The following is a 130,688-nucleotide window of genomic DNA, read 5'->3' as shown; positions in this document are numbered from 1 at the left end:
GACGTGCAAAGCTTGTGACTTTGCTTTTTGGATCAACCACAAACTTCTCCTACAACTTTCTCGCTGACCTGCCCGCTGTGCGTCTTGCTCTCCATGAAGCTGTTTGCTCTCCCATGGTCTGAGACCGACTCATTTAACAAGACTCTCTGCCTCCTTGTTTCTTAAACAGTTTGCTGTTTAAAAGGGGGGCCAGAGTGCAGTGGGGTTTTTTTTAAGCCTACTCACCTGAATCATTTTTAGACGTGACATTTCCATTTCCTGTCAGTCGAGAGAATGACAGAGCTGCACATCTAAATCGAGATCTGGTTTCCACCCCCAGTGCAGCAACTTCCACCAGACCTTCTTTAACTTTAGTGTTTTCTCTGTGGCCTCTGCCTCATGTCCTCCCAGAACAACATCCTTCACTCTGAGTTAATGTTGGTGTGACATTCTCTGGGCTGTGTTTGATCAAGGTCTGGCGCCGTGTTGTGATTCTTTCTCGTCCGGATGTCGGATGTGTTGTTTTTCTTTTCGGCCTCACAATGGCTGCGTCCAGTCCTTCCCCGCGTCCTGAACACAGCCCGTCTTCGCCAAGGCGACATTCCCACAGTGGACTCTTAAAACATCTGTTTTCGTCAGCTCTGCCTGCTCCACTACAATCAAATGCGGCGCAGATGCAAAGAACCTGTGATTTCCTCCTCTTTGTTTGAGAAATAGAGTGGATTGTTAAAAGTGACTGCCGATCGTTTCCAAGATATTGTGACGTTTCAAAGGAAGGAGCAGGGAAAACCTGGGTTGAGAAAACACTGACACCGGGTCTGATATGGATGGAGTGTAAATCCTTGAACCAATCAGGCCTTTTTCTTCTAGTTTGAGCTTCCAGATCAGGTCAGCTGAAGTCGTGTGGTTTACATAAAGCAAGAGCTTACAAAACTTATCAGGATGGAAGAATAAACAAGTAAAACTGCAGAAGAGACAGAAAGTATGATCTATGTCTTGGGAGAGACAGACAGTGACTTCCAAAGACTCGCAGTTGAACTGAGACGTTGACCTGCTCGTCTCTATTTTTCGCAGCAGCCTGATTCAGGAATCGACGTTCGTCTTCTTCTGAGTCAACACAGGATTTCCTGCCTTTTATCCCTAACTGCCACAGACTTGACGATGTGAGAAAACGACACTCGAAGAAGCACAATTTCGATGTCGCAGCGAGCCGAATCCGGATAATTATACAGTTGTAGGTCCTTTTTATATGGATGATGTTACATAAGTGAAGAAATTGCTCATTATTTCTCTTCCTCCCCTCTCACTGATGTTTTCATTTCTTTCTTTTTTTTCCAATGCCGCCTCTTCGAGATGGATTTACAGACAGGGTACCGACTCCAAGCCTCACAAATACTGTATTTTTCTACACAATTCATGCAGCTTGAGCTGTATCTCCACACACTGTCAGCTCTTAACTACAAAACTTCAAAACATATTTTTTGGATTGTATGTGAGAGAGCAACACAATGATTTTTGTTACGGAAAGGGAGCAGTGATTTCAGTAGGTTTTCAGTTTTCCATTTTCAGATTGATGTGATAAAAATGTAGAATTTATTTTTCAATTTTTTTATCCCATAGTGTTGGTTGTAACATTCCCCAAAATTTTATCTTTGAACTGACTACCGTTTTCATTGTTGCCTTCGCTGAATTTTATTAAGTAGTGCCAGGGTTCAGGGGGTTAATCTGCTTTGACAAACATGTCAAAGCAGATTTTTATTCCTAATTAAGAAAAAAAAACATCTGCTTTTCTTTCTACCTTGATGTATTGCTCTCCTATATGTTGGTCTGTTTTCCAAAATCCCACTAAAAACTTTGAATTTTGTGGTCATAACGCGGCAGGATGTGGAAAAACTAGTGTGAAGAACTTCTTGTACGGTGATGTGAAATGGGCCTTGGATAAGATCAGATTCATAATAGGAGAAATAAATGTGCAAATTTATTGTGCAGCGCATGCTTGCCTTGGCAAATGGAGCCATAATACCAAGGGAGACCTTCCTACCCGATCCCAGGGAACGCAATTAACACATCAGCCTTCTGCTGCTCTGTAATTTTCATTTCATGATCCTGCTCCTCTAAGCGTGGGGGCCGATGCTTTGTTTTCTAATGCTGCAAAACAGGAAACCCATTTCTGTTCCTTCCGTGTTGCTTGTTCTTAACCTCCCCACATTCTCCCGCTTTCGTTTGCATGTTATCTGTGACTCAGGTGTTTCTACTTCTATGCATCCAGCTCACTGTTGCCTCTTTAGTCTGAACGTCTGCACGTGCTTAGCTGGCGTCAAAAGCACGTTCTGTGGCTTTCTGTACATCTACAGCAACATGTGTGGTTTGGTCTCTGCAGGGGTTGGAACGACGAGACAGCTCTCTAAATGCACACCAAAGAGACTTGCAAAAAGAGTTTTACAGGGAGAGCAATGTAGATGGTAAACGCGACAAAACGAGAACATGTCCTCCGACTCCGTAGGAATCCATGCAAACTGCAAAGCGCGTTCCAGCGTCACAGCGATCAGACGTGAGACAGCGGTTCCCTTCACTTTCAAAGAACATTGCGGCCTCTAATGTTCATATAAATTTCATTTATATCCATTCTAGCAGCTCTGCTTCCTGTTCCCTGAGATTCTTGGCAGCTCCTCGGTCTTCCCCACGGGAGTTGTGATTTGAGCTGGAGAAAGTGATTTGTTACATGCATATGGAGTCCTAGTTAATATTTCAACAACTCAATTTGCTAAGTAAAACACACAACGTTGCTTAATCGCAACGGTGTGTGTTGCAATTGATGACTGCAAGCCTTTATTTCTGCTAATAGTGATGAATTACAACCCATCAGACATTTAGAACTGTAATATCACGCCGAAGCAATACTTGCACGCGCATCTGTTGTTTTGTGGGAAGACGAAGATGATCCATCAAATAAAAAGATAAACCAACGTTGACCTAAGCAAGCAAACACTTCTTTTTGTTTTTTGTTTTTAAACAAAACAAAACATATCTTCCTTTACTGTTCCACAATTTTTAGAAACTGCTTTTGCTAATCTGCAGCTTGCACTTTAAAAAATGAACAGGACATATTTAGGAGGGAATCTGCAGTGAATCAGTCTTATGTGAGCAGGACTACCTGACACATCTAAGTTTAGAATGAAAAAAAAATGACAAGCGACATTACCTGTGTGTGCAGCTGTGTGTGTGTACACTCAGCTGCACACACGCAAGCGAGCGAGCATAACTTTTGCTGTTTGCACCCTCACCCTCACACGCGCCACGCCACGCACGCGTGTCAGCTGCTATTAAATTGCTGCTGTTTAACCGCCGCTCCGATGCAGGCGCATCAACGTGAGACACTCGGTCATCATGAATCAATGAAATCATTCCTGTTTACACCGCAGGGCTAATTTGAAGATAATGCTCTCTCGCTCTCATGAACGAGCCTCCACATTATCCTCCATCGAGTGAAAAGAACTAATATCCTATTCTCTCTCTCTCTCTCTCTCTCTGTCTCTCTCTCTATAAACATCCCATCAACTTTGGTCGGTGTTTGCTGTAAAAGCAGACGCTCTCAGGTTGCTGCAGCCTCAGCAACCTGCTGGCTTAACCAAAGACATGGCGGTGATAGGAGAGGCGGCGTCGGGAGTGACGCAGTGCGCTCGCGCGAGCTTAGCGGGTGACAGAGTGGAGGAGGTCTGGGGCCTGCAGGCGACCAGATCCCGGCTGCTGATAATGAGACACCGTTGGAACTAATAGAGGCAAAGCCAATTTAGACTCACCCAGTGGCTGCCTGACACCACCACACCGACCAGATGGATGAGAACTCGAAGACAAGTCCCTGGCGTGTCGCCAGTGGGAAATGGAGGGCGGAGTGGTGTCTGGACAGGGCCGCGGAAACAGACAAAAGAGAAGAAGAAGAAGAAGAAGAAGAAAAAACAGAAGGACGGTCATGTAAATGAGGCTAACTCTCGAAGAGGGCAGTCTGGACAAACCGAGCAAACGCCCTACGCTTTGCTTGTGACCGTGAACTCGACACACGCAAAGACGACGTCAGTGGTGCACCTTTTGCTTCTCGGAGATTTGACACAGCTCCATAATTCTAGCGGGGTAATTTCCGAGTCCCAGAGATGGCTCGGTTTCCCACGTGTGCCGCGGTTTATTGCTTCACAATTATCAGACTAATTACAGAAATGTATTACAACCCACGCCCCGCGAGCACGTATCTCTCTGTGTGTGCGTGTGTACACATAATTCCCCTCCGCACACATCAGTCAGAAATACTGTAGCTAATGATGGAAATCTCAATATGAAAACGAGAGGCAGTAATGGCCGCTCGGCTGCCTTCTGAACGCGCACGCGCGTTTCGGCCTTAAGGTCAGCATCTGAGATTTATTGTCAACTAAAAGCCCCTGGCTCCATTTTTCAACAAGGCACACTGAGACATAGGAAGCAATTAAGACGTGTTTGTACTGATTTTATGACTTTCCCATCAAAACTATTTTTTTTTCTAAAGAGAAAACGAAGCGCCTTCTCCATCACCACTGCAATTACAGGGAACTATTTCATCGGTATTGCAGCGTTTCATCTTCCAGGGTCTGCTCCCGCAAATGAAATTCTCCAGCGCACCTGTCAGCAGCTTTGACAAGAGTACAGACGCACAGTAATTGTAACAAGCCTCTCCTTTGTGGCATCAGTCAGAGATGTACAGTAAACTGATCCGACTCCACACGCTGGCATTTAAAGATGCCTCGCGCATCTTGCAAATGCTACTAGGTCTCTGCCAGTTTTGTAGGCCTACATCTGGAAATGTAAATTGTTGGTTGTATAAAAACGTAATTCTTATTTATAAAGTAGCCCAAGCTCAGATGAAGAGCATATGCGGACATAGGTTTTCAATGTGGACTTTGACTAGACCACTTTAACACACAACTACGCTTTGATCTAAACATTCAAGTATTTTTGCAGCTTCTCTCAGGTTTTCTTCTGGTTCTAAATTTATTCTACAGTTCAGTATTTGTGGACCATAACTTCATAGAAAATGTTTTTTTTTTTTTTTTTTGTATTTTGTAGAGCCTATCTAAAATAATTGAAAGAAAGTGAAGTTTGGAAGCTAAAATATTAGTTCCAGTCATTATCCCCAAATGGAGGAAACAGGAAGGAGTGGTGAGTCTTCCCGGAAGAGAACAGCTGCATTCCGTTATAGTAGGGGTAAAATTAACACATTTCTGAAAAGTCTTTTCATACATTAGAACAAGTAAAGAAGCAAACCTGTACATTTTCACTAGAATAGCTCGCATCTCGGGCGCAGATGGACCCTTCTGTGTTTGCAAACCGTGAGAAGAATGACGACTGTGCACCAAATGATTCATCTCTAGAATAGTTTGAAGAGGAATTCCAGACACTGTGAGGGGATGTCCACGCTGTGAGGAAGGAAACAAGCAATTCTTTTCTCCATCCTCGGATGTCACAAAATGTATGAACTACTTCTGCTGGAGAAAAAAAGAAGAAAAAAACAATGAACACAAACATTTCCTTTTGTTCAGTCTTTGCAAGTTCCCACCAACCCCGCCCAAAAAATATTATTTTATATTGAGGTGTCAGATTTTAGACTTTAAAAAACAGAACCACTCAGACAATCTGCTTTTCTTGTAAACTTATTCACTTCCCTCTCCTGTTCTCTGTGAATTTTGGACTTTGAGCTCTTTTCAGCACCTGCCTGCGTTGTTTGCTTTGCGGACTTGACCTCTGCAGCGAGTCAAGATATGGACATTTTGTGGATTGTTATGTTTCTCCATGGTTCCATCCTGCGCACACCCATCCTCTGCCCAGAGCCGAGGAGGATACAGACCAAAAGAGATAACCAAGACCGATCCGTAGAAATAAATATGCTCTCATTAAGCTTCAGTCGAAGTTTATCAAAGAGCATTTTTTTTCCGGCGGTAAATCCATTTATGCCCTTGATCTATGGCAGCCAGGCACTGATAAGTAGTAAACTCTCAGTTGATAAAGACTCCCTCAGCGTCGTGCTGGGAGCTAAGAGGACGAGGATGAGGAGGATGAGGAGGATGAGGAGAGGCGGAGACGATAACTCCATGTTCCTAAACAACAGCTTAACTTATCTCCCAGCGCCTTCCTGTGCAGGATGTCCCATTTGGGTCTGAGGCAGCATCGTTATCACGGGAAAAGCGGCACTTTGGATATTTATGAAAAGTGTTATTCTTTAAATGTTGGAAGTTTTTTGTGGCAGCTTGTATAAAATGTTCTTCGCTGAGTTGGCATATCTTGTATTTTATCTGGTGTTGTTTTTTTTTTTTTAAATAAAATAAAGGTTTTCTCTGTGTTAAAGCTTTCTAGCGCTTGACCAGATTTTGAAGCTGCAATATTGGTCACATTTATTTGCACCCATGATTAAGATTATGTAAAACAGCCGAAAAAAACTTGTCAGGTTTTACAGCCTTTTGATAATCTCTCCTTGGTCGATCTTCTTTTCAGCTTACATAAAGAGAAGATAGCAGAATATTAAACCTTATGGTATTAAATATTAAACCCATTGTGCTGATTGACCCTGCAATTAACAACACAATTGCTGTAAAATGTAGTTTCCATCACGGTCACGATGACATCATTCACTTGCTTTCTAAAACCTCCATTTAAAGTATCCAAACTAACTCTTTAACTGTGGTGATGGAGTGTTTTCCCTCATATTTATCATTTATTTTACGCCAGAACCTGTTGGTTTGTCAAACTTAGTCTCTTTTGACCAAAACCTGTGTTTTGACAAACTCCAAATGGTTACATTTGTAATGGTAGAGCCCTAACCGTTCCTATAAATGTAAAAAAAATGTCTGAGTTACACGTATTTCACTGAGATTGTTAGAGGCCTCTATATTCTGTCACATTTCAATTTAACATACTCATGTAAAAGTTTTAACTTAGTAATTTTTGCACACAAATATGGCCAGTGTCATATTTGAAAATGTTTATTCACAATGAAGTGAGTCTGAACATCTGAAGCAACCTTTTCTCAAAACAAGACGCATGGTTGTGGCCACGGAGTACATCTGAAATCTGAATGCGGAATACGAACCCGAACAAATAACCCAGCAGCACTCCCACATTCGCCCCGCTATGAATCCTATCTTGTTTTCTCCACTGTGGCTGTACGGAAGAATACAAATATTCAAATATGCGTTTGGCATTTTTTTCCCTCTCTCTCTCTTTTTCTTTTTTTTTTTCACCACAACTGTCAGATGAATAATTCAGGCCTAATCTTCGGAGAGTGGCATGAATTGAACATACAGTACATCGCTCAGATGTCGGCCATCTCTGCTGCATGATGCGCCCTGTGATCAACACATGACCGGTTTGCTGCCCTTGCTACGCCTCTCATTGACTTTTAATGTTCGGAGCGCGCGCAAGGTGTGATCATTGGGATGCCGGGCGGCAACGCAAGGGGGTCAGGATGAGCATCATCAAAAGATGACCCTGCAGGCTTATTTCTCTCTGTCTCCTTCTTGGCCTCTCTCCTTTCATTAATAATATCGCTGGCCCTTTAAGCCCTTCATGAGTGTTGGTGGAGTGTCTGGAAGCTCTCTAATCCCTGTGTTGCTCTTTATTCTGCCCATGACGCTCATCCCCTCTGTGTCAGATCCTGAAACCTTGTTAATCCCCTGGTGGCTGCGCGCACGGGGCCCCAGCTGTCGCATCCCATGCTGCGCTGCTTCTTGCCCTGCTAATTTGTGGCCCTGCTTGGGATGCTGTTGATGTCACCCGGCCCCATCCAGGCTAGTAACTTTTCTTTTTTTTTCTTTCTTCTTTAAATTCGGGCTCTCTTTCTCTTGGTCTCTTGGTTTCTCAGCTGCTCTTCCTCTTGGCCGATGGTGAAAGTCCCAGCTGGTTCCAAGTGAAGGTTTTTCTTTTGTATTTTTTTATGACTGTATTATAAAGAGTACATGTCCTTTCACCTTATCGGCCCGATCTTACAAATCTGCCACAGAGCCTGTCTTCCTCTCCACCAGGAGCGCGGAGGAGGTTGAGATGAGCGTTTCAGGGAGGGCGATGTGGACTGAGCAGCACACAGACTGAGCGTTTGAACGATGGCACATTAAAACCCTAAAGTTTAATCAGGCGTACTTGACAGTGCAACAGAATGCAGTGCACAGCTTTCTCTAACTTGTTTTAATAAAAGAAAGGAGATAAGAAGGAGCAGAGAGGAAGGGGAAAAGAGGGTCATGTAATTGATTAGCACTGTTTGTCCAAGATGTCCAAAATTCAGAAACCTTAAACGCCTGGGCATTTCCTGCCATAATCACGTGAATATGTCTGGCAGAGCTGAGGAATGGTGATTTGTTCATGCGATGGTGACTTGTGTGCATCTGTAATGCAAACATTTTGGCTTGTATGCGAGATCTTTAGTTTCAAAATTAGATTTTTGGTGCAGCCAAGAGGTTCCTGTAAATATCAGAAAAAAAGTATTTTCCAGCTAAATAACATAGGCTACCTTAGTAAGGCAAAACAAATGATCAGCACTAGTGTGATATCGCTCAAACCAGCATTCCTACCCCTTGAACTTTGCCATACTTTGTCACATTACGGCCTCTAGCTTCGCCGTACATTTCATGCTTCAGTGTTCAGTCATCCTGAGGCAGGTCTAAAACAACTTTTTGATACGATTGTGTCTTTTGTGGTACTTTCCTTCAAACTTTACATGTGGTGATTTTTGTTCTTCGTAAAACACTGGATGGAGAACGTCTGTGAAGCTTCTCCCCTCAGTCTTTTATTTCTAAGAAAAGAACTAAACCATTTATCCTTTTCATTCTTCCTCGCGAACAATGTTTCATTTCAACCACTGAGTTTATTGTCACGAGGTAAAAAAATTGTAAAACAGTTCAAAGGTTTTTAATCCTCCTCCTGTAAGGTGCAGTGGCTGGGACTGTGGAAGCAGCTGCACGATGTGTTCAATCGCTGATAATCAACCGATAACTGTTCAGATGGGTTCAGGTTTTGGAATAGCTGGTGTCCAAATGTCGTACACCCAGTTTAATATATGCCGAGACAATAGACTTGTTTCATCAGCGCACGACTGATGCTATCACCTGCCAAGCCACAGATAGACTTCCAGGGTTCCTATATTTGTAGGAATGATAAAATATCTTTTCACTTTCTCAGATGTAAAAGCGCTGTTTGCTGGAGATTTAATACATTGTTTATGACTGTGCAGTGCTGATTGTGCCAAACACTGAGAGACTACTTTGGTGAGATAGTAGCAGCAGCGGCCGCTACAGAGACACTCACTTACTGGATCGGCTGTCGGCGAGGATGCCGACAGAACCCTGATTACTTTTGTGTTTGGGTTCTTTGTTAAATAAACGACTGAAGGTATTGTAGTGATAACTAAAATTAAAGACGGGATGTTTTTTCAGCAATGTCTTCCCTTTTCAAATTCATTTCACCTGCAACAAAACTCACTTGTGTATTTTGAGCATCGACTCTTATTCAGGTTTCTCTTTAGATATGTAGTGTTCATACACTACATGTCTGCTTATAGTTTTTGCTTTGTGATTTCACTTTGTTTTTCTGTTTTTTGTTCTGTTATTGCATGCTTTGTTGTGTTTCACTAATGTTTCCCCTGTTTGCCTGTTTCACATATCAACAGACAAGTCATGGCGAAGACAGGCGTATTAACAAGGGCTGCATTCCATTTAGATTTTGCTCAAGTGTTAGCTTCACATGTTGAAGCTAACAACAAAGACAGAGATTTAGAATGGAGATTTAGCCTTTGATAACACATCTGTTTGTTTTACTTGTTTAAAACCGTAAAACAAACATTTGACTGATCGGTGCATTCGTTAAGCTTACTTCCTGTTTCTGCACGACGAGCCTCTTTGCTGCTTGCTAAAGGAAGCATTTGCCATTAGAAGCTGCTGTAAATACAATACCTAGCCGGATAAAACCTTTTGGCAGCGTTCCTGTGGAATCTCAGCCCACTTCTCCCCAACAAACTCCTTCATGTTTACAGATAGTTTTAGATTTTCTGACAGCAGATTAAATCCATCTTGCCTCCTACATGCTGTAGGTTTCCTGTTCCAGAAGAAAGAAACGCAGCCACAGAGCACCATTGAGCCACCACCATGTTTCACTGTTGGCGTTTGGTCTTTGAATGCTTCATCTTTTCCTTCTCCAGATCATTTATTCATAGGCTGAAAGTCTGATTTAGTCTGTTTTGAAAAAGGAAAAAGTCCTTGTCATATTATGGGCTGATTCATTTATGGGTCCCAGTATCTTGTTATCTGCCAAGTCTCTGCTTCCTTTGTGTTTCTTGCACAACAGAGTGGGTAAAAGTTTCTTTGCAGCATGTCCTGTTTATTTCAAGATTCAGAGATTCATGTTTGGCTCTGAGTCGAGTCACCCCTCTCACTAATCCATATTTTGCACATACAGTACTTGCAATTTTCTGTCAGGTATCTTCCAGTTTGTACCAGTAAACACACCATGTCATATCCACGGAGTAACATCATGCATCATTTCATATCAGGAGCTGGTTACACTGCCCTTTGGGCTTTTCATACTTTCGCCATTTTGATTGCTATATGTCCAACGTTTTCAGGGAGAAAATGGCGCTGTCTCCTGCAGGACATTTTGTGTTTTGGTTAGGGGTTATTGTCAGACATATTTCACAAGAGTGAACTTGTCTGAACAGATCTTTGAATAGATAAGAACAAAATGTATAATATAAAGTTTTTAGATCATAAAATACGCATGGAATAAATGAAACACAAGATCTGTGCAGTTATTGGAACATTTATTTACAATATTCATCAAAGTACTTGCCTACAGCTAAAACCTGGAGACTGAGGTAGATGGGAACACAATGATTTAGCAAAGGGGCAAAACCTGTGGAATCCAGTACACCCTTAGTCATTTTACATAAATACATAGGACCAGCATTATACATTTCAAAGTTTTCATAGCACAAAAAATACCCCAAAAACCTTGTTGGAGAGTGATTCGGTCCTAACTTTACTCCCCTGACAATAAAAAGTGTGAGCTCTGCAGGGATTTCCGAAGTTTGTAAAAGAAAATTCGTTCGCATTCGCTCTGAGGAGTCAGAGTGAAACAGAGACCGACAGGATGAAAAGACGATGAAAGCGACGGAGAGAGACCAAACAAATGATAGCGGCAAAAATTGGAGCCGGCGCTCCGAGCTAAGACACTGGGAGAGAAGCACGGGGAGCTGACCCCATTCCCAACTTCTCTCACTGTGGCCTGATCGATGTGACATGCGTTGCGATTGCTGCTCTGGTGTCTGGGCCCGCCATCCTTCCCTTTCACTGTTGCCTCTGTACTGCCAGTCATAATCTCAGCCTCGCTCTCTCTCGCTAAAGCGCAGGGCCCAGCAAGCACCACGCTGCTCCTCTCCCGCTGCCGTCCCCCCCTCCCCCTCTTCTGGACCAAGTGTCACGAAGAGAAATGGGAGAGAGAAGTCAATGAAGATTTTCCAACAGTCACTCACTCCCCTGTGGATTTTCTTCACTTCCTTCTGTGAGGGACCCAGGATTATCTCGAAAGGCCGTTGGTTTATTCGAGGTCAGGATAAATATTCACAAATCCTGCACGCTGCTTTCAGAACCGAGAGGGCAAAAAGTTACAGAAACAATTTATATGCGTGGGGTGAAGTTTGTGAACAGCGGTACATCACATTTCTTCTGCGAAGACGGAGAGACACAGAGAGAGGAGAGGTTATGGAGTTCAGGTCAAAGCGACACAAAACACATTTGCAGCTGTGTAATAAGTGATTGCATATTTGCTGTGCAGCGACTCTAGAAGTTTTTCGCTTTGCTTAATTGGTGAGCATACGCGCTTGTGTAGGCACTCAATTAAACCCCTCCCCATGCTTGCTTCCTGTTCTTCCACAATCTATTCCCACATGTAAACAAATAGAACCGACTCTGCTTCTCATTTGCAAATGCAGCTCTATCAAACAATAAATCTCCAAATTTTGCAGAGTGTAAGTCTAGCCATCTCTGTATCACTATTTATTTGGAGGGGGTTGTTTTCTCCCCCCCCCCCTTCACCTGGTAGGAGAAGAGAATTGTACTCTAACCACACAGCACGCTTTCTAATTTCTCCCAGGCATCATGCATCCGTTTTCGTTTGACAACCAGAAAGCGGCGCCCGATATGCCGTCGCAACCAGCAGAGGATTGAAGTGGTGAAAAGCGAGCGCTTTAAACAGCCAGACAGCGAGAGGAGAGGGCCGGCATGGAGAAGGTGGGAGAGAAAATGACAAGAAATGAAATAGACGCGGTAAAGTGGGAACATAGTAAAAAACTATTTCATTTCCCATTCGACTCCTTTGGCAGTGGATGCCTGGGCACGCTGCCAAAGTCACCAAACTGTGATTAGGCGTCTGTGATTTGTATTTAAAAGAAGCTGTCATGTCCATTTTAAAGATGTCTGCACATTGTCATATGGTTAATGACACAGATTAATTTATTAGGTCACAGATCCTGTCAGCAAAGATCACAACAGACAGAACAATACTCCAAGTTTTGAGTATCTCACAGGCCACCATTCAAATGAGCAACCAAATACAGAAAGAGTGTGGCACAACTACAAACACACCAAAACATGGCCGTCTAACTCAAATAACAAGACTGGCAAAGAGGGGGTTCATTAAGTTATAAAGCCTGTTCTAATCTGAATAAATGTTAACAGGTTAAATAGACAATTCTTAAAATATGTTCTATGTTTGTAGAAGCGATTAAGAACTATTTAGATGGAAAAATTCAGGTTTTTGTTAGAAAATATGAAAACCTACTTCTGGTTCTGATTGTGTGCTTCCGCTTTTCTGAGCGGAAGAAAAGTTCCCCAATGCAAGAGACAGAATGAAAATATAATCAAATGCAATCCACGCTGAATTGTCAGGCAGGAACGTCGTAAATTACTTCATGTTTCCGCTGATGAGTTTTCATCATAGGGCTTATTTTTGCTGAAATGTTATTTTAGTGAGCTTGATGCCCTTTTATTGTGTAGTGTGCAGTGTATCCGCTCTCATTTCATCTTTCACCGCATTTTCATGAGGATACTTCCGTTGGCTGCAACTTCATTTGTGATGTAAACATCATTGTTGAAAGCACTACAGTGACTCTGGAGGAGGAACTGGCTCCCCTGGTTGAGGGGATTTTGTTGACAGTATTACTACACATGATGCACAAATCTGTCCTTTTCAGGTCGTAGACACAACAAATATGCTGAAGAAGGTGCTCTGATTAGATGAGGTCAAAACTGAACTTCCTGATCTGCGAGCGAAAAGTTTTGTGTACACACGGTCCCGTCGGCTTCATGACCAAATTTGACGACGGCAGCATGACGTTGTGGGGTGTCCTTTACTTCAGGGACAGAAATGCTAGTCAGATTAAACACATGAGAATCCCCTGTGAAAACCTTATAAAGATGTAGCCCAATTACACCGTTTTAACATGGGTAAGGGCCCCTGAGTTCATTAAACTCATCAAGTTACAAATAATGACTATCAGTACACTCTCGTGTTTTAAACCTATGTTGAGTTTAGAGTAATGATATACCAGTATTTCTTTCCCTTCACACCAAATAGTAGTTTAAAACAGAAATAATACACTCTAACTATAGTTCTTAATAAATCAAACGTACACCTGTATGAGAATTAAACATGTATTAAACACCTCAACAAATGCACCAACTGTGAAATATCTCACTCTTTTAAGTTCACACAATAATTGTGGGCCCACACTTTTAAGTTCACCTAAGCCGGCAATACTTAACTAAAATATAGTCCCAACAAAACAAAAAGAAACCCCGTTGCAGGCCTGATGTGAAGCGTGGAACTTGGCACTCCTCTCCGAGTGAAACCCCGAGCCCTTTCGACACCTCACCCGTCCTCAGTGCTAACCAGCCACCAAGATGTCCTCCGCTCCCCAACCAGTCTGGCAGTCCACAGGATCCAGGAACAGAGACGTCCAACGTAGCCCAGTCCTCCAACCACTCCACCACTCTTTCCACATGCGTAGCTCGCTGCTCCAGGCGCTCCTCCGTAAAGCTCCCACTACCGAAACTTTAGCTGGATTGTCCGTTAGCCGGGTTAGCTTACAGACCTCGACGGCTATTCACCGAGTTAGCAAATAGCAAATGCGACAGCGAGCATTACACATAGTGTTCAGTGAGCTCCGGTCTGGAACAATCACAGCAGCGGTAAACAGAGCGTAGAGTTGATATACTTTTTCCCGACTGTCGAGCTGAAAGGCGAATTATGTACAAACCCGTTTACTAAACTCTGCTACTTTTTTCCTCTTTTTCGCGCTTCATCCCTTCACTCTCTCTTCCCTATCCTTCCTGTCTCTCCTTTTTCTCCACCCCACTTCCTCTTACAACATGAGCCTTTCAAAATAAAACAGAAAAGATTACTTTTTTGAAGAACCTGAAATACAGTTTCTGGCTAACACTGATTAATAACATTTTTAACATATTTAAGCAAACATGCTTGATACATTCTAAACTATCACTCCTTTGAACTTAACTCATTACAAACACTTTTAGTTTGGACTGGGTTACAAAGACTTGGCTGGAATGGAGGTTCAAACAGTCAGTCGAGTGTCTATGATCTTGTAAGTCAATCTCAAGGCTGGCGGGACACGCCTTTCATCTGACCTGTGAGATCATTTCATATGGCCTACCTGGAGGTTACACCTGTTTCACTACATATGCCATAAAGCACCACAAAAACACCTCGACATGTAGGCGCAGAAGATCCACAGAGAGTCAAAATCAGTGAGGAGACTTGAGGATAAGTGAGACGACACATACCAGCCGGGTTCCTGTTAAGAGCTTCCACAGCTCTGCACTTACCACCAAACATTAATGGACTGGTTGCTAAGACACGGACAAGGAGGTATAAAGTCCAGAGAAAATGAAATATGCCTTTGGTCAAATCTTATGGTCACTCTCATATTTGAACAATGTCTCCACAAGAACAAGAAAGCTAAATATATATTGTATGTATGTATCATAAGTATAATTTGACTGAACTTGAAGCATTTTGCAAAGATGAATGTGCAAAGTAAAATAAAATTGTAGGAGATTAATTAAAACATAGATGATATATATATTGTCATATTTATTTGTAAAACCTTTAAAACAAATGTCCAATTATGCACTACTCTGTGTTGGGCCATCACATAAAATACCAATCAAATATGAACACTCCGGTTGTAAAGTGACAAATTAAGAAAAAAGTTAAAGGGGTAAGAACGCTGTTGCAAGGAACTGGGCCTCAGGGGGAACAACACAGCCTACAAAATAAAATTTCCCCATCATTACATTTCTTTCTCCTCTGTTTTTTCCTCTGGAGCTGAACTCTTTGTAGAGCCAATTTTAGCCTTGCTGAATGAAAATATTTTGTGCACCGGAGTTCACTCAAAGTTTGTCAAAAGAGATTATAGTGAAGGTGATAGAGGGTGCTGTGCAAAATGGTAGGAGCTAATGCCTCAATAATAGACATCCGAATGTTCTCAGTGCTTTAAAAGAAAACGTTTAACACTGTAATGATGTGTGCATGCACTCCTGAAACACAGGACTGGGGTTTCCCAGCAGGGCAGAACTGGATGTGAGTGCACATGCATGGCGTGTGTTTCTTTCAGACATTGTGCTTTAATGTAAACTCAGTTTTCAACATTCCCAGGCTGTGGCATAACTCCCCGTCTGTGCATTACGTCAAACGCTGACATGTGCTCAGGTTGTGTGAAAATGCGGACCGAATGTTTGACCTGGAGGATTATGCCGGCAATCTGACCAAGAGCCTCAAAATTAAATTGCTTTGTTTTTGTAAATGACATGTAATATGCATATATTATATGCTTATTATAAGTAAAATTGCGCACACACCCACACACACACTAGTTTTTCACAGGGCCATATCCACTGTTTGACCTGCGAGTCTGGTTTGAAATATTCATCTGAGGGACGGAGATCTTTCATAGTGCCCTATTAATAACACACAACGGTGCTGAACCATAGCTGGGAGAAACATGCCGGGGGCATCTGCTGCCCGAGATTTCTATGGGAATCTCTGATGGTGCGCAAAGGGTCATTTGCATTACCCCCTTTCAGGTGCTTTTTATCTGAACCTGGCTGCACGCAGCATGTGTCGCCGTAGTAGCTGCTGCAGTTGCCTGGACAACTGATCTTTGGAATCAGGTCGTGAGACAAGAGAGGATAGATGCACTGAGGGGGAGTGTGCGCGAATCGCGGAGAGTGATGTTTTTGTTTTGGCAAAGTAAAAAGTAACGCAGAACGGTGAAGTACCTGGAATCCACGTTGAACACAATCGCCGTCCAGTTCTTCAGGTTCGAGTTTCGTCCGTTAGATGTCCTGTCAGTGAAAATGCTTTTTGTGGGCATGCAGAGATAAAACTGTAAACTCCTTTTTATCCACCACATACCAGATGGAAAATGTCGGACGTCACTTTTACTTCTTCAATTGTGTTTTAGCTGGTATCTCATGTCTCCCAGCTTGGAGATCTGACATACTGGCACCCTATTCAGTAAGTTAAGAGTTCTATAATTTACCCAGTCGCCCTCAAATTTAACACAAAGGTGAATACTTGCTTGCGACAACAACTGCAATTTGATATATAAGAATTTTAAGAGACTAAGGGATACACTAGTGCTTTCCATTATTGCCACTGATGCACATTCGCATATTTTTTTCCGATAACTGTGTGACTGGAATCACCAACATTATTCGCAACAGCGAATGGAAACATCAAGAAAGTCCCATTTCTAATACATAATCATTCCATGTTTCTCACTGTAAATATATTCTAATTTAAATAATCACATCATTTAGCCTTAAAATAGTGCAGCAAAATCATGCTACATTTGTGGCATTTGGAAATGAAGCTAAAATACTATAATTTGACTGAAAGTATTCACAGCACTTCATTTTTTTTTTTTTTTGCACTTTATTGTGTTTCAGCATAGTTTTTTCATTTTAATACAATTGGCAAACTTTTTTTTCCAACATTGTCATAATGGGTTATTTTTGTGTACAATTTTGAGGAAAGAGATTACTTTAATACAATTTGGAATAAGGCTGTAATATAAAATGTGCAAAAGGGAAGTGCTGTGAATGCTTTTCAGATATGCGTTGCAATCAACAGATACGGTCAAATCCTCGAATTCATTTGGCTCAGACACAGAGAAAAATAAGAGCGATGACTGCAGCCATTTACAGAGAATGACGCATACATTTGGAGACGAAGGCGACTGATTTCATTGAACCGTGCAAGCTTCGGAAATCAACAGACATTTTCTACTCATAAATATGTTTTAAGGCAGCGAAGACCAGCATGCAAGAAAAGATAAAGTGCTTAGAAAGCCCTTCAGTGCACATTACCTAAATTCACCCTGCGTAGTATTGAAAAAAAAAAAACCTTCTCACATTTCTGTTTGACTCTGCTTCCATGTAGACCCAACCATCAGAGATGGGGAGCTCAAATCTAATACCTCCAAGGAGACAAAATGTTTCTACTTCTGCTGCATATTAGAGGCAAGCTATTTTCTCCGAGTGTGGCATGTCTTTTTTCAATATCAGGGGCTCCGTGGAGACACATATGGCTTTGGGCTGGCAGCGGCGCGATGAGACTGCGAGCTACTATCTGACTGACTGATCGTTTTTAATAATACCCACTCTCTTGCTCGCATTTGTTCATATCTAACCAGGGAGGTGTTAGAGTGGAGCAGTGCAGCGCTGTTTTTCTATTATCATGAAACCGGGACAGTGGTCAGATCGTCTGCGGCCTCAGGGGGAGGAGATTTCCCCCTCTCATGTTCTAAATAACATCCCAAAGCATCGAGCGCGTCATTCATGCTCACTTTCACAGTAAATCTAATGCTTTGTGACAGCAGCCATGTGTTGCGGTGTATTGATCGGTGCCTGCAAACAACACGTGGGAATGAGCAGAATGTCAGGTTCACTGTCAGCAGGTGAGCAAACAGAGGGCAAAAGCTCCATGAGCCGAGAGGTAACGCCTCTCCACTTTGGTCAACGGATTATCAAAACATTGCTAATCGATCCGATATCCATATCTGCATTGGTCCGATACTGAAAAACAGTCCTAGTTCGGGTAGCGGTGCTCAATCCATAAGAACAGATCTGTTCAGTCTAATTCTATGCTTTTTGCTCTGAGTGACTTCATGCTTAATTATTTATTTTAAATCATATTTAGAATCCCTGACTGAACTTTCTGAACCATTTGAAAGTTAAAGTTTATTTTTAGTTTGACCAAGGAAGTCAGCCTATTGTTTGTTTGTTTTTAATAGTTTCTTTGTTTATTTTACATTGGCTGTTGTACTCCCAATTCCAGTGACTGAACATATTAAAGTTGTGTTGCTTTACATATTTGACCAAGCTTTTTGGCGCATTTATCTGTGCTGTGCTGGTGTAGAGATATCAAACAAATTTGTTATTTAGTACGTTTATGTCTGTGCTTTTTGAAAAAGGTTTGACGTTTTAAGTCAGTCCAGCACTGATTTATCGACCGATACTAAATCTCAGATATCCGTACTGGTATTCAAAGAGAAAAAAGTGGATTGGTTTATCCCAAACTGTTCCCTTATGGACCTGCAGACCGAAAGATGTCCTTGCTGTTCTACCTAAGCCAACTCTACTCCTCCAATGTTAATGTTGTGAGGTCCGTTCACCTCCCAAGGACTCCTGGAGAAACGGGCTTCAAGCTAGGCTGATTGCGCACAGACATAAAATTGCCTTTATCCACTTTATCAGCCTCTCTGTTGATTCACTGCTTTGACACGTACTCCTCCTCTCCGTGTTAAGTCACCTGTCTCCTTCCTCTTGTTGAAACCATGGAAATCTTGTTTAGCCCTCTGGATGTTTTGCCTACTCATAATTTAACAGGATCACTAGCTCAAATGTTGCATATATTTATTAGAAATTTCCATCCTTTAGGTCTGAATCTAAATATTTTGAGCAGGTTGATGTTCATTCATCTTTAAAGAAACCTGCACCTTAGCCAGCAGCCTCACAACAACGGCACATCCAGTCCTAACTATTTTTTCAAGTCCAATAAAAAAAAAAAAACATTAAAAATGTGCATTCAGGGAGATTCAAATTACAATCTAACTTTTCAATCAGGCACATCTTATTTGAATTGTTGCTATAGGTCTTGTACTCGCCTTCACACTGGATGTTTATAGAACCAAGAAAATGTCATTTTAAACTAATTTCTATCTTCAAAGTCCAAAGATCTTTATGCAAAAGCTTAAAAAAAAACTACACATTTTTCTTGACAGAATCATTCACATATAAATTCCTGGTTATTCAAAACTCGAGAAGAGATCTGAATTTTTTGGCTGCTTTCCTTCTTTCTGGTTATGGAGAAGCTTTAACCTCTTAATACTGATTTTTTTTTATTGATTCAGATTTCTCTTATATATCATCTTGCAACCTATCTCACAACTATAGACTGAGAGGTAAGATGCTCTTTGCTCATAACATCTCCACAGAAACCGTCTCTAAGGAACTTGGGTTCAACTCATGATGCCATAAATCTCAGACCATCTGTTAGCTTGATTTTTTTTAATCCAAACTGCTCTGTTAGTGATGAACGCTGGCTGCAGGTAAGATACTGACAGCTAATAACTCTGTCGATAACCATTTTAGCAACTCCAGATGTTTGCTTTTTTGCTCATTTTGAAGGGTCTCTCTCTATAAGCAAGGTCAACCGCATTTGGTTCGATTGATTTAATAAAAGAAGTTAAGAATGAACTAAACTTTGAAGATTAAACAAAGAAGCTAAAGTATCTGTCTTGATAAACTTTGCAAGCGGTGGAACCCAGAAGCTCCAAAAAGGTTTTCCACTCATGCGAGATTTTGTTCACATTTCTCATGCTTGGAAAAAATGTCACTTCTCATGTACGCAACGATTTAAAGGCGCAAGTGTGGCTGAGCTTCCACAGTCAACCTTGTCCTTCAAAATTTCTGCAAATTACACATCTATCGCAGTGAATGCTTTTCTGTAGCTAATTTAAAGCTGAATAAAGGAGAAATACTACCAATTATTTTTCACTCGCAGACACTGCATAAGAGATGAAACGGGAGCTCGGCGCCCATAGAGCTCTCTGTGCCATCGACGGAACCTCGGTTTGAACATGTCTGAAGGCTGCGAGAAACACAGCGGCAAAGCAAACAGGTAATGTGAACCGAACACTTGTCAGTAAAAAAAAACAAAAAAACTTTTTTTTTTTTCTCCAGCAGGTTGAGGTCAAGGTCATTTTGACGTGACGAAGGGGAGGGAAAAGAACAGATGGCGGTGACTATAATTCCCAACGGCACAAATGTACACACTATTTTATCTTTTCAGACATGCTGTTCTGTGCTGTTTATCAAAACGTAACCTTGTTTTTCAGTTCTCACTTAACTCGCTAGGAAACGGATTGGAAGAGGGCAAAATACAAAGATACAAAAAAAGCTGACTGCAATGTGCTGGGACACTTTTTGTCGCATTTTCTAAATACAAAATCTTTTTGCTATTGTTGGAATTATATCTATTTGATGCTTGATATTTAAATACAATGTATAAAAACACACATGACCTTTCCAGGTGACGACGTCTGTTTTGTGGAGCGTGCTTTCTGTGCATAGCTCCTTCCTGATCGGTATCGGTGGTAGACATCTCCATGGCGTTTAAACCTGGGAGCAGCCGTTTGAACAGGTGAATGTGAAACCTTCAAGAATCTGGGAATTGTGTGGGGAAAAAAAGAGAAATCAGACTCCTGTAGGTCTACAATTCTACAGATGTTTTTTTACAAATCCATGAGCTTCCCCTTATTATTTAAAGACATGCTAATCAAGTGTATACAGACCTTTAAGATAAAAATAAATATGTATTTTTCATCTAATAGGAATATATTTCTTTAATGTTAAATTACTTAACATGTGAAACATTTAGTCTGAATTGATGTCAAGCAGACAAAGGAAACTTTTTTTGCTTTCTAACCATAAGAGCAAACCGGGGTTTAAAGTGGAGTAGCAAAAGCAAATGTGGTGGATTAGCAGTGCTTGTCTACAACGGATGGATTCATCCATGAAACGTTACTGTGGAATACTTCTTCCTGGAAATTAGGCTGTTGACATGACATGACAGTTTTCAGTCAGGGGCCTCTTCAGATTGGTAGCAAGACTGACTGCTACTGGAGCATCTCCATACACAACATCTCTTTGAGGATACTTGGTTGAGAAGCGTTGCAACAAAATGAGGTATTGTTGAATTTAATTTGTAGGAAAACTTCTCTGTAGAACTATTTTGACAAAAAGCACTCAGGCTTTAGTTTCTTATTTGTCCACCAAGACTCTAATATCAAAGTACTGCGCGGTGCTGAAAGTTAAACTCCTCATGCAATGGTTGTAACCATTCCTGAAAAGGATTTGTGAGAGAACAGTATGGCGGTTCAGCGTCAGAAGCAGGAAGTCGTGCTTCCCCCCCCCCAGAATATTATCCCAGAAAGTCAGACGTTGCTGTTTAGAAGATGAGCTTCTGATGTTCCCTCGGAGTGATAATCTCCACAGGCGCCCGAACGGATCTGGTTTTTTTACAAAACACTGCCGGCGTTAGACAAGGTCAGAACAGTCATCACGATCCCCACAAGCTGTATTTGCACAAAAAGGACACTCCATTAATTTGGACGTTGTTTAGAAAAGCGAGAGAGGGCGGTGAGGGGGAGGAGAGAAAAGAGGAGTGCTGGAGGAATGAGGGAGGAGAGGTGAAGCTGGTTTCCAGGAAGCAACGGGGACGGCGCAAGAATGATAACATAATGAAACCAAGAAGAAAAAAAAAAAATGGTGGCTGATGCGTGGCTGGGGAACTCGGTCGCATCCAACCAGAGCTAAAAGCTTGGCATTGTGAAAGAGGGTAAAAAAAAAAGAAAAGATACACAGATTTATTGTGCTGCTCATCACCACTGATGTGCCTCTGAACATGAACGTTGACCCCTGAATTATAAAGTGGACTTGTTGCTTTTGCAGACCCTTTTTTTTTCTAAATGAGCAGCATCTTTATAAGTAAAGAGAGAAATGCTCTCAATAGAAAAGATTCAGCAAACATTCATTGATGTGATTTGTTGCTGTGAAAAGCAGACGACCCGCAGTGTTTATTTTTCCTCTGGTTGTTTGCTCGCAGATACGGAGAAGCGCGTTAAAGATTTCATCTGGTAGATTTTGTGAGGAATAGATTAGTTCAGGCAATCTGTGATGATCATTCGATCCAAATTTCCGGTTGTTAATAGATGCAGTTTGTCAGTTTGCAAAGAGAAAGGATCAGACAAAAGATAGTTTTCAGGAGAAACTTTTCAAGCAATTTAATCAAATATTTGTATCAATTTTTTTGCAGACTGTTCACAGTATAAAGTTTGCAAAGAAGAACAAAAAAAAAAAACTGACATTGAACTATAAATTTTTCTTTTAGAAAGAAAAGGCAACTTTAATCTTTACTTAGAAGCGATCTCATGTTTTCATGTTTGTTACATAGAATACAATGTTGTCTCTCCTGAGTGTTTTTGGGCTAAATTGGTCTGATTGGAGCAGGATGGGCTTTTGATCAGTCTGGATAAAAGCGTACATAAAACATGTATGGCTTCACCATAGTTACTTACCAGCTTACCAGAGAAGACAGTTCTCTTCAATAAATCCAAACTTGTGCGGCCATGTTTTTTTTAATGAAGTTGTGCAACATTAAAAGCTCAAAATGAATGACAGACATGCTTATGTTTGAGAGCATGTACGCTGTTTCACAGAGCCTCCCATGCTTTAGCCAGCTTGTGAATTCAATTCGGTTTATCTAAATACGTAGCGCCATTTCACAACAAAGTTTGTTCCAAGTTGCTTTCAAAACAACAAAGCCTTGTGATTAATGTGACGTAATTTCTGTCTTGTTTTTAAACGTAACACAAAAAATTAATTTCCCCCTGGTGTAAGTGAGGTATTGGATTTTTATTAATTTTTTTTTTCATCCTCCGGTGATGCTGTTTGAATATTTCCATGTTGAACTAGTGAACAATTCCTGCAACGTATCCAATTTTTCACATGACTGAATGCCCAGGAGCTAGTTTCAAGACGTTGTCTTCTGATTAGGCAAATGTCTTACAAGGAGATTTTAGGATCACTTCATCCACTATCAGCCTGCAGGTACAGACAGCTGGAAGAAGGGAGGGGGACCCCAGAGTAAAACCGAGGATTGTAAATGAGCCTGAGATGTTATTGTTTTATGGGGCTGTCACGCGGAAGCATAAAACTACGAAGATTCATTTATCCAACACTTATTTGCACCATTGAGTGGAAATACGGCTCAGCAGATTAGGTAAGAGGAGAAGTAAAGGAATCCGCTTTAATCGGTAATCCTCACCAATCAAACTCCTAATTTGTTTGTGTAGAAAGTCCAGTTGGTTTGAGGAGGCGCGAATGCGCAAACCAGGAAGCGGATTGCAGCGCACGGCATTCTGGGTAAATACAACCCAAAACAAACACACGAGTCTAACGTGAGGAGTAAGAAATGACTTGTGGTCTGTTACCAAAGACAAAAGAGAAATCTTTTTCTTTCTTTTTTAACATTTAGTGAAGAAGGAAGTTGCGCTCATGTCTTCTTCAGGCGGTTTGGTGTTTCCTTCACTGGTTCTTGATGCAGCGCCACCACAGGCAAGGAGTGGAACAGGCTTTTCAAAGGGTTTGTTCAGTTTGATACAGTGAAGTGTGAAAGCAAACACTGTGCCAGCCGAAAATGTAACAAATGTTACCAAGTCTACCACATTATCAGATGTGAAAACAGCCTGAGCTTCTCGGACTGTTGCTGTTTTTTTGTTTTTTAAAAAATGTTTTCAGTAAAAGCCGCCAGTCCTTTGTTGCCGTTTTTCTACCACAGACTTGTCGAACCTTTCTGCACCTCATGAGCAGCAATTTGTTGTGTTTTCCAGCCTGACATTTTCCCTGTCTGTCAGTCTGTCCCCGGAGCCACTGCTCCCTGAGCGTCCATCTGTTTTCCAGCGTGTGTCTGCATGTGGCCCAGAATACAGAGGGAGACGAACACTGTCAGGGGCCTTCAAAGACATCGGAGTAATTTCACCTCCAGAAATCCAACCAAAGTCCTCCTTTTCCTCCCTCCTGTCTTGATGTCGTTTCTCTCCCTCCTGCTCATCTCCTTCTGTGTTTTTATCTTCTTTCTCCCTTTGTATTTCTACTCTCTTTCATGCACCACCCTCTATTTTTCTCTGTATCTCTGTCTCGTTCCTGTGCTTGCCCTCCCTCACACCAACCCACCCGTTCTCCCCTCATCTGTCTCTCTCTCTTCCTCTCCCCCCCCTCTCTCTCGCTCGACCATACCTCAGGTACACCCGGCTGGCTGCTGAGGGTTGACACTTTAAAGACACCGGCTTCAGCTCCGGCTGCAAGTGGAATATCAATACCCGCCGTACGAGTGCTCACCGTCGCCGTTCTGTCTCTCACACACGGAGCAGCATGGAGCACACACGCAATATCCCCACGCACCCCGTTGACCTCCAACGCCGCTCGCTGGTGCTTCTGACTCTATCAGAGGGGATGTTCAGCGAGGGCATGTTTGTCATGTTGTGGCATGGGCTCAGGGACCGAGAAAGAGGCCGCGAAGCGCCTGCCGCTCCATCTCCACATTGCTTTGTTATTGCAATGCACTGTTTTTTTTCTTTTTTTTTTTCTAAGTAGCATGTCCTGCATGTGTTGGTTACATCAGAGGAATTTTAAGCAGCTAACTGTAAGGCCCCCTAAGACCTGATCCGTGCATAAAAGCATGTGTGTGTGTGTGTGTGTGTGTGTGTGTGTGTGTATGTGCGTGTGTGCGTGTGTGTGTGCAGAACCCCCCCTGTTCTTGTGCACCCCTGCTAAAGCCTCCATCTCCTTCCTTCAATCTTTGTTGATTTATTTTTTTTCCCTTCAAAGCTGAATGGATTTCTTTGCACCTGGGAGCATTTTTTTCTCAGCAGTCTAACTTAGAACTTATACTTAGATCATTTAATAACTTTCTTTCTTTTTTATTTATTTATTTAATAAAAACTTATCCCAAAATGTCATGCACTAGCCATAACTTTTGTCTTTTAAACTGAGCAGCTGTTTAGTTATCCAGCAAACACTTGCCTTTTCTACTCATGTAAAACAATGGAGTTTTGTTGGCTTCAAAATAGCAAATCATTTATTCATAAAGGGCTTTATAGACCGAGTTAAACTGACCTGATGCCTTCTTTGAGCCTCACAAAGCAAAGTTGGGCTTTCTCGCTTTGAAATTTCCACGTCAGGCCTGACACCTAGTGGATACAGAAACCGCCTGGAGGATCAAAAGTTCACAAAAACCTAAAGAAAACTCGGCAGTGTAATTTTATTCATCCCTCTCAACTCTTATACCCCCCAAATTTAAGCCAGTGCAACTAAAATGTATTCAAAAGTCCATAGAATTCACCTCTATGTAATTCATAGAAAATACAAGGGAATAAACAGCATCATGAAGACCAGTGATTACAACAGACAGGTCAATAATCAATCTATCAAGTTGATTTGTATTGTACATTTCAGCAACAAAGTAGTTCAAAGAGCTTTACTTCATGAAAACACCAAAAGTCACCCAAACATCATACAGTCACCGATTTTAAAAACCAGTCACAAACGTCACATTTTGTCCAGTGCCATCATCAAAATCATCAACGCACATCAAATTTGTTGGTCAATTATGATTATGATTCAAAAGCAACTCTAAACAGATGGGGGGTTTCCTACCCGGTGTTTCGGCTGCTTTGGAGTTTTCTGGCTACGATTCTGTTCTGATATAATATCCCAAACTGGAGACGTCTCACAGAGATCTGGTCAGCTCAAATTGCAAATGCTGCAAACGTTCCAAGACGCGGTCAACCACCTAAACCGACCTTTACCGCAGCCGAGGAGAGCGTTAATGAGCCGAGTAACCCATGGTGACTGAGGAGGAGCTGCAGAGGTAAACAGGCCAGGTGGGAAAACTGCTGCTGCTGGTCACTAATCGGAAGAAAGTCCGACGAAGTCCTCTCTGTCATTTGCCACAATCTAAGTGCCTGGTGCAAAATACATGTGGAAGAAGGCAATCCTGGATTAAAAGTTGTTACGAGGCCACAAGATGTGAGAGTTGAGGTTCACCTCTGAAACTGTAGATCAAAAAATAATGATATGTTGGAATGGCTCACTCAAAGTCCAGACCAAAAGTATAACTGAGAAAATGTGTCACAGTTTTGAAAACCAGTACTTGAAGATCTTCTCTGTCCAGTCGAAGTGAGCTCGGGCTATTTTTTTGAAGCGCACATTATCTGCAGCCATGCAGTGCTTTATTGGTATTTCCTCATAAAAAACACCAATAAAATACTCTGGAATTTGTGTTTGTGATGTGATAAAATCTATAAATACTCTAAACTCCTTTCTGTTGTTATTAAAAAATGCCCCTTTTAATCCAGCAGCAACAAAAGAAAAAAAAAAAAAAAAGACGATCAGCGTTTCTTTTTCTTTTTTTTGGTTTTGTTTTTATATTATGGCGCTGTGGACAAGTTTGTGCCAACAAATTAACAGCAGCATAGCACTCTTTCAGCGAGGGAAGGAGGCATTTTATTGGTCGCATGTTTAATTAGTAAATGGGATATTTAGACAGTTATGCAGACAATAACCGACCGGCTGACGTGTGAGCGAACAAAAAACGCTCCATCACCATGACTGTCTGCGGAAAGTGGAGGCAAAGAAATAGTTGTAACGTTCGTAGTAATTCCTCCAAATTTAATCACATTGCATCTGAGTTTTTATATATGCATATATATATACTTTTTTTATGCAGATGATGGCTCGCAACACTTCCTCTTTTTCTAGGAGTTTTCACTGAAATAAAGAACTTATAAGAGGATTCACACCATCCAAGTTTACGCTGCTTAACTGTGGCAACAGGTGAGTGAACTCCTGGTAGAGTGGCTTTCTGAAGTGTGTTATATCAATAGATAAATCTGTTTGGGCTAAACTCTCTCATTTTTTTTTTTTTTTTGAAAGCTTGAGTGTGACCACATGGTAGCAATCTGTGCCGTCAAAATAAACTGACCTGAAATAGCAAGGATTACAGACGTCTGTGGTCCATAAATCCAAATTGCCTGGGCTTTAAGGTTTGTGGAGCTTTTGACACAGTATAGCTGAAATCATAACCTGTCTCCCTGGGCAATGACTCACTCCATGAGGAAAAAAAATAAAAGAAGCAGAAAGTCTGTGGTAGAAAATCACAGGAATTTATCCAGCTTTGTCCGACTCTTCTCTTGGAGTGAAGCTTGTTTTGGGCTGTAAGTCTCAGCAAGCTCAGTCAAGCACAGAATTGCCCCCCCCCCCACAACCCCACCAGCACGAGGCCATCTAAAGAGAAATGACAGAGTGACAGGCCGGTGCACATGCAGCCCAAACTTCACAACAGAACAACAAGGAGGAGACTTTTTTGCGGGAGAAAACGTGGAATCGAAGCGATAGCTGGTGCTGCGAGGCGTGAGGAGGCGCCAGCAGCCATTATCGTTTCAACAAAGAGGATTTTAATACCTTCTCTTTTTTTAACTCCTCTACAGAGCTGGGGAGACTGATGAAAATGTTCTTCAGCAGTTTGCCATTGATTTAATAAAAAAGGGCCTTAACTGAGCAAACACTGATGAAAGGGAATCATTATCTGGACTTGTATGAGGACCAGAGCGCCTCAGATTCTTCCATATTTATTGCCAGTGGTTTGTCTTATCTGCAGCCCCACTGAGACGTTTTTAGAAATCACTGCACACAATTTACAGGGGAGACTGATATAAATTCAACTAAGTGTGGACTATTTACAGTGACTTTCAAACTATTTCCTAGCACTTGTTGAGGAGATTGACCAACACAAAGCAGTGCGCCATGCGATTAAAGGGGGAAAATGTATTTTGAAATTACTTACAAATAATCTGAAAATATACTTGTGCATTTTCACAAAAAAAGAAAAAAAAAAGGTATTTACTTTGTGGGCTGCATAGAAAAGCACGCCACACTTTTTAAATATTCACAAAAATACACTAAAAATCATTCAGCTGTATAATTTTGAAAAACTTTATGTTATCAAAATTTCATTTAAAGCTTGTAGTTGTAAGAAAATGGAAAAAAAAAAAAAAAACTGGTGAAAACAGTAAATTTTTGGCAAAGCCCTGAAAGGGGAACAGTTACATAAAGTTAAGCACAGACTGTAGTCTCAGTTACTTTCAAAAAGACATTTCACTTTAATAAGGTGAAATATTTCCCCTCCCATTCACCACCTGCACACACACACACACCCACGCATACACAAATGCAGACGCACACACACACACACACACACACATGCATACACAGATGCAGATGCACACACACACACACACATATGCACACACCCACACACGCACACCCACCCACACACACACGCACCCACACCACCCCCCCCACCCCCCCACACACACACACACCCACACACACGGACACACACACACAACTCAGTGAGACTCAACCCCCTTGTGTATTCCTTCTATTAAATCAGGAGCAGATAATCATTTGGTGATATGAGGGAGGCAACAATGGTAGTGGGCGGCAACATTATTTTGGATCTTTTCTCTTCTTTTTTTGCTTCTGTATGGAAAAAAAAAGCTTTGCAGCGGCGTCGACTTTTAATATAGCTTGTTGCCTGCAGGCAGACATTAATGAGTCCTTTTTTTGTCAAGGTGAAGGAACAGAGACAGCAGGCAACATGCCCGAGTTTAAAAGGATGCAATCACAGAAGTGAATGGGTGTAATGTGTGGGTGATGAGTTGAGACCGCTTTGCGTTCAAAGCAAAGACGCTGAGATCTCTCTCTGCCTCTCTCTCTTTCTTTATCTCTCTCTCTCTCTCTCTCTCTCTCTCTATCAATCTCTCTCTCTCTCTCTCTCTCTCTATCAATCTCTCTCTCTCTCTCTCTCTCTCTCTCTGTCTCTCTGTCTCTTTACACAACACAGATCTGTGAAGCTCCCTTATTTGTTGGGAGTCTCAAAGTGAAAGCTAATCAGCTGCGTCCTCAATAAACCCATTGTTTTATTGCTGACGAGAAAAGCGAATCAAACTTTCGAAGCAGTTTGTGTTTGAGAGCGCAGCCACTAGATGGTGCTGTTTAGCTGCTACTGTTTTGGAGAAAGTTTTCCCGGCTGGAATGCCAGGATCATCATCATCATCATCATCATCATCATACATTAGCCGGCTGATGTTTGACCTTAACTTTAGGGTGCTCACGCTTGCGTCAGACAAATCACGCAAAACCGCATCATTTTGAGGCTTAGCTGCAGATTCACATGCTGAATAAAAACCTGTGCCCACGTGTAGCTCAAGCAGCTCATTGTGTCCGATTTGCCATGCTCGGCACAAAAGCTCTGGTACAAGGAAAACACGGCCTATCTGGAAGACGCGACGACTGAGAGTGCTTTCTTTCATTATTTGTTTTTGTCGCTTTTCTTTTCTGCGCCCACATTTTTCAGGAACACGCTTTGATTCTTCTCCCGCTGCAAAAAAGGACGAGCAGACAATCCCATTGCCACCTTGTGTGGACAAAAGCTGAGCAGAACCGGGCCCCTTTCTACCTCAGGGGGGGAACACAAAATAAATGGGGATGGAAATTAGCTTTAAAAAAAGGGCAGCCGAAGGAAAAAGCCAGCATCTTTTTGTTAAACAAGAGTTCTCATGAACGCCATCTGTAAAACGTGAAGCCAGACCTTTCATTTTTGTCCTCAGCTTGACTCCCAAACATCCCAAATCCCAATGAACCTGTCTCGACTTGTTTGCAAATCAGAGCAAGAATACTTTTGTCCCTTCTTCTTGAATGCCAGGCTCCTAATTTCTCTGTTTATGTTGCTTCCACAGTAATATACCCCTGTGAGCTGCGGCAGCCAGTGTGGCAGGGCGAGCAGACAGCAAAAGATGAGTGTTATCAAGTATCAGCGCTGCATTACAGAGAGCCAGACAACGAGGCGGACGGAAAGGCAAGCTGTATAGGTGAAAGGGGAGGTCATGTGCGCTTGACACAGAAACGGAGGAGGAAGTTTAGAAAGAAAGATGTTTGGGTGATAGAGTCGGCCGGATTCTCAGAAAGTTCTCTTCCGTGTCACATGTGAGTCGGTGGTGCTGTTTTCCAAAGAGAGGGGCTCTATTTTTAGGGGAAGGAATGTACACAGGCCTCGTGGAAAGAGACCATAACAACAAACAGTGTGCAACACTCTGCCTGCAAAGAGCGAGAGAGAGAGAGAAGCAGATGCCATCGAACAGCATCACTAAAACGACGAGGAAAAGAAAGTACAGCAGACTGCCAAGATGTCTTTAATTTTTTAAAATCTGAGCTTGTTTTAAAGAGGACATCTCTGCAGAAAACCCAAGACAACAAAAACACGAGGAGACAGGTAAGAGATGTTTGGGAGGATGAATTTGTGATCAGGAATGTGGCATTTCATGTGTTGTATAGAGTCACAGAATTTTTTTTTCCAGACAAAGTGTAGTACTGATGAATTGCATTTTTATTATTATTTTTAATTCTTTTTTTTTTATCATAAAACAACATAAATAATACATAAAATAAAAAAGGCGAAGACATTTTGAAACACACCAGTGACAGTGTTCAACCCAGAAATCCAGACGAGTAAGTCAGTCTGATCAGATATGCACAGTTACTTTAAAAAATAAATAAATACAATAAAATGAAAATATATGTGAAAGTAGAAGTGCTGAAAGTGCCTGTAAAAACAAACCACATGACTGAAAGTGTTTACACAAGCTCAGCTGTGTTCAAGCTGTGGTTAAAGCGCCACTGGTGAGACTTGGGTTATTTGGTCGCTGAAATTTAAATGCTACATTATTTTAGCAGAGCTAAAACGCACCAACGGCCAAGATACTGATTTGTATATGCAAATTGACGTTTCCCTCAGCAGAAACTAGTCGAGACAGAAGTGCAGTGGAGAACAGGAACTCCGTGTAAACTAAAGCAGACCAGTGACAAGTGCTGTTCATGTTCAATGTGCTTTTGAAGACTAAATATTGGAAATGAGAATGACATTTAGGTCAAGTTCCAAATAAAAGTCAGAAAAACATTCGAATTTTCTAATTAATTTGTTAAGCAGTCGTGCTGGTTCATGTTAGCAAAAGAAGCTAATAACCAAGAATTTTTCTTCTTTATGAACTTTTTAAATTGCTTTGGCAACATGTTTAACACAAGTGAATGTGAAAATCGAGAACTCTTCTGAAGAGCAAATAAACCACTTTGGAAAGCAGCCATCTTGGATTTTTAAGGTTGATAAGAAACCTCTGACTTCCCACTTATAGCATTTTGTTAATTACTACAATTTGAAACTTGAAAAGGAGTGAACTAGTTAAACTGAATTCCTCACATGACAACATTTAGCTGTTTTTGGTTTACAGCTGCTTTAAAAGGTCTGTCAGAAACTGCTTGAGAAACTTGATAATTCCTGCCGTGGATCGTGTCACAAAAAATTTGAAAACCACTGTATTTGACATTTGTGATGCTATGGAAGATACAAGGAATCCAACAAATCCAGGTAACTGTCCAGAATGCTGGCTAGTTCAGGAAACAGGCAGTGAAAAATGAAGGGATGCTGGCACGTTTCTAAGAACGAAGTTCTATGTAGTTTGTTAAAGTTATTGTAATTGTTCTCTGAAATTACATGGAATATTTAATGTCATCTGTAGCAATAGAAAAAACAAAATCTTCACCATCAAACTTATTAATTTAAGCTCTGAAATGCTGAGCGATACCTCAGTACAGGCGCCTGAAACCATAAGGGCGGAACAACACATACAAACACAAAACCAAATGAATTGGCATGATCTGTTCTCAGCATGGATCCACCTGCTGCTGAGGTCCTTCACTACAGAGATGAGGAACAGTCCTCCAACCTGCTTCTGCAGCTGCACAAACTGAGGGCGGAGAAAATCCTGATAGATGTCATCCTTTGTGCCGGTCACACTGAAATCCCCTGCCACCGTAACGTCCTGGCGTCCAGCAGCGCCTACTTCCGAGCCATGTTCTGCAACGACTTCATGGAGAGGCGACAGACCAAGGTTGATATGAAAGGAGTTGGACCTGTCATTCTGACCAGTATTGTGGACTACGTTTACACTGGACTCATTAGCATCAGCCTGGATAATGTGCTTCATCTGATGGAGGCGGCGTCCTTGCTGCAATTCGGCCGCCTTTTTGAGGCCTGCTCCTGCTTCCTTCAGTCACAGATGAGGCCAGACAACTGCTTGAGCATGTTCAGACTCTCAGACATGATGAACTGCGACAGTCTGAGAAAAAAAGCAAAAGAGATGGCCATGGAGAGCTTTACTGACGTGTCCTCGTCTGAGGACCTGTGTGAGCTTTCTTTACAGGAACTACTGGGGTACCTGGAGGATGACAGCCTTTGCGCTCAGGAGGAGCAGGTTTTTGAGACACTTGTTGATTGGATCCGCCATGATCCCGTCTCCAGGCGGGGGACCATAAGCAACCTTTTCAAAAAGGTCCGTCTTCGACATTTGCACCCTACCTACCTCTTCCAGTTCATTGCAAACGACCCTCTGATCCAGTCCTCCACCCTCTGCACCGACATCATTGAATCTGTAAGGCGTCTCATGTTCTCGATTGGCACAAGAAGCATCGGGGACTTTGTGGTCGACTTTAAACCTCTCTGGGCTGCACCAAGGCGCTGCAGCTGTGATGACACCTTGGTGGTGGTTGGAGGAAGAAGGAACAACGAGCTGACTTCCAGGGAGACGCTGGTTTTCGATGAGAAGAAGCAGAAGTGGCAGCGGCTCACCAAGCTGCCCATACGTCTTTACAAAGCCTCCTACGTAGCCCTTCACAGCATACTGTACGTTCTGGGAGGCTTGACCACAAACACAAGTAGCGGCCAAGTCAGCCGGACGGTGTACACCCTTTCCCTCAAGACCAACCAGTGGAGGACAGCAGAGCCCATGCTGGAGCCTCGCTTTGCCCACCAGAGCGTTTTCTACCTGCACTTCATCTTCGTCCTGGGTGGCCTCGGGTCTGATAGACAACTGACAGCCAGTGTTGAAAGGTGAGATCTTAGTCAAAGCCTTCTGGTGGTAATAAAAGTGAGGTGCAACAGTAAAAACAATCACGAACAATCTCCCAACATTCTTTTAAGGTTCAACAGTATGTTCAACCAATGGGAAGCTGTGGCACCAATGCCAGAGATGGTGCTGTATCCTGCAGTCGCCGCTACCAACCAGAGAATCTACATGTTTGGAGGACAGGATGTCACACACAACCCCGCCAGACTGATACAGGTGAACATAAGGGACAAACTTCTCCTTGTTACTTTAATTTCTCATTTTTCCCCCATTTTTTATTCATCTATTGTCTCTCCCCTACCTCCAACCATAGGTGTATCACATTGGCAGGAACATGTGGTGTACGATGGAGAACAGATCAGTGAAGAACGTGTCTGCTCCTGCGGTTGTTCTGGACGAAAACATCTACATCATTGGTGGTAGGTAAATGGAGCAGAAGATTGAACTGTACTTTGGAAAACATGATTCACAAAAATAGTAAGGCTTCTGTGGTTAGATTGACAGCGACTATAGTAAATGTTTGAAAAACGTCAAACATTGTTAAAGTCGACAGCAACCTTTGGTCTGGGAGCGTTAGCAGGGAGCGGTCAGCAGGGAACCTTCTGGGTCAATAAGAAGAGGTTTTAAGAGGCCAGGCCATTTAAAGCTTTGAAGGTGAGAGGGAAGATTTAGAAATCAATTGAGAATCTATCAAGCAACCAGTGAAGGGAGGAGAGCAAGTACAGCTTTCATGTCCTTTAGACCTATAATGAGTTTAGCTGCAGCAGGTTGAGGCATTTTGCAGAGAGGAGCAGCAGCTCTGACTAATACCTGAGTAAAATGCATTTCAGACTTTAAGGTGAAGGAAATGACCCGACATTTGAGACTGCCAAGGTGGAACCAACCAGGCCGAGTGACGGCTTTAAATTAAGAATCAAAGTTAACCTTAGGGTAAAATATGACTGTTTGATTCAAAGCCAGCCACCCAGCCACCCACCAACCAATGCCTGGTTAAAATGAATAAAGCCAAAACTGTATAAAGTGAAGTAAATCAGTAAGTGAGTCCTCGATGCCTTTTCACAGTGATACGGATGCACCAGCACCAAATAATGGACATTGCATTTTGCAGAGTTCAATAACGAAAAAAAGTGCAATTAAATCCAAAATTACTCAGAACCTTAACAGATTTAGATTTAAATTTTTAATTTTACCAATAAAAAAATCTCTAAAGAACCTTTTCACAAGGTTTTCTGGGATTTCGCAAATGGAAATAATTCTAGTAATTCAAACTGTCCTAAATCAAGAAACATGTGGTCGGGTTTAACTTCTGACTATGAGAAAACAAAAAAAACCTGTATGTCTCCTTTTATGTAAATATTTGGTTTCACCTGTAATTTAGATGTTTATAGTTGTTTCTGAAATATGTGGCCCATTTAAAAGCGACCTCTTGGGGTTCAGCATGTGAAGGAAAACACATCACTCACACGCTTGGTTTCAAAGGCCTCTGTGGATTGCGACACTGTCCCCGAGCGCCACATGCTGCACCTCTCTCTCATATTAATGCCTCTGCTGTCACAGGATACACCAGGCGAGTGATGGCCTACGACATCGAGGCCAACAGGTTCGCCAAGTGTGCCAACCTGAAGGAGCGGAGGATGCACCACGCTGCCACCGGCCTCAACAACAAGCTCTACGTCACAGGCGGACGCTACGTCAGCGGCCACGACGTCGTAGAGGACACGGACACTTTCGAGTGCTTTGACCCAAAGACGGGGTCTTGGACATGTAAAGGGAGGTTGCCCTTCAAACTGTTTGACCACGGCTGCTTGACTCTGACATGCGTCACGCGGAATTGGAAGAAATCATAATGAATGCAAAAGACTTTTTCCATTTATTTGAGTAGTGAGATGTGTTTATTTAATTGATTTAAAGTTATTGATATAAATGATCAGGGCAACACTTTTTTTATTTTGGAAAAAAGAAAAAAGTCTGGTATCTCTTTGCGAGAGGTTTCTTTTCAACACCTACACCGTTAAAAGAGAAGCGCTCCGCTGCACAGCCTGTTCTTAACCTGTCTAACTTCACAAAGGATGAAAGTGCTATTTTCAGCCGGCTCTGAATCATGAGATTTCACTTGTCGTGTTTGAATCCCGGAGGCTCTTTGGTTTCAGCTCTCAGGTCTCTCTGACTGCAGCGCATGTGTCTGGCACAGATGATCCCAGCCTTTAATGAAAGCGCAAAATCAAATGGCTGCGATAAGATTTCTTGAGGTTTCTTTTGTGAAACGCTACAAAAAACAAACATTCGAGCCAGTCTTCGTTCAATAGAGGCTTTCAATCTGGACCCTTTAATTTAGCATCTTCTCTTGCCTATTTGAAAGTTGTTTTTCACTGTTTTTATGGAAATTTTCTGGGGGTTTTTAAGCTCTGAAATAATAAAGTTTGATTCCAAACGTGCGACTTCTCTTCATGTCTCAGCAGTAAGTGTCCTCTGCTTCACGCTCAATGCACATACTGTCCCTCCCCACAAGTGAAAAATGTAAAAGTTTGAACAAAAATAATTTCTCTCTGATATACATTCAGCATCAGGATTAGTAAGTGCTGACTTCACAGAATTTGCGACAAATATCTAATTTAAGTTACACCTTAAAGGCACGATTAGCAACATGTGGTGTTCATCCCAATAATCAATCAATCAATCAGTTTATTCACTCAATTTATCAAATTTCATCAGGAATTAATTCACAAACATAATCTCTTACAACACTTACAGCTCAACAGATGTATTATAGTTATTTATATTTTAACTAAATCATATTTAAATTTCCATGTTGTGTTTTAGAGAAGCCCTTTCTGATCTGTATCTGGGGCTGCACTTCCTCTTCACATCCATACACTGTCATGTTGGTCATTTCTAATAAAACACACTGCCGTTTGTAGCTCTTGTGAGCAAAATGTGAGAAGGTTTGATCTGTGTGTGCACTGAAAGCTGAAAAGAGCAAACATAAACATTTTAAATTGAAGTTTCTGCCAAACCACAACTCGCGACGTGTCTCCGCGACGAGCTTTCAGGAAGGTGAGGCCAGACAGCAGTCTGTGGAAGGGCGAGCAAAAACTACAGGTGATCTGACGTTATTTTGAGTAACAAACAAGGAGGCAAACGTTGCACCACGTGAATCATGTGACTCTCATGGTGAGCTGGCAGTTGTGAGAAAGAGAGCAGAGACAGAGAGAAACCGATGAGCCGTGTTTCACAACAGTGAATCTGAGCGAGTGATGAAACTCATCCACAAGAAGCAGCAACAGGTGTATGTTTCAGCAATCGTGTGTGTGTGTGTGTGTGTGCGTTTGTTCCTGTGATTAAGGTTCTTACAGGGTCAGCCAGGACTGACCAGCTGTTGTGTCTTATCAAAACAAAAACAGCGATAGTGGAAATGCGAGCCAAAGTGACATTAGAAACAACCTCCCAGAATAAAGATCATACATTCCTGCAACAAGGTTTAAATGTTTATCACTGATTCTACATTACATACTTTAACAGGCTGAAGGTCAGGGGGTGTCAAACTCATTTTTGTTTTGGAGCACATCCAGAAAAGTTGTGGTAAAGACTTTTTGTTTTGTTAAAATATTAACAAATATCTGTCTCTGCATTTGATAAGAACTTCTTGAAATTAAATAATGTTAAACATCCTTTGATCTTAATCTAATTTGGCAGAATACAGATGAAACTACTGATTTGACTAATAAAATAATACTTAATAATACTTCTGTTTCTAGTGTCTAGAGAGCCACGTAAGAAGCATCTGGTGGGCCACATTTGGCCCACGCGCCTTGAGTTTGGCACATGTGCTGCAGGAAGATTTTAACTAAAATGTTCACAACAGCAACAAAGTCATAAAAAACCACGATGAAAATATTCCAATTATTAGCTTGTGTTAAGGATAGCTGGTGCTGAAGAGAGTAAACAATGTTACCAATTTTCAAAGGTCTTCTGACACAATGTATTCAAAATGTAAACAAAAACAACAAAAAAAGATAATTAAAACCACAAAACCTGCTTTTGTAATGGTGTAGCAACAAAATCGAAAGTATTTTATGGCAAAAGAGTCCATGTTTTAGTTCAGGACACAAGAAGAGTGGAAAATGAATGCACCATCCTCACCTGTGACACATGGTGTTGGCAGCATCAGGCTGTGGGCTGCTTCTCTTCAGAAAGAACAAGGAAGTTAGTCAGATTTGATAGGATGAAAATAGACTATAAAACCCAATCAAAGCCCAAAACTGAATCCAAATGAGAATTTGTGGTAAAACTGGAAAATTGATGTCGACACTCAATCTGATCTGATGCTGTTTAGATGTGTAAAGTTTTGCCTGAGCTGATTCTGAGGTGCAGTTTTCGCTAGAAGATACTGCTACTCGTTTATGTTATTTGAAGTCGAATTAGGTTGTTTTTATGCAGCGTAAAATCAAATTGTCCTCATCATTCTCTAACTAGAAGATAAATAATCTCATGTTGGTCCATTTAGTAAACTAAACAGGAACTATTCAGTCTCTTGAGAACATAGCTTAGTCACCCACAGACCAGATACTTGCTGGGACTTTCCATGTCATCCTTTGGTTGAGCCTGTTCCATAAATAGAATTAAACTGACCCGAGGGGCAGATGGTAGTGTATTATTTACTAAATGTTCTTCAAGTTCTCACTGTCATGCATTGTCAGCCTTAAAATTCTCTTTTTTTTTCTTTACAAATATAACACCATCTCAGTTAACCACATAGGAAACTATTTCAGCCCTCTCCATCTGAAGTGTGAATGCAATCATATGTAGGCAGTGGACTGCATGGCCACATACAGAGTGTGCAGAGCTCTTTCTTGTTTTGTTGACTCCTTATGAATATTGCAGTGTTTTTGCAGTGCATCAACTCTGACCAGCTTCTTGCTAAACAGCAGCATCCCACAGCATGATGCTGCCACTCCCATTTGTCACAGTGGGGATGGTGAACAAAATTACCTGAAAGCTATAATTTTCTGCTCTTTTCACAGCGATGCACAACTTTATGTCGGCTATCGCATTCAGTGTCAACAAAAAAACAGGAAATTTTATTAGTACAGTGACAAAATATTAACAAAAGTCACCAAAGAAGCTCTGCAGAAAAGGATGCAGTCATCAGTGAATTGTGTGAAGTAAAAAAAAAAAAAAAACACATCAGCCACATGTGCTAAACTGGTCACCCTCAAGAGACATGAGATAGCACAACACACATGCAGAAGGTGAGCTAAAAATTGCCCGTTGCTTCTCGTAAAGGTTTATCTGATGTGCGCAGTGGCTGACATGTTTTAGTGACCACAGAGTGCGCCATGAGTGAAGGAATGAAGAAACATTTACTCTTCTGCTAGCCTGTATTTCAATGCCACATTTCCACTATGCAAACATTCTTAGTTAAAAAAAAAGGAAAATTGCATCCTCCTTTGTGGCCTTTTGAGCTGAATGATTGGATCAGCGCCGTTTCTGAGGATGACTTTTGAGAAAGTAGCTGAAGATGAGGATGCATGTCCCTTGATTGAGATAGTAAAGGCAAAGTTAATGTTTGTTAATAACACAAGGTCGAATAACGGTGCAAATGAATCAATAAACACCTGGAATTATATCATTAAGTCTCACAACAGAGGTCATAATCAATCAAGCAGCCCTAGATGGGGCTTTTTTCTGGATCACTGTTGAGAAAAAACTTCAGAAAGCACAAAAATAAAGTTTTGCTACTTTCTCAGCATTTAAGCAACTTCTGTATCCAGTTCTATACGTACACACACAGTTGTGTTCACTAAATTAAAATATGCGTTCCACTGAGGCTCATTTTTCAGATTAATAGTGCTGTTTGCGAACTGACCACCTCGGAGCAGGCATTAAGCTTCTCATTAAGCTCTGGTATAAATAGCTCTGTTAACAATGTTTTTCTTATTGGTCCGATGTAATATTCTGATTCTAAATATCAGTTAGCGGAAAATCATCCAAATGAACATAGAGAAAGGCTTTCGAACGTCCATCTGCGTGAATGATCTACATAATGTGTTTCGCTTGGTGATAAAGTTCTTGAAGGAAATGGGCTGTTCAATAATATTCAGACTTATTGTTCGTGGGTGAGCTATGAACACACCAACCCTCACACACACTCTGGTATTATGCGTCCATCATGGACACGCGGGTCCAGGCACAACACCATTACATGCAGACACAGAAAGGGAACAATAAATAAATAAATAAATACACTAGAAACCTATCACTCAATAAAAACACAATCTGCATTGCAACCAAACGCTCTGGAAGAATCTAAAGCACAAGTCAATCTATTTATAAACTCAGGATTGACAAAGAGGACTGGCAGGCTTCACTGCCAGTTCACTTGATGTGTTTTCACACTAATATTCACCCTCACAGACATTTTCCCCCTGACATGAATACATTATGTGTCATAAAATGCCCCCAGGCAGGGTGTCATTGTGGAAATATGCCTCAATCAGAACTGGATTCTGAATTCAGTTCCAGCCAGCATGTGCATTTAGGCCAAAGAAGATTAATTCAGCAAAATAAGATGGGAGTTTTATATTTTGTATTAGAAATAGCGCGAAAACTGAAACGTCGGGACAAAATGCAACCCAAGAGCTAAACTCAAATTGTTTCTTCCCAGACAGTAAACATAAGTATGTATTTCAAAATATGTAAAAAAAAAACCCACACACTTCAGATGAATCTGATCGGTGTCTTGTGCTCCAATCCGTCCATGACATGGAAAACTCCTCACTCCTCCTCTCCTGTCGCAACGCTGAGGTTGATAAACAAAGCCACGTGTTGCGAGGAAGTTTCCAAAGTGGGCGGAGCTTCGCTGCTTCCGGGTTCCGAGTCGGAGGATAAAAGGCGAGCTGCGCAGCGTCAACACAAGCGCACGAGCGAAACCTTTTCAGGTTAAGAAGGAGCTCAGCAAAGCAAAGCAAAGCGGAGGCCTGCGTGTTTTTCCTGAAGGCTTTCTCTCTCTGTGGCCGAGTCGACATGCCTTTTCTCGGACAGGACTGGAGGTCACCGGGTCAGAACTGGGTGAAAACCGACGACGGGTGGAAGAAGAGGACGGCGGACGACAAAAACAACAACGTCTCTGTGGAGAGGTTGGTTGTTTGAAATGTAGCAGTCTGAGAGTTAGTTTGTTGCTTAGTGTTAGAAATATGACGGGGAGATGAGGCAGATGTTTTGGAAACGAGTCCAAAAGGCAGAGTGAGGGGCCTTCCTGTAAGTTTCCATCAGTGTGTTTTCCCAGGTCGTTCCTTTTCAGGCTGATCACAGAGCTAATAATAACCTGACAACAAGTCAGAGGATTAACAAACGTCTGCTGAGCCTGGCCACTTTCCAACATCACGGCTTTTGCTTTCCACAACACACACACACACACACACACAACACACACACACACACACACACACACACACACACACACACACACACACACACACACACAAATATATCCACCTCTGATCACGTCCAGTCTGAATTAACTCCTGCATCATTTGCTTAACTTTTTGTGCCGCTCACACATGAACTTTGCTCCCCTCCCCAGCTTCTGCAAAGACAACGGGCCGGAGTGTTTGAACAAGGAGAACCTGCTGCTCTCCCTCAGCTACGACATGTCCGCCAAGAAGAGGAAGAAGGATCTGATGAACAACAACACCAAGGCCCCATGTGAGTCCCTGTGAAGGGAGACCCAAACACGAGCAGAATAAATGAGTTGTGTGAGAAGGCACGGGAGAAATGCGGTCCGGATCAGAAGCAGAACGCGCCAGGACTTTGTTTTTCCCCCCTTATTATTTCATTTTGATACAGCGGCGCACAAGTTGTTCTGCCAGAAACTGAAACATTCAAAATGTACTGTGTCTAACAATATCAAAGTAGATGATTATGGATTGGTTCATTCGATTGGCCTTGAAGCCAGAGCTTAGGTCTGGGATTAGCAGGGACACTCTGGTGGGATTTGACATGAATTTAGCACTGCTGGCTTAATGTGACGAGTTCATACCTGCAGCTTCAACCAGTTTTGTTTGTTTGTTTGTTTTCTGCAACTATACAGGATCCTGACCTTTTTATAGAGTTTCAGTTTTTCCAGCCAACAGAGTATTTTTTATTTTTATTTTTTTTACCCCCCTTTTCTGACATGAAACCCGGATTTTCGGACTTCCAAGAACAAAGGCCATAAATCTCAGCCTCAAAAGTAACAGATATTTACTTCGATGCCAATGCAATCTCTTCTTATTCATCCCCAGAAGCAGTAATACATTATTTTATGTGTTCAAGTCCTTTAGAAATAAAACCGGCAACCAGAAATCCATATTGGCCATGAAAAGCGCGCTTGCCACGTCTCTAAATTTGGAGCATTTCATTACCATTCTGTCAACAACTAAACCAGCTCAGAAATTGTATCTTATTTGCGTCGCGTGCTCGTGCATTTATCCCAGAGCTTATGAGCAGCTCTCACAAGCAAGGCCACTAACGTAAAACACTTTCTTCCTGGTTTCTCTCCGTCTTCCAGATTTCCACAGGGAAAAGTGGATTTACGTTCACAAAGGAAGCACCAAGGAGGTAAGACCGCCTCAATTAGCTTTCTATCAACTTTCGCAATCACAGTTGCTAATGTAAACAACTCGGCGCTGTTGCGCAGGATTGCAGCCTAATACTCTGATAATTAAATTCTCCCAGCGCCACGGATATTGTACGCTGGGAGAGGCCTTCAACCGCTTGGATTTCTCCAGCGCCATCAAGGACACGAGGAGGTTTAATTACGTTGTCAGAGTGAGTCCTCCTCTTTTCTTTGCTTTTTAGTCGCTTCTGTCTCTTTGTGTTTGCCAGGGGATTTTTTTTTCTGTTTTTGTGAGAGGCTGAGAAGGGGGACAGGGAGGTGGTGGGGGTTAAAGTTAAAGAGGGTGGCTCTTATCAAGGCTCTGCAGACTGTGGTGTTGATACTGAGGAAAGTTTGCCTTAAATATGATGACTGAAAACTCCCCGTTATCCCCTACATCAATTTCAAACGTGGGTTTTATTAAAAATCTGGGTCTGTTTTGCTCCAACTCATTTTCATCCCACACAAACCGTCGAGGTTTACACTTTGAATGCCAAACGGCTCGTCCTTGTTACATTAGGGGCAGAAAATTTTGTTTCATTTCCACTTTTTTCCCCCTCTTGATGCCATTACACACTACGCCGCCTGCCCGCCTTTACCCTTTATGTGAACATGAAGTGTCACCCTGTGCTGTGCAGGGGGGCGGAGGTTGAGGACGTTTGTGACAGCTGTGTTGTGCGGTGATGTGTGAACCCCCGTCAGGAGTTTATGAAATCAGACCTGATGCTTGTCAGGTGATTCAGACCCCTAAACACGTACACACACTTGAATCTAGACGCTGAGGCCCGCTGTCTCCTCTTTCCCCTCTGTTTTCGGTCTCATTCTGCTTGGTCACTGGTGCACCAAGGAGACTCAAGTTATTGATTAACAAGTTGATTTATAGGCAACTGAATCGATTGACGATTAATGCACAAGAGGCTACTTTCTTAAAAACCTGAGTTTGCGTTTGTATCAAGAGCATCCATAGCAAAGTGCTACATTTTTTTTTAGAATATGGAGAGTTAACAAAAAAAAGAAGAAGAAGCAAACAAATGTATTCTAAAGATTTCTTGTATTGTGATTAACTTAAGAAGCTAAAGTACATTTTGTGTCCCATACCGTTTGGACCGTTTCTTTCCAATTCTGGGATGGCACTGCCGTCTTTGTTTCTATACCAGCTGGCTCTGGTCAAGAGTACTTGTGGCGCCCTCTTCTGGATGGCGTCCAAACTACAACACTCAAAGATCTGAGCTGACATTCTTAATTGATTGGAAGTCATTTTGATCTAATGAACCTTTTGCGTCATTACTGCTTACTCAAGTTTCATCCCAATTAATCTCAAACTCGCAGAATTTAAAGATTTAGCTGAGAAAAAGCTGAGTTCTGGAGCTGTCCAGTTTTGAGCGGGTTCTAGACAGCCGTGGGTTAGGCCCACAGAACAATAAGAGTGTAACTCTAGGATCCAGCCGGTGTCGGAGCCGGGTTGCCGCTCCACGCCGTCTGACGACATTTTAGGGTTCGTTTAATTCGTTCTCAGTTACACAGATCGTATTTTTGTTCAGCACAGATGAGATTCTCTGTTTCTGAGTTGGACAAACTAAATGAATCAACCTAAATGAATCAACCTAAACCTTTTAAAAGCTAGATTTGGCTCTTTCAACCTGGACTATAATAGTTCTTAAATACTTTTTAACTTTTAATTCCTAGATGTGTGTCGACTAAAACAGCAAATGTCAATTGGAAGTCTGGGGTTGTTTTCTCGGATAGTAATTGTGCATATACAGAATGTTAATAATTAAATTTGGTGATGGGTCACGTATTTCTTGTCGTCTAATGGCCTCACTCCTTTAGCTGAAAAGTTTTGTATGAATCTGAAATATGGTGAGACAAATTAAGTTTGATTACTTCTAAACTTTTGGTTTAAACCAAAAGTTCTTGAGGTTTTTTGCGAACTACATTACGGGTCCAGTTTATCTCCATAGAAATGGCGTGAATAGGGGTCAGAATGCGGATGTGGAAGCACACGCCGTTCTGCCCGACTGAACTCTTTCCGAGCAGCGAAAGGAAGGGGATTAAGTATTAGGAATGAAGAAGTTTGAATCTGCCAAATCTACATTTGTTATAAAAACATTTTTGCTCCATTAGGAGCCCGTAAAACTGAATCTGACATCAGCGTTATGGGACAAAAAGTGGCTTTACTTTTCTGTTTATGCCTCGTATGTTTTGGGTCAGATCTGAACATGGCTCTAATTTGAGTTTCTCCATGACGTCACAGCGCCTGTCAGATGCCAGTCGAGCCGTTCTTTATCCCACTGTTTGTCTGTGAGCCAGAGGCAACAACTACACACACACACACACACACACACACACACACACACACACACACACACACACACACACACACACACACACACACACACACACACACACACACACACACACACACTCTGAGAAGTGAGTCAGCCTGTTCGCCAGGCTGGCTGATGAGGGGTCAAATAACTTGTAGCTTATGTTTTCATCAGCCAACGTTGTTGACTCCAGTCTAGGCTGTTGCCCAACACTCTTCTAGAAGCTTCACCTCCACGAGGCGACTCTGATCAAAACAAATCAGAGCTGAGGCTAATGGACTTTCAGTCGGGAGCAATAACCAGGTGGACAGCTCCCAGTTTTGTTACAAATCTCCAAATGTGGAATTTGTTTTTCTAAGAACCCGGCAGCCTACTAAACACAAAGTAAGGAGGCGGTGGAACAGAGCGTCTCAGAGGCTGACGGGGAGAAATTTATGTTTCTTTTTTTTTTTTCTTTCTCTGCTGCAGCTCCTGGAGCTTATCGCCAAGTCGCAACTCCCCTCGCTAAGCGGCGTGGCGCAGAAAAACTACATGAATATTCTTGAGAGGGTTGTTCAGAAAGGTGAGCCCCGTCACACCTGCGGGGTGTGTGTGTGTGTGTACTTCCACCGTGATTACTTGGGTCTAGTTTTATTGCATTACAACCATAAGCATCAGCTGTAATTGGAGTGAAATTGGGATTATAAGAAGCATCAACCTGTGTGGGGACTTGACGATCAAAATGCATTATAGTACGTGATGAAAGGGTGACAAACGTGGGGTGTGAAGAATTTTTTTTGTATTTATTATTGTAGGTGAGAAAATGAGCAAAGACATCTTGGACTTGGCTCTGTAACTTTGCTGTGTAGAACCCTGACAGTCAGCAGACCCCTCTGCAAGCTGCAGTGTAAACTAAATGTTCCTTCAGCTAAACAGACTTCGGTTGTTTGGGGAGCGTCACAAAACCTTCTGGCCAAATCGCATACGCATGTACTGAGAAGATCGCAGCCACTCTAGAATGAGTGGCTGCGATCCGTAGTTAAAAATCTGTTTTTTTTTTTCCCTTTTAGCTTCAGATTCAAGCTATGCTGTTGAATTTCCATGCAACATCCTAAAGATTAGATTATTTTTTTTAACATCAAGATTAATGATCCGTTTCAGTTCTCGATGACCAGCAGAACGTCCGTCCCATCAAAGAGCTGCTGCAGACGCTGTACGTGTCGCTGTGCGGCCTCGTTCAGGACATGGGCAAGTCGGTGCTGGTGGGGAACATCAACATCTGGGTCCACCGCATGGACAACATCCTGCAGTGGCAGCAGCAGCTGGACAACATCCAGATCAACAGAGTGAGCATCTGTCCGCGTCGCACATCCCGACGCGGTTACGGTCACATCTCTGTTTCTAACGCATCTCGTCCTGCTGCAGCCTGCAGCCACAGGCATGTCGCTGACCGACCTGCCGGCCGGTCTGCAGCTGAACATCATGCAGCGGCTGACGGACGGCAGGGACCTGGTCAGCCTGAGCCAGGTGTGTCTGGACCTGGGGTCCCTTACGGAGGACCGCCTGCTGTGGAAGAAACTCTGCCAGTACCACTTCACAGACAGACAGGTACGAAGACGACGAGAGAAGGAGAACATTTGACTGGCATTGGTATGGAGGACGAGTTCTGGCATGGAAGTAAACGGTCTGATAGTCATTTATGGGCCAATTCGCAGATAAACGGCAACTTAAGTCTTATTTTTATCCTATAGCATCTAATATAATCTAAAATGTTATTTTTCAGTTGTTTTACTTATTTTGTTTTTAGTATTTTATTATTTACATTGGGAATTTGTGTTTGATCTTCTGTAGCACTTTGTTGCAGTTGCATACTATTTTTTTAGAGTTGTGTAAATATGACTTGACTAAATAAGGAATAATTATTGGAACAATAAGGAAAAATATCTTAAAGGAAACTAAATAAAATAAGAATGGAATTAAAACAGAAAATAAAATAACTAAGTTAAATTAATGAACAAGTGTCACACTAAACAAATAAGGGCTCTATTGTATTCAATATTTGACACATGAACTACCTGATCAATTTGTTTCAATGCTTGCTGCCTATTGTCAGGATCCGTCCTCCATGCATTGCAGTATATATTATAACCTTTAGTGGAAGGTTGGCTGTATTGGTGATCTTACTAAAAAAATACACTGACAGGCAAAGACAGGAAATCCTTCATCAGAAAAGTAGTAAAGGAGTCCAGAATCTTTACCAAAGCATTACAAGGTTCTCTACATTCAGCTTGTATGTAGTTTGGCAAAAATATCTTAAGACTACTGCCAACTGCCTCCAGGTGTTTCTGTAGCTGTGAATCTTTCTCTGACTGGTCACATTTTCTTTAACCAGTCTGCTTTCCTCTTTTTAGATCCGCAAGCGTCTGATGGTGTCCGAGAAGGGTCACCTGGAGTGGAAGAAAATGTACTTCAAGCTGAGCCGCTGCTATCCTCACAGAGAGCAGTACAGCGACACCCTGCACCTCTGCACACACTGCCACATCCTCTTCTGGAAGGTACGCCTCCGTCTTCCACTCCCGATTCGGAGCAAAGGAATCGTTTCGACTCGCCGTCTAACGTCTGTCTCCGCTTTTGTTCTTAGGATACGAACCATCCCTGCACGGCCAACAACCCCGAAAGCTGCACCACATCCCTCTCCCCTCAGGACTTTATCAATCTGTTTTACTTCTGATCTCTGCAACACACACACACACTCCCCTACTTCGTCAGAAAACGCCAGAAGTATGGACTGGACTGTACATACTGTTCTTGTACATAGATGTTATTTCTTGTTTCATAAACCGATCATGTCCTGGATGTACATTTACTTGCAGCACGGACCTGGAGAGAACGCAGGCTGTGGGACGACTATGCAATTTTATTTGGTTTGAATATTTGGTTTGAGATCAAATGAAGCATTTGAAAGTGATTGAATGTGATGGAGAATGAAAGGAATGTAGTGAGGAGGACGAGGGGGGATGAAAATTTGGCTGAAGTTTTTAGTTTTGTTTGTATTGTTTGTGGGATTTGAGTTCTATTTTTGTTCAAATTTAATTGGAAAGGGATTAAAATAGTGATGTCAAAAGGCCTCCACTCTTGGGAAGGTGCAATATATTTCATGTGGAGCTGTGGTCTGCTTTAATTGGGAGGTGGAAATGCATACAGGGAAGAGAAACCAGATGTTTTGTTTTTATGCTTTTTCACTTTTATATGGATTTGATATGTTTTTCTTTTATTCTGCTTTGGCAGTCACAGCAGCAGCTGAGTGCAGTATCACCAGACGTAATCAAAGCCAGTGTAACTGTGGTGTGCCTTTACAAAACTTGAAGCAATACCGACAACATTTCTGTCTTGTTTGCATCTTTTCTAAACCCTGGTTGTTATTGTTTTTTTTTTTTTTCTGTATTTAATTTTACAGAGGTAAGCTAAGCTGCGACGCTCTGAAAGGGTCGCAGCTTAGCTTAACTTTTTTTTTTTTTGTGAAGACTCCTGCATGTTTTCAAACACCCAGCTGATTGTGTTGTTTACATATTTATTTCTCGAGACTTTTGGCGACTGGTTCGATTTTCACACTTCAGGTGTAAAGAAGTGGACTTTAAAGGGGCCTTTGTCACTGCTCAGACTTTGAGAAACGATGTACATGCTATGCAATGCAGTCTGTTTTTATGTTTAATAAATAAACTGATCAGTGCTGTAGGAGTGTGAGCTTACTTAACAACATGAATTCATCAGTATTATACAAAGTTTAGTAACCAAATACTTCATACTGTGGTTGAAAACATGGGCTTTCTTGGCGTTGAACCGGCTTTAGAAGTAGTTTGTAATGGCAAAAGTATGCCATCTAGGGGCCAAAGGAGGAACCGTAGCACCGAATTGATGGGTGTTGCTATTCTTGAGTAAGTATATTGTGGTTGTCCTTTTTTTTATTTATTTAAAGAATGCAAAAATATTAAACATTTCTTTTTTTTTAAGCACTACTTTTGGGCTCAGATTTGAGGGCCATTATCAAAACTGATGTGATGCAAATATTTGATAGAAGCTATGCTGTTTTTAGATTTTTATACTATCATTTCACTGCGTCACAAAACATTTTAAACTTTGTGGACGCAAAAGCTTTTATTGCTCTTGCTCGGGTAGAAAACCTGTCATTCAGAGGATGGTGCTCGTACCTCTGTGGAGGCGTGCAAATATTTATCCGCGACACTCTGCGGGTCAAGATGGGATGACTGGGTCAGCCTTTTATGCTGCAGAGATGTCCTAATCTCTGTGGAGCCAGCAGATAACTCTGGAATGGAGCACAGACATTCCTAGGACAGACACAGACACAGTGTCTCCTGAATCTCTCAAGCAGTTGTAACGTCCAGTCTGTCTCGGTCACTGTTTGAACTTTGTATCACCTGTGTCCATGCAGCTCATGTATTCGGAGAGGAATCGTGTCTCCCTAATCGAAACGAACACCCAAACACACGCGTTTATGAATTGTTAACACTCTTGAGCTCATCACACTCGATGTCAGAACCATAAATTTCACTTGCTGTTCTTTGTCAAATAACGGCTCCATCTCAGTGAAACTGGAAGGACGGCATCGATAAACATTGTCTTCAACCTTTTCATGCAAATTCTCAGTTAGACTTTGGAGTATCTTAACACCTACAGTTCACTACAGAAAACCAAAAAAACTTGAATATTACATTAGATCAATAACAAAAGATACTTTTAAGTAAAAAAGTCAGGCTTCTGAAAGGTATGTTCGTTCCTATGCACGCAATATTTGGTTGGTCCTGCTGTTGCATGAATTACTTGGCTGTACCTCATCTAACCGAGATTGTAGCCGCATGTTTGCTTAAGAACAGCGATGGGGGTGGTGTGTTTAGGCTGATGTGTGTGGCTAATTTTCAGCCACATGTAGACTTTTCCTTGTGAGCAAGCAGCTCAGTTTCAGTCTGAGCTGCTCTACGTTCTCACTGATCTGTCTGGCTTACACTATTTCACTATTTCATAGCCAAACCGTCAGTGTTCATACTTGCTTTGTTTGTTGTTTTTTTTATGTGTGATCAACCGTTTTACGTTTCAGTCCGATTCGAACTCATTATCTTTGCGAAACGACAGACCGGTTTCGATCAAACGTCACTCATTGTTTTCACTTCTGCTTTAATTATTGTAGCATCTCTTTCATTGCTGCCAGGCAAAACTTGAGCTTTGAAACAAAAAAGTATACAAATTTTTTGTTTTCTATGCAACACAAAATGAAAGCAGTGGCATTTACTAAATGCCTTTTTTAAAATATCATTTAAAACAAATATGCTATATTTACTGCTATCCTGAAACATGTTTAAGCACATTAGTCACAGTGTGCATCACCGCACATACAGTACTGCTCCTGGTCTCCAGGATACGTAGGTTGCATCAATGGATAAGCACGTCGTTTGGAAGCATGAGGTGTGCGACCGGCAAAGGCATGAAACCAAAACGCTGGTGTCGCTTTGAGGCCGGATAAATGTGAACATTTTCCCACCCTGAACACCACCGTGTCTTCCTCAACATCTGTTCTTGGTAAGTTTCCAAAACGCTCATTGATGTGAAGTATCAGATGAAGGCAATGTTGATGGTACAGTCAACATTATTTCATTCATATCCTTTTTTTTTTTTTTTAGATCCCTTATCAGTTTTTGTTCTCCAAAGTCCTTCACGTTTTGCAAAACTGTGCAAGATTTGTACTTTCCATGTTGGTTTCGGACCTGAATGACCACATATTGTTCCATTTTGAACATGTCTCCTGGGACGGTGCGTAATCTAACCTGCTTGCAATGTTTCCAGTTACGAGTGCATAACTTTTCATCTTGGCTACTTTTTGTCATTGTGGCCAAATAGGTCCTTCTTTGTCTTATCTAATCATATTTATTTTGTATAGAAAACGATTGGATTGGATCCGAGCAGCTGCAAAATTCAGTCGAGTGTCAATTATTCTTTTTGAGTAAATACTATTAGAAAAGACAAAGATGGAGTTCTCTGGCTGCTGCCTTATTAGTGAGCTTGCCTCGTGTTATCCAGTGACGCTGGTCACAACCTGATTCAGCCTCATCAGAACCAAAACACTGACGCTGGCGTGGCTACACTTTAGTACTAGGAATTGTTTAACGTTGCTGAAAACTGACAGATAAAGCTGATGTTACACATGGAAATATTGGTGATCCAGGACCGAAACTAATGCGGTAAATATAAATCACGCCCAATCTGTAATATAACATTTTTGTCCAGTGTAACACAAAATAAGCACCAGTAACATCTCCACATTTTAACCCGTTTCCCACTGTAGGAGTTTTCATATGGTATGAAACCAGTCCAGATAAAGCCTTTGAGACAGCTGCATAATAACAACTCACTGTACCTTGTTTAGGAAAAACAAAACATTGGTGTGTACCTCCTTGTTGCGTCCGTCTTCTATATCGAGTATTTTTTCTTAAAGTGTCACTTCATAAGTACAAAAGTGACATTCAAGATCGTAAGGTCTGCTAGGTTTGCTTAGTGGACATGAGTCTCTGTTTTGTTGCCATGTGGTTTAACTGTTATTGGATCATAAATGAGGAGCTAGAAATGAGTCACAATTGCCAAACCTGGCAACGCAGTCCCAGAAAGTTTTAAGAACCGTTTTTGCTTTGGCAAAGGTTTAGTTTTCGTCACATGAAAGAACCATCTGCAGAGGACCGGAGGATGTTGAGAATCACCCCACGTTCCCTTTCAGGTACGAGGAGCAGCTGAGGAAAGCAGTCGTCAGTGGATCTGGAGTCCTACGATACGAATAACAGAGCATGTTTCATGCTTTCTTTTGGAGATCCAGTAGAAAATGTCTAAAGGAGGGCAGAGTTACCAGTGTTAGTAAATGTCACAGAGTGGCACATTGTCCCCTTCAGAGTTCTGAATCACCCACTCAATAGCGTCCCAGCCCTGAGGATGGACAAAAGACAATGAGCACAAACATACAAAATACTGTAAGAAATGATATGAATATTAATGTTCACTTCCCTGCATCTAAAGTGTTGCTGCGAAAAGTAAAGTAGCCAAAACATGACTTTATATGTATGCAAATGTCATAGGGGTTAGGATAACACATCTTTATTGTTTCATGTAATGAAAGCAAGCAAATGTTTGGCAAGCATCACCCTTTCTACATATTCTCACTTTTAGTTAAAGTTAGGGTTGGAGAAGAGTTCTCTGCTTTTCTTCTTCCAAAATAATCACTGTTTTGTAAAGAGAAACTATAACTAAAAAGGATTTATTTTCGCCTTGCCTTCCGGGCGTTGGCAGACATGCTCCTGACCATCAGGCCCTCCAGATAGCTGCTCAGACTGACTCCCTTCACCGTGATGATGGCTTCCTGTGTCAGTACAGTACTGAGGAGCAGACACGGACACATACAGAAAGATAAAACGTGATCATTGTGACATCTTGGGAGATGTCGCGTCTTGTTTTCCTCCTATGATTTGTGCAATGCACACTCTCTGACAACAAGACATGAAGTGAAAAACAGAGAGATGATCACTTACACCTCTGGGTTTTCGGGGTGTGGTGTGTAAACGAGCCTCTCATCTACGGATATCAGGTTGGTGAGAGTAATCTGGTGGATGGAATTTATTCAAAATATATTACGACGACATTTATATACATTCTTGTACTGGAGAAATAATGATTACATAGAGGTGTAAACTATGCCACAGTTCACCCACTCACATCGGTAGATTTTCAGGTTCAAAGGCAGCATCTTATTATGAATAAAATGTTGGAACTGACTCACATTTGTTGAGCACAGCTCCATCTTTTTCACCTCTCGGTCGACAATAGAATGTTCCTTCACGTACGTCTGTGTGTGGTTGGTCCCCAGTATCTACACACACATAAATCAAGCCAGTCTGAGGGAAGATGCTGCAAGAACAGTGATAGGACCAGTGCAGATCATGACTTAACTCCCTGTTTATGACCTAAATGTAGATACGTTTCTGAACATCTCAGTGGTTTTGACTGACCGCTCGTACGATAGACGGTAACCCCCACTCTGTGCTGAGGAGTCTGTGGCTGTGAAGGCGTCCCTCTGAGTCCAGACTCCGATCCAGCACGTCCACGCCAACCACGTTGGGGTTCATGGGGTTGGGGTACTTCCTCATGGCAGCCTTGATCACAGTCTCCCATGGGTAACTGCACACAAATCGGGGCATAATTAGTCAGAAGCAAGAAGACGGAAAACATCAAATATGTGCTGCTGTGGGACAAAATAGAGAAAAAAAGGATTCAATCTAGCTGTGTTACATAAAATGATGTAAGCACATCTATTACATCCAAAATTCTCTGATGCTCTAGTCCATCTTCGGCTAATGTTCACGTTACCAAGATGGAAGCCTTGCCATCTTGGTAAGGCTGCCATCTTGGTAGCCTTACCAAGATATATATATATATATATATATATATATATATATATATATATATATATATATATATACACAAAAAATGAAAGTTTTTCTTTCAAAATAGGGAGACCCTGCTATAACATTTTCGGGGGCTCGTCCGGGATGTACCACAACAAATCAGGATGTAAGTGACGTTAACAAAAATGATTGTTCCTTTGTCCAAACACATGTTAGTGTCCTCAGAGAGAGACAAATGACAGTGAAAAGTGACAGTTTTCTGCCATTTGGGGTGATCCCAACTCATGAGACGCGATAGCAATGGCACCATCAAAAGTTGAACATTTTTCAACTTTCTTGTATTGCATCGCTTGCCACGTGCGCACCTCTATGTGCGCAAGCTTGAAACTTTACACGCACAAACTTTGCCCACCACTTGACTGGAGGAGGGCAAGTTGTCGCCTCATCGCACACGTCCCACAGGAAACGAATGGAGAAGTAGCGACATCGCCTCCCATTAGTCAGCAAGTGAACATTGTGTCTTAAAAGCTGTTGTGTTAAAATCAGGAAGAGTATAGGTGAGTGCAGGGACTTGAGCAAGTTTGACAAATTGCCTGTTACACTTCTGCCCGTGCAGAGTCGAACTGTAGCAACTGGATGACTGGATCACATCATCTAGAAAACTCCAGCTTTGCTAAGGTTTTCCAGGTCTGCAATGCATTTATCAAAGAAGGGTTTTTTTTTTTTTGTTGCTTCTTTGCTTTGTTGCCAATATGGATTCCCTTTTTTTTTTTTTTGGACTCAGAAGGAGGGGCCTGCCCAGGGCAACATTAATGCAAAACTCGCCACTGCCCATTTGTCAATAAGGACTTATCGGCTTAAAAACAATAATTATGAAGCCACATATTTCACCATCGCAGAACTACAATAACACACACTTTAATAAACAACAAATCTCAGCGGTACCAACCTGAAAATATGCTCGGTGCTCCAAATCTTCATCATACCAGAGATCGTTTTCTCATCACTGTAGAAAAAAAAATGAAAGAAAAGAAAAGAAAACCCCAAACTGCACCTTATCGGACCATCTTTCTCATCAGATAAGGAAGCAGATCGGAGATGTTGGGACCGGGCCTGAAAGCTGCGGATGAGCTCACGACAGTCAATGAGACGAGCCCAGAGGATCCACCGCCGTGGTTCCTGTCATGTCTGGGCTGTGGAGAAACTGCGCAAAAAATCCTCTGCTGATTCACAGCCAGAAAGCAGATGAAGGGATAAAGAGCGGCCGGGATAAAGAGCCGGTGCAGGAGCCGATTAACAAAGTGTCAAGAGTCACCGAGCAGCACGCGGCACTCTGCTCAGCGGCGCCAAAATAAAACGTCGCTCATCCTCTTTGAGTGGCGTTTCACTGACATGCCAAGGCCGGAAATTTCACGTGGATTCATGTGAAGACGAACATCAACCGCGCGCACTGCGGCTGCGGCTCTGAACGGCATTCATCCCAGTACGAGAGATTTCGCGGTGCTTTTACTTTGGTGAACCCACAGACAGCGGCCCACGGGGCTCTTCTCCTTCCTGTCTGCTCCGTCCGGCTGACAAGATGCAGCTGATGCTTTACTGCTGCATCCGCCTCCCTTTGTGCGCATGCGCATAGCATCTTCGCTGTCCCTCCATCCCCCTCCCACCCCACCCCACTCAACCCCGCACGACAAGTGGAAGAAAAGAGACGCGCTGTGTCAAGTCACCCAAGGACAACACGAACCGCACCGGAAGTTCATCTGACGACCTTCTAATAATAATAATAATAATAATAATAATAATAATAATAATAATATAAGATGAAAAGGTAATGAGTGACACGCACACAAAAATATTTTTAATAGGCTACTGAAATCTGGACTTTTAAATTGACAAAAAGCATTGAAAGCCTGAACTGAATATTACAATTATCATTATTATATTATACAAGATACAGGCACATCAAAATAAATTAAATAAAAATTATTTCTACTGATGTAAAAGAGTTGAATTCATAATTTTTTACATATGGTTGTAAATATTATAATTTTCCTATAGAGTGGAAGGAGATTAAATTAAGTAACGAAACACAGATTAACACATGCATAGAAACTGTTGACTTAAAAGACTAGATTAAACAAAATAAATACCACAAAACTGTTTGGTAGTGCAGGGGGGGGGGGGAGGAAATCTGGTAGCAAAAAAATGCATTTAAAAATAATTTAAAAGGAAAAAAAAGTATTTAGCAAGTTTATCTCCCTTGGGAGATTGCTGCAGATAAATTCTGCAAGGTGCAAAAAAATAATCAAACCTCTTTGGTTCTCAGACGAGACAAAAGCACAACCAACACGGCTTTGGATGAGGGATTTGGGGGGATTTATTTTTTGGCAAAGAGAGAATGCATTGGTGAAAACTGTGGGACACCAACAAGATCTTAAGTGAGTAAACTGCTCTGTTTTGATGCCCAGACTGTCTTTTTGGTGTATTGTCTGGTTATTCATCTCTGTTCCCTTGTCCTCGATATAAAACACTTTAAATCACCTCATGTATTAAAATGAAACTGGATATCAACATGGTATTGGTATTAAAGTCATACTATGTGTGCAGATGGCATCCCTCAGACTTAAAATGTGCAAGAAACCCTCCCCCCCAAAAAAAAAACAACTGCAAAGGATCCAAGTACACAACCTTGAGGTACGACACTTCATCTTCCTTGATGACACTTCTCAAGGATCTTTCTCTAAGTCCTTCAAACACGTATAAGTCGCCTAAAAACCGCAACACAAGAAACAGTCCAGTGTTAGATACACTAAGATCCAGTGATAGTGCAACAAAATGGATTCAAAGAGTTTCAGATTTCATCATAAAAAGCATCTGCATCTCAATCACCTAACAGGCAGCTTTAGGTGCCTCTTTATTTATTTATTTTTTTTATTATTTATTTATTTTTCTTATCATATCCAACAAACACCTGCGCATTCTTTTGAAAAGTAAACCGGAAGTGTCAGATGGGCTGGCGTGTGACTTTCCCTCCCCTTCCGCGGGTCTGGGGTGCAATTCGCAGAGGCAGCCTGGCGTTTGGAGGACGGGATGGTACCTTGAGGAGAAACTGGCTGTCGGACCAGCGGGCCCCGTCCACCTCACTCTGGATGCACATTCAGTATAGCTTCCTCTGAGCGGGATCGGCCAACAGGAGCGTTTCCAGCTGCGTCTGCGTGACCTTGCGCTGACTGTAATATCAGAGGGATTTCAGAAAAGCGGCCGCGCGGTAAGGTAAGGAGCATCCCTATAGGCGCAGGGCAACAGGAGGCGAGATCGCTGCTGACTGCTATTGCGTTTTAATGCGTGCTTCACACACACAGGCAAAATAGTAAAACTATATCCATATATATATATATATATTTATATAGACCGTTTGTTTTGATTGCAAAGTTGAATCTTTTGGTCAGTCTGGGATGAGATGTAAAGGAATCAGATTGGAAGCAGGCCTGGGTTAAGCCTTGTGTTGCAGTTTTAAGGCCGCGCTGCTTCCCGCTGGATGGAAATCCTGAGACACGCAATGAATAAAACCAGAAATGTAATATTACGTGGCCGGCCGTTTATTCCGATGGTTTGTCGGTGGAGAGCGTGGTGGATGGCAGATGCTGCAGCAGCGCCTGATCGGCTCGGAGGAGGAGGAGGAGAAAGAGGAGGAGCAGGGGGCTGATGTTTCCTTTTCTTTCTTTCTTTTTTTTTGATGAAACAAAAAAAGAAGAAAGGGGGAAAAAAAACCTGTTTGTGCTCCGCAGTGGGGTATTTTTTTCCCAGTTTGACTTGTCGGGATGTGATCTGTTTCACTGGAGCCTGACGCGACCACCCTCCCAAGCCCCGCTGCACCTCAGACCCTCTCTCCTCTCTCCTCTCTCCGCCCGCTGGGTGGTCGTGTTCAGGCCAGAGGCGCGCTGACACATGCGCTCTGCAGACCGGTGCTCCCCCTGCGTGCGCAGTGAATTTCCGTGGCTCATCAATCAGAGCCTCGTGGGACAACAGCCTTATGAAAAATAAAAAGACCAAATTATTTCCACGGGCTTTGATTATCGGACACGTATTACCGGGTTACTATTTCAGAATACTATTACTATTACTATTTTGTTCCTTCCGTTTGGAAAACGGAAGGAACAAAACGATTAGATTCAGCGCGACATTGGCAGTGACTGCTCTCCAGACTCAGCAGATTATGAGCTAAGATATTTTTTTCTCTTACCCGTCTCTTTGATTGCAGGTTGTTACCATGGAGATTGTCAAGCATTTAATAAACGACACCATAGAGTTCTACAAATGGACCCTGACCATTGCAGGTAATACTGAGCAGCATGTTGCTGGGATCCATGATCCAAATCCAGGTATGGGGGTTTGATTTGATCGGCCCAAAAGAGGCACATTGAATCCACTGAAAGATTTAGGTTAATCCTGGTGCTTTGCCAGGTCTATAAAGGCGATTGGGTGTAAGTGCACATATTTTGAAACGGAAAGTCATTGTTGAAATCCGCACCGCAAATAAAAACCGATTCTGATTTTCGGTAAAAATACCGATATGTCGGCCTTTCAAAAAATACCGTATTCCGTAAATTAGAAACGTTTTTATTTTTACTTATTTATTTTTGGAGTGTGGGATATTTACAAAATATAATGTGAACAACATAAACTTAGAACTTAGACTTTAGACTGATTCTTTAAAGCAGATATATTTTTAAAGTGAGCACAAGGGGCAGGCTGCAGGGAAAAGTTATTTAAATTGGGGGGAAAAAAGAAAAGAAAATCAGGTGAAAAGATGGCAGAATTGACCCATTTAGTAATCTGGCTATCAATGCATCTCAATGTCTGTGCTTAAAATGACAAAAGATGAGCTGGTGATGGCACTGAAATTAAATCTCATGTTACTGTAAGAAAGATGAAAAATGAAACATCCTGTAAGCTTTCTGACAGCAGGTCCTACAAGGTGAACGTTTGGCATTTAGCATGCTTTATGTGTGAGTGGGAATGTGTGTCCTGCAGATAAACGAGTGGAGAAATGGCCTCTGATGGACAACCCGCTCCCCACGCTGGCCATCAGCAGCTCCTATCTGCTCTTCCTCTGGCTGGGCCCCAAATACATGAAGAACAGGGAGCCCTTCCAGCTCCGCAAGACGCTCATTGTTTACAACTTCAGCATGGTCTTCCTCAACTTCTTCATCTTCAAAGAGGTGCATGCCGCACATTTTTTGTTGAAACAGATTTATCTGCATAGCTGTGGCCTTTTTCATCCGTGCATGTCCCCGTCACAACATTCCCAAAATTGGTATTGCGCAGCGACGATGAGCCTTTTGCTCTCTTTGTTCTTTCAGCTCTTCATGGCAGCTCGGGCAGCACAGTACAGTTACATATGTCAACCTGTGGACTACTCAGACGATCCGAATGAAGTCAGGGTGAGTGTTGTGAAGTCTTGAATGCTGAAAAACATAAAAAAAAAAAAAAAACCACATGCACACTATCTTACAAAAGCATTTTTCTTCGAAAAGCATGTTGAGTCCAGACAGAGCATCAAATTTCTCCCCTTGCCCCATACCAGGGTTTAGGTCAGGGTTTGAATACGGTTCTAGTGTTCCTTCCAGGATTTCTCAGAATTTACTTCACTTCATTGTCAAGATGTTGTATCCCGTCAGTTTTCCCTCTGTAATAGCGTTTTGTACGTTTGGCAAGATGTATCAACTCAGCTGGGCCAAATACAAATACCTGTTACACTTCTGAAATTTTTTTATTTCTAAAAAATATACATATCTTATATTTTCCCACCTTAGAATATAACTCCATGCACTTAAGTTTTAAGCTGCCACAAAAAGTCAAACAGTTTGAATACAGGGTACATTTAGTCTCTCAGAGTTCATTCCGACTGTTGAATAACTTACTTGCAAGCTTGACAAAGTTTGTAAAAGGTATCAAGGACTAGTTTTTGCACATTTTGCCATTTGCTGTATACAAAGTTCTAATGTATCAAAAGTGATAAGGATGGCCAACATGAGCGTTTCATTGCCGCTTCACTTTCTGGATTTGGAAACCTGATTAGCGTCCGTTCAGCCGGACTGCGGAAGAGCGCGTGAGCTGACAGAGGAGCTGGTGTTCTGTTTCACCTCACTCTATGTTGCTCCATGACATAGATACAAGCTCGACACAGAACCCGCGAGCACGCCGTTCTCGTGTTTACGGTGAGGTTAGGATGTCAAAGATCAGAGGGGAAGGGAAACATGTTGCCCTCACTCACGTTAGGCTCCCAGGAATCTCTGAATCCAGTCTACATCTGTTATCCTCTTAGCTCTGTTTGTGTTCAAGTGTTTTTCCCTTCACCTCCCTGATTCGCCACATGTCGCTGTGGGAGACAGGTGGCAGGAGCTCTCTGGTGGTATTTCATCTCCAAAGGCATCGAGTACCTGGACACGGTGTTTTTCATTCTGAGGAAAAAGTTCAACCAGGTCACCTTCCTGCACGTCTACCACCACTGCACCATGTTCACGCTCTGGTGGATCGGCATCAAGTGGGTGGCCGGAGGACAGTGTGAGTTGCTCAGTCTTTGCCGTTAATGCAAAATACACACTTTTTAAACAATTCATAAGTAATGATTACGTCGGAGCTTTAAAAGTGATGACTAAAAAGCTTCTTAGGAGATCACTGTGGAGAAAGACGTTACACTGCAAACAGAACTCAACAATATGCTGGCCTTTCAAAATGATGGTCACTCTTCAAAATAAAAGTGTTTGTAGAGTTTATGATTGCAATAAATAGGTTAAACTTTACTAATGGAACTAAACTAATCTAGACAGCAAAAGGAGATTACATTAATCATGAAACTGAACCAAACATGAAAAGGGGATTATGTTGAGTTTTGAAAATGAAGCTTGAAGATATTCTCTAAAATAAAAGCGTGGAGATCTAATCGAGTAGATTACTGCAAAACGGCATCCCACGTTACTAATAAATCTCATCCAATCATAAAAAGGGGACCATACTGACCTGTCAAACTAAAGTCTGAATGGAGCTGTGAAATGAGTGATCATTTTTGTAAAGGAATAAAACGCAACAAAAATAATGAAGAGAGACAAAATTCAGCCAAAAGTCTGGGGGCAAATAGCCAGACTTAAAGTAAAAATATTTCAAAAGATAAAACAAAATCTGTTTGCTTTAGAGCGAAGCTTAACTTTCATTCAATTCCATCCTTTGTCATCAGATATAAAAGAAATATACTTCCACAAAGACATGAGGCCTTAAGGCATTAGTTGACTAGAACTAGGCTAAACTAATGATAAGAAATGACTAATTGTGATCAAAATGAAATCAAATTTCAATTAAAATACTTTGACTCAAGTATCTTAATACTTGAAGTCAAAGTATATTTTACTTTCAAATAAAACATGTTGTCTAAATGAACTCTGCTCCAAAGTTGTTGAAGTTGTGCTAAAACTCTTTGTTGCTTTAATGGAAGAGAACAAGACGTCTTTACAGATATCCTGACTTTACTGTGTTTATGTTCCTGCAGCGTTCTTTGGTGCACACATGAATGCACTGATCCACGTCTTGATGTATCTGTATTACGGCTTGGCTTCCTGTGGACCGAAGATCCAAAAGTACCTGTGGTGGAAAAAGTACTTGACCATCATTCAGATGGTAAGAAACAAAGGCCTTTTGGGGGGAAAAAAACATGTAGGTTGGATTTTAATTTTATTCTGTTAGCGTAATGGATTTATTATTATTTTTTAAACAAACGCCTCAGGTCCAGTTCCACGTCACCATCGGCCACACCGCCCTGTCGCTGTACGTCAACTGCGACTTCCCCCACTGGATGCACTACTCCCTCATCTGCTACGCCATCACCTTCATCGTCCTGTTCGGCAACTTCTACTACCAGACGTACCGCCGGCAGCAGCCCGCACGCCGCGACGCCGCCTCTTCCAAGGCGGGCAAGGCTCTCTCCAACGGCAACCTGAACGGCCTGAGCCGAGCCGCCAACGGAGCGCCGCTGATGGGGAGCAAAGAGGAGAAGCCCCAGGAGAACTCTGGCAGGAGAAAGAGGAAAGGACGCGCTAAAAGAGATTAGACGGTGGGAGGGAAGGCGAAAGGTGGGCTAGGGTCTCTACTCGAAACATGAAACACTTAATTTGAGGGAGATTTAGAGGGACGGACGTGTCCGGGTAAGGTTTATTTCTTTAAGTCATGTCGACCTGAGTTGTTCTAGATGAAAAGAGGGGGAAAAAAAAAAGAGATCTTCTGCGGGAGGGAATTGTAAGTGTCAAAGGTCAGATGCAAGATGGCCACTAATAACCCAAAAATGTCATCGAGGGGGGTTTGGATATAATAGTATTCTGTCTTTTTTATGGTGGTTTAGATCTTGTACGAAAAGGAGCATTAAGTTTCCCTGACATAGAGCCTGAGAAGGAGACGTCTCCCGGATCCGTCTCGGCGGTGCAGCAGCTCCGTCAGAGGAAGTCCGAGGCTGTAAATAGCAAACGCTGTAATAAGACAGGAATACAGACGGCAACACGCGCACAAACGTTTCAGTTTCTACTTGAACTCAGAGTTTGTTTGCTCATCCTCTTGTTGGCTATAAAAATGACAACGATGTTGTTTTGTTGTCCTTTTTCAAGCTCGTTGAAAATGAGACATCTTTAGATTTATTTGTTTAGATGTGTTTTTTTTAACCACTTCTCATTCATATAAGGAATCTAACTTTCAGGACGCCATCTATTTACACGCAGCAAAGAGTAAAATGTACATAGAAACAAAAAAAAGAAGTGACAGAGGGATGATGTTCCATCTTTTCTCACCAGACGGGATGATGATTGTCTGTTTTGTCTGTATCTGACTAGAACTGATTTTTGTATATCCATACTTGTTTGTCATGTGATGAAATGTTACCAATGTTCTCTGATGAGATTCTCTGTCTCCCCCCCTTTTGACAGAAAAACGGGTGGATTTTCCTGTCTTTTTTAAAAAATATATATAAAGGCTATTATAAATTTTCCTCATCTCGCGGTTTTGTCTGGGAACCCGGAAGGAAGGCGTGGCTGCGGTTCTGGGTTCGCTTTTGCGTTTACATGGTTTTTGGGTCTCGGCGGCTCCCTTTTAGCACTGCTTCCCTTCAAATAAAATATCTTTGAGCTTCTCTTCTGTTTTGCAGCCAAACGCTCAGGCTTCCTTTCGTGCCCTGAGCTAAGTTGAATGTAAATTTATCCACAAAAGGCTCGGATTGATTTCCGAGTCTTTTGTTTCAAGTCTATCTTCTATTTAAAACTAGAGCTGGTGTCAGGTATGTTATTTTACTGTAAGGAAAAGAACAAAAAATACCCCAAAAACTTTGCCTTGCCTGTCAGATACAGTGTACATCAGCTCTATATCAGCAATCAACCAATGCATTTATTATTATTTATGATCAAATATTTAATCTTATGTAAATACCTGTTTCCATCTAGTTGAGCGTTCTCGTCTGTGTATTTGTCTTATTTTTGTGATGTACATATTGTGATATTTTGTACTCCGCTCATTTAAGAGTGGACATTTATCCGTCCACATGGCTGACGTTTGTTTTATTTTGACTTTTGCTTTTCTTTTGGAAGCATATCTTTGAACTTTCTTTAAATTTAATTAAAATGAATGCCTGTACAACCCATTTACCTGTCCAGATCTTGTGAAGCGCAATACATTTTCACGAACACTAGAGGGCACTCGAGCAACATGACTATCGCAGGCTGAAATTTCAGAAGCAAGATGCTGAATCCCCGCATTTACATCATCTATTGTCATAGCATTTTAGACTTTCTCATTTAAAAAAAAATCATTTACATACGAGATCAGTGCAATATTTGTGAATGATAGGTTGAAACATTAGTTCTCTAGTCTGAATGATGGAGGAAAATGTTTTGCAAATACTACTTGGGTCACAAGGTGATATCGCTCTAATACCGATTAGAAAAATACATATAATAATAACTTTACACAATCTATCTTCAAATAACCCAAACCTTTGACTCCTGAAAGCTGAACAGGCTTTGACTTCCTGCCTTTAGAAATAAAAGCATTTCTTGATTTATTGAGAAAGGTGTGCTGGTTATTTGTTAAACACAGGTTATTCCAAAGATGCATAGTCAAGCTTTGAAATAATTCACTGCAATTAACAATTTTATCATAAGAAGTGTTATAACACCACAGTCTTGCAGATAAACATTGACTCAACACGCTCTCTAAAACATCACATATTCAATATGATGAAAATTGCTAAAGTGCAATTAAGCTTATCACTATATTATATAGAAAAGACTCTAGCATTTCTAATTGGATTTTAATTGTTGTCTGTCCCCTGATTCTTAGACTAATGCATTTAGTCTCAATTGATAATGTTTGTGTGGGGTTTTTTTTACCCTTTTGTTATGTATATAACAAATTTGTATGCAAACACAAAATGTATGCACCTATAAAACTTAAACTAAATCAACAATAAGTCATATTTTTGCTCTATAGTTCCTGCTGGTCCCTGTGTTGTTTGTACAAACGAGCTGAAAAAAGCCATGTGTTTCAAATTGAGTTTATTGAAACGATTTGCTCTTGTGCCAGCCCCAAATTTAGACCGCTTGTTATTCCTGAGGTTTGTTGTCAGGTGGTCTGAAGAGGTGGAAATCAAAAAACATGGCAACCGTGAAAGAAATGAAAAACTCTTTTGTGTTTTATTTCTATTATTATTATTCTTTTTGTTTAGTCTCTTCCAAATGCCCCTCCCATTTCGATGAGTTTAGACAAAGGTTTCCATGGTGACTTCACACAGCAGCTGTGCGCCTGCCCCCACCTCACCGGCAGAAAGAAGCCCTCCCTACCCAGCCCCTCATCGCCTCTCTCCTGCAAACCTTTTCTCCCTGCATCAGCTGGCATCTACATGGAAAGCACACCAGTGCAATAAACTATTAAAAAGGGTTTGTGTGTGTGTGTGTGTGGGTGGATTGGTGGGTGGGTGTGCGGTTGGAGCAATCAGAGGAGGTATTCTGTTGTGTGTTAGATTGTGAAACTTGTTGTTCTCCATGCGTGTTTGTGCTGCACCCCCCTACAGTTTCAGAGTGGGAGGCCTGCAATTGCAGAGGGCTATTTTATGGATGGTGTTTGCGTTTTAGTTCAGATTTCACAACTTGTTGATTCAGTTCCACTTTTTCAGCAGCAGCGTTTTCTTTGGACTGCACTCATGTCTCTTTTCCCACAATCTGTTTGGGTGCAAAAAAAATAAAAAAAATAAAAAGTCACTTTAAAACCTAAAAACACTTTGTCTGAACACAACTTATATGCTTAAGTAAGTGTGAATGTAGCTGTTGCATGCAAACAAATGAAGTGAACTTTTCCAGAGGACGCGAATGTTTTCAATGCCAAGTGTTAACCTATCAGAGTGAATCAGATCTAAGCTGATAATGCAGCTTCTTTAGGTTGTATAAACCTATCAGCTTCATAAAAATCCCACAGTTGTTCCTGCCTCAAAATTAGAAGATGCAGAATAGAAAAAAAATACAGACTGAACATATTATCATTTAACGTGATCAGCCTAAACAAAGCTGTTTGATGCATCTGATTAAAACACGGGTATGTGATTAAAAAGGGAAATCTGAACACGCCTGTTTCTTTTGTGTGGTTGAAAAGTGAAGGATAAAGTCCTCGTGCGGTCTAAATGTGGCTGACGAGTTGCTGATTAAACGAGGCCAACTGCTTGTGGTTTTGTTTTCAAAGGCGCCACAAAAATGAAACATCCTGTAAGTATTTGCTTAGTGAAATCTTTTTCCCTCCTTTCAGGTGCTTTGAGCTGTTGACCTCATATGTCACCGGTGCGCTCCGTTTCTCCAGGATGAAATGAAACACGTTTGTGTCCGGTCTTTGTTGACCTGCGCACAGCTTGTGACAGAGATCTGTGCCGATGCAGTCAAATGCTCCAAATGATTTTTGATGGATCAGCACTGATGGACTCGTCTGAGTTCTGCTGAATGGCATGCGCTCTCTATCTTACTGATTTTTTATGTATTGACCGAGTTTATGTTAGTCCTCTTAGTTAACGCAGTGTGTGAACAATTCCAAAGCTAATTTAGTTTTTATCCAAGACCAGGATTAACACTAAATACCATCTTAATGAGACAAAGCTTGAGCTCATTAAGCAACACATAATGTATTAATTAACATCTTGTAGAGTTTCTACAAGATGGCTGAACCTGATATTTTAACGCCCCTGCAAGGAATTTAAAAAGTTAAAAATCCTTTGATAAATGTTGAGCTGAAAGATGTTGAATTAGCAATAAAGTAAGGCCATGCGTGGGAAAACACATTAATTAATTTATTTTTTTTTTTACATCATTCTGCTTTCAAAAAAAGAAAAGAAAACACTTGGAGACACTGGGAATACTGTGTGCTGCCAGTTTGGCATTTATTTTCTTAAAATACATTGCAAGTTTGAACTTAGCTTTTGTGTTCAGAAATATTACCATGCTACTCCTCCTAAGATGGTTTTTAATGCCAAAGCATCTTAAAGCTCTTAAATACACTGCATTATGTACATCGTATCATTTCTAAATATCCCTGTAACAAAGTATTTGAGTTTAGTTAAGTGAGAAAAATCTGTTTGATGGGTTAAGATGTCTCACTCTGTTCCCTTTTTGGTAATTGTGTGGTAGCAAGCTTTGTGGGGCAGAATAGCAAAGCTTTTTGTACAAATAAACACAGTCCATTACGGGGAGGAAGGAATGACAGACACACTGTCTGAACACGGTTTTTTCTTTGAAAATAAAAATCCACCACTTGGTCCTGCTTCATTAACAGTGAACATGGAGCAAGTTGAGAACTGAACTGCATCAAATTAGATCTCTACAAAGACATCATTTGTCAATGTTGTAGTTTCTCACCTGCTAAACAGCAATCGGGCTAAAACAAATACTGTTCATGAATCCATTCTCATGCCATGAATCAACATGATCATCTCTGATCATGCTGCGCACAGGCAGACTAGTAGACAAAGGCCTCCGCGATGCAGACGTGATTGAATGGCCGTGTTTTAAATGTGGGGGATGTGGCCAAAGTGCGTTGCAGTGAACAGGAAGACCAAGACCCCGAGCATCTGTCGTCCTATTCAAAGAAAACGGACCTTCATCCTTACCCAAGAGCTTGCTTATTGGTCCTGCAACATTTTTTCCCCACCCTGCTAATTAAACTGAGATTACAAGAGAGAGAGCAGCCTGACTTTTTCACAGATCTAGACAGAGTGTTTCCACAATCTGCAGAGACAGAAGGTAATGGATTACACGTCAGTACGGGGCCAAGAGGTATGGCCTCTCTGAAGCCTTGACAAGAGTTAAAATCCGAGCTGTAAAACATTTGTGGCAAAGCAAATCCCAGCTGCAGACTTTGTTTCACTCACATACACAAAGCAGTGAATGGTGTATTCAACAGCAAGCCAGCAACCAAGAGCGTAGGTATGTACCTATCAACCATGAGTAATGTGGCAAACTCTTACTGTTCTGTTCTGTTGCGATTGTCCCGACTCAGACAGTCAGGACACATCAATCAATAAAAGTGAAGGATTCTTGTCTGTCTCCGAATGCAATACAGCTTCTTGTTTTCATGACATTTGCTGTGTGTAGCAACACTAAACAAGGTAAGTTTGCTTATTAATGATCTTTGTTTAATTATAAACAGTGCAGTAAAAATATAAACAAACTTACGTTGGTTTCAGAAATAATTATTTTATGAGTTTTATTGCGACTTTTATGATTATCACTATAACAGCCGTTCAGCTTTATGTTATAACTGTATGGAGGCTGTTTGTTGCGACTTAATATATATTTCTTCATAAACTTTACCTGGTTTTAATTAAGCTCCCTATGACAGAGGCTTTGATGTTGTGAAGCTGTTAAAACTCTTTCATCATTGTTTTTATCTTCAACATATTTTTTGCAAACTAAGCAAATGAAGATGAAAGAGGGTTGTAATTTTTTTTTCTTTGCCATTTTTCTGTACTCTTTAAAATACAAGTGCTTTCTCTGTTTAATTGCTCTATTGTTCTTTCTTTTTGCAGGTTTCTGTAAAGGGCAGCGACTGGGAATGTTCTGATCCTCACTGTTCTTATAAGGAGAAACATCAGCTTGTCTGCAGTAATACTGCGATACTGTGACATTGTATTAAAACAATACTCTCTCCTTGGTGATACATTTGTCACATTTCCTCCGAAGTGTGCCTGTCGTTTTATTGTGCTAATTTTCACAAGCATGTCGCGTGTGAACTTTGAATGCATTGATAATTTGTACAATTCTGTGATAGTATATTGCCAATGTACTCCTGAAAAATGCGGGTAAGACTTTATTTGACGGGGTGTGCATAAGACTGATATGACACTGTCATAAACGTGACATAACACCTGTTAGGAACACACTAGCAGGTGTCATGAAGTTTCAGTGGGCAAATAATGACACTTTTAATGAGAAGTTGCTTTGAAAGTTGGATGACAGGTGTTATGGTTATGACAGTGTTATGTCAGTCTGATGCACACCCCATCAAATAAAATTTGACCAAAATGATAATATACTGAAAGCACAATGTAATTAGTTTCACCTGGAAACTGTGTTGCAATTGATCCTTTTGTGTTCTGTAGCCTGATGTGTTTGCAGCACCGTAATGTGTATGAAGCATGTAATGTACAAAGTGGCAAAGCAGAATAATAAAAGACATTAAGTAATTAAAAAGCTACTTCATTAGCAATTATGATAAACCAGACGTGTAATTGTAGCATACTGCAATCACACTACTAATATATAAAATATGTAATGCCAATATACTTAAAATACATTCTGAGTGTATTTTAAATGTAATTCAACTACGAGAATAATACACTCAAAATATACTAATCAAGCATGTTTATATAACATAAATAGCAATATACTTAAAATACACTAAGTTCAACTTAAGTTGTCCAAATAAAGTATGTTGAAGTGCGCTTAGTACACTTTAAAGTATACTGTAATACAATGTAAATACTATTAAGCACAAAATCAGTTGCTCCAAAATGTCACATTTTAAGTTAACTAACCCTAAGTGAACTTGAAGAATACTCATGATTAGTCTGAGTTAAAATGTGCTCCAGTATGTTCAAATTTAACATACTTAGTAGGCTACATTAATTGTTCAACAGAGTAGCCTTTCTGCTCTCCAGTTTCCATCCAGAACCTCATGAAGCTAAAAGTCCTGCAGTTGGGAAAATGTCAGAACTCCACGTATCCAACGTCAGCGCGCATCTCACAGTAACAGGCCGCCGGTTCGGAGCGGTGACCGCCCGCGTCCAATCAGGATGGGACAGACATGGAGGACAGCAGGACCTGTAATGTCCCGTCTCTCCGTCCAATGAGAGCAGGCGGCCGCCTGCGCCTCCATCCCCGGCCGCGGCCCGCCCAGTGATGACGTAATGCCATGAATATTGAAGCAGGCTGGCTGGAGCTCGGGAGGCGCTCCAGTCAGCATCTCCTCTCTCCTCTCCATCGCCTCCCGAGATTCGATAAAGCGGAACAGAAAAGGTAAGAAATTGATTCTATTTCTAGTTATTGTCAGAATCAAAGGTTTCGTTTGTTTGCCTTTTTTTCTTCTTCTTTTTTAAGAAAAAAAAATTGAAGAAAACACAGGTTTGGTATGAATTGGGCAGCAGTAACCGGGATGAAGGACAACGTTGGACTGTTGTCCATATTGTTTTCTGTAGCTGCTGTTGCTTCTAGTCTGTGGATCTGAGTTGCGTTATCTCTTTATTCAGACTCATTTAATGTCGCTCGGTTGATCAGCGCTGAATCAGTGGATGAAACACACACACACACACACACACACACACACACCACACACACACACACACACACACACACACACACGCACGCACGCACGCACGCACGCACACACACCCCCCCCCCCCCACACACACACACAAAAAAAAACTAAATAAATCACGTTAGCAATGAAATAAACTAAAAACAACAACAACAAAAAAAGATTTGTTTTCCCTTCAAGTAGCCTGAGACATTTCTGCTCCTCTGCTCCTCCATCCATTCTGGTCGGCTTCCTGAGTCATCCGGCATGTAGGATATGGCGGATAAAATGATGGCTGACAGGAAGCAGCTCCGCTCTCATGAGTTGGTGCTTCTTGTCCAGCGTCGAGCTGCTTTGTTGCCATCGGATCCGATCAGAACCCGTTTCACTGACATCAGCGCTCTAGTGTCGGGGCTTAATTGGCCGCCTGCAGCCTCGGGTCGGTGACATTACGTCTCCCTCTCTGCCCGCTGATCTCACACAAAAGGCAGGAATCAAACGGGGACCCTAAAAGCCTGACTGCACAGTCATTGGTGATCACGTTGATTCCTCCCCCCGTCTCGTGCTGGCAACTTTCCACTGGCAAGAGCCCAACCTTATTACCTTCGATTGGGTTCACGGGGAAGCGTTCTTCTTCTTCTTTCCCTAATTCATTGTTTTCTACAGGGCAAGACAAAGAAACTTGGGAGACATTGGTGGACCTGTAGAGCGACCTCTACAGATTCTCATTAATCTGGACACAGATGGAGAGGGTGGATCCTCCTGAGAATGCGCTGATCCTCTGACACCATGATGAACCCGTCTCCTCCCGACTCCTTTCGGCAGCCAGACAATAGCGGCCGGAAGCAGGCGCGCTCGTCGTCTCCGGCCGGTGTCAAGGAAACTGGATCTAAAACTGCGCAGAAGGGCAGCGGCTCGGCTAAGCCCGTCACACCAAAGCAAGCGGCAGCAGGTGGAGCAGGAGGAGGAGGAGGAGGAGGAGGCAGAGGTAGTCGAGGTCATTCTCCCGTTTCCACAGGCAGGGAGCGGCAGGCCGGAAGCGCTCCTCCCAGCAGAGGCGCGGCCGCTGTCCAGTCTGCTGGTGCTGAAAGCCCGACACCGAGCAGGCCCGCGGCGGCGCAGGCTACCGATGACCCCGCCCGCTCCACCGCCGGCGAAGCCTCCTCGCCCTCCAGAGCCGATTCGAGCCGCGTTGTCTCCGACCAGCCGTGCGCATCCAAGTCCCCGAAACTGAGGAGCAAAAACCCGAGAGGCGCAGAGTCCGCCTCAGCTGGAGGCGGCGGCAGCAACAAGAAGAGCTCTAAAAGCACTGTGGGATGCGGACCCGGTTTCTGGAAGGAGGGATGCTTGCAGACTGAACTGATACAGTTTCACCTGAATAAAAGCCTGGGGAAGAAAGGAGCCAAGATGCAGGCGAAGTCCGCATCTCCGCCAGCGTCGGAGCCTGAGCCGGAGCTGTTCCCGGAGCCCGCCGCTCCACAGCCCGCTGCACAGCCCGCTGCACAGCCCGCTGCACAGCCCGACGACAGGCTGCAAGAAGAAATAGAGAGGCTGGAGGACGAAAATGAAGATTTAAAGGTACATATCGCTAAAGACACACACACACACACACACACACACCCACCCACACACACACACACACACACACACACACACACACACACACACACACACACACACACACACACACACACACACACACATACACACACACACACACACACACACACGAGCTGCAGCATCAGCTGCACCTGTTGTTTTTGCATGCACGCTGCGTGGGCATCACCGCGCTAGCTCTGGCTTATTTTCTATATGTGGGGGGCCTTGTCATTTTTATTTGCTGCATATAATGATCTAATAAAGCATCGATTCGCTGTGTTCTAGACCGAGATTGAGGAGATGCGCGCAGAGATGGATGAGATGCGGGACACTTTCTATGAAGAGGACGCCTGTCAGCTGCAGGACATGCGCAGAGAGTTGGAGAGGGCCAACAAAAACTGTCGCATCCTCCAATACCGGCTGAAGAAGGCCGAGAGGAAGAGGCTGAGGTTTAACGAAGGCGGCCAAGTGGACGGAGAGCTCCTCAGAAGTCTGGAGCAAGACCTGAAGGTAAGTCTTTTTTTCCCCTTAGCCTTATACTTTGGTTCATATTTTTGCCAAGTTAATGTGACAGATCAACACAAAATCTGTCACATAGTGCGTTATTGTAATGGGACTGCAGACTGATTTTCACAATTTGTTGCAAAGAATCACATGTTTTGTGTTTAGCCTCTTTGATGAGTCACTTCTGGCTACATTAACATTTTGGACTCAGATGTATTGAATCAGAGTCCTAAAGCGGTGCTATCGACCGTGTGGCCCGCTGTCCTGCATGTTTTATTGATTCCCTGCTGTCACACACCACCTGACTGAAATAAACGACCTTTAGCCTGCATGGCGTTGACGAATGCATTCACAAGGTGCTCTGCGCTGTCGCCCCTCTTGGCTTCTGTCCTGCAGGTGGCAAAGGATGTGTCAGTGCGCCTGCACCACGAACTGGAGAATGTCGAGGAGAAGAGGACGAGGACAGAGGAGGAGAACGAGAAGCTGAGGCAGCAGCTGATAGAGGTGGAGGTCACCAAACAGGCCCTGCAAAATGAGCTGGAGAAAGCCAAAGAGGTGAGAAAGAGAGTCAAGGCGACACGCGTGTTCGGTTTTTTATTTCAGTGGGTCGGAGGAAAATTAAACTTGATCGAAATCGATTTGGAATGAGGAAAGACAGCGTGTAATAGTAAAAGAAAAAGAAAAGTAAAAAAAGAAGGTAAAGGGTGCAACTTCAAGTATGATACACAAAAGTGACCTGGCAGAATGCAATGAAAATGACTAGAAATAAATAATTCATACTGTAATAAACAACTGTAGAGCCCTGAAACTATGTTAGGAATAGGTATGTTGGTTTTATTGGTTTTGATTTATTTCATTTAGCATTTGGTTGAACCATTCATTCAGATTGAATGGTTCATAGAAAATATGAACATGTACTATTTACAAATATATATAGTACATATTTATGTGAAAATATGTAGTAAAACGTCATAATTTTTCAAAATTATTTCATAGATTTCTGTAGAAATAAGCCCTCCTCAACAGTGACAGAATGCATGATGGAATCAGAAAGTTCATGACCCCGTGATTTTGCACTGTAAAGAGAGAATTACGCACACTGTACGCCCGAATCATGGATTTTGTTTGATAAAACTGCACAAAGGCTAAACTCTATATGCATTTTAAAGTTCTTTTTAAGGGGGAAACAAAACCTTTAACTGGTTTATGGGACTGAATTATGTTTTTAAGGATTTTCAGCAAAACACAAAACCAAAAACGCATAAAATGCGTCATGCTTAAGTAGTATCGCCCGCTTGTTTGTGCACTTTTCTTTTCCAGAAGAACTCCTTTCACTTAATTGTAACAGAACACATTTTTGACCCAGTAAATTGCTCTCAGGGATGTTTTCGATCGAAACAGAACATAAAATCTGAGCAGCCTGATTTATATTTTCAAATTTTGCCCAGTGATAAGAGGTATTAAATAGGGAGAGTTTTGTTTTTTTCCCTGTAATTAAACTTGGTCTTTTAAAAATCGGGATTAAATTATCACTTTCCGTTGGAAAACAGTGTGACATAATTACCATTGCTTCTGTGTAGCTCTCCCTGAAAAGAAAAGGAAGTAAGGATGCACAGAGAACTGAGAAAAAGATGCCACAGACGCCCGTTGAGGTGAGTCAAGTCTTGTGTTTACCCTAAAGTGCACAATTCCCAGACAATTAGTAATTCCCTCTGAGGTGTTTCACATTTTGTTCCATTGAATCTGTTGTATTCACATTTAATGTGGCCAACAAAACAGCACAGTGTAATTGTTACACAAGAAGAAGAAGGAAGCATTATTTTTAAAAGCGTTTTCCAAATAAAATCAAGTGCACTGTGCATTTTTATTTTGACCCTGAGTCAACTTTTGCTAGAACCATCAAGTGTTTGGGGGTTGGAAAGTGAACCTGCAACTCTTTCTTATGCCTTTTCCATCCATCTTTCTGAAAACTTCCTGTCTCTGCTGCAGAAAATAATACTAAAAAACATCAGGTTGACTAATGAAAATTATAGGCGCTTAATACATAAGGAAGTAATAGAAGGCAGAGTGAAAAGCACCATTACCTCTTTGCAGGAAGAAAACGAGGACCTGAGGTGCCAGCTGGCCTTCATCAAGGAGGAAGCCGTCTTGATGAGAAAAAAGATGGCGAAGATCGACAAAGAGAAGGATCGTCTGGAGCAGGAGCTGCAGAAGTACCGCTCCTTCTACGGGGACGTGGACAGCCCGCTGCCCAAAGGCGAGGCCGGGGGGCCTCCCACCACCCGGGAGTCTGAGCTGAAGCTCCGCTTACGCCTGGTGGAGGAAGAGGCAAACATCCTGGGGAGGAAGATTGTGGAGCTGGAGGTGGAGAACAGAGGACTGAAGGCTGAACTGGATGACATGAGAGAGGACAGGTACCCTTCAGATGTTCTAATGTGATGGGAATTTGAAAAGTGAAGAATTTTATTTGACATTTGAAAGTTTATCCTCTTGATTTTTTTCCTTCTTTTTTTTAAAATGAAGCCAGCAAACCTAAACTTATATTTTCTTGTATTTTTCAGCCTGGCAGCAGCAGGAGGGAATGGCAGTGGCGGCGGTGGCCAGCAGAGCAGGGAGCAAAGCGAGGCTTTGTCTGAACTAAGGCAGCAGCTGCAGCTGGTGGAGGATGAGGCAGAACTCCTCCGCAGGAACTTAGCTGACATAGAAGAAGAAAACAAAAAGGTTTGTTGGGCATATTACATAATATACACACACATATATATATATATGTTCTGCTATTTTACAATTACATCCCAAACATTCTGCTGTTTGACCAGCCAACACACCAAAGATTGCATTTACATTTCTTTAGGTAACAAATGAGCTCAATAAGCTCAAATACAAGGCTGGGTCCCATGAGGCCGGATCAAGACATGGAGGAGGTTTGTTTTTTTTTTTTTTAAATGAAAACTAAGTTGCATGGCCACAAATTTATTCCACTTGTAAGTAGGGCTGGGCAAAATGGCTGAAAGACGTGTCATGACACAAGCATTTCACATCAGGCGATGTTTGTTTGTTTTAAAAATATGAATTACTGCCAAACTGGTGACGTGACCTTTCCTGTTTTATCCACAATTTCCTCTGGACGTGTTGTACTCATTTTCACCCGAAACTGCTGCTGTGCAAGTTATTCAACAGGTTGTTGCTAGGTAACCAAAGAGGGAATGAGTTAGTTGATGTCACTCTCTGACTTTGAGAGGTTGAGCAGCTAAAGCCTTTCTTCTGCTTACATCCCCCATACATAAATTGTTCAACTTAATATCCGATGTACTTTCTTTTGATATCGATCGCGTGTCCATCGCAATAGATATAGTGATTGATTTATTGCCCAGCCCTACTTGAGAGATCACTTCCTTGTTATTTAGCAGGAACGGTCCCATATGTCTTCCAATAGCATCATTGAATTATGCTAATGCTTGAAGTTCATTGTCGCCTTGACTCGCCTTCAGGTGGGGGTGATCAGGCTAAACTGGAGGCGCTGCAGGAGGAGCTGAAAGCGGCACGCCTGCAGGTCAATGAACTGAGCGGCAAAGTCATGCAGCTCCAGTACGAAAACCGCGTGCTGCTCTCCAACATGCAGCGCTACGACCTGGCCTCCCACCTGGGCATCCGGGGCAGCCCTCGGGACAGCGACGCGGAGAGCGACGGGGGCCGGGACGACGACACCCCGTCGACCTCCGCCGCCTCCCCTCGCCTCCTCCCGCCGCACCGCAAACGCGAGGGCCCCATCGGCGGAGAGAGCGACTCCGACGAGGTGAGAAACCTCCGCTGCCTCACCCCGACGCGCACCCTTTACTCGCCAGTAGATAGCCGTTTTTTATCCAGAAGCCTGCGGGACCGGCAGCAGATGATAGACATCCGCATCGAGGCCGAGAGGCTGGGCCGGACCATCGACAGGCTCATCGCTGACACCAGCACTATCATCGCTGAGGCCCGAGTGTACGTGACAAACGGGGAGCTGTTTGCCAGGCTAGATGAGGATGAAGAAGGTGGCAGGTAATAAATAGATGAAAAATATATAAATCACTAGATTGCATCGTCACAGCCCTGGATTCAGCTTTTCCCCATGTCTGCTTTGCAGGATTAGAGAGCATGAGCTGCTGTATCGAATCAATGCCCAGATGAAAGCTTTTAGGAAAGAGCTGCAGGCCTTCATAGACCGTCTGGATGTTCCCAAGCAGGACGACAAAGAGCCAGAAGAACCGCTGTCTGTAAGCCACCGCAGACGAACGCCGTCTCTGCTGTTTCCTTGTGGAGGTTTCTCATTCTGATCAGCTGCAATCCTGCTCTCCACCCATTCACATCCACCCAGATGTTTCAACCCATTATTTTGCTCATCCTCATCCTCGTTCTGTTTTCCTCGCTCTCTTATGCCACCATTTTCAAACTGGTATTTCTTTTCACCCTGTTCTTTGTTCTGTGAGGCACACGCTCAAGATCTCACAGTGCACTTTTCTTTTTTCATATCGTTTGCTTCATTACTCATTCAGTTTAAGTTCTGTTCTGCTACGCTCAATGCATCGCATCAGGTCACTCAAGGTACAGGACAGTTCCGCTTCCCAAGCACGACACCAATCACCCGTCTGCTGTGAAGGCTGGCCGCATCCTGGACGCAGCATAGCTTAGGAGTGATGCTGGAGAGTTAGGTGAGTGTTGCTGCACACTGAAAAACACGAGCCCACTGTGTTTAACGCAAGCTCTGGGATCGTTGCAAGAAAGGAAAAAAAAAAAAAAAAAAAGAATCTGTTTACCAAACTGTGAACAGCTTGAAACCACAGTGTGTAGACTGGTTTCGAGTTTATTTTTATGTAGCTCATCCACTGTTTGAATGGGTCGACGAAACAACGGTTTCTCAGATTTTCCCAACTCGTCCCGACATTTGCTGTACATCTGGGCAGAGCTATGAGGGAACGGTGCATGCTGAGGTTTGGGTTACAGCAGCAGCGGTGCGTTGCAGTGAAAATGCGTCCAGTGACTCAAGTTCATGCCCACAACAACAGTGACAGTTACTGTCAGTGCTCCATTTGTAAGGCCCATGTTTCCTGAAAGCTCCTCTGTGCCGAGTCACTGAGCTGATGGTATGATGTGTACCTCATCATCGTTTGGTCGTCTTTTGTAACACAATAGATTCAAAACACAAACATACAGACAGGCCACAAAATTTGTGGGGTTTCCATGTCCTTGTCATTCTTTGTAATGTTCTGCGTAACGTTTTCCTCTGTGAAAAGTATTCGCAACCCTGGAACTATTTTGTTTTATTAGGAACCCCACTCATTCCTTCCTTCCAAAAATTCTCTGCGCTGAGCTTTGTCTTGTCATCAGCTTTCCCTAACCCATGGCATGATGCTGCGACACCACACATGTTCAGGAAGGTGTGCAATGTGTGTTTAAGTTTGGTTTCATCTGATGTTTGTCGTGTACATGATGTGTGACAAACTTTAAACAAGGTTGTAGAAAAATGTCCCTCTTCTAACCACTCTTCTGTGAAGGTCATATTTGTGGTTCCTCTGAAGTTTTCCCAGAACTGTATTATTCAATTTGACCCTCCCTGTCAACTAATTCAGTGACTTCTGAAAGCGACTGGTTACACCAGACTTTAATTCAGAATGTCATCAGATTAAAGGAGGCTGAATAACAGTGGATGCCACACGGCTTTTTTTTTTCTTTTTTTACAATTGCAGAACCATGTATCGTTTTCTTTCAACGTCCCAATCATGTGGCACTTTTTATTGGTTTATCTCATGAGATCCAAGTATAATGCAATTGACCTTGGCTGTATTTTGACAAAATGCAAATAGAGAAAGAGAAAAAAAAATCAATATTTTTGTAAGTCACTCTGTGTGTCTTGAAAGATTTCCTGTGCTGAGTCACTGACCGGGTGACGTTATGTACAAGAAATCGTTTATTGGTCGCTTACAGGAAAATGAGAATACAAACATGTGGGCATTGTGTGCAGATTTTTTTCTGTAATGTTTTACATTGTTCTTGTATCTTTGATTATTCTGTGTCTTCTTTTGTATCAAGTTATGGTATTTGTCCATATCTTCAGGATCACTGAAGTCCCTTGGCATATTTTTTTTTATTATAAAAAGCAACTTATTTCCATTCTCATTCTCTGCTATGCATTTTTGTTACAAGAGTACAAGTTTATCATTACAAACCCTTTCAACCCTCCACATAGTCAGAGAGACTGGCGTTTTACCTATTTGGGTTGGGGTTTTTTGTGTTTTTTTTTTTGCAGCAACAGCCTCTTTAAAAATAGACACGGGTGGGGTCTGCAGACCCAGCACAAAAATGTGCAGATGGAGGTTTGTGGGGGGGTGCGGGGCGGGGGACTTGTCTGACCACCAGGATGGGAGGTGGACTCGGTCCGCTTCTTTTATCCCCACCGGTGGGATGTTGCACGTCACGCACTGTCTTAGGGCCAGCTGTGGGAGGAAGAGGAGGAGAGACACGAGTAGGAGGGAGGGAGGGAGGGAGGAAGAGAGGAAGGGGAATTTTATTTCACTTAATGAAAGCATCATTTCAACTGCAGGCATTCCCCCTCTCTGCAGTTGTTTTTGAACAGTGCTGCTGCTGCGTCCCAGCCCAGAGAGCGCTCCAGTGTTCCAGCTGTCCGGAGCGCAGCTGGAACTGGCGGCTGTTCTGAAATAGGGGACGACCACTTCCACATCCCGCAACCTCACAGGACGGACGGTAAGGCTGCACATGACGCGCGTGCTTTCGAACGACTGAAGAACTTGGACCGCGAACTTTTGAGGTAGTTTTACGACTCGGATAAGGTGACGGCTATGAACAAATGAGTGTCGTTTTCATGTAGAGTTGTGCGGCTCTCTGCTTTCTGGACTAATGAACGCCCAGGCCCGTTTGCTCTCCTCGTGACAGTCAGCCTCCCTCGGCTAGCGGCGGAAACAAACCTGCCTTGTTTACAGCCGCGCGAGAGATAATTTGCTGCGCAGAAAGTAGCGGGTTTGTGAAACGCTTCCTCTTCTTGGCACTCGAAATGGCTCGTTTGCGGCCTCTTAAAAGAACCGACTGGTCACATTCTGGCCGTCGAAGTCGCCGCGGAGCGTCACGGCGCTCGAATTGATTCGTTACCACGGCGACGGCGCAAGGTGGCGACGTAATTAAAAGACTCCGGCGTTGATTAACGGGCTCTTCTTCTTCCGCTGTCGCCTCTAGGCGTCGTTCAGCCTCAGAGAGAGAGGAAAAAAAACTCCTGGTTACAGAGGGGTAAAAATACTCTCCGCTGCTCTTACATCAGAAGCACTCCGTGGTATTTTTGGGAGCTTCTCCTTTTTGCCTCGGAGTGTTTACGGGCGCCTGTCGCTTCAAGGGGACGGACTCATTCTTTGTCAGGACGCGCAGAAGACAAGCAGCGCAGGTGGACAACCGAGAGCGGGTCCGTAAAGGACGAGGACTGAGTGGAGTCGGGAGGGTGGGGGGGCCACGATGGCATCTTGACCTCATCTTTGTGAAGACATGGAGACGGCTGAAGCATCCCGTCCCGTCCAGCGTGTCCCTGCGACAGCGACCCGGGGTGAAGCTGTGCGCCCGAGGCGGGATGTGGCCGGCTGTGGATAACTGCTGAAAGTTACTGAAGTTGATGCTGATGAAGGAGTCAGTGAAACTGATCGAAACTTTTTCAGAGCAGAATTGCCTGCTTACAACATCGTTTGGTGACTTTCCATTGCATATTTGAGTGTTTTATGTGCATGCATTTGAGAGATGTGGAGCGCCTTTATGAACGGCGCAGGGCTGCAGGGCGGCAGCAGCAGCGGCGGCGGCGGCGGGGGGTACGTGCAGTCCCAGGGGTGGGAGTTTGTGCCTCGCTCCAGGATTGAGAAGGCTGACAGGGGCCGGGGCAAAAACCGCAGCCCGCTGAGGAGGATCTCCTCCCCGCCCACCGTTTTCAGCCACATCCAGGAGCCCCCGATCGGCGCTGCGCAGACTGCAGGAGAGGGAGGGGCAGGGACCGAGCAGCTGGAGGTCCTCAGGGGACAGATGTGGCCGGGCCCCGAGCCCCAGCAGCAGCAAATGCGGCTTAAAAAGAAACTTGGGGATCTGAAAAAGCGACACGTTCAGGATAAAGAGGAATGGATGCGAGAGAAGGAGTCCTTATTGAGACAAGTCGCTGACATCCAAGTAATAGACTGGAATCAATCATTTATTCAGCATTTCTGTACCAATATTTACCAAGGAGTTGATTTTTTTTTTAAAGCGTGGCTGCCCACTCAGGGCGCCTCTGTGTGGGGGCATCATAAAAACAAAACGCTTCGTCACAAGCTTTTCTATTTTCTATTGCTCATTAAAATTTCTACTCTCAAAAGGGAGCATTTTTTAACATTGTTTTATCATAAGGTTTACATTAGATCAAAAAGTGAAGCATAAAAACATCAAACTAAATGTTTTAGATAGTATTATATATACACACACACACACACACACACACACACACACACACATATATATATATATATATATATATATATATATATATATATATATATATATATATATATATATATATATTATATATATATATATATAACTTGTAATATATGTAACTTGCTCAGAGTCACACCCATAAAAGAACCACCACTTCCTGGTTCTTTGGCGCTTCAAATTCAGAATTTTAGAAGGTCCAACATGTGATCCGCGTTTAACAAAAAAGCGGGGTGCCGTCTGTGTATCAACGCAGGGTGGAGAGAACAGGAGGATTCTGCTGGACCTGAAGACGGTTCTGGAGGAGGTGCAGGCCGAGGTGAAGAAAGAAGAGGAGAAGAGGAGCGAGCTCCAGCTGCAGTACACCAGAGACAGATGTGCCTGGGAGCTGGAGAAAGCTGAGCTCAAATGCAGGATTGCACAGGTGAGAGATGACCGGCCATGATGATCAGACTGTAGATTGTGTTTTGCACATTCAAGTTATTAAGTTCTCTGCATGCTCAGAGTGTTTGAACATGTGCATGTACACGCGCGTCTCCGCACAGCAAGGTTTCATGTGTAGATTTTCAGCTGCATGTGTGGCTGGTTGGTCATTTTCAATGTCTTTCTAAGCAGGGTTTAATAAAACATGACCCAACTGGAACTGCCAAGTCGGTATGCTACGGCCTCTATCCAGGTTTAGACAAAAGGTTTTCACTGCTGGGACATGTTTTATTAAACCCTGCTTAGAAAGACATTGAAACTTTTAGCAGCTAGCGCCAAGAAGGATAAATACTAGGCTATTTAGGTGGACATCTACTGGGAGAAATACTGAGGGTTTAAGGGTTTGCATGTCAAAGAAAAGCCAAAAACACTTCTCTTGAAAAAGTGCTTTTCTTCTCCTCAAGGAACTGCAGCTTTAGGGATTTAACTCCTTTACAGATAGGATCAGAAATGGGATATATTTGATTTGCTGGAAGTAAGTCCAAAACTCATTGGACGTTTTCAATCTTTAGAGAAAGAAAGACAAACGTTTAAGCCAAAAAAATTTATTAATTTGTACATTTAGACTGCTTCGCTGTACTTGTTGTATACTTTCTCTTTATTGTCTGTCAGTTGAGCCTCCTGTGATTTGTGTCAAAGACCTGAAGCAGATTTATTCCTCACACAGACACAGACCCACATTCTTTGAATCTAGAACCAGAAAGAAAAAGTTGAGAATAGTGGTTCAACAATCCTGTTGCCTCGTCGTGTGAAACCATTGATGATGAGATAACAGATAATATCCTAGCATTGCTAGAACACATAGAAAATCACGATCCTCATCAATGTTTGTGTTTTGCGTTAGAAACCGCTCAGATGTAGCTTTTATTCTTAAGATTCTGTAAATAGAGCAGAGAAATGTGACTTGGAGTGTGGCCTGCCAGAGCAGGATTAGCCCCATTGTAAGACTTGTTTTGTCTGGATGCCTTGTCCAACCACAGATGACACTTTTGCCTGCATATATACAAAGTGATAAGCTGAGTCTTTTTATGAGGTTTAGAAAACAATGCCAGGAAGTTATACTCAAGACAGCTATAAATCTACACAAGTAGACTTTACACACTAGCAGATCGTCTTAAAGAAATAAAACAACATTCAGGTTGATCCAATCTGACTAGTGAAGACTGTTAGACCACACTATATATAAAAAGTTAATTGTTATTAAAGAGACAGTTACAAAGATTTCTACAATGTTTCAGGACTGTTCTGTGGTTAATTCAGGCTGTGAGAGAGAGCAAAACTTTAAGCAGACAACAGAAAGGCTGAACGGTATACAGCAAAGTTTGTCTATTTTTATTTTCTATACACCACTGTATAAAAAAAAAACAGTTTTTGAATGCTGTTCTGATACCTTCTGAAGCTACAATTATTAAAGAGAAATCAGAATATTAAAAAATTAAATCAGCTGGTTTAAAAAAAGAATGTAGATCACAAACTGTGAATCTCAAATATTTCATCATATATTTTCAATGTCCAAGATATATTTATATATTTTTTATCTTTTCTGATCAGCTTACTTTGAGATGTTTTGGTTTGTCGATGGAAAAACTCAAAAAATACTTAATAAAGTAAACAACCACATTCAAACCATACTACTTGTATAGTTACTTACTTTCAATTGAAAGATGAACATTTGAAGATGAGAGCCCTTGTCATTTTTCACATGTTGGTGTCACTGCACCAGTAAAGCCGAGAGTCTATATTTAGCTTCTGTGGAGGAAAACAGCTAACATTCTAGGGGCAGTTTGAGTGTTAACACAAATTATCATCCATAATAGTACTGAGTTATGAAGGAGAAGAGGAAAATTGTAGAGGGTTTCACTGAAGTGCAGACCTTTAGTCCAATCATCTGAGTCTTGCAGACAGGGCAGGCTGAATTGAGCTCCTTTGAATAATTTTCTCTAATGATGCTGTTTGCATTCTGGCCAGCTAGAGCTGCTCGCTTTTGTTCCTTTTTTTTCCAATTCGACTTTGAGTAGTAAAAGTGTCGGAAAGTTTAGAAACACCAGATTCACTTAGTGAAATGTTTAAGCATTTGTTATCCAAGCTTTTTACAGGAATGGCATCTGCACTATGTCACAATGAAACGTCGAGGAGTTAAATTTCACATTATCACTTAAATTAGCCAACGCTGTTTACCCTCCTGTATGCTGCCTGAATTTGAATGCGTGATTCCCTTTTGGACACGTCCACCACCAAATACCAAGAAAGCATCCAAGAACTCTGGCTTCAGTTCAGGCTTAGTATTTCCAGGCATGTTTCTCCATGTGACTCTGATTTATGAATACTGCTGGCAGCTAGGATACATCTCATTCCGCCTTAGCAGTCAGCTCCCCTTCCTCTCTTTACCTCGGCATCCCCCCTCCCAACTCCTCTCAGAATGTGACATTGTACAGGGCTGGGTGTCCGCTATTAATAGTGGGTCACCCTGGTGACACAGTTACCTTTATAAACCCTGTGGCACTCAGAGGAGCCCAGGCTGGCTTTGAGTGTGCAGAGGTTGCTCTCTGAACTGACTAAATACCTAAGTGTCTCTCCAGGAGCTTTGTTGGGATTTGTTCCTGGACATCTTCGGGGGACAAACCAACTTTCCTGTTCCAGTCATTTAAAACCGAGATTGTTTCTTTAACGCGAGTGCAGGCATCTTGTTTTTGCATCTCGAGCCATGTTTACATTCGAAAGTTTACATAGATTGCGGACAGCAACCGTCATCGTCCGTCTCTAATTGCGCAGGCCACTGAGAAAAGCCGCGAGCAGACAGAAGATGTTGACTTGTTTTTCTACACCATAATTTCTTGACCCCAGGCCACAGTCAGAAATAGCAGCATGGAGAAAGGCTTTGGTCGGTGTCTGTGGCGGAACACAGAAATAACACGCTCTGGCAGGCTCGTATGCAAAAGCTGCGTCCACGCTCACTCGCACAGAGAGGGACTAGAGGAACACATGGACGTACAGAGGCGTTGTCTTGGGAATTCTTCCAGCTCCAAACCCAACATTTTTTCAATTTTTTTTAAAGTAGCAGCAAAACTTCATACATACCACAGAATGCACACAGTGTGCCCAGAAATACACCATCATTTCAGGTTTTCAAAATAGCATATTGGCTTGTTTACATAATTTCATCTAAAATTCATTCCAAGCATTACTTTGAGTGCAGATAGTTTTTCTAAGAGTGCCCTGCAAAAGTATTCACACTTCTTGAACCTTTCCACATTTTTTCATGTTAAAAATCACGAACCACAATGCTGTTTTTTTTTTTGCTTTTTTGGAATTGCATAATAGACTAACAAAGTGGTGATAGAGCGTAGTTGTAAAGTTGTAAAGCGGGAGAGAAAGTACTCATGTTTTACTTTTCTCAACAAATAAAAATTAGAAAAGTATGAAATGTGTCTGTCTGGCGCATAAGTGCTTTCTTTTTTGCTAAAAAAAAATCCTGAAAGCCATTTATCATTTTCCTTTTATGTTATAATAACATAATACTTCATCATGATTTAGCAGAATATTCTAACAAAATATAGTAACATTAGTAGTAACACATGTAACTTGTGTAATAATGTGACTTTATTTTACTCTAAGACCAAAGATTTCAGAGGAAAATCCCAAGCTGTTTAAAAACATGTAAAAACCTTCTAACCTAACCAATTAAACAGTTTACAGCTTAACTGAGTGGTGCACCAGCAGCAGTAAAATGTTCGGGCCTCATTTGCACACGGAGATAGATCTTCTGTATGTCACAAATTGTTGTTTTTCTTGAAAGCTTAAATTGGGTCACATCTGCAGACGCATGCTGTCCTGCCTCAATCTACCATTTCCTGCCCTGTATCCTGTGCTGAAGCACCATAGAAAATAAACTTGAACTTTGCATCTCTGAACCATCTGTGCAAGTTCTAACAGGATACACTCAACGTTCAATCTGTCTCCTTCTTCCCTCCTGTAAACCCACTCACACTCGTCCCCTGTGGTACATTATTTCTCCACTTTCTCCACCTTCGCTTCCTGCCGCTCCTTCATTCCTCCAATTCCACCTTCAACAAATTCTCCCACCGCCGTCCCCACGCGTCTTATCATCTGGCTCTCATTTTTTGGTCCCCTACTGTAATATCCCATTATTCTCTGTTCTGTTTTTACCTCTTTCTTTCCTTGCCATCCCGCTCGCCAAGCTGGAAGCTAGAGAAGCCACAGGGTTAGGGAGCGGAGGCCTCCAGTCGGCTACGGGTCTCGGATCGGTGACGTCACGGAGTCCCCGCGAATCGAACAGCGCGACCTCGACGCTCCGCCGGGAGAGGGAAGAGCAGCGGAGGATCCTGGCCGACACGCACTCTACAGCCATGGACCTGCGCTGTCGTCTGGATCACAACGAGAGGGACTGGCTAAGAGAGAAGGCCGAGCTGCTAGAAAGGTTCGATGTGGAGAGGAGAGAGTGGGAGTGCCAGCTGAAGGACATGCAGAAGAAAATAGAAGAGGTGAGATGCTCTGACAGTCAGCTTGGAAGACGGTTAACTAGAAAAATGCTCTAAAGTCCTGATTTACATTTTTAAAGAGTACTGTTTTATCAATGCATTTTAAACTTTCCGGCAGTTTTGAAAATGTTTCTATGCCTTGAGAGGCCTGCATTTTGTAACAGTACTCCTACTTGTCCTGTTCAACATCAGCCCTGTCAAAACTGGTTTTGATCAGTGACACTGCAGCGATTAAAGAGAGGAAAGCGTCAACGGAGTTCACAGTTGTTATTTCCTTTTATCTGTGAAGAGAGACTGAAGCTGTCTACAGCTTGGGTTTTCATAATATCGGCTCTAACTTTAAAGTATTTTAAAATGATTTTCACTTTTCTTGCACAACTATAGCTCTGACTGTGAGCAGCAGACTCGTCATGTTGGCGAAACATAAATCATCTCAACTCCCAGGATTTGACTATAAATCTGTTGCGTTTATAGAAACCTGAGGATGACACTTTCATAACTAGAAAGCTGAAAATACATTGAGTAATTTTAGACTCAGTCATCAGTCTGTTCATCATCACATATCCACATAAATTTATAAGCTTATAAGGTTAAATGCAGCCTTGTGTAGGTTGGCACAGAAATAAATTTAAACCACATTTTCCTAAAATCTCTCATATTTGCTGCATTTTTACTGTATCATTTGTAACTTTTGCAGCGTAAAGCAGGATTTTTTTGTAGGCATGCACAGAAAAATAAATAAATTATATATATATATATATATCAATGTCAATATCTCATAATATTATTGTTATATTCAAATACAGATAAATTATATGTGCATGTATATACATATAAAGATCATAATATATATATTTTATAGATTTTGACACATTGAAAAAATAAGATAATAGTTTGAGGCCCAGCATAGCACACAACAAAAATTAAAAATAAGTGAATAATGATACAATAAATAACCATTAGCATTGATTGTCTTTATGACACACACAATATATTGCTAAAAATATATCCAACATTTACGATGTATATTATAAAGTCTGATAGCTTTTATAATTATCGCTCTTCATCACTGTGAGATTGAAATCAATATCAGTTGTTAGTCTCAACAGAGTTTTATTTATTGGACAGATACTAATATAATAAAAAATAGCTAATATTGGCCAATACCAATGTTGGTGCCGAAATGTATGAATCCTGAATTTTTCATCATCAATTTTTCTCTTTTGTGTTTCCAGCTGTACTGCGAGGTGAGATCCAGTCGAGGGGGTCCGGCCCTGGACAGCATGAAGCAGGACGACGACGCGGTGCACCGACTCAGCATGCGCTCCACCAGCACAGGCTCCAGCCTGCTCAGCGACAACTCACGCTCGGATCTGCTCAGTAGCAGCACTCCTTCAGAACCAACCAGAAACCCACCTTCACCCAGATCGGGCCTGAACAGAAACATCAGCGCCGACGGCAACAACCCGTATGGATTCAACGTGGATGTGCGGTTCAGTCAGAGCGATCCCTTACAACCTGAGCTTCTGGTTGAAACCAGATCCAGAGAAACCTGGAAGCAAGACTCATCGGGTGATAATAAGAAAGCTGGAGGTACAGCAGAGCTGGAGGGGTTTTACTGTGGAGCTCCGGATAGTGAGACGCCACAGGAATACGTTTCCATAGGGAGTGATAAAGGTATCCACGGAATTCCTCCAGAGAGTCCTGTCTGGGCCAGACAGAGTTATGGGAGTGACAAGAAGAAGAACACGACTGCTCTCAATGCTGTGAGTGTTTAAAGCTGATTTCCAACTTGTGTTTGTTAATATTGGGGGACTATTTGTGTGGTATTTATTACTTCCCAATTACAAAACGTCAATCTTGTCTCATTGTCTTTCTGTTTGTTGTGTCTTTCTTTCTCAGGCTCTGAAGGAAATAGCCCGCGTTAGCGAGGAGCTTTGTAGCTACCAGGATGAGATCAGGCAAAAGAGCGGAGATAAGAGGTGAACATCGTGATAACCAGAATCTGATGAGGCTGATATAACATGCACAACTAGGAAAAGTGAAAATAGAATGATTTTCTTCTTTTGTTTTTCTTTTTATCAAACTATTTGCTGTTTCATTGTCTAAATGCTGCATGTGTCTATTCGTCCTTCTTTTATTTGTTTCCTTAATTAGTAAATCAAGCAAATTTATAGTGAAGTCTTGTATTTGTACTTTAAAAATGCACCAAAATGCTTAGACTGAGTCTGGAAAAGAATGGAATCTGCACATGGAAAACTTTAATTCTTGAAGATAAATTACACAACGCTATATTGGTGGGTTAAAGTTGCTTCCTAATTTTTTCTAGGAACCAATCCGAATACCTGTGTCCATCTGAGGGACATCAAAAAAGCTTTCTGCAGGTAGAAGAGGCACAGTGTGACCTTAGCCAGATATACGATGACCTCCGGGCTCTGCAGCAAGAAAACTGGATCACGTTGTCACCAGAAAGCACCTGGAGAGCCAACACAAGTTCAAGCGACACCTGGATGGCAAACACCTCTGATCACTATGGCTACAGAGACGAAGAGACAAGTCCTGGAAAATCCTCTGACTTGGAGACGGCGGCTCCGCCCATTCCTCCTCGTACTTCCTCCTGGAACCTGAACTCCTCTAATCCAGACACAGAACTCCACATCCCAGAGTCCCCTTTGGCAACAATGAGGAAGTGCCACAGCCCCTGTGTTCTGTTGGACAGAAAGTGTAACAGCCCATCCATTGTCCGGAAGTTTGAGGCCATGCTTCAGGAAAATGAGGGAAAAGTCTTTAAAGACGGAATGCTAACATCCTGCTCTATACCTTCCAACTCCAACTGCAACACGGGCTGCTGCCACAATCGCTGGTCCTGTGACGCCAGCAAGTTGACCCACAATAAACAGTTGACGTATGGGACCGTCCAGAAAAGCTTCTCCGAGGTCAACATATTGACCGCTGGGAAAGATCTGTGCCCAGAGAAAAACTCTGATGTTGGAAAGGTCCAAGTGTTTCCAGTTATCCAGGAATTCCCTGTGGATTCGGTCTCACAAGGAATCCAGTCTCTTAGTCCCAGCCTCCAGGGCTCCAGAAGAAACCTGATGCTGGAGCGAAAAACAGCCGAGTTCAACAGGACTTTGTTTCAGGCTGAGATGGGCCGGGGCGTGGATGTACAAGAGACCTGTTTTGAGGCATGCCAACCGGTGTTTGGAAAATCAAGCCACATATTAGATGCTACAACTCCATCCATGTGCTCTGATGTTTCCACTAACATCACAGATTTATATTTTAAAGCGTCACCATCACCCTCTATCTTAACTTCTACCAAACAGAACACTGAGTTGGAGACAGTGCAGATGAGGTGCACTTCCAAAGAAACACCCATCTTCCTCTCACTGGAAGAGCCACATCCTGGACTCCAGGAGGCTCCAAAACCCTCCCAGAGTGAGGGGAAGCACAAACTGCAAAAAACAGGCAGCTTCCCCAGGAAATCCCAACAAAGAGCAACCCCAGAGCCTCCTTCGTCTGTGATCACCCAGCCAGACGAATCTGTGGAGAGTTCCAACTCTAACAGGGAAAATTTCCACGAAACAAAACCTCAGCCAGCCAGAGGCAGCGTCTCCCCGCTTCAGGCCTCTGTCGAGAGCAAGAAAAGACATGTGGCGCAGCCAAGACAGAGGTCGGACTCTCCGCACCAGCCTGACTCCTCCAGACCCGTGCCTCGCATCATGAACGAACATCCGTGGAAGCCTCTCACTCTCGCTGCGTACCCTCGACCAGAGGGTTCCAGATCAAACTACGGCGCCGTGGAAAGGATTCTGAAAAACTACGAGAGCGCCGCACGAGCGCAGCAGAACGAGATGGTTTCCAACCCCACAGAACTGGACATGCTGGACATGGCCCCTCTGCCTTTAGGTCCCACTGTGAGACACACGCACACATCACCCACCGCACAGGTCAGCCTCCACAGCGTCAGTGAGATGCAGCTGAAAGTGCAGGTGAGTCAAGCCTGGCCCTTCCTCAGCTGCGCAGTTCAGTGTTCAGGTATTTCAGTTTGTAGATTAAAATTAAAACATGAAATCATGCATAACATTATGTCCACCTGCCAAATAGTGTGTTGGCACTGGGCTTAAACTTATTATTATTATCGTAATCGAGTGTTTGATCAACCATTCTGCTGATTAATCGATTAATTGATTATAAAAATTGGGACAATCTGCAGATTTTTCATTTATACATTGGAAATACATTAAACCATGCAATTAGACAAATAATTCAATCCCGCTTTCATATGAAAAGGCACATTTTATTGCCTAAAATTGCAATAACGTGGAATTCGTTCAGCATAAGCTTGATCATCTGAAGGAGACAAAATACTTCTGACATGTGAAAAGCTCAGCTCTTTCTACTTGACTTACCAATACCACATAGAGATGGTAACAAACTAATCTGTTACTTTTTAACCAGTTAATTGGATTGCAGAAGATGCTTAATAAGAGATTTATTTAACAGAATTTGAACCAGATGAAACTGAAACTGCCACTGGATGAGTTCTGGCTAGAACAGATTTAAAGATGAGGAAAGTCTTTTATTATTATTATAAATGCAAAATTTATTTATTTATTGATTTATTTATCATTTAGGCTTAATTACTGCTCTGAGTGGATTCTTTCAACAAAGGGCCTTCCTTGAAACTGCATACTCCAGTTCACAATTAATCAACTACTAAATTAGTTGATTAGTCACGATTAATTGTTTCAGCTTCAGCTCCCACTGCCCCTTTTTGTAGCCATAGCAGCCCTGAGCCATCGAGGCATGAACTCCACCAGACCCCTGAAGGTGTGCTGCAGCTGATGCCGTCCTGTGAAACGCAACCATGCAACTCAGAGAAGGGATCTTTGAAATGAAAACCGCTATTACTAAATATTTGTTTGTAATTTATACTTCAGAGAAGAAAGGAGGAAAAAACATTGATTCAAATCGGAAATCAGATTTGATATGAATAAAGTTTTAGATTTTAATTTAAGACATATCGCCCAGCTCTGGCATGGAAGGACACAAGTCTTTCCAAACAACCTTCCTGTCGCTGGTCATAACGTTATGCCTGATCCCTGTTCAGTGAGACTATGTCCTCAAAGCTTGCTGTGTCAGTGGACGCGGAGGATCTTATGCACTGCTTTCTGTTCCAACACTTTGTTAAACAGTAAGTAATTGCCCTCGACTGAGGCCAGCTCTTGTGGGAATGTTGTTTATTTCTGGTATGTGCTAAGAGATAAAAGCAGGCCAGAACCTCCATTGTAATCTGGGCTTCTGGGCCACTCCATTGCCGAAAGGCTCCTGAGGAGCTGACAGTGAAACGTAGAACCAGGCAGGGGACCGGCAGTCCGCACCAGCCTGATGTTGGACTCTAAGTCCTGCCAGAAGGCCCCGGTGATTTCTGGCCATCGTGTGGTAATTACTAACGTATCTGCAAGAAGCCGGCTGACTAACTGGTCTTGGCAGACCACAAAAATGAGAATGCTGAAGTAATTACGTTGCTTTAAAGTCATGCTAATCTTAAAGATGTTGTGGGAGTCATTACGAGGGCAGCTTCGAGAAACTCATGAAAAGAATGTAATAGGGAGGACCACATTAGTCGAACTGTCAGAGATTAAACGTCGGTGATTCAGAAGAGTTGGCGAGGGGAAGAAGTGGCTCACATGTCAGCTATCTTGACTTCAAATGCTTTTTTTCCTCCCCCCTTAGGGTTGAAAACAATCAGAGCTACTTGTGTGACCTTTACGCAGGAGCGTGCCGATGTGTTTAGAGTTCCTGTTTGAAATATGCCCGTTATTTTCCCCAGGCTCAAGAAGACAACCGCTGGAACACGTGAAACGATGTTAAGTAACTGAGTGCGTCAGCTTGGATGCAGACGGAACAGCGGGATAATCCTAAATGTTAACTCTGCTACCTCTCTACAGGAAGACGAAGAGTCGTCGGTCACGCCTCCCTCCGTCCACAAGAACTTTTCGAGGCCCGCCCGTCCTGCCAACCGTCGCCTCCCCTCCAGATGGGCCAGCCGCTCCCCCACTTCGTCCTCCTCTCCCTCGTCCTCCCCGTGCACCACGCCCGTCGTCCCTGCTTCCTTTCCCCTCCAGAAACACTCTTCCTCCTTCTCTTATGCACACGGCTTTCACATAGAGACCGTCATCATTTGAAACTCCACGTTGTTGTGTTTTGGAACCAACCAGAAGCCTTCACTGACAAACGCCGAAGATTCGATCCTTTCTCTTTTTTGTCTTGCACACACCAAATCAATACGAAGGACAGAAAGTTTCTTCCGAATGTATTCATCGACATCCTGTGGAACGTACCTGCTAAAGGAAGGCGAATAACTCCAAACAGCTACGAGTATCGTCATTATGACCCAGCTAACCTGCCAGGTGTGATGGACAGCATCTGAATGAATATTCTGCTCGGCTCTGGATTCCAGCGTTGACCACTAGCGCAGCTTCACTGATCTACTAATAACAGCTTTTCACTAATTTATCTCTGCTACAGACTGGATTTACAACCTGAAGCAAAAAACTCTGGTTTGAATTCAAATGTATGCTAAATGCATCAGTGCGTTGAGCTCAGACGTGGAGAGATGGAGCAACGATTTCTCTGCGCATGACTTCCCTACCATAAAGTGCTCTGCAGCACATGACTGGACTGTACCTTGACTGTGACCAGAACATTTTTTTTTTCATTGAATTTTGACTTTGTTTATTATTGTGAAGCAAAAAACAAACAAAAAAACACATTTACTTTTAGTAAGAGCTGCATAAAAATAGACCTTTTTTAACATGTACCAAAGGCTGGTTTCTTGTGCATTTTCCAGATTTTTAAGTGCATTGTTTGGAATAAAACTTCTCTTTTTTGCTGTAGCTAACATTTTTTTAAGGTTTGTGTGTAAACTGTATTTACAAGTCTGATTTTTTTCTTGCGTAACACATGCTCCTAAAAAGAGAAAGGAATGCCTTTTGTTTTTTACTCTGAATAACTAAATGCTCATCTTTGAGGATGTTAACCTGCTAAGTAGTGTTTTTTTATGGCTGAAAGGTGGTGAAACGCGATGCCTTTGCTCTTGGGTTTGTATAATAAACAATATTCCAAAAATGCCTCAGCTTGTCGTTTTTCACACGTTGTCATGTTAAAACCGCAAAACTTTAATGTACTTAACCTGGGATTTTAAGCAGAAAACTGAAATAAAGTAGGGCCTAGCTGGGAACTTGGAAAAAAACTGATTTGTGGTTTTCACTTTAAGAAAAAAAAAACAAAGATCTGAAAAGTGTGGCTTGAGTGAACATTTGTAATCCCACCTTTCATTGTAGTGACAGCTGCAGATATTTGGAGTCATCTAGAAACTGAAATGTCTGCCTGCATAAAAGCTAGTGGCTGCAATCTGGAGGAAGCTGAAGGAGTTTGGGATGCTTGGAGAAGATGCTAAGTTGTTATGTAATGTTTTGCAGTGTACTAATCAATAGCCTAAGATTTTATTATTAATGTCACTTGAAGTCTAGTATTTTGCTGATGGCAGAGGTGCACTGCATCCTCAGTCCTAAACTTTACCACTCTCACATAAATATTCACGTTAAACCCAGATGATTTGTATGCAACACTGCAGCCGACAAACTGAAGCACCAGAACCAAACAGCTGTCTGGCTTCCTTTGCTCTTTTACCAACTTGCAGATGTCTTCAGTGACACCCTGATCTGCTCCTCTAAGTAATATCTGCACAGGAACTGAAATATGGAGAAAAAAAAAAAAACTTAACATTTTTAAAACTGCATATGATCTGACAAATTATCACTTAGCTTTCTTTATTGCATTTTTCCAGGACTGTTGAGAAATTTAAAGACATGCTACTCTGAGTGGGACAGACACCCACCACGCCCCTCACCCTGAAACCTGGCACCCTTTGCTGATGGAAATAGCAGGTGTGGCTGTGTTGTGGAGCCAGAAATCTTACCCCTCTCCCGATAGATATATAAATATTTTCATTCTCTCCTGAAGCTCGCCCGATCTCCGCGCCAAATGTCTCATCCTGCTTTTCTGTGTCAAGGTTGGGAAAGAGGGTTAATTCCCAGTAAAGACCTGTGCTGGTGTCTGGAGGCCTCCAGATGGTGCGACCATTATATAACCAGTGCTGACTGCCTGCAGGCCAGAGCTGCTTGAAATCACAGCACTGGAAAGAATTTCTGCAGCGATCTGCGTTTGATCAGCCCAGCAGAGTGACAGCGGTGGCTTATTTTCTAGACACAAAGCGCAGAAGCAAACACTACCGCAGGATCATTTTGCTGTTGGAATAATAACCGCGTCTCTATTTCTGTTTTTAATCTGAGGGGTCAGCAGTGTTTGTCCAGCTGATCACAATCATACCGGTGACAGAAAATGTACGGATTTCATTTTTCCAAGATGGCTTGGTAGAACCATGATCTGCTTCCTGCCAGTTGTTTTTGCACTAACCTCCAACCTTGTGGATCATAGTTTATTTTGAAAAAACCTTATGTACTAACCAGACACTTCTTTTTTAGGTACAACCTAAAGTCCTTTTTTTTCTTTTTAGAATTACCTAATTACATAAATTCAACAAGATGGAAATGTTCATTTATTTATTTTAAATAGACATTTACTTATAATAAGAATAGTACACCACTGCTGCAGCAATTTTAATCTGCACATCCACAATGTGAGTCTTCTGTTCCACTGTTTTGGAGATGCTCTGTTTATTTGATATTTAAAGATGATCAGACGCAGCATATATGATGATTGTAAATTCACATAATCATATAAATAATTGCTATAAATTTCACAAAAACAAAACAAAAAAACACATTCAGACAAGCTTGCATGATTCTTGTTGGTCATGTAATTTGACTATCAATAATTCAAAAGATGCAGTCTCATTCATAAATCAATCCATTCCCTGTACTCAGTCCTATCTTTGTGTTTCCAGTTACGAAGCTGCAGTGAAACCAGTCTAAAGGACATGCGTGTCCAGAGATGCTCTGTTGAAATGAGGCCTTCTTGCAGCAAGGCACCAGTCTACAGACTGCTCCACAGTGAAACTAAGACATGTTAAAATTTATGAAATAGATTTTTGTGGTGATTTGGCACTGGGTAAATAAATTCAGCTCTCAATGTGCGTGGCATATCTTATCTCAGGGCTGCTTTTAAAACCAGGGTGACTGCAGCACATTCTAAGACTTCCTGTGAAGGACAACTCCTTATTGATCGGCACATTGTGTATCACTTTACTGACCGCCGACAGCACACACACAGTCATATACTGTTGTGCATGGGGCACCATTTGTGCATGCATGTGTAGCTCTTCCTCTGTACCTTCCACTTTGCCAAACTGCAGCCAAGATGTCCTCTCTCATGTCCCTGTACTCACTCCAATAAAATATCCCGTATTAAATCCTCTCCCATATCCTGATGCCCCCTGGTGGTGGGTGAGGGGAAGTTACATACTTCTGCCTCTACTGTAAAAAGAAGTGACTTCTCTTAGCTGTTATATTATATACTCAATGCTCACGTGAAAGACACAAGAGGCCCACTCTTTTGTGGCTCAGGAGAAAAAGCACATTTATATTGGGAGCAGAGAAAACGTGAAAGGCAGTTAATTCTCTTGTCAGATGCCGGGAATTTTAATTGTGTTAGAAAACTACAGGTAAAAGTATGAACTCGTGCAGGCTTTTACTTGTAAAACAGACAATAAAACACTGGGGTCATTGTGATTTCACTTCCGCCAGAGTGGTTTAAAATTCGCTGTGGGGCGCCATCGCGTGGCGGAATTCGGAAACTAAACAAACCCACGCCCAAGCGGGCCTTGTTTTTCTCCTGCTCTTGTTCCTGGTGGTGCAGATTTAACGGCGGCACCACACGGCTGTACAAGGTTGGTTTTCCTCTCGACCCTTTGGTCTTTGTTTGTCTGTGCAGAAACACTGAGTTTCTCTTCTCTTTGTGCCAAGTTGCAACCAATAACCTGAGCGCTCTGTCTTCATTTGAAGGAGAGTGAAAACGGCTTCTTGGGGGCATTTTTCAGAATTAAAAATGTAAACATTACTTTCTGTGAATAAACACCATGATGACACTTCTTATTCTACATCTTCTGCCTTGTGGTTTTACCAGCTTTGCACATTTAGAGGCTGATTTTTTTTCCTGTTTTTCCTCAAAAGACTCAAATTCGATGGAGAACATCTTGACACAGATTCCCTGTTCAGTTCAGGTCTGAAGTTTGACTAGGGACTGAATATGAAGCAACTTCACTAAAAATAAATACATAAACATTGAATAGTTTTGCAAAGTGCTGCTCTACTCATAGCCTAAATACACTACATTTTAAAACGATAATATAGAAATCAAATTGCTCTTATCGCCGGATTCAATATGACGTCTTTGTGAAAGTGATGCGCTGCAGGTAAACGACTTTTTCTCCCTTTTCAGTCGTCAAGCGGCATCAGCAGCACAAACAGCAGCAGCAGCAGCACAAACAGCAGCACCAGCAGCTGCAGGATCAGCAGCAGGATCAGCATCAGGATCAGCATCAGCATGGTCCTCTGCGCCCTGGCCAGACAGCTCTTGAGAAGCAGCAGCTGCTGTGCTCTCATGGTCAGGTATTGAAGAAAACGAGCTCAGCTGTTCACCGTCTTAACCTGCATTTCTACAGAAAATGCATTCTCCCTGGGAAGGAAAAAGCTACAATTCAGCGATTTCCAAAGCCATCCTATGCCTCTCACTCACACAGACTCCTGTCCGTGTTACTTTGTTGTCATTGACTGTGGCTTTCAAACATCTTTCTGGTGGAAGAAGTGAGTGTTTAAAGGGCGCCTCTCTGTCCCCGCAGGTTGCAGACGTCGAGCCGCCGCCGCTGCTGCCTTTACTCCAGCACCCAGGGCTTCAACCAGGAGGAGATCAGACAGAAGCTGCTGGCCTTCCCTGGAGGCTCCGTCGACCTGCTGAAGCAGGACTCTGGTGTGGCTGTGCTGACCATCAACAACCCCGCTCGCAAGAACGCCTTCTCCGGTACCATCGCTTAGATGTTTGGTGTCAATTAATCTATCAGTTCCTCTGTCAATCAATCAGATTTAAAATAAGATTATTTTAGACAATATTAGAATTACTTTGAAAGTGCAAATAAACAAATACATTTGTTTTTAAAAAGGAAAATAATAATTGTACTGCCTAAAAAAATAATAACATTATTCCTTTAATGCATGCTTGATCGTTTGTGGCAAAGGATGCATCAGCCTGTAAAATGTAAAAAGTTCAACCATTTTTTGGGGGGTCACTTGATAATAATAATTAATATTTGGATAGCAAAAGGTGCTTAATAGGATAATTTTATAATTATTTTTTACATAATTGAACCAGGTGTAACTAAAACTATGAGGAGTGAGAAGTTTCATTTATTATATTGAATTTACATAAATTTGCATAATCAATTGGTGCTCTGAATTTTCAGAAAATGGTGGGTTTCTTAAAATCCAATTAACCGTTAATTGATTGCTAAATTAAATGACAGTCATTTCATTAATCCACATTTTTTTTCAGCCCTAGTTTAGTGTGCTGTTTCAAGTCGTAGTCTTTACGGTCCAGTCTGGTGTTTTGGGTTTTGCTCCTCCTGCCAGGCAGCATGATGGTGGACCTGGAGGAGAAGGTGAGCCAGCTGGAGAACTGGACTGAAGGCAAAGGCCTCGTCGTTCGGGGCGCTGCCGAGACATTCTGCTCCGGGTCCGACCTCAACGCAGTCCGAGCGATATCCAGCCCCCAGGTACCTCTGACCGGCCGCGTTGTTTTAGCCGTCTGGACACACCTGAACGGGTTTGTTCTTCCCTCATAGGACGGGATGAAAATGTGCATGTTCATGCAGGACGCTCTCACAAGACTGCTCAGGTAAACACTCACGTTTAGCAAACTGCAAATGAAGAAATAAGCACATTTTATTGATTCTCTGACTTAAAACAATTACAATATTTAAGAACGGGCATCGCCCAGGTTCATCTTTAGCGGCTTCTTAAGCTTTGAAGGAAATATTTACAGAGTTTCAAATCACCACAGATTTGGCCCATTTTCATCAAAGTTTAAGTTAAATGGGAAATGCCACCGTTCAGTGACGCATGGTGGTGGCAGCGTCATGCTGTGGGGTTTCCTTCAAGGCGCTGTTTCTGATGTGTGTGCTGACAGAGTGGTGTTCTCAGTGCAGGCTGCCCCTGATCTCTGTTGCCCTGGTGGAGGGCAGAGCCTTGGGAGGAGGCGCAGAACTCACCACCGCCTGCGATTTTAGGTAAAGAGCTTCCACTTTTGGTTTGTTTCAAATATATATATAAGAAAATGTTTTTACATTTAGAAATTAATATAAAAAGGGTACAATAATATTCCAATGCACATTACATTTTACATGGTGTACGTCTCCACCATATAAAATGGTGTTGTTTTTTTTTCTGTCACACTTAAATGTTTCAGATCATCAGACATGTTTGGATATCTTTCAAATAACCCTAGTAAAAATTTAATCCAGTTTTCAAGAGATTGTTTATGCCCAGGCATGAGGATGATTGACAGCACTAAGACACTCCTTCTGGGTCTGATTGGTACTTTGTGACTGATATTTTTTCAGATGGCAGTCGGACACAGATTTCACAGATCATTCGTTTCCTATAAAGATGTCACAACATAAGCATAGTTTTAACAAATATGTAAAAAAAAAAAAACTATTTTTTTATAAGTGACACACTGCAGCTTTAATAAAGTCAATCATTGTTTGAAAATGCTTTTTATTTTACTCTGCAAGAATAAAATTTGAGTATTGATCTGAAATATTTCAGTATGTCAAAAATAAGCAAAAACAGAAAAAAATGTGTGGTTATTTTTTGTCTGTTTTTTTATGAAAATGTGTCCTAAATGTACCAATCTTTCTGACAGATTAATGGCAACAGGCAGCGTGATCCAGTTTGTCCACAAACACATGGGTCTGGTCCCAGGCTGGGGCGGCGCTGCGCGACTCGTCCGCATCGTTGGAAACCAGAATGCTCTCAAGCTGCTTGGCGGCGCCGTGAAAGTGGACCCCAAAAGCGGCCTGGACGTCGGACTGGCAGACGGAGTCCTGGAGGCCGACGGGGACAACCCCTTGCAGCAGGCCGAAGACTGGCTCCGTCGCTACACCGAAGGACCAGTTCCTGTGATCCGGGCGGTGAAAAAAGTAGTGCTGGCAGGAAGAGAACTCCCCCTGCTGGAGGCTCTGCGGATGGAGAAGGAGGTGTTTGGGACCGTGTGGGGCGCTCCAGCTAATCTGCAAGCCTTGGCCAGCAAGTCCAAGCACAAATAACTTGGCTCCAGCGTCCTGAGATTTGTCCAGATTAGCAAAAATCAGTGTGTGCTGTTTCTGGGTTGGATTCAGTAAGAAGAGGCTGATTGGTGTTTGATGTTCCCAATCTTTGGTTCAATGAAACCATTTTAAAGCTCCAGTATGTAACTTTTACAAAAAAAAATATATTTTTTATATACTTGTTGAAACCGTCACCATGTTGTGAAGATATAGTATGAGACGGATAGTCTGTGAAAAAAATCGAGTTCTGTCCTTGTCCCATTGCTATCTATAAACAACCAATCAGAGCGAGGAGGCGGGTCTTGGTGCTGTCAATCATTGCCATGTGCGAGCATGTTGCGAATGCTAAGGCTAGTTAGCTTGGCCAGCCGATGACGGCGGTTTTCCTGAAATGGTAAGTATTTTCTCAACCATTAGCACTTTTAACAGCAAGTACATAAGGTTTGATTGACAGCGCTAAGACCCTCCTCCTGGCTCTTGGTACTGGAGATTGATTCTTTTCACAGATTATCTGTCTCATACTGTCACGACATGGTGATAGTTTTAAAAAAGCATATCTTGGAAATACATTTTTTGAATAAAAACAAAGCACATTCATGTTTAAATGGATGATACAAAATAACAAAAGTGGACTTACCTAGGGTTTAATTTTTTTTTCTTTGAAAATCTGTTTGCTTATGCTCTTTGCAAGATATTACAAGTGATAAACATCATTGATGTCTGCATATCATTCCTCTTACAATAGACCAGAGCAGCCTTTTAACTCACAGGGTTTGGATTGTGCTCTCAGCATCATGAGATTACTCCAACGAGCCGTGGTGTGTGTGTGAATAATTTTCATCCGGGGATTTATCCAAGCAGTGCTGGAAAACTACAGATGTGCTCAAACTGCAGCAGCAGAACCCATGGAGGCTGGCAGACCCTCATCTCGTGCTGCCGTTCCGGAGGTCGCGTTTGCTGGCGGCGGTCCAAGAGAGAGCGTTAAAAAACGCGCCGTGAGCAGAGTACCAAACGCCTACAAGGTGAAGAGAAAGTCCTGGTGAATAGCAACCCACCATGGAAATATCCTCCTGGAAAGCTGAACAATGTAGCAATGATAAACTTAAACTATATGAATGCATCAAAACACTTTTCAGTCTCATGCATAAAATGAATAACTGTGATTAAAAAACATTTCCATTTTACTGTATTGCATAATTTAAGGAAGATATGTTGAGATTTATGGTTTTATAGAAAAGCTATATATTTGTGCCAACAGTTGCAATGTTCACACTTCAACCAAAACTGCATGATTGTTGGGACTCATTAGTAATTAGTTAATTAGTAATCAGTCTCTTTACTTTAATGTTCTATTTAAAGAACATTAAACTACTGAACTCTTAACTACTGAAGAAGCTGAACTTCTACGAGGATCAGAATATTAGCCGTTCATAAGTCTTTATCAAGAGGAAATCAATTAGGGATAGGATTTTATCGTAATAAAAACTTTCCTAAAGAATTTGGACAATAAATTCTAAATGTTTGGATGACCCCAAGAATTGAATTATTTTTGTACCGTTTCATGAGTACATCACACTTTATGTAACTGGTATCCTGAAAAAGCCTGTTTAAAAATGTTTTGGTAAGAGCAGGATTTGGGGATGTGGACCTATGATTTCTATCGGGCCGTCAAGGATGTAGTTACCTTAAAAAAATGTTTCAGGTAATTTCCCTCTTATAATAAATACCACAAAATCAACTTTTAAATCCATATTCACCCAACCTGCCCACCTCCACCATCAATTTATCTGGAGTCTAAAGGTGTTGAGCTGCTTCTGTCCTGAGGGAAAAGTTTGGATTAAATTCTTCTAAAACTGGAAGACGATAAAGGATCCCGGATCAGTTTGGTGATTCTTATAATTATAATTATGACAAGTTTGCTTTACAGTTTAACTTATTGATCTCCATTTAAAGCTTTGAATACTATTACATAAATTCAAAAGTTTACTGAGCCCTAAACGAGATAAATTAGCTCTTCTATTGTCAGACGAGTGACGTATCAGATCCTGACATTTCTACAATAAAATACATTTAATTACATCAGTAAGATAGCAAATACTAAAATGATCACAAATATGTTTTTAGCATGATGAAATGAAAAAGGTTTATTCTTAAATTACAAACCATGTAACAAAAGTTTGAAGCCAAAACAGTTACACAAACTATTCTCCAAAATGGAAAGTAAAATGAAAAAAAACAAACAAAAAAACAGATGATTTAATAGAAAAATAACATCACTTGAAATTCCTCCAAGATGGGCAAAAACTAGAGCTTGTTTTTGTTCTTTTATGTCCTCTGACATACATTTAACCGCCATAAGAAATAGAGATAAGAAAAACCAATCAGTTCTCCACATCCTCTCAACAGACAGTAGTGTTCAAATAACTCTCTTCAAATAAAGGAGAAATCACAAAACTGGGCACACTTGAGAATTGATCAGTCAGGGATGTTGGGGACAGTAACAGAGCTGCTTTAAAGTAAAAAAATAAAACAAACAAACAAACAAACACCAATATTTCACATTAAAATGCCAATTCCTTAAGGCTGGGCACCAATAAAACAAATGACCACAACTTCTAATGCTTACATTCATTTCAAATACACATCAATCTTTACAATAAGTTTCAATGAACTAATCTGAAATGAAAAATAAATCGCAAGGCAGCCACACACTGACCTGCCTCCTAAATCTGCATTGTTAAATATTACACAAGTAATTTAAACATGAAAGTCGCTTTAGAAGCATGATGGGAGTTCGCTTTTTTGTTTTCTATCTTATTGTAGATAAAACCAGACGAGGAACATTAGCTCAGTTAATTGTTTAATTATCGGCCCAGAGAAAGCAGCTGATTGGATTAGAAACAAGGATCAAGTAGATCGAATTCAGTGCAATGGAGGTTGAGTCAGGTGACATTTCTGCGTCAGCCAAACTGTTAAGATGATCACAAAGCAGCCATTTATGAAGACGACCGCTGTCTGACTCAGCCTCACAGAAGCCTTCAGGGTTCTGGACCGTAGATGTAAACCAGGCTTAGATTTGGGCAAAACGGGTTTGTGAGTTAAGTTCACAGTGTAGCTTCAACGTCTAAACAGAATACAATCTATAGGCATCAAATCAAAGTAACGCAGATGACTGACAGGACGTTTTTAACCTCTCATGATGATGATGTGTTAAATATAAACTTGTAAGATCATTTACATCCCAACCACGTCGTCTCTGTCTCAGTTTGAGAGCATGAGCGGCTGACTGGCGGCACCGATGAAGACGCTGAGAAAACAAATCTAAACCAATAGACAGGAAACGCTAGAAAAGAACGGCAGAGCTGTTTGTGTGTGAGCGTGACATGCCTCACTTCTCCCACCTAAGATCTGCAGCATAAATTAAATGGAGTGGATTCACACCTCAGTCACTGTACACTGGCCGTCTGGCATCCTGGACCTCCCGCTGCTGTGGGCGGACGGAGGAGGGGAGGCCGACGCGGCGCGGGGGGTCACCCTGTCCTCCGGGGGCGGTCTCCGTCTGCGCGGCCAGTCCTCCCAAGGCTCCGATTGGTCGCCGTCTCCCCCCTCTTCTTCCTCATCCTCCTCCTCTTCGTCGTCGCTCCAGTCTCCGGAGGCAGACTCCTCCACGGAGGTGTGAGGGTCTGAGGACCTGGATGGGGACGTCTCCTCCTGGTCGTCATCCTGCCCCTCTCCCTCCCCGCCCCCTGACCGGTCGTGAGGCGGGGCCGACCTGGGGCTGATCTGCAGCTGGGAGAGAGAGTCCTCCACCGAGGGGCTGGTACCGGGCCCTGGCTGGTCCCCGAGCGACATGGGGGGCCGGGTGGCAGTGGAGGGGACTGGAGCGGCGGCGGGGACACCTGCGGCCTGCGGCGGAGCGCCTGCCGTCGTGGTGTCGGCACCATCTGCAGAGTTCTCCCGACCCGCCGAGCTCAGTGCCCCGGCAACAGCGTCCACGTCCAACCGCAGCCCGGCAACGCCCTTCTTGGGAATATCGATAATGTCTCTTTTCATCTTACGCCGGCGGCCGTGCTCATTACGCCGGTACTGCACCATGTTCTCCAGGTCAGCGACGTACAGAAAGCCAGCGATCAGCATCTCGGCCGTCTTCTTCCCTTTGGAGAAGGCGTCCTCCAGCTCCCTGCTCGTCCTCTCGTCGTACTGCCACCAGCCGTTGCGGCCCTCGTAGTACCAGGCGTGGTCGCTCGCCGCCCCGCTGCGGCCGCCCGCCGACGCCTTCAGCTCCTCCGGAGAGAGGAGCGTGGGCCTTTCCAGGAAGTCGTCTGGCACTTCCTGCCTGCAGAGGGCGCATCGCTTGCTCTGCCAGGAAGCGCCCTTGACACACAGGAAACAGAAGACATGATGGCACGGCAGCTGGACGGGGTGGACACAGCTCTGCAGACAGATGGCACACTCCGGCACGGACAGGGCTGGGGACGAGCCGTTGGAGTCGGAGCAGGACGATTCGGCGCCGCTCCCGCTGCCGCCACCTCCAGCGCCACTGCCCTTCTTACTGGATGGGAGCGAGCTCACGGAGTGGTCGACCTCGCCACAGCTAGCCATCCTTATCGAGCGCTGCAGAACAGGAGACGATTAAGTTCCCCACCAGAAACCAGATGTTTACATACACTGCATTTGCAGTTGCATTTCCATTGACGGTAAAATTTCGCCAATGGGAATTACAAAGAATTAAATTGCCAAATGGAGACATGGGAATTTCAATAAAATGTTTTTGCTTTACGATGGATTGATTATTATTTTTAGCTGTATCAAAATGTGTGTATTTCCAAAAGCTGCAAAACAAGATGTTACTACCATTTAATAACTTTTCATACAAACAAACCTCGTCATATGCAATTTGACGGAGATATATGACTTTTCAAACAATTTTAATGTAAGTTTTCAAACTTTTCCACATGGAGATAAAAATGCATAAATAAATAAATAAATAAAAACAAGAAAAATTTTAATCAGAGTGAGCTCTCTTAGGAGCAAACTATCTTTGACATATTCTTCTTCGGTAACCTTGTCAACAAGAACTTAGACTGTTAGGAGAAAGTGAAGGACACATCAACACCGAATGTACTTTATGCGCTTAGAACCTTGGAAAACTTTCGTTTTTGTAAATAATTATGCCGTTTGAAAGACAGATGTGTTTGTTTATGAAATAGTACATAATCTTTTAGTTTAGCGTTAACTGTATCAGCTAGTTTTCTGTCACATTTCAATTACAAAAATGTTTTTTGTGTAACATTCAGATGTTTTTATTAGCTAGCGAAATCCATTTATGAAACATTTCAGTTAAGAATAGCAAGGCTTGGCTTGATTCATGTTATTAGCTGTTCGCTGACTATCTAGGTACACACAGCCAGATGTTGTGAGGACAGCACAGAAACATTTAACTGTTGCAGTGAGTTTCTTGCAGTCCTTCTGAGCATTTAGACTCAAAAAGTCCCCAAAACACGATGCTGCCACAGCCTACTATGACTACGGGGACGGTGTGCTCAGGGTAATCTCTAAGGCCAGTTCTCCACCACTATTTTGTTTTGCCTGTAGGTCAAAAAGTTAGGAGGACCGTGGTCTAGTCTGACTAAAGCGCTCTCTTTGCACATGTTTGCAAAATCTCCAACATGGCAACTTGTACGACTTATGGTGGTAAGACATAAGATGAACAAAGACCAAATTCTACCACAATTCTATACCACTTTCCATTGATCTAGCACAAAACATAAATGTAGTGTTTGTTGTGATGTAACAGGAGGATTATGGTAACACGTGCCTCGCTTTCACACACATGATTTTTTCAACACTTACCTAAAGTTGTCAATGCGGATGAATCATCGGGAGAGCTTCTGAACCTTCAAACCACCCACTGGAGAAACAAACAAAAAAAAAAAGATAAACAAAACAGATAAAACTTCAACAAACTAGAACATGATATGAAGCTGTTTGTGTTTTTTTCCACTCTACGAGGCAAAGAGGTGGATTCTTATTCTTGTATTTACAGGGAAAAACTTAAAAGTTCACGTTAACACATAAAGCTATGTGTTATTACATGAAGAGGTACAGTAGAGAAACAAAGGGATGCTCCGCTTACTCGCGACAATCAGGGAACTGTGCCACTTTTTTTTTTGCCAACTTCATCTAAGCTGTCCTTTAGATGGGACTTGTGACTGAAATAATAACAGAGCTTGTTGCAACACATACATGTAACACCGTATTGCGGGGAATTTGAAGAGAAAGGGTGTTTAGTCAACAAATAACAGCTGCGCAACAGCGTGTCATGTTGTTTTTAACCCGGGGGAGTTTAAACAGAGGTCACAGTGTAGAGTTCAAGAAAATCCTCCACGATCAGTAAAACCCGCCGTAGCTAGCCAAAGCTATCTGGGGCTAAGTGGTCAGCCTCCAGTAAATAGACGGATCTCATTTGACGGCGCTGCCTTCTTCCAGCAGGGCGATATAAACAGGAGAGTGGGGAACACAGGACACCACAACGATTGAATACCCACCATATCTTTAAATCTGTTTCTACTGGCCTTCTTCACGGTCGAAACTCGTCGTATCGGAGCCGTGCGAAGCGCAAGTACATCGACTTCCAATGTTGACTGTCTTTGTTTTCCTCTCAACGAGAAGCTGAGATAAACGACACAACGTCGGAGAGCGTCCTGACGTCACTGGACGTCCAATTCATATGATCCAATCACACGAGACGATGCATGAAAGCAGAGGGTTCGTTTTTATTTATTTATTTTATTTATTTTATTTTTTTAAAGGAAAGGCTAAAATAAAAATAAAAAATACAGATTTTTTTAAAATGGCAAATTAATGGAAAATAAATCAAAATAAAATAAAACATTTAAAAACAAAAATAACTCGCAATAATGAACAAATGGGTAAGGTTGAATTACTCTGGGTTCAGTGAGAATTAATAAACTGTGTATTTAAAAAAAAACAGGTTCTAAATACAGAAAAGACCGTCAACAGTGGGATCAAAAAATGGACTGGAGTGCAAAGGAGATAGAGTTCATATCAATTACAGAGAGATATGATCTGTTGAAGTTGGGGAAAATCACAAGACTGGCTTCGGGTAGGAATGCTGAGATTTCTTTCATGCAAGTGAAGCTTCATTTTTTATTTTTATCTTAGCTGTATAAAACATGAAAGACGCATAGAAAATATCAAGTTATTCAACAATAACTCTGTTTAACATGAAAGATATCTTAGTAAGACATAGTTCCATGTGCAGTGGATATGCATGAAAGATTGGACACGGGCATGCTTGAAAATGAAGTATTGCATGAATGTTAAATAGAAAGAAAGAGATACATGGCTTCTAGCACTTTTGTCGATACTGTCAAAGAGCTTAAACTCCATCAATATTGGACAAAGAACACATGTGAATGTCATTTGTTATGTCTTGCCACAGATTCTCAATTGGATTTAGGTCTGGGCTTTGGCTAACTTAGGCTAATCCATGAACATACCTTGATCTAAGCCATGTTTATGTTCTTTGTGTTTTATAGTTGTGTCCTACCATGAACCTCCATCAATCTTCCTGGCAACTCTGACTAGCTTCCCCTTCCTTGCTAAAGAACAGTCTGCTCAGAAGATGCTGCTGCTATGGTCAGTGTGTTCAGGGTGATGTTGAACATTAGTATTTCCTTCACACACAATGGTCTGCATTGTGTGTGAAAGGTCTAGGTAGTTAGGTAGGTAGGTAGGTAGGTAGGTAGGTAGGTAGGTAGGTAGGTAGGTAGGTAGGTAGGTAGGTAAGTAGGTAGGTAGGTAGGTAGGTAGGTAGGTAGGTAGGTAGGTTGATTTTATTACACAGACTCAAAGTCTAAATTTACATAAAAAAACAACATTTGGTCATTTGGTTCAATTCCTGTGGCAAAGTGCAAACTGTTCTTTTTGCTTATAATGAAAGTAACATTGGTTGAACTGAATCCTAATTAGGAATATCAAATTATAATATGCCAACAAATATGCATACTCGCTGCAATTTTCAGAGTTGAACATACATATTTATAGAAAGCTATTCATGCATTAATTTGTATTAAGCTCACACAGAAATTTCAATAAATTATAGCCTACTAATGAATATGGTTATAATGTGACATTTTTTAAAAATTATATATCAAATAATTTTTTACCTTATTGACATCATTTTTAGAAAGTAACATATCATAAATTCTTTTGCAGGGCACTGTGTGAGCGATCTAAACCACTCCCAAACAGTAGATGGCAGTAGTGCGCCATTACTGTCGACGCCGACTGCCGCTTAACAACAGAGAGAAGAAGAAACCGGAGAGTTCCTGTTCGCTCGTTGCTAGAGGACGTTGGTGTCACAGAGGAGAGCGGCTCGTCGACTATTCTTATTTTCCCCAAACTAGCCTCAGAGAAGAACCGAAACCAACATGTTTTCCCGTGCAGTGAGACCCACCGTCGGCCTGGCTCGGAGCCTGTCCACCTCCTCGCAGAACCACGCCAAGGTGGCGGTGCTGGGCGCTTCCGGCGGCATAGGCCAGCCGCTCTCCCTGCTGCTGAAGAACAGCCCCTTGGTGAGCCAGCTCTCCCTCTTCGATATCGCCCACACGCCCGGGGTGGCCGCTGACCTCAGCCACATCGAGACCAGGGCCCAGGTGAGCGGCTACATCGGCCCCGACCAGCTGGACGCCGCTCTGAAGGGCTGCGAAGTGGTGGTTATCCCCGCCGGCGTGCCGAGGAAACCCGGTATGACCCGAGACGACCTGTTTAACACCAACGCCACCATTGTAGCCACCCTGGCTGACGCTTGCGCACGCAACTGTCCCGAGGCCATGATCTGCATCATTGCCAACCCCGTGAACTCCACCATACCCATTACGTCGGAGGTGATGAAGAAGCACGGAGTGTATAACCCCAACAGGGTGTTCGGGGTCACCACCTTGGACATTGTCAGAGCCAACACGTTTGTGGCGGAGCTCAAAGGCTTGGACCCGGCTCGGGTCAACGTCCCGGTGATTGGCGGTCACGCTGGGAAGACCATTATCCCCCTGATCTCCCAGTGCACGCCCAAGGTCGAGTTTCCTTCCGACCAACTCACCGCCCTGACCGAGAGGATCCAGGAGGCCGGTACAGAGGTGGTGAAAGCCAAGGCGGGGGCGGGGTCCGCCACCCTGTCTATGGCGTACGCAGGTGCCCGCTTCACCTTTTCTGTCCTGGACGCCATGAACGGGAAGGAGGGCGTGATCGAGTGCGCCTTCGTCAGGTCCGAGGAGACCGAGTGCAAGTACTTCTCCACGCCGCTGTTGCTCGGCAAGAATGGCATCGAGAAGAACCTGGGGCTGGGCAAGCTGTCTGCGTTTGAGGAGAAGCTGGTGGCCGATGCCATGGGCGAGCTGAAGGCTTCCATCAAGAAGGGCGAGGACTTTGTGGCCAACATGAAGTAATCAGGAGCAGATTCAGTCAAGAAAACCAGCCATGATGGATAATTTGTTCGGTCTTACAAGGCATCAGACTAACTAAAGATTCATCAGTGTTTCCTCTCTTTTTCTGTTGGCAGTTGGGTCATTTTCTTTTATTTTTGTTTGACTTTTTTTTTTCCTACTTTACCAACCACAGCTTTCTTCTGTGTGTATAATTCGTGCCCATTCTCTACCGTACTGTGATTTGTTTTTCTGTTGCTAAATTTAAATGCAGTCTGTATTTGCATAGACTTTTCTGCTGTGAACAAGGAGGGAACGCTGTCATATGTCTACTGGTGCAAAAACGGTTGTTATTACTGAAGAGCAAAATATTCACTCCACCAATAAACAGATTAGCTTTAAAATGCTTCCTTTCCTTTACCTTTTTTGCATAATAATGGTTTAAAAGAGTGAGAAGGTCACAAATCAGCAGGTCTGGTCAGGTTTGTTTGCGCAGGGCCGGACTTTAGCAAGGACTTACCAGGGGCAGAAACTTGGGGACCCAAAATACATGTTGTATTCGTAGAACTGATGTGTCGCTAAATAGGTGTTAAAAAGCCCAAACACTGAGATTTTTATGTACACAAGTGAATTAAAACATTTGAAATTATTCGAGAATGATGTCACACACCCAATGTGTGTCAGTAACTGCGCTTTGTCACCGCACACAGGCCTGGGGTGGTTACTGTAACGTTTTTCATTTATTTTTATGGGTCCTAGAAATAATTCTGTTAACAGTTAAGTTTTGTTTCTGTGGGCTTTTTTCAAAATATGAACAGAGAAGAGGAGGAAAAACATCCCAAAGTCAGAACATCTAATAGCCTTTTATGGGATCCCCGCTATGTCCTGCAGCATTTTAAGGAAGTGCAAAAACAAAGATGAATTCACGAGAAGGCATACTGTTATAAAAGGCATGAAAACCACTAAGTGTATGTGTACCTATCAATCTGTTGCATACATAGAGACTGGTATAGATGGGGAACCAAAACTGGGCTCATATTCTTTTAAATCCAGCACTGAGGGTGGTAGCCAAAACTGGGATAAAAAATCAGAAAGTTTATGAACTAGAGTTTTTTGGAAATTCAGCTGAATAATTATAAATCACATGTGCACTGAACACATGAAGACATATACAAACAGTACCTAAAAAAAAAGATCTGACAAATGTATCATAAGCTGAACAGCTTTAGGAGCCAAACATTCTATGAATGAAATAAATGATTTCAATTACAATTACTTATCATAAATTATAGGAATTTACACTAGTTGATTATTAAACATGGCAGGCTATCAAGCACTGTATGACTTCACGAGATAACAGAACCATATTTGTTTCTCAACAAGCTAACGCTGGACTGTCTCAGCAGTTTTTAGGTGATTAGCGTTGTTGCTAATCAGCTAAGAACTAATCAGGGTTTATGGAGCTGGACAAACAACAGGCACAAATAGAAACCATTACAGCTTTATTTTACATACAGTTTTTTTTTTGTTCTGGTTGATGAGCTTTATTTGGAGCACAGAATCTATTTACACAAAAGGAGAGGAGAAAAAAAATAGTGCTCTGGAAGATTTAGCACTTCTTTGGATAAGCTTTGTTTTCATCCCAGATGTACATATTTCAGTTTCGGACACGGCACTCTGCTTTCCCTACTTGTGTCAGTATGAAGCTGGCAAGAGCTAATACTCATATTTTTTGTTCTTTACAAAATTTGCACCAGATAGATCTACACAACAAGTACAACAATAATAATAAACTGTTCTACACACAGTGTCTTGCAGAAGTATTCACGCTCTTTGAACTTTTTTTTTTCTTTTACATTTTGCCGAGTCACAAGCACAAACGTCCAGATATCTCATTTGGATTTTAAGGGATAGCCCAAAAAGTGGTGAATAGTTGTGAAGTGAAAGGTAACATGCTAAAAACGTTTCACTTTGGTCACATCCAACCAAAGCACCTTTTACCACTGATGTGTTCTGTACCTAATACTGCTTTGTTTCAACAATTGTTTTCTTCTTGACACTCATCCATTAAGATAGATTTTTGGAGTTACCTTGCTCCTCTTGACTGCATCTCGGATTTATATTCTCCTTTTCTGGCCTGTCAGTTAGCATAGACACCCATATCTTGGTGGAATTGCAGTGGTGCTATACTTTGCTAATTTTATGACGACAAAATAAAAACAGTGTATCACATGATTTTGAAAGCTTGGTTCACTGTTTTGTAACCTAACGCTACTTTAAAAGCCTCTATAACTTTATTACCGACCTTTGTCCTGTGCCCCTTGATCTTCCTGATGCTCTTTGTTCACTAATGTTCTCCAAAAAACTTTATTATAACCTATTCCTGTGTTATAATCAGATTAAGTTATGAAAATCTTGAGTTTATTTACAAATCAGGTCATATCGGAAAACAATACATTGCTTTGGACAATATCTTGTGACAATGTATTGTTGCTTATGGACAAAGCAACAATTGGAGACTGATGTGTCGCATCAGTCACTAATATGTGACTGATGTCTGATATGTGTGACTGATGTCACATATTAGATTAATGCAAGTGGCTCTATTCAAAAGTTTATTTGTAGAAAAAAGATAAAATTATAGATTTTCTTTTCATTTCACAATTTGCACCACTTTATGTTGATCTAGTACATAAAATCTCTGTAAAATACATTGAAATTTACGGTTGTAAAGCGATAAAATGCAAAAACCCCCCAAAAAAGTTAAATGGATGCAAGTACTTTTGCAAAGCACTGTGATGCTGTAAAATCAATCTACATTTGGAACCAAGATACACATCATTGTACCAAAGCTCCATTAAATAACCGTATGAACAAACACATATGTCTCCATCTTAGTCAGTTTGTCTGACAGTCCTCTGCAGTCACAGTGTTCCCAGTTTACAGACAGCAGTGTCGCCATAAAGCTTTCACGTCAGACACTTTGAATGGTGATGCAGTTTTTGAGATCAAAAGGGCTTATTACAGTCCATGATTAACGCTGATGTAAAAACGGTCTGTTGAAACCATACAAGTAGCAGCATCACCCCTGTAAGGAGGGGTCAAAAGGGGGAAAGATAGTGGGCGGGGGCAGGAGGAAGGAAAGGTTGGGATGTCATGGAGCGGGAGGGAAGAGGAGACAACCAGAGGGGGGGGGGGGACGGTCGTCGTCTGTCCCCAGCTTTATTGCACGAGGCCGTCTTCAGGAGAGATTGTCTGTGAGTCATGGCCTCTCCGGTGTCGGTTCTCTGTTTTGTTCCTGTTATCAGAGTCTTCCCGTTCGCCTGCATCCCTGTCCCGCTCCCGCTCCCGCTTCCTCTCCCTCCGTCCCTCCTGGCTCTCCTTGTCCTTGCGGTTGTTGCGATTCCTCCTCTCTTTTCGGTCGGACTTCCTTCGTGTTCCTGAAAAAAGAGGAAATTTGACATAAAGACAATCAGTGTGGTCCAGCTGAGTTCATTGCAATTCATACTAAAGTTATTTGTTGATGGGAATTTGGGAAGGATAAAAGTCATAGTTTCAGTGCATAAATTTGGTCTTATTAAAGAACAAAAAGAAAATGTCTGACATTAAACCACATGTTTACATTCATTATAATTATAACCAAGTGTAAGCACTATGGGAATATTGAGGCACCATACTGCTAACGAAGAATCGGGTTCTGGTGCTTTCAGATGAACAAACATCTGAAAGCAACTTCAAATTCTAACTTCAAACAGGAAATTAGAATTTAGGCACAAGTGGTTCTTCCAAATGGACAACTCAGTTCTTAGCTCTGTCCCTCATTTGTGGCCAGATCTGTGTAAACAACGTGGCCTATAAACCTGATTCAATTAGGCCGGTTCTGCCTGGAGGAAAAGACCCAACGGTCCGCAAAATATTGTGGAAATCTTGGAAACCAAAATGTTTTACCCAACATATAAAGTTTAAAAGACAGTCTTTAGAAAATGTATTTCAACTTCTGAATGTAAAGAAAACAAACAAAAAAATGATGAAGCAGAAGAAACTCTGCTAATCTCTGATTACCTAAATCAAGAACAATTTGGTGATACATCTTTTACACAGTATTTGTATATAATCTCCCTGACTGCATAAACCACAAAAACGGACTGAAACCCAGTCCTAACTCCAAATCAAAAGCATTGTTGATTTTTTTTTTTGTACCACTAGGTGTCAGTCTTCATCAACAAGTAGCTGCTCTGCTGTCAGCCTGTCAGCTATTGTGGCACTCTGCATGTGATGAGCAGACCTTTGTCGAAAATAGAAAGCCTTTAAATAACCCCCTCCCCCCCAACCCTCAATCCTTCACCCCCAATTTTATCTGTTCTTGCAACACTGTCTCATAAACAAAAGTGGGAGTTTTTGGAATGCTGAAGGTTTTATCTCTGCCTGAACCGTGGTTATTAATGATAATAACAAGATATACCCTCAGGGAGGTTGGAGACGGGACCCACGAGTGAAAGCAGAGGAGGCCCTTTCCTGTTGTTGTACGGGTGGCGCTCATGTGTGAGTGGAACGGAGCAGCACGGCCTGCTGTTGGCTGCCTGTTTGGGGATTGTGAAACTGCTGAAGTAGGCAGTGGGCTCAGACACAGGGAGAGAGAAAAAGAGAGATCTGTCTCTCCTGTCTGCAAGCTTTTTTGCCTCCCGCCTCACCCCCTACATGCATTAATCAAGGCAGGTCTCTGGTTGGATCTGGAACCAGGTCCGACTTAAGCCTTTTACACTGGTGCTACAAGAGTCTCCCTAACTACTGTGCAACATTTCCTGCTAGATGTTCTGAGGAGAAAAGAGGCCTTGAGATGGAAACGGGAACACAACAATGTTCAAGTGTTGACTGCAACAGATGGCTTGTTTTCAGTACAACAGAAGTGATAGCAAAGGGAGCCGGTTTCATGGATGGATGAGCCGATGGATAGATGGATGGACGGGGTAATCTGGTCCACTGACTCATCCAGGGTATGCCCTCATCCTCTATAAACACAGGAAGTCCCCTTCGCTCTCATTGTTTTCTCTGTCCTGACACCATAACTATTTACAAGTTCAGTGGATTAGTCATACTGTAGCCCCAGTGCTTTTGTTGAACCAGAGCAGAAACCTAATCCATGCCAGTGTTGAGATGATTAGCGGAGTGTTTATCAAGCCAACATAAGCTGATAGTTTGCTGGAACAGTTTCCGACAGGCTAAACGTAAACTGTGAGTGGATGTGCGGATAACGGTTCCTGAATGGGACACCTGTGTTGTTTGACATCATTTACCATAGACACTCAAATTTCCATTTGTTTTGAGTTGCTATCAAAAACGTGAAGTTACAGAGAGCTTGGCTTATTAAAAAAAAAAAAAAAATTTATTTATTGCTCAAAGGTTGAAGTTTGGGCTAACTAATTTTCTTGGAACCAATGTCTGTCTCATAGGACTTTATATCTGATGAATGATTAGGTGGCGATGGTGAAAGGAGTTCGATTCCGCGGATGAAGCAAGACACTTCATCCACCTGGCATCACCAGCGTGTGAATGTGTGCATGAATGGGAATGACTGATTTTATTGGAAAGCATCTTTACATTGCATTAGTGCAATAAGTTGTGAACAAGTTGTCTTGGTCATGCGTGATAGTAGGATAACTTGCGAGATGTGGTCACTGATCTGGTCTATTGTGGTGACAAAAGATCTGATCCAAAGTTTGTCAATTTACTGGTTTGTACCAAATGACCCTTAATCTTTAAGGTCTTGAGATGTGAACTGCAACTGAAGGAGCTGAAAGGCTGAAAGGGACATCCTCGGTATGAAGAACCAATGTAAGCAGCTTGAGGTGGAAGCACTGATTCTCAGCACTGGAAGGAAGTGGTTTGGTTCAAGAATATGATCTTCGGAGGTTTTCCGTTAAAGTAGCACTCCAAGAAGACCGTGGGACAGAATCTTCTGAAGGGTCTATAAGTCTCTTCTGATCTGGAAACACTTTGGAAGGAATACATCCATGATCCATTTTTGGACTGATTGAAAAAATATGGATATGTCAAGAAAACTGCAAAATTCTAATTGAAATGTCTGCTCCTAAATTTTATTTGTAGACAGCCACATTTTTTATTATTATTTTTTTTGTCAACACAGTTTATAAGTGTTTAGAATCTAATTTATTCCTGAGGCAGATTTATGAGTGATCAGCATATGACCTTTTAGGCTATGGTCAGATGTATTTTGGTCAAGATGGACAATGTTGATAATGAAAAGAGAAGGGTCCGATAACAGAGTCTTGAGGCACCCCTTGTTTAACAGTAGCAGTATTCAGAGTGTTATCAAATGTACCAAACTGCTTCCTGTTAGATAAATAGTACTTACATCAGGAAGGAGTTGTACTGGTCATGCCAGGTAGGGGATAACACAAGATGTATGAAAAAAACACTCTGATTGGTCCAACGTTTTTAAGTAAGAAGTAAAACAATGTGTGGGACAGTGTGCTCACACAGAGCAAGCTATCCACCAGTTCTACGGTTCTCTCAGAAATTATAAATACCAGTTGCAAGAACATGTTGCATTTGTTGTCTTGTTTCCCAGCCTAAGTTTATCTGTAACAGCAGCTTGTGGAAATCAAACACAAAGACACAAAGTAAGAACACTTGCCTGACTTCAGAACAAAGCAAAAATCTTTATAGAACGTGAAACCCCCAAAAAGGACAATGGAGGAAAAAGCTAAAGCGAAAAGAAACCCTCGGGGAAGTAATAACTGAAAAACCACCATGTTGTGTGTCGCTGACAGACAGAGAATAAGTGTTCAGAGGGATATTTAAAGAGACACTGTGGGTTTTATGTTGTTACATCCTCTGTGGCAGCCGTTCAGTCGGTGGGGGAGCTTTTGGCGGGAGACAGACCGGGATTAAAGGCCTTGGGCTGTCCCACAAGTGGAATGCCTGCTGCATGGCTGCCAGGATGTCACCGTGGGGGTTGTGAGTAATGCTCACTCACTCAGATATATACATACATGCTGAGTGGATGACTGGCGGTAGCTTGTATAGCTATATGTTTCTCAGTGTGTCTTTTTTCTGCATGTGTTGAGCCCTGCAGACAGACAAATGGTCCATCTGGCTACAGAGACCTGGAAGGTGAAGCCTAGTACCACCGAAGGACAAATTAGTCAGAAATCATTTGAGGGAAGACAAATGAGGATGTGTGGATATATGCATTCACAGTCATATTTTGATGAGGCGCAACTGGATGTCAGAGCTGATAGATCTGCACATAAAGGCCTGTGGGATGACAGCATGAGGCTTGAGAGGATCCTTATTATAGCTGTTGATTAATTATGCAAAATGAGATACTCAGCAGCTGATATAAAGATTAATGACATACTACAGACATCAGATTTTTCAGATTGTTTCATGAGTTCATTCTCAACTTTCTCAAACCTTATGTTCCTCGGCAAGAGGTATGCAAAGTATCAGTATCACCAATATTAACCCCAATCCCAGTACCGATGCCTATATATTTAAGTATGATATATCATCAAGATACCAACTTTTAAGAAGTTTTTTCTTTGGAATTATTTTTATAAAATCTGAGACAGATTTTAGATAAAGTTTATTAGGTGTCTACAAAATACTTTAATAACATAGACACAATAAACAGAACAAAAGAAATATTATCAATATTTTTGGATCAGTCTGCTCACTTCTAGTGCTTTGATGCGTAAATGACTCTAATAATTGAATTCCTCTTTTTCTATTGGTATCAAAACCACAAGCTTTATCAAGGGATCAGAGGTACATTTCTTTTCTTCTTGTGACAAAAAAAAAGAATGTGCCGAATTGTGAAATATGAGTCAAAGGAAACTTGAGGTTGATATCACTGCGGAAAGCCTGATTGGTGACCTCTAGAAAAGTAATAGTAATAAAAAATTGCATAATAAAAAGGAGAAGAAGATGTGAAAAAAGAAATAACATTTGCCAACTACAGGAAGAGGAAAAGGAGATGCAGGCTTTGGGGGAAGGGGTATAGCAGCTAAAGGAGAAAGCACAAAAAGAGGAAGAAGGGAAGAAGGATGTATCAGTGTTGGAGGGCTGCTGGAGGATTACTGGGGGCTCTCTGAGGTCAGGCCACTGACCCCCTAGCGTGTGCAGAACGTAAACACTGAGGAGAGGATGCGCCGAGGCAGATAATTAGCCTCCATTCACTGTGGAGTCTCTTGGAGATCAGGCAACTGAGTAATCATGAGGGTTGCTCTGATAAGAGCGGTCTGCTCTCTCCGTCTCACTCTGGTTGCATCAGTTTCAGTCGAATCCAAATTAAAGTGCCAGGTTTCGGTCTGAGGGAATCGAAGTGCCACTGCAGCGCTGATGGCTTTTCTTGGCGTGTGTCTGCACGAAGGTCGCGTGCGTGAGGGGATGTGCATTGAGATGCTGACAGACAGTGATTAAATGGGAGACTGAGGTTACGTTTCGCAGTCCAACTCATATCAGCTCTATAGCCCTGGAATTTGCGCGCCAAGAAGCGCGTGCAGTTGTCTGGCCTGTTTAAAGCACACACAGCCTAGCTTTAGCTGGGCATATATGTCCTGCTATTGTGTGTGTGTGTGTGTGTGTGTGTGGGGTGTGTGTGTGGGTGTGTGTGTGTGTGTGTGTGTGTGTGTGTGTGTGTGTGTGTGTGTGTGTATGGAGCAAATTATCGTGTGTGCATTAGCAGCTGTGGGGATAAACCACTACTGATCCCCTGGTCGCCTCGTGCCTCCCAAGAGGAGGATGTTGATGTTGAGCTGGCTGTCTCTGCTCCAGAGCCAACTGCTTTTTGCCGCATCACACAAACACACACGCAGACACACACATGCATACAAGCACAGTGTTTGTTCTGTAAGTGTGAGGCCCCAAAGGACTGGATCTCAGCCTCCTACCCTGTCTGCAATCTGTCATGTAAAACTGCAGAACCCCCAGAGGAAAAAAACACAACCTGCCGTAGCCGACAACCGACCACCTCGGTGCCCACAATTGCAGCAAAAAAAAAAAAAATCCAAGTGGTTGCAGACTTCAAAAAGACGAACCTCGTCTGAAAGCAGTTTTCACCCTGTTAAGTAGAAATCATCATGCTATTCCCTGTTTACTGAGAGCACAGAGAGAGGCTTTCACTGTTTCAAACCTAAAGTGGGGTCTGGAGAGGAAAAAAATCCCCCACAAAAAATACAGGGTGCCCATTGTAACATTCCGCAATGGGCACCCCTCGTGTTTGCTCCCCCCACTGTCCTGACTGCAGCCACAATGACAGTCGTCTGAGTAAACAGTCAGAGTCCTGAGCGGAAGACAGGCTTGTTCTGGTTGTACAAACTGAAGCAGAGCAGTCTGGAATGCAAAGAGCTGAAACTGAGCCATGTGTTCCAAACACAGCGTTGGCAGTGAACCTGTAGGATTGGGAGCAATTACCATTGGCTGGATTGGTGCCTTTAATTGATACGAACAGCTTTTAGGGTCACATTGGCCCAGAGGGTTCTTTAATGAAGAGAGAGACACAGCGAGGGGGTTTTATTTACCTGGACATCTCTTTTTCTTGACCAGACACTCTTTGACCTCAGAGATCTCTGGGCAGGGATTGCCAAATGGAGATGGATACTGCAGGACCTGCCTTGTGCGGGTCTCCTGGCCCCGTCTGAAGCCGCAGGTTCTGCCCGACCGTGAGCAGGGGCTCCACTCACTCCACTCGCCCACCTCGCAGTGCACTAACAGAGGAAACCCGGAAACGGAGAGGTGTCAGTGAGGACTTAGTTTGTCTCCTTTTCTAAAGCACAAAGTCTTTTCATCCATCTAAAACATTTTCACATACTGAATGTGCTTTAAGGAGATTTGGCATTGGCAATTCGCTATTCTTTGATCTAAGCCACCCCATTCAGCTTTCTTTCAGCATCACCCTGGATGTATATAGGATTTTATGTCTTCCAACATAACATCCATTCTTTCATAAAGGACAGATTTACGTAGATTTACACAACACAATCTCCCTGGTGACATATTCTTCGACCTGAGCGGTAGATCGATATCGCCGCTCCACAGTGACCTCTCCTTGCTTAGGTTTAGGTTGACAACCATGTCTTAGTGCATTTATGTACATAAAACTAGACTGAATTTATTAATTAAAACTTCCATAGGTAATCAAAGCATTTACTTGTTTTTAGAACTATCTCAGTAAAGGTGTCAAATATGTTGAAAACCAGGTATTACTTTTCCCAATCAAGCACTACTGTTGTGGTCGTTTATGCCCAGTGTCAATGAAAGACGCAGGTGCATCTCAATAAATTACAATAATACTTATTTCAGTAAAACAGTTAATTAATTTGACTGATATTTTCAAACCTTTATTTCTGATAATTATAAAAGTTTTCCACTTAAAGTTGAAGAAAACTCAACATTTAAGATTCAAATATGACATACGGTAACATCAACAGAAAACACTATCAAAGAAATTGGGGCTTAATGTTGGATCAGTCTGAAGCCTGTAAAATCTGAAAAGTATATATATCATACCTGCTTACATATTGTTGCTGTTTTGCTGGGTTTTTTTTTGTTCTTTTGGTATAAAAAATTAACCTCATCTTAACCCAAATTCCAATTCACTGTGGTCCATGTTTGCAGTGAAACATAACTGTGGATGAAAACACCTGAAAAAAATCTTATTTGATGCAAATTACAGACCAAATACTTAGAAAGAATCTCCATGAGGCATGCTTTGGGCTTTAGGGATTTTGACGTGCACTTGGTATTTGCAGGCCTTTTGATGTTTTTTTTTACTTGAAATTACAAAATGTTCACAGATTTATGTATAAAAAGAGGAAAGGAAGCAAACTTAATAATTGTTAATGCTACTTTCTGGAGATTGGTGACATAAACTATGTCACTAAGCATACATATCCTGTACAAATATGTAAATTCAGCCTGTCGTTGATGTTCCTTTTTATATTGCGTAGTTATTGAAGAAATTTTTGGACTGTTCTTTGTGCAGATGCGCTAAAACTCCTTCCCCGGATTTACCTTGTGGTGTGCACTCCATTAGTTTGTCATTGGACTCATAGTCATCTGGACAGATATGGTGGCACCTTCCATTCAGCTGATAAAGGCCAGGCCGGCACCGGGTGCACGTGTCACTGTTCACACACGATTCACACTCCGCAGAGCATCCTGCAGGCACCGTCACACAATTGAGCTCAGCAAACCTCAGAAAATACCACTATTTTTCCATAAGCCTTGAAAAAAGTAAAAATGAGACACTCACTGAGAACGCACTCCCTCTGTGCGTCACTGTGGACCATGCCTACAGGGCAGCTGTCCAGGCACTTGCCCAGGTAAAGGTAGAACCCCGTTCGGCAGCGCGTGCAGAAGTTTTTGTTAAAGCACGAGTCACACTCCGACCTGCACTCTGATGAAAAAAAAACAAAAACACCATCAATGATTATTAAAACACCTGTAGGTAGGTTGAGGTTTCCCTGGCAGGTTGTAGCATCACACTTAACCTAATTAAGTGACACACAAAGCAAGTTTCCTCAGCACATTTGTTCATATGGCCATGTTAGAGTTAGTTTTAGAAGTAAATAAGAGCAAATGCCGTTGGTATACCGCAAAATCTGAAATGCCTACAGAAGAGTTCGTAGCACTTGAACATTTCCTCATATTTTCACATCACTACCAAATATAGAGTGATGTGGTCACTATCATATAAAGTATTAATTTACCAGTTACTGGACTGGTAAATTACAGTGCAATTCATTGCACTGTATTTCTTTAGTGTAAACAGAGCTGAATAAAAATGCAAACTATAAAATTTCAGTAATGTGCAATTTGAAATGCGACAAAATGTAAAAAAAAAAAGAAAAAAGAAAAGCTTGGGGTATGTTTAATGATTCTACTATCCCCTCTACATAAAAGACATAAAAGAAAATTCAGCACAACGCTGCTATCCTTCAGTCAAAGTTGGGTGTAGACTCCAGCTGAAGCACTCCATGGGGTCTCTGTCCAGCTGTTCCTCTCTTTTTACTCACTCGTACAAGTGTTTCTCTCAGGGGAACGGGTGCCGTAAAAGCCCGGAGGACAGGAAGTCATGCACACCCCGATCTGTTTCATCCCGATCCTCTCCAAATGCATGAAGAGACGAGGCTTGCAGGACAGACAGCCATTGTAGTCCGAGCAGGTCAGGCAGCCACTCTGCTGGCACCCCGAGCTGCCACCGGTCATCACTGTAGACAGAAGCAGACGACTTTCGTCAGGATAGAGGAAACGCTAAGATTACATCTGAGAAAAGTGCAACTCCCAGGGTTTGACCAGCCACATGGCAGCTTGTTGATTAGTTTTACAAGTTCTGTAAGAGGCAAAATGTGGCATAATTCAGTCTCACACTTTCAGATGCAGTTGAGCTGAAAAATGCAAGACAGGTTAAGTCCTGATTTTGTCAAACATCAAATAGTGTCACTTAGTCAACAACCGAAATAAAAAATAAACAATCTTTGGATGCCCCTAACCAGACAAAAGAATGATTAGTTAACTTAGTCAGAATGTGGTCAGGCATCACAGCTATTAGCTGGAGACACTTTAAGCTTTTGAGATACCGAGCTGATTAAAACATTGCAAACAGAAGATCTGCATAAACTCCTTTGTTCAATGTATATGTGGCATTTCTAAGCTGTGATGCTGTTGTCCAAAAAATTGGTGAAAGCTAAATTACCAGATGTATGGAAAGGCGGAACTTGTGTATCGTTTACCAAATGCAACATAATTCACAATGTCATTGAAATGAACGGCAGATACAAAACAGAGTTGAATATATTACATATAAATATCATCATAAGTGGCAACGTGTCCCACACAACTAAGAGCCAGTCTGATAACTTTGATTTTATTTTGGAGTGAAAATGAAAATACAGATGTTTCAAAAAGTGTATTTAAGTCTTTCCGAAATGACACGACTGTGCACACGAGACCCCTCTGCATTTCAACCTTGGAGGGAACAGAGCAGTATAGCTGCTACAAGTTATGTCATGAAATCAGGCTAAGTACGTTGATCATGACGGTGAGGCCTGAACAATAGCATGCATAATGCAGCATTTCAGCAGTAGTGAGCATTAGAGTAATGGTTTCTCTTTACCTGAAGGAATGTTCCTGATGGAACATCCCAAACCTTAGATGTCAAAATGACTAAGCCAGATTCAGATAAATTATGGAGTAAAACAAAGTCCACAGATCTTTTTCACATTAGATAAAGAAGTCTTTTATTGATGTCAAGGTATACCAAGGTCAAAAATGTTCTGATTTTGAAAACACTTGAACCTTTATGTCATATCCATCCTTTGATTTGAAGTCACAGAAAGAGTCAAAGGATGCGTCCAATCAGTGCCACCTACCGCATCATATTATGTGCTAAAACAGCAAAAAAATACTTCTCCCATTTCATGTTACTTGGCCTAGTTGAGTTAATTTTCCGTCTCCATCCCTAATGATGTTTATAAGGTACAGCAGTGCGTCATGGTAGGGTTTGGTTTTCCTCTGTCATCCTAGCATCACATGGAAATGCCTTATAAACTTTGTGCAGCCAGTTCATCATAGATCATAGACACTTTGTTTGAAATATCCTGACTGTCTTTACAAGAGCCGTCCACTGGCCGACTTGCATTCCTGCTAAGCTGCTCAGAGACAGGAATTCAGCCAGGCTAACCCTCAGCGAGACTGCCTGCATCTCTGTAGCGCACCATGGAAGTCCAATAAATGGGAAATGAACAGCTTTCCTCTTTGTTTGAATTATGAAATGACAGAAGAAACACTTAAGCAATTGTGTTATATGAAAAATGTAAACCTATTTATCTAGGATCGTTCACATATTGATGTTTGATCTTATATTTTATTTGTATCTGGAAGACAAAGCGATTTAAATGCATTTCAACAACAAAAATGAACTTCCTTTTATTCACAAAACATGTTTTTCTAAGGAAGAAATTGAAGATTCAGGATTTGTAAATGTCTGAAATGACTTCAATGAGAAACGTATTGAAACGACAACAGGTCTGAAGTTTGCACCTCAATGAAATCAAGGTCTTGATTTTGATTCAGTTCTATTTCTTCATTTGGGTCAATTTTTATTTATTTATTTTTTTTACACATGGTTCCCACATTTTATGAAACCGTGCTCTGATGTGATAAAATTCATGGTGGACTATGTGGCGGCAGACTGTCGAGGTGCTGCTGCAGCAAAACATCCCCAAACCATCACACTCACACCTCCACTTTGTTTGTGGCAACATCTGATGTCCAGATGTTTGAGTTGCAAGTAGTCCTCATCAGAAATACATCTTTTTGGAAAAAAGATGTTACAAAAAGTTTTTGATTTATTTATTTTTTTCAGTCTTGTTATGATTTATTCATCCTACTTGGGTTATTCTGCATAGCTCATCTTAAGTGTCCAAACTTGTCACAAAAATGCGTTTCTTAACAAGAGTGTATCTCTCTTCTACATTGTATCATGCAAACATCACCAATGACACATACACACACGCACTACTTGAGCCCTGAATTAAAATTTTTTTCATAGGCATCATCATCATTATTGCACACCGGAAGTTTGTGGCTTGGGTTCTGTCTAGCGCTTGGTAATCCTGCTTTGTTAACTGAGAGGTCATTGACTCTCCTCTGAGTCCTTTTCCCCTTTTTGTCCCTCCTGGTTTTCACTCGTTCCCCAAAACAATCCCTCCAACCTACCTAAAAGTGTAGGATATCTGCATCCTTGGAGGGAGTTTGTTAATGTTAAATTAACTATTTATTGGCCCATGGAAAGGTTAGGTGACTGCACACTATTCTCTCATCTACCAGGCAGAATCACATGGACCAAGGGATGCTTTGAAAGGCAGCTGAATGGGATCAGACTGAAAACACTCTTTGTTTATTTGTGTTGGACAGCGGTCGCCTTAAGATTTGTCTTCTGCGCAGAATGCCGCAAAGCGTACTCTGTTCTTGAGGAAAACTATCATAAACCAAGGTTTTGTCTACATGACCTTCCTGTTTGCATCCTGCCAACCCTGTTCAGAGGAAGGTCTTAGTGCTGGTTAGAGGAAATAAACAGCTAAGGGTCCTGAAACCTCTAAGAATACAAAGAACGCCACATATTTGTACACGCGACACCGTTTATGCTCCTGGTCTTTCAATGCTTGGTCAGTTTCAGTCAGTTATCAATTTAATGTGGATTTTACTGATAGAGCTTCACATATCTTTCACATATCTTTGCACCAAAGAGCAGGCCCATGTTTCATTTATTCTCAGTAGAAACACAGCAGTTTTATTGAAGAACATCAGTGACCAAACAGCAACATGAAGACCAGACAGGGCAGGGAGAAGTTTAGAAAAAAGTTAGAATCACGATTTGGTTGTAAAGCAATGTTACAATCTTTACTCTTCAAAAACACAACTTTTTACCAAGTATTTTTGGTCTAGTTTCTAGTTTAAATATCCTAGTACTCTTGGAATAGACAAAAATAACTTACAACTAATTTTTCTACAAACAACAGGAACTTGTTTGAAGTCAATTATTCTCTAGTATTTATAAAACGTGTGAGTTCCAGAACTTCATTGCCTTGTTATAAGTGAAATAATATTTTTTTGTTGATGAAAAAGTGATTGATACATTTTCACCAATATTGAGAAACCATTGACTTAAAACAAGCTTTTATATTATGCTGACAAGTTACTTATAAGTTCGTACTGACTTATTTTAAGTTTACTGAGAGTTTTGCTCTTGGAACGTGACTAAAAATACTTGCTAAGATTTTATTTTTTAAATCTGCCTTTTATGAAATAGTGAAAAGTTAAAAGCCACAGCTGGAAGAAAGAAATAAAAAGTTCCGTTTTCGGTAAGCCATGAGGGATACAGAGAACATGTGGACGAGGTTTCGCTACACCCTGCATCCACAGTCCCTGTGTTTAAACTTGGTGGTGGAAGCATCATGCTGCGGAGATGCCTTTCTTCTGCAGGGACGTGAAAAGAAGCTAGAAACTGTTGAGAAGATGCATGAAGCTAAATAAAGGTCAATTCAGGACGAACACCAAATGGTGGACTCTGAAAGACGTGAGACTAAAGTAGATGGAAGCATATTCACATATTAGAACGGCTCAGTCAAAGTCCAGATCTAAAGGTGACTGACAATGTGAGAAGGCATTTGAAGGCAATGTTCACCCAATATTTAGACTGAGCTCGAGTTATGTTTCAAATAAGAATGAGCAAAACTAAAAGGTTCTTGAGTCAGGGAAGCGGAGTACAAATGCATGCCACACTTTTCAGTTTTTGATGGCCAAGAAATAAGAAGGCATGCATAATTGGGAACAGACGAAATGAGATATGGCTAGTTTTGCACTTTTGGCACTGCACTGGTGGTCATTTCAAACACATTTCAAGTAAAGAGCTATCCCTGCTGTCCAAATCAGATCTTCATCAAATCAACTTCTCCACCCCAGGTGGCACGGATGAAAACATCACTCCAAAGCTCTGTCACTGCAGATCACAGGCAGCTTTCAGATATGCTGACGAGTGATACGTGGAATATTCCAGTTATCGCTGCTCACCTCAAACAGAATCAGTCATAGAGCCCATCTGGAGACCCTCAGTGATGCAAAGTGCGTGGGCAGAATAGAAAAGAAAGAAAGAAAGAGAGAAAGAAAGAAGAAAGAAAGAAAGAAAGAAAGAAAGAAGGAAAGAAAGACAGAAAGAAAGAAAGGATGAAAAAGCTTTATTTCATACTTATTTCAGAGAAGAGAGACCTGGTCAGAGCCCAAGAAATGAGACATGATGTTGGACTTCTGGGAGATAGATGGGAGAAGAAAAACCAGCAGAGCCTGGATGGAGCATCTCCTCACTCCTGCTGACAGCCTTGCAGTAACAGTCACAAGACGACTTCAGATGATATGACCGCAGCCATCCTCTGTGAGAAATATCTCCCAACTTCGAGCAACGAGATGGATAGCAGGATATTCAACTCGCGGTGTCTGGACTGGATAAAGTTCGTGCCTGAAATCCGCTGCGCTCGCCGCTAGAGAGCGACGCAGGAAGCTGGAGCTGGAGCTCAGAGCGGCAGCTGCTGGGCTGCAAGTGGCTCCACGCTCGTTCAATCAACCCAATTAAGCGCAATCACAATACAGCAAAGGCGGCGTGACAGAAAGTTGTGCAAAAAACAAAACAAAACAAAACAAAACAAAACAAAAAAAAAAAAAAAACGGAAAACAGTCTCCGGATGGAAAATGCTGCAAATGTCATTGTCAACATTGCATGAAACGCAAAAGAAGGAAAACAAGACAGTGCGTTTCAGACGCGTCCTGGAGCTGATTCAGTCCTGCGGGAAAACAAATGTTGGTGAATGAGTTACAAGTGTAAAAATAGTCGACACAAACCTAAATAATAAACGTTAATCATCCGGACCTGGAAAAAAAAGAAACAAATAATGAATGTTGGTTAAATTTACAAAAAGTTACACGATGATGCGGAAAAGTTACCATGGATTTCTAAGTTAAAAACACAGACAAAAAAAGGAAGGAAGAATTTGAACAGCATTCCATAAATGAATGAATAATATATTTATATATATTTTTTTTCTTCCAACCATATTTTGACCTTCCTATGGAAACGTCAGACAGCCTGCAGATCTGCTCACCTTTGTGCTGCCGGTGCCTGGAGCTGCTGTGCGGCTGACAACCAGAGTAATCCATGCAGTTCCAGATGATCAGAACAAAGGAAATCAGTTGTAATTGCATAGTAGCCCAGAGGTGAGACTCCTAAAGCCAATGTCAATGTTCAACCAAAACAAGTCGGCGTTTCTTCTTCTTCTTCTTTTTTTATTTTTGTGTGTGAATATTTTCCTCCTCCTAAAGAGGCTGAAGCTCGGGAAACTCCTAAACGCAGCAGGACGCAGCCCAGCTGTGTGGCGTTATGTGGTGGCTGCAGCGTACGGTGGCCCAATGATCCCTGGGCCGTTTAGACTGTAACATCCTGGATGGGGTCCACATATGTGCCGAGAAAATAAGTCCTCGTTAGAGGTCCGTTATCCGTTCAGAGATGGAAAACATTTCCTTTAAAAAAAAAAAAAAAAAAAAGCAGGGCGAAGGAGAAAAAAACGCGCTAAAAGAAACAAACTCCAATTTCATTTGTTGCGCACATACGCAGAAACAGAATTAGACATCTATATGTAAGTTTTTTTTTTTTTTTTTTTTTAGGTAAACAGATTCTAAGAAGGCTTTAGTGGAACACCGAATGAACCTGAAAAGTTAAATCCATTCGTCCGAACTCCAAATTAGGGAACCCTCTCCTCTCCTCTCATCTGGTGGAGAGATGCGCCGCGCGTCCCAGAGTGTGTGGCTACGTTCACTGCGTGAGGCGCGCTTATTCGGCTCAGCATCAGCTGGAGGACTCACAGGCGCAATCAGATAAAGTAAAACAGGCAAACAAATAAACACAGACAAAAAACTAATAATAATAACAAAAATAAAATAAAATAAAATAAAATAATCTCAATCAGTATGAGGAATCATTCAAACTGATCTCCCAGCAGAGAGTTTCGCAGGTCTTGTAAAGCTGACACCTCCTCCTGCTGCTGCTTCGCCGTGCGTCAACCAAAGTAAATCTCCGCAGTTTCAGCGTGTTTCTGCTTTGCGTGCAGGACCCATTCACTCCCTTGATGACTTCAGCCTTCTGCTCTCTCTCTCTCTCTCTCTCTCTCTCTCTCTGTCTCTCTCTCCCTTCACTCTCTCTATGAGCTCTAAAGTTTATTTAGAGGGCATGCCCCCCCTCATCCTCCCCGCGTCAGAGAGAGGCAGACGCACTGAACGGATTCAGATGCGCGCTGTGCTTTCTCTCATTCCTCCTTTGAGTTTGCTGGTGCTCATCCGCAGTCTGAATGTGGAAATGATTGTTTGGATTACTGAACTATTTATGCTGTTCAGCCTTCAAACCAAGAGCAGCTCAGACCGAGGTGTGGTAAAACACAAAAGTTTTACCACAGACAAGAAAAAAAAATGGTAAAGAAATCAAAACTGCCTGGTTATTCCTTTTAACTGAATGATGAATTTATGCTGTGATCTGTTTGATATGCACCGAATGCGCATATCACCATTAGGAGTACTTGTGAAAGAAAAAAAAAAGTTGTCAGCTGCACATCCGGTCAACGCGGAGTCTGCAGCCCCAGCACCTGCCTCCTGAAGCTGAAGTTGGTATGTGATTCTCAGCTTCTAATTTGCTATTAAACACTTGACGCACTCAATTTTATTTACTTATTTATTTTTTGGTAGTTATTGAATTCTGTAAAAAAAAAAATGTTTTTAATTTAGATTTTGTTTTTTTCATTTGCTGAAACACAATCAGTGGGACTTACCATGCATGGCTTGTGCGTGTGGCTGTTTTGGTGGCTCGGAAAGGCGGGGATTCCCCTGGACTCCATTTATTCAGCAGCTGTCTGAATGTTGCTGGAAGATTTGGCGAGCTTTGATCGCACATTTGTTCAAAAAGCAACGGCGTATTTATTTGGGTTAGAGGAAAGACTTGACATCATTCTGGACAGATGCTGTGCAGGATGATGCTCTGCAATGATGTCGGCACTCAGTGGCTTGTGTTACTGACTGCAGTTCACAGAGGAGGAGTTTATTACATTAGTCTAATGGATTCAGGCCTCAAACCTTAGGCAATTGTGAACAGGCACCATGTAACACAGTGCTATGTGCTAAGTAATGTGATGTAAGTCTCAATAAATACTGAAACCATTGACCTGAGCACAAATATGACAAGCTTAGTGATGCAGGTTATATACAGTATGTGTTTTTGTTTGCTTGCTTGTTTTTTGACCCTCTCTTTGGTGTCTTGCAGTTGTGTTCACTTTGACTCATTAATCCAACCACGTCGTGTTAAATCCAGGATTACATAGGTCTGTATTTTACCGGGTTAGCAAAAATAACCTGCACTGCACTGATGTTGACCTAGCAGTTTTTAAAGTGCACTGTCCTCCAAAGCAACACGAGCCGACGAATAAAAACTCTTTTATGTCATTCGAATCTACTTTTTCATAATTACCTTCATTTTAATGAATAAAATGAGCAGAGAAAGTTCAATTTAACTTGATGTTTACAAAGTGGGATTCTTTTTCCCCCACAGATCCACCATATTTGTTATTTCTACTTCTATTCATCTTCACAATCATTTATATAAAGTTATAACATTATAACATTATAACATCATCTAATTGATTGTTTTTTTTGGGCATGGCTCATGAGTTGAAGAGAGGGGAAAAAAAATCCCTGGAAGCGCCAGAATTTCCCAGTACCACCTCTAGAGGGAGTTAACTCCATTAAAAGCTTGAGATGAACTTCAGCTCTTGATTCCCTCTCTGATGATGAGTCCAGAAATGCAGCGTTATTTCTCACATCGGGCACACGCAAACCAATTCTGGTCTGACTTGAGAGAGCGTGCGGACTCAGAGAACACAGGTGAGACGGGATACTCCGGAGGTGAAGTTTCTCGAACGTGCAGGGAGGGACCCTGCAGGTCTGCTTCTGGAGACGAGGCGAGTGGAGAGAGGGAGGGCCAAAGGCCTCATCTGTCTAAGTAGAGTGTTGATGTTTAGAGGGAACAGTATGCACGACTCCAGTGCTTTTCCTCACTGTGGCTTCTGGTCTTCCATCAGTCACTGTGCTGAGGAAAGCAATGCAAACATTGTGTGGGTTTTCTTTTTTTCTTCTTCTTTATGGGAATACTTCCCTGTTTGCCCTGTGCTAACTCAGGACCAGGACACGGAGACAGAGCAGAGATTGATGCATTGTTTTAAACTCCTTCACCTCCGCACAGGCAGACCTCTTAATCCAAACTCTGCCAAGGGATATTAAGTGAAGTATTGTGCAGCTAATGCACACTGAAAATTACAAGCTGCCGCTTCACTGCCTTTAAAAGTAAACCGTAGCTCTTAAAATGCATCACATTGTGGAACATAATGTCACGTATGAAGCTAAATTCGTTTTTGCACAGAAAAGGGGAGAAATTTTGAGATAAATTCTCAAACCTCCGTTCGTCTCTGTGCCGTCTGCGGATCGGTGGAGGGGATGTGGAGGTATAATGCTCGTCTTTGTGCCCTAGACTCAACAAGCTCCACCAGCCCCCACTGGTAGCAGCGTTCATGTGTGTGTGTGTGTGAGTGTCTAGGTGTGTGTAGGTGCAGTGAGGGGTGTGGAAGGTTAAGGTCACTTGGTCAGTCCCTGTGATCGGCCCATGAGAGAATCAGTCGACACCTGTAAATGAAGTCTGGCAGGTGCACAGAGCCGGCCGACCAAGGATGGATACACGTTACAAGTTTTTTTCTTCTTTTCTTTTTTTTTTTTCCTTTCAAACTACACCTTGTTCTATTTTAGCCCTAAACTAATTTAGGTGTTGTTCTCACAGACTGGTGTATGGGGGTTCATACCAAGAGCGCCGATGCCGGAGACACAACGATGGTCGGGAAAAACATAATGTCAAGTTCATAATTGTTTCTTTCTTTTCTTCAAAATAATCCATCCCTGCCTCCATTTTCAGTATCTGCTTAACAATGACTCAACCCTTTCAGGACGTCTTTCTAATGGTGAGACAGTTTCACTTTGGCAGCTGAAATAATTATAAGGGCATGTGAATTATCAAGAGGAATTTCATTTATTTACTTTTTTCATATGCACACATCATATGTTTTGCAGCTGAGGCCCTGCATATTTTTTTCAAACTGTAAATTATTTTCATTATTTTTATAAATCTCAATTTTTTGTGCCCTCATGTGGACTGGGAGTACTGAGATGAAGATTGCATGAAATTATCATAGCTTAATTACTGTGAGTGACAAATGTGAAAAACTTATTGATTTTGGCAAAAAACAATATGAAGAAAATTGTTTTCTTTTTCTACTTGTAATATTATAATACTGAGAGATTTACAAGCTGATTGGTTGGGCTATCTGCTTAGTATTTTAAAATGTTCGCCTAGCAATGCTTTAGAATCTTCTTTTGAATTTTGCCTGCGTTAATGTTGACATTGCTGCTACTTACACGTGCAGAAAATATCCTACGTCACGCACAATTTGAATCCCGGAGAATTCAAGGATTAGAAATGTAGGGGAAGTGTGTACATTTAAAGACGCAGTCAAAGCTAGCAGAATGGCTACAGCAAAAGTTAGCTTTTGCACTGCAGCAAAGTTTTATCCTCAATTGTGTCAGAGTTTTTATTTGTGAGACAGTAACAACAACTACGACCTTGTAGGGTTCTGAATAATTTCCATTATGTAGCAGCTCTCATATCCACATGGTTTCTGCTTCATCTTTCAACACAAACGCTCATCTACCTTCATGTCAACTCAACCTTTTTTTCCAGTGCTGTGTGGATAATTTGCTGTTGCATTATGAAAACCCTTTGGCTGTGATCTCTCGTCGATGTTAGAAAATCTCCATTGCAGCCCTTCAAAAAGAACTAAGGAGGCCATAAAGCCTGGTGTGTAAAACACAGCAGTCATTCCCCGTGTTTCAGCTATTTATAGGCTGCATAAGAGCCCTGTGACATTGCAAAAATCCCATAACCTCAACATAAACAGACATGCTACTCTTCTAATCCTCGGCCGCCTCAGAGCGGTGAACATACAAGGACACTGCAAAGCTCGCGCCTCTGATCTCCAAACTGCTCATTCCCTCCACCGCTCATGACTCATAAAATTCTCAGGTGACAGTGACAACCACCACGCTGTCATCGACTGACGAATTAGGCCCAGCAACGGACGGAGCGAGCCTCACCAAGGCCTGTGAAAACATTGGAGTCTGTGGCATTACAGCTTGTTTCCTTCTGACAGGGCAACAGCTAAAGAGCCAAATACACCAGTGGTCATCTACACCTAAGAGTGTCGCAGCAACACCAGCGGAAGAAAAAATCACAACACTGAAATTCAACTCGATTTCTGTCAAACATGGTGGCGGCAGCATCATGTCGTGTGGCTGCTTTCAGCTCCAGGGAAAGAGAAGATGCAAAAAGATGAGATGAGATGAAGATTGATAAAGCAACGAAAAATGGACTGAATTCCTTTAGCACATTTCTAGTCATACTCACCACATTAGGAACCCTAAGCTAGGAAATAGCTCAGGGTTCAGTGCGTTGCCCAAAGCAACGTCAACATGTGACTGGAGGAAGCTGGAATGAACCCTCAAGGCAACCAGTCTGCCCAAATGAGTCACGGTTGCTCTTTACAGCAAAAAAGAGAAAAAAAAATATGTATGCATTAATGTTTGTGGTTGTAAGATCACAGAAAGTGAGAAGCTTCAAGGCATAGAGTCACTTTTGCTAGACAGCATAACATACACACAGTCGCGGGGCTTAGAGTAATGCAAACAGGGATCAGACAGGTGTGTGTCATGAAGTGGAAGGGGGAACAAACCTTCTTCTATATGTGTGTGAATGTAATCCAGGGTGATTGAGGGGATCACTTCTCATTGGCGGGGGGATTGAGAAGGTGGTCAAGGACAGATAATCACTCTGAGCAAGCGCTGTCAGCTGAACACACAGAGGGTAAAGCTGGACAGAGATTTGAACAGAGAAGGTCAGATGGATGAAGACTGGAAATGAGTGTGTCTATGCATGTTCAGACTGGTAGCTCACACATTACTGTGTATGAAACTGCACAAGGCAACAGCGGATGCAGTAGAAAGTGTCTCAGAGTGATGGAGTTGCATGGTTTTCAATGCTGAAATTGGTCATCAATGACCGTTACAATGTCCTCCCAGGACAAAACTGACAGAAACACAGTTTCCTGCTTTAATGTGAGTTCACAAATCAGAAATTCATGTCTTAGTTCATCC

At 42.1% G+C, this 130,688-nt stretch overlaps 9 protein-coding genes across 16 annotated transcripts; 6 read left to right on the top strand and 3 right to left on the bottom strand.

The window, feature by feature from the left end:
- The first annotated feature begins 30,086 nt into the window (after positions 1 to 30,086).
- klhl38b (kelch-like family member 38b) lies at positions 30,087 to 35,590 on the top strand. The gene is made up of 5 exons (XM_055041997.1): positions 30,087 to 30,519; positions 31,969 to 33,189; positions 33,280 to 33,421; positions 33,519 to 33,624; positions 34,763 to 35,590. The coding sequence occupies exons 2-5, from the start codon at positions 31,970 to 31,972 to the stop codon at positions 35,050 to 35,052; spliced, it is 1,758 nt and encodes a 585-aa protein (XP_054897972.1). The 5' UTR covers positions 30,087 to 30,519; position 31,969; the 3' UTR covers positions 35,053 to 35,590.
- A 4,509-nt stretch (positions 35,591 to 40,099) lies between these two features.
- On the top strand, positions 40,100 to 47,881 carry fbxo32 (F-box protein 32). The gene is made up of 9 exons (XM_055041999.1): positions 40,100 to 40,341; positions 40,788 to 40,909; positions 41,754 to 41,803; positions 41,921 to 42,013; positions 44,636 to 44,729; positions 45,308 to 45,492; positions 45,572 to 45,754; positions 46,558 to 46,701; positions 46,788 to 47,881. Exons 1-9 carry the CDS (start codon positions 40,229 to 40,231, stop codon positions 46,875 to 46,877), a joined length of 1,074 nt encoding a protein of 357 aa, XP_054897974.1. The 5' UTR covers positions 40,100 to 40,228; the 3' UTR covers positions 46,878 to 47,881.
- Positions 47,882 to 49,316: 1,435 nt separating this feature from the next.
- Positions 49,317 to 56,858, bottom strand: prelid3a (PRELI domain containing 3A). Of its 3 annotated transcripts, none has more exons than XM_055042003.1 (9): positions 56,843 to 56,858; positions 55,288 to 55,367; positions 53,552 to 53,608; positions 52,207 to 52,375; positions 51,978 to 52,067; positions 51,730 to 51,800; positions 51,474 to 51,576; positions 51,054 to 51,130; positions 49,317 to 50,973 (listed from the first exon to the last, which is right to left on the bottom strand). In XM_055042003.1, exons 2-8 carry the CDS (start codon positions 55,305 to 55,307, stop codon positions 51,059 to 51,061), a joined length of 582 nt encoding a protein of 193 aa, XP_054897978.1. In that variant the 5' UTR covers positions 55,308 to 55,367; positions 56,843 to 56,858; the 3' UTR covers positions 49,317 to 50,973; positions 51,054 to 51,058. The 3 variants fall into 3 exon arrangements, with proteins under 3 accessions (XP_054897978.1, XP_054897977.1, XP_054897979.1); XM_055042002.1 differs by lacking the exon at positions 56,843 to 56,858 and adding an exon at positions 55,571 to 55,683; XM_055042004.1 differs by lacking the exon at positions 55,288 to 55,367 and having other exon boundaries at positions 56,843 to 56,854.
- Positions 55,759 to 62,272, top strand: elovl4a (ELOVL fatty acid elongase 4a). The gene is made up of 7 exons (XM_055042000.1): positions 55,759 to 55,872; positions 56,861 to 56,936; positions 57,634 to 57,821; positions 57,963 to 58,043; positions 58,995 to 59,166; positions 60,146 to 60,273; positions 60,380 to 62,272. Exons 2-7 carry the CDS (start codon positions 56,870 to 56,872, stop codon positions 60,701 to 60,703), a joined length of 960 nt encoding a protein of 319 aa, XP_054897975.1. The 5' UTR covers positions 55,759 to 55,872; positions 56,861 to 56,869; the 3' UTR covers positions 60,704 to 62,272.
- A 5,467-nt stretch (positions 62,273 to 67,739) lies between these two features.
- Positions 67,740 to 91,163, top strand: LOC129367492 (protein SOGA3-like). Of its 6 annotated transcripts, XM_055041993.1 has the most exons (13): positions 67,741 to 68,180; positions 69,124 to 70,035; positions 70,342 to 70,566; positions 70,957 to 71,115; positions 72,141 to 72,212; positions 72,655 to 72,974; positions 73,122 to 73,281; positions 73,412 to 73,481; positions 74,049 to 74,595; positions 74,681 to 74,810; positions 74,912 to 75,245; positions 77,154 to 77,295; positions 79,301 to 79,404. In XM_055041993.1, exons 2-11 carry the CDS (start codon positions 69,247 to 69,249, stop codon positions 75,020 to 75,022), a joined length of 2,583 nt encoding a protein of 860 aa, XP_054897968.1. In that variant the 5' UTR covers positions 67,741 to 68,180; positions 69,124 to 69,246; the 3' UTR covers positions 75,023 to 75,245; positions 77,154 to 77,295; positions 79,301 to 79,404. The 6 variants fall into 6 exon arrangements, with proteins under 6 accessions (XP_054897970.1, XP_054897971.1, XP_054897968.1 ...); XM_055041994.1 differs by lacking the exon at positions 77,154 to 77,295 and having other exon boundaries at positions 79,301 to 79,413; XM_055041995.1 differs by lacking the exons at positions 74,912 to 75,245; positions 77,154 to 77,295; positions 79,301 to 79,404 and having other exon boundaries at positions 67,740 to 68,180; positions 74,049 to 74,353; positions 74,425 to 74,595; positions 74,681 to 74,792.
- Positions 91,164 to 93,912: 2,749 nt separating this feature from the next.
- On the top strand, positions 93,913 to 98,558 carry echdc1 (enoyl CoA hydratase domain containing 1). The gene is made up of 7 exons (XM_055041789.1): positions 93,913 to 93,942; positions 94,494 to 94,663; positions 94,894 to 95,072; positions 95,678 to 95,820; positions 95,890 to 95,942; positions 96,253 to 96,333; positions 96,972 to 98,558. Exons 2-7 carry the CDS (start codon positions 94,599 to 94,601, stop codon positions 97,372 to 97,374), a joined length of 924 nt encoding a protein of 307 aa, XP_054897764.1. The 5' UTR covers positions 93,913 to 93,942; positions 94,494 to 94,598; the 3' UTR covers positions 97,375 to 98,558.
- A 945-nt stretch (positions 98,559 to 99,503) lies between these two features.
- On the bottom strand, positions 99,504 to 104,055 carry LOC129367716 (E3 ubiquitin-protein ligase rnf146-like). The gene is made up of 3 exons (XM_055042352.1): positions 103,923 to 104,055; positions 103,228 to 103,285; positions 99,504 to 101,988 (listed from the first exon to the last, which is right to left on the bottom strand). Exon 3 carries the CDS (start codon positions 101,974 to 101,976, stop codon positions 100,810 to 100,812), a length of 1,167 nt encoding a protein of 388 aa, XP_054898327.1. The 5' UTR covers positions 101,977 to 101,988; positions 103,228 to 103,285; positions 103,923 to 104,055; the 3' UTR covers positions 99,504 to 100,809.
- A 1,643-nt stretch (positions 104,056 to 105,698) lies between these two features.
- On the top strand, positions 105,699 to 107,226 carry mdh2 (malate dehydrogenase 2, NAD (mitochondrial)). The gene has a single exon (XM_055042159.1). It carries the CDS (start codon positions 105,831 to 105,833, stop codon positions 106,842 to 106,844), a length of 1,014 nt encoding a protein of 337 aa, XP_054898134.1. The 5' UTR covers positions 105,699 to 105,830; the 3' UTR covers positions 106,845 to 107,226.
- A 1,079-nt stretch (positions 107,227 to 108,305) lies between these two features.
- Positions 108,306 to 125,052, bottom strand: rspo3 (R-spondin 3). The gene is made up of 6 exons (XM_055042160.1): positions 124,502 to 125,052; positions 118,862 to 119,056; positions 118,099 to 118,242; positions 117,858 to 118,004; positions 116,366 to 116,551; positions 108,306 to 110,260 (listed from the first exon to the last, which is right to left on the bottom strand). The coding sequence occupies exons 1-6, from the start codon at positions 124,599 to 124,601 to the stop codon at positions 110,043 to 110,045; spliced, it is 990 nt and encodes a 329-aa protein (XP_054898135.1). The 5' UTR covers positions 124,602 to 125,052; the 3' UTR covers positions 108,306 to 110,042.
- Between the last annotated feature and the right edge of the window lie 5,636 nt (positions 125,053 to 130,688).

This window comes from Poeciliopsis prolifica, unplaced genomic scaffold (genome assembly GCF_027474105.1).
Source record: "Poeciliopsis prolifica strain line A6 unplaced genomic scaffold, Auburn_PproV2 SCAFFOLD017, whole genome shotgun sequence".
NCBI lineage: Eukaryota > Metazoa > Chordata > Actinopteri > Cyprinodontiformes > Poeciliidae > Poeciliopsis > Poeciliopsis prolifica.
This window is presented reverse-complemented; position numbering and strand designations above follow the sequence as displayed.

Excerpts from the sequence above, each read along its gene's own strand:
- klhl38b (XM_055041997.1), top strand. The coding sequence starts at position 31,970 with ATGGATCCACCTGCTGCTGAGGTCCTTCACTACAGAGATGAGGAACAG. Across the intron at positions 33,422-33,518 it reads ACCCCGCCAGACTGATACAG|GTGTATCACATTGGCAGGAA; the intron begins GTGAACATAAGG and ends CTCCAACCATAG. Across the intron at positions 33,625-34,762 it reads AAACATCTACATCATTGGTG|GATACACCAGGCGAGTGATG; the intron begins GTAGGTAAATGG and ends CTGCTGTCACAG.
- fbxo32 (XM_055041999.1), top strand. The coding sequence starts at position 40,229 with ATGCCTTTTCTCGGACAGGACTGGAGGTCACCGGGTCAGAACTGGGTG. Across the intron at positions 41,804-41,920 it reads ACAAAGGAAGCACCAAGGAG|CGCCACGGATATTGTACGCT; the intron begins GTAAGACCGCCT and ends AAATTCTCCCAG. Across the intron at positions 42,014-44,635 it reads GGTTTAATTACGTTGTCAGA|CTCCTGGAGCTTATCGCCAA; the intron begins GTGAGTCCTCCT and ends TCTCTGCTGCAG.
- prelid3a (XM_055042003.1), bottom strand. The coding sequence starts at position 55,307 with ATGAAGTGTCGTACCTCAAG. Across the intron at positions 51,577-51,729 it reads CACCCCGAAAACCCAGAGGT|TACTGTACTGACACAGGAAG; the intron begins GTAAGTGATCAT and ends TCTGCTCCTCAG. Across the intron at positions 51,131-51,473 it reads TGTCTGCCAACGCCCGGAAG|GGCTGGGACGCTATTGAGTG; the intron begins GCAAGGCGAAAA and ends GTCCATCCTCAG.
- elovl4a (XM_055042000.1), top strand. The coding sequence starts at position 56,870 with ATGGAGATTGTCAAGCATTTAATAAACGACACCATAGAGTTCTACAAA. Across the intron at positions 59,167-60,145 it reads GTGGGTGGCCGGAGGACAGT|CGTTCTTTGGTGCACACATG; the intron begins GTGAGTTGCTCA and ends ATGTTCCTGCAG. Across the intron at positions 60,274-60,379 it reads ACTTGACCATCATTCAGATG|GTCCAGTTCCACGTCACCAT; the intron begins GTAAGAAACAAA and ends CAAACGCCTCAG.
- LOC129367492 (XM_055041991.1), top strand. The coding sequence starts at position 78,328 with ATGTGGAGCGCCTTTATGAACGGCGCAGGGCTGCAGGGCGGCAGCAGC. Across the intron at positions 79,469-83,726 it reads TCAAATGCAGGATTGCACAG|CTGGAAGCTAGAGAAGCCAC; the intron begins GTGAGAGATGAC and ends CCGCTCGCCAAG. Across the intron at positions 85,793-85,928 it reads ACACGACTGCTCTCAATGCT|GCTCTGAAGGAAATAGCCCG; the intron begins GTGAGTGTTTAA and ends TTTCTTTCTCAG.
- echdc1 (XM_055041789.1), top strand. The coding sequence starts at position 94,599 with ATGGTCCTCTGCGCCCTGGCCAGACAGCTCTTGAGAAGCAGCAGCTGC. Across the intron at positions 94,664-94,893 it reads TGCTGTGCTCTCATGGTCAG|GTTGCAGACGTCGAGCCGCC; the intron begins GTATTGAAGAAA and ends CTGTCCCCGCAG. Across the intron at positions 95,943-96,252 it reads GCTCTCACAAGACTGCTCAG|GCTGCCCCTGATCTCTGTTG; the intron begins GTAAACACTCAC and ends TTCTCAGTGCAG.
- LOC129367716 (XM_055042352.1), bottom strand. The coding sequence starts at position 101,976 with ATGGCTAGCTGTGGCGAGGTCGACCACTCCGTGAGCTCGCTCCCATCC.
- mdh2 (XM_055042159.1), top strand. The coding sequence starts at position 105,831 with ATGTTTTCCCGTGCAGTGAGACCCACCGTCGGCCTGGCTCGGAGCCTG.
- rspo3 (XM_055042160.1), bottom strand. The coding sequence starts at position 124,601 with ATGCAATTACAACTGATTTCCTTTGTTCTGATCATCTGGAACTGCATG. Across the intron at positions 118,243-118,861 it reads TGAGAGAAACACTTGTACGA|AGTGCAGGTCGGAGTGTGAC; the intron begins GTGAGTAAAAAG and ends TTTTTTCATCAG. Across the intron at positions 118,005-118,098 it reads ACAGAGGGAGTGCGTTCTCA|GATGCTCTGCGGAGTGTGAA; the intron begins GTGAGTGTCTCA and ends CGGTGCCTGCAG.